Below are 144,179 nucleotides of genomic sequence, written 5' to 3'. Positions count from 1 at the left end.
GTCACACAGTTGCGTACATTTAAGTGAAATCCTTAGCCCCCCAATAATATACTCAGATGGGGGCAGGACTTGGAGAACCCTGTGTTTACTCTTTCAAGAAACACACACACAGGGTATGTTTTCAGTGAACACAGAGCTTCCAATATTCTCCGGTGAATAAATAGCATGTGTAAAACTAAGTGTGTTCGGTGGGCAGGGGAGTAAGGGGTGGGGGTTTGACTGAGTCACAGGCTCACAATGAACAGACACAGATCTTCAGAGGGACAATTGGTTCTTCATCAGTGACCCCTAATTTTCCATGCCCCAGTGATACGATTGCTAACAGAGCTGCAACTTACCTCACACAGCCAAAGGGATCAGGATCCTTCTCCACTTGATGCTAAGATGGTCAATAGGCCACTGGCAGTTTCTGAAAGAAGCATGACTTTAGCAGAGGCCACGTCCGGCTGTCCCGAACTTACAGCTACCTTGGGCAGTGGGATGCAGTGTGCAGGAGAAGGGTGTGAGGCTCCAGGACCCTGGATTCTGCTCCTGGCTCTGACGTGAGTAGTGTGTGACTTGGCACCAGCCCCGTATGTGTGCCAAGTGCCTGGAGTTATTTCTGTGTCCCCTGCTCTTAAACAGAGAATAAAGTCACTGAAATAGCTCCACCACTTTTTAAATGCCTGGAGCTTATCAAGAGGACCCTTTAAAAATCCTTCTTCTTCTCCTCCGGATAAAAGAAATGCATAACCATGGAAAAGGAAAGGAGAGTAGTGAAGAGTTAAAAAGCAGAGAAAAGAAGAGAAAACACAATGATCGTTCCTCCAGCTCCCCTTTCAGTGACAGCACCTCAATCCTCTTTTCCCATCACCACCTTTCTTTTGAAATGAGCTGCCTCTTGCTCTCAGTTGGCTCATTTTGTGGTCTCAAAGTAACCCTCCCATTCTCCCAGACCTTGCACTCCATGCCATTCAATCCGATGGACGTTCTGCAAGCCTTGCTCTTCAATTTCCAGCCGGATCTCCTCTTGGCTGCTGAGGCCCCACATGCCCCTGGTTTCCTCTTGCTTCTCTGGCCAGCCACCTCTTCATCCTTTTTGGAAGACTCGTCCTTGTCCACCTGGCCATAATCTGGTGGACCCTTTCCTTCCCACTGGACAATCTCTCCCCCAGCCTGAAGTTCCAATCCTGTCTGTTATTAGAATTGACTGGGAGCTTTAAAAACTACGTATTCCTGGTAAATCAGAATTTCTAAAGAAGGATTCTAGGGAACTCAATATTTTTTAAATCTCCCCAGGGGATTCTTAAGTTCGGCCAGGATGAATGCCCGGACCCTTCCCCACTTACACTAAGATTATCAGCGGTCACTGTCAGTTTCTGAAATTAGCACAACTTCAGCAGTGACCTTTCCCTGGGGTCCAAACCTGACAGCTCCTTTGGGCAGGAACACTGGTTCTTAAATTTGGTTGCCCAGGTGGAATCACCTGGGGAGTCATAAAAGTTTCTGATGGCTGGATCTGAAGTGTCAGGTTTGGGGGGGTCTCTTGGGATGCAGGACCTTCAGAGTGAATCTGGGAAAGTCTCAGATAAGTTGGTCACCTTACCTGGATCCTGGCCCCAGAGATTCTGATGTAATGGTACACGACTCGTGTTGGGAATTTAAAAAGCTCCCCAGGTAAGTTTAGTGTGAAACAAAGTTTGAGCTTTCCTGTGCATCTAAATCCCCTTGGAGGGCATGTTAAAAAAAAATGGCTGGCCTCTACTTAGCAGTTTCTGAATCAGTAGGTCTGGGAAGAGGCCAGAAATTCTGCATTTCTAACACGTTTCCAGATGCTGCTGCTGTCCAGAGATCATGCTGGGGAACTACCACCCCCGACTTCAGCTCAAATTACCATCCTCACAGTAACAAAGGCAATGTGCGTCTCTGGTCCAGCCCTCCTTCCAGCTCTTCGCTCGTGTGACAAGCTATGCATTTATTAACTTCTCTTCTGGGTGCTTTCCAGTCACCTCAAATTCAAAATGACCACAGTGGAATTCATGGTTGTCTTCCCCAAGCTTGTTTGTTTGTTTGCTTGTTTAAGATTTATTTATTTGTTTGTGTGGGGGGTGGTGAGGGGCAGAGGGAGAGAGAGAGAGAGAGAGAATACTCAAGCAGACTCCTCACTGAGTGTGGAACCCAATGCAGTGTTAGATTCCAGGACCCTGAGATTAGACCCGAGTTGAAATCTGATTGAGCCACCCAGGCACCCTTCCCAAGCCTGGTTTCTTCTGATGGTCCCCATCTGCCATAACTCAGAAAACTGGGTGGCAGTTTTCTGGAACCAAAATCTCCCTCTGTCCATCCCCAGACCCAAGTCACCACCAACTTTTTGTTGGTTTTACTACTTCTGGGCATCTTGGGTTCTATCTCTTTCTTTCCCTCCATCATACCAGCCTCTGGTCTTAGCCTCATCATGGCCTTCTTTCTTACAGAGCACTGCCTCTCCTAACTCACCACCCCCACAGTGGCCCCTCCACTCTGCTGGCCATTACATCTTTCTGGCACTTAAATATGATGGCAGCTACCCCTGCTCAGATCCTTCAGCTTTTGTGCGTGCCTGGCTTGGACCCTGCCTCCCTAGGCCGGCTCCTTCTATCCTCTCCCTTCCCAGGCACACTGTTACCTCTCAGACCCTTTCCTGTCCCCGTCCCCCCCCCCCCCAGCCCACGCCCATGCTCATTGTTTTTCATGCCCACATACACACTTCTCTACTTTACTGGGTCATTACTGGGTCCCGCCTTTGTCACCATCCTGTCTGTGCTCTCTTTCCCTCCACAGCTGCTCAGATGTGGCTGTGGTGCCCCCCAGGGGAGACCTGCTGGGACCATGACTCCCAAAGGCTCTCTCATGGACCACCATAGCCTCTCCATGACCTTCATGGCCTCCCCATAACCTCCCACGGCCTCCCCACAACTTTCCATGGCCTCCCCACAGCCTCCCTATGACCTCTCTCCATAGCCCTTCTCCACTCCCTCACCACAGCTTCCCCACGACCTCCACAGCCTCCCCATGACCTTCACACAGTCTCCTTACTGCCTCCTGATGACCTTTCACAACCTTCCCTTGACCTTCCCCACAAGCTCCCTGCATCAGCCCACCTCAGTCACTGGACATAATTGTTCCTGGACCCCTCTAGCACTGACTTGCCTGCCCGCCCCAGGGCTTCACATGAACTGTCAATACCTCCATTTGTCCTCTGCACTGCCTTCCTGACCTTACATCCTGGTTTCCCCTCTTTGTGAGGATCTAATCCCCTAATCAACCCCTTGTTTCTGTGCTGCTTGCAGGGCTCTGGTCCCCTGCATGAGCCAGACTGATGGCAGCACTCAGCCCAGTTCTCAGCACACATTAGTCTCCATGCATGGAGTTTCCATGCATGGTGTCCATCACTTACTATTGCTGTCACACAGTTTAGTTTTCATTATTGGATGGTCTGTGTCTCTCTAGACCCATAGTTTCTCAGCCTTGATGCTACTAACTTTTGGGCCAGAGAATTCTTCGCTGTGGGAGCTATCCTGTGCATGAGCCGCATCCCTGACTCCGCCCCTTAGATGCCAGTAGCTCCTCCCCTCCCAGTTGTCTCTGGACACTGTCAAATGTCCCCCTGGGAGCTGGGGGGGGGAGCAAAATCATCCCCTGTGGAAAACCACTGTTCTGGACTGTAAGAGGGCTGGAATCGAATATGAGTCCTGAATGCTCCTGGTGATAACCCAGAAGGGTGTGAGACCTTCACATCTTCATCTCTGATGCCAATGAGCATCAGCTCGTGGGGTCGGAGAGCACGGTGGAGCAAATAGTTCCGGGACTTTGGGTCCTTGGGTATCAGACAAAGTGGTTGACTCTGGGAACTTGTCTATTATCTTTCAAGCTTCAATTTTCTTTCCTGTAAAATGTAGATAATATTTTCCACCAAGACACTGGGAGTGGGTGGGGGCTGATAAAATATGGGGGGGTTTGAAAAAACATCTCACTCAGTGACTAAGTCAGACGTGACAAAGGAACTATTTCTTTAATCTAACATATTATTTTTATTTCATAAATACTCTACAATCTTACAAAGAGTTGATCTGTACCCCCTGCAAGGCACGAGTTGGGTCTGGCTGGCCCGAGACCCTTGGTGCTGCCTCATCTGTGGTGGATGGGATGGCCACCCAAGCTTTTATCTACCTAAGAGTCATCCTTCCAGAGAATGCAAATAATTTAATATTTACATAAAATTAGGTAGCCATTTAAAAAGTGCTTGGCTCATGGTAGACTCCAAGCAGTGTTAACTCCTATCTAGAATATGAGAGAGAAGAAATACTTAAGAGAGTTGATATAAAATTTCGTGTAATGCCTTGCAGTTTACAAAGTGCCTTTCTTCCAATTCCCATCTGAGTCTGAGAGTTGCTGCAAAAGGCAGGTAAGACTTTATCATTATTATTTCTCTATTGTTGATGAGCTAGCGGAGATTCCAACGGGGTGGAGAGCTTCATGGCGTCACATAGCTAAAGAGCCGCAAAGCTGGGATCATGAGGTGGTGTCCCTGCCAATGCCAGGTACTCCCCTTTCTACCCCACTGGCTCCCTGCATTTCTCACATCTCGGAATGTCAGACTGATAGACCAGTGTCAGACCAGAGAGTGTCAGAATCTTCACACATTTCCCCATGACTGTATCAACATGCATGTTAGCTTGGGTTCTCCAGAGGCAAAGATCCCAGTGCAAATGGTTTATTTGGAGGAGGTGGAGTATGCAGAGAACATGGCAGGAGGTAGGAGGGGAGTGAAATGGGAGTATGGCAAATAAAGGTACGATTAAGCGTTGGGCTCCTCAGTGAAGTCCTGTAGGGATAGTCAGGAAACAGCCTAGAACATTCTCCCCAGAAGATCCCACAGGTTGGGTGGTAAGGGGGAATGGTAATTCCCTGGCATTTCCAACCTGCTGGGCATGCACAGAGTCGTCTCTGAGGCTCAAAGGAAAGTCCCCCAGGGCTGGGTCAGTCAGACCCCCAGGATGTGGACTGCTGGCCTGGCACTGTCTATTACAATCTTTTCCTCCTTTCCCACCTTTGGCTCCCAACCCAGGTGAGCTTTCTTATAAATGCCTGTCACTCACCACAAGAGGGATTAGATGGAGGAGGACAGGTAGCTCCAGGTAAAACCATTTCCCCTTATAGACAAGCCAGCAATGAAATACCACCTCTACTTTCTCAGGGATCAATTAGGTAGATCTTGAGGTATACAACCTAAGGGTCCTGGAATTTTTCTCTGTAAGCAAAATTCTTGCAAATCCAATACTTTCCTCAGAGGTTTTGAAAAGGTCTCCCTTGTAACAATTTTTGAAAAGCTATGGCCCCTGCCAATTGCTCTGAGGTCATTGGGATCTTTCACAGAGACACAGACATGCTCATTAAGTAAATGTCCATTGATTTCAAGGAATGATGAGTACAAAACAGAACATGGGATCTCAGAGGTTCGGTGGAGCAGACCCTGGAGAAAAGCGAGCCAAGGTGTAATGCGCAAGTGTGTAGAAGGGACACCTAATCTGGAACCTGTATTCCCTGGCTGGGACAAATGCCATCCCGCTCCAGGCTGAGTTGCAACTCAGCAGTTCACTTTCAGGGTCCTCTGACTTCATTTTTCATACCCTCCTCCCACCTCTCAGTCACCATATATTGGCCAAGTGCTCATATATAGGGCATTTTCTGAGGCTCCCTCAGCTCCCTTCCACTGAACTACAGCTCTCCAGTGAACCTCTTGGTTTCAGGTTCTCTCTGTGGAGCCCTACCTACCGTAGAGCCATCTTATCTAACAACAGTAGTCAGCATCTGTTCCTAATGAGAGAACGCATAAAACTCTTTAACTAGTGGACCCTCAGCCTCAGGAAACACCTTGGAATAGGACCATGCTCCATTTTCCGTCCCTCTTCCCTCTGACCTCTGTCACATTCCCATGTCTTAATAAATCTTAGTTTTGGCGGGAAAACAATTCTGGTAACTAAGGAAGAGGAGGCAGGAGGCAGGGATGGGAAAAAAGAAAAGAGAAGGACCAGTATTCAGAATCGTCTGTGTGCCAAGAATGTCACATGCCTTACCTTGTTTCTCATCCCAAGCCTGTGAGTGAAGGTGTTACAGATGAAGAAATAGTGCCTCAGAGAGGTTCCAACACTTGCCCAAGGTCCCACAGCCAGGAAGCGGGGTCGAGTCAACATTGGTCTTTCCAAAGTGTAAATGAACAACTGAAGGGCTTAACTCTTCCAAGGAGGATTTGCGTCTTAAAAACAGAGCTTGTGGCCAGCATTTCAGATAACAAAAATAATTTTATTTGGCTTAATTAGTTCAAGGTGACAGTCAGACTGTCCTAGTAGATAGCATATGTTAATCCTCCGAAAAACTCAGGGAGAAAAGCAATTTGCATTTGAATTTTACATTTGAAATTATACATATAGTATTAACAAGAAATAGCGAGCCTGAGGGGGACAGGGTGCTGGATCAGATAGTACTGTTTGGTTGCTGTCTTATTAACTCAGGCAATGCGGCAGTTGGGACAATGTGCCTGTCAGGTGTCCTGCCACAGGGAGCATAATTGACCAAAGGCTCTAGGTGCTGCAACTGACTCCATGCCCTTTGTCAGCTAATGACTGAGTACAGCAGGGACATTGAGGCAGGTCTGTTCCTTGAAACCTGGGCAATTTTGATTTAAAGACAGACTCCACATTAGATTTGCTGAAGTACAAAGACCTTTCCTGTCCAACCTCCCTTCCCTCCTTCCTTCCCTCTCTTCTCCACAGGGGTCAGCCCTGCATCTTTTTCCAAGAGGTCTGCTAGTCTCCTCTGGCTCTCTCCCCATTTTTTCCAATAAATCTTCCAAGTTTAATTTCAGCTTGGCATCTGCTGCTTGGAGGGCCCAAAAATATAACCAATAAGGAAGATAATAGAAGACTATGCGGATGGTCCATAAACTCTAAGGAAAATCTTAACTACTTGCCCAAGTTTCAACTGCTTTCACCTGCTTTTCTTAGACTTAGAGCTTTGTCTGGTACCAGAGCTCCTTTGTCTGTCCCCCAGCAGGCCAGGAGCCTGGGAATGAGCACAGACCAATACTTGCTCAGTAGTTCTGGTTTTTTTTAACATTTTAAATTATTTTTATCATTTCACAAAAGATCAAAGAAATAAAGCCAATCTTTTATTTTTTTATAATAATATTTTTTTTATTATATTGTTAGTCACCATACAGTACATCCCTGGTTTTTGATGTAAAATTCCATGATTCATTAGTTGCATATAACACCCAGTGCACTATGCAGTACGTGTCCTCCTTACTACCCATCACCAGCCTATCCCATTCCCCAACCCCCCTCTCCTCTGAAGCCCTCAGTTTGATTCTCAGAGTCCATAGTTTCTCATGTTTCATTCCCCCTTCTGATTACCCTCCCCTTTCTTTATCCCTTTCTTCTCCTACCGATCTTCCTAGTTCTTATGTTTCATGGATGAGAGAAACCATATGATAATTGTCTTTCTCTGCTTGACTTATTTTGCTTAGCATTATCTCCTCCAGTCCCATCCATGTTGCAGCAAATGTTGAGAAATCGTTCTTTTTGATAGCTGAGTAATATTCCATTGTATATATGGACCACCTCTTCTTAATCCAGTCATCTGTTGAAGGGCATCTCAACTCCTTCCACGATTTAGCTATTGTGGACAATGCTGCTATGAACATTGGGGTGCATATGGCCCTTCTCTTCACTATGTCTGTACCTTTGGGGTAAATACCCAGTAGCGTAATTGCTGGATCATAGGGTAGCTCAATTTTTAACTTTTTAAGGGACCTTCACACTGTTTTCCAGAGTGGCTGTACCAACTTGCATTCCCACCAACAATGCAGGAGGGATCCGCTTTCTCCACATCCTTTCCAAAAATTATTGTTTCTTGCTTTGTCAATTTTTGCCATTCTTTTTTTTTTTTTAAAGATTTTATTTATTTATTTGACAGAGATAGAGACAGCCAGAGAGAGAGGGAACACAAGCAGGGGGAGTGGGAGAGGAAGAAGCAGGCTCCCAGCGGAGGAGCCTGATGCGGGGCTCGATCCCAGAATGCTGGGATCACGCCCTGAGCCGAAGGCAGACGCTCAACCGCTGTGCCACCCAGGCGCCCCAATTTTTGCCATTCTAACTGGTGTAAGGTGGTATCTCAATGTGGTTTTGATTTGAATTTCCCTGATGGCTAATGATTTTGAACATTTTTTCATGTGTCTGTTAGCCATTTGTTTGTCTTCATTGGAAAAGTGTCTGTTCATATCTTCTGCCCATTTTATGATTTGTTTATTTGTTTCTCGTGTATTGAGTTTGAGAAGTTCTTTGTAGATCTTGGATACCAGTCTTTTATCTGTAGTGTCATTTGCAGATATTCTCCAATTCCGTGGGCTGCCTCTTAGTTTTTTGACTGTTTCCTTGGCTGTGCAGAAGGTTTTTATCTTGATGAAGTCCCACCAGTTCATTTTTTCTTTTGTTTCTCTTGCCTTTGGAGATGTGTCATGAAAAAGGTTGCTGTGGCCAATGTCGTAGAGGTTGCTGCCTATGCTCTCCTCTAGGATTTTGATGGATTCCTGTCTCACATCGAGGTCTTTCATCCATTTGGAGTTTATCTTTGTGTATGGTGTGAGAAAGTGGTCAAGCTTCATTCTTTTGCATGTAGCTGTCCAATTTTCCCTGCCCATTTATTGAAGAGACTGTCTTTTTTCCACTGGATGTTTTTTCCTGCTTTATCAAAGATTAGTTGCCCAAAGAGCTGAGGGTCTATTTCTGGGTTCTCTCTTCTGTTCCATTGGTCTATGTGTCTGTTTTTGTGCCAGTACCATGCTGTCTTTGTGATCACAGCTTTGTAGTACAACTTGAACTCTGGCATTGTGATGCCCCCAGTTTTGTTTCTCCTTTTCAACACTTCCTTGGCGATTTGGGGCCTTTTCTGGTTCCACACAAATTTAAGGGCTGTTTGTTCCAGTTCTTTGAAAAATGTCATCGGTATTTTGATCGGGATAGCATTGAAAGTGTAGATTGCTCTGGGTGGCATGGACATTTTAACTATGTTAATTCTTCCGATCCATGAGCATGGAATATTTTTCCATGTTTTTGTGTCTTCTTCAATGTCTTTCAAGAGTGATTTGTACTTTCTAGAATATAGACCCTTTACGTCTCTGGTTAAGTTAATTCCAAGATAACGTATGATCTTTGGTGCTATTGTAAATGGGATGGATTCCCTAATTTCTCTTTCCTCAGTCTCATTGTTTGTGTATAGAAATGCAACTGATTTCTGAGCATTGATTTTGTATCCCGCCACATTACTGAATTGCTCTATAACTTCTAGCAGTTTGGGGGTGGACTCTTTTGGGTTTTCCATATACAGTATCATGTCATCTGCGAAGAGAGACAGTTTGACTTCTTCTTTGCCAATTTGGAAACCTTTTATCCCTTTTTGTTGTCTGATTGCTGTTGCAAGGACTTCTAGTACTATGTTGAATAATAATGGCGAGAGTGGGCAACCTTGTCATGTTCCTGATCTTAAGGGAAAGGCTTCCAATTTTTTCCCCACTAATAATGATATTTGCTGTTGGCTTTTCATAGATGGTTTTTAAGAGATAAGGAATGTACCCTCTATCCCTACACTCTGAGGTGTTTGAATCAGGTAAGGATGCTGTATTTTTGTCAAATGCTTTCTCTGCATCTATTGAGAGGATCATATGATTCTTGGCTTTTTTCTTGTTGATATAATCTATCACACTGATAGATTTGCGAATGTTGAACCACCCTTGCATCCCAGGGATGAATCCCACTTGGTCATGATGGATAAGCCTTTTAACGTAGTGTTGGATCTTATTAGCTAGGATCTTGTTGAGAATTTTGGCATCCATATTCATCAGGGATATCGGTCTGTAATTCTCCTTTTTGATGGGGTCTTTGCCTGGTTTGGGGATCAAGGTAATACTGGCCTCATAGAATGAGTTTGGTAGCTTTCCTTCTGTTTCTATTTTTTGAAATAGCTTTAGGTATTACTTCTTCTTTGAATGTTTGGTAGAATTCCCCAGGGAATCCATCAGGCCCTGGAGTTTTGTTTTGTTGAAGGTTTTTAATCACTGCTTCAATCTCTTCATAATGAATTGGACTGTTTAAAAAAATCAATTTCTTCCTGTTTCAGTCTTGGTAGTTTATAGGTTTCCAAGAAGTCCTCCATCTCTCCCAGGTTGCTTAATTTATTGGCATAAAGCTGTTGATAAAAGTTTCTAATTATCCTTCCTATTTCATTGGTGTTGGTTGTGACCTCTCCCTTTTCATTCATAATTTTATTAATTTGGGTCCTTTTTCTATTCTTTTGGATAAGTCTTGCCAGTGGCTTATCTATTTTATTTATTTTTTCAAAGAACCAGCTTCTAATTCTGTCGATCTGCTCTACTGTGCTCCTGGTTTCTAATTCATTGATCTCTGCTCTAATCTTGATCAACTCCTTTCTCATGCATGAATTAGGCCTATTCTTCTGTTGCTGTTCAAGCTTCTTCAGGTGAGAAGGGCACTATATTATTCTTAAAGGATGTATCCAACAAGTGGATATGACAATTATAAATATCTATGCCCCCAACAGGGGTGCAGCAACATACACAAGCCAACTCTTAACCACAATAAAGAGACATATAGATAAAAATATGTTAATAATAGGGAACCTCAACACTCCACTCTCAGCAATAGATAGATCACCTAAGCAGAAAATCAACAAAGAAACAAGAGCTTTGAATGCCATACTAGACGAGTTGGACCTCATAGATATATATAGAACACTATACCCCAGAACAAAAGAATACTCATTCTATTCTAATGCACATGGAACATTCTCAAGAATAGATCATGTTCTGGGTCACAAAATAGGCCTCAACCAATACCAAAAGACTGAAATTATTCCCTGCATATTCTCAGACCACAATGCTGTGAAATTGGAACTCAATCACAGGAAAAATTTGGAGGAAACTCAAACACTTGGAGACTAAGGACCATCCTGCTCAAGAATGATTTGATAAACCAGGAAATCAAAAATCAATTTAAACAGTTTATGGAGACCAATGAGAATGAAAACACAATGGTCCAAAACCTATGGGATACTGGAAAGGCAGTCCTAAGGGGGAAATACATAGCCATCCAAGCCTCACTCTAAAGAATAGAAAAATCTAAAATGCAGTTTTTATATTCTCACCTCAAAAAGCTGGAACAGCTGGGGTGAAATGAGAAAGCATTGGTCACTTCAACACATCTTGTTAGCTGAGCCACAACAGCCTTTCTCTCTCTGAATAGGCTTTATTAAGAACTGTGTGCCTTTGAGTCATCAGTCAACATCCCTACTGCAGACAGGAGAAAGCAGAAGCTTAGCATCTCCAACGCTGCTCGAGATCATAGGCGTTGGGCCTGAGAACTGTCCAGAGCATGGAATGCATGGCATTTCCCCTATGCTGCTGCAGCCTGGTCTGTTCCTAAGGTGGCGAGAAAGGTTCAGGGGAAATCCACCTTCCTTGGCAGGCCCCAGGGGAGCCGGTTGTTTCTGGTGTGGGTTCTGGCCTTGCCATGATCATCTGTGGGTCCTGAGATTGGACATCAATCTGGACCTGTTCTCACCCCAGACCAGCATTGGATGTTGTTGTGGGCTGAGGCACCTGCTGCTTGTCAAGGGAGATGGAGTAGCTGAGCCTTTGGAGCAAGCAGCTCCTCAAAGATGTCCTGGATTGAACTCTGAAAAGACAGAGTCCACTACCTGGGCCAGGAGGCATCAGAGGCCTTGCACCCAATCTGTGCTTGAAAGGCTGAATCACTGTGGCAGACAACCTCCCGCATGGAGGTCCAAAAAGACATCTGAGGACACAGCTTGGGACCTGGGGGACCTACAATGATTTGATGTGTTCTGAGAGGTGATACGTTACAGAGGAACATATAGAATGGCTTCATCCCACTGTTCCTTTTATGTTCAATCACCCTGTGTGGTGTGAGGATTCATAAGGCCTTGGACACGTTCTCCAAGGACAGTGGAGCTGGGTTCTACACAGGATGGCTGGGGTGAGTCAAGAAAATACTCAAAACAGTAGCAAAATGCAAAGACACTCATGGCTTTGGGAAAAGTCACACAAAACAAAATGAAACAGAATAACCCATGCCCCAAACTGCAAAAAACATGAACTCTATTCTCTACCATTCCCACATATGTGAAGAGTGTCTTCCTACCTTCTCCCATAGCTGGTGGTGGAGGTGTGGATACTGGGATAACTTCGTGGTTGGGCCTGTGGGGCACTCATGTGGAAACTGGTTTTTCCCCAGGTTTTTCCCCATATTTTTGTGGGGGCTCTGGGTGTGGAGAACCCTCTTCCCATTCTTACCTCAGAGCAGCACTGATCCTGGGTGGCCGGGTGCACCTGACACTTGTCTAGGGAGTTGGAGTAGTTGAAGTCCCAGACCAGCTCTTCGATAACCTCCTGGGTGCAGCTCTGAAAATGCAGTGCCCCATAGACATGGGGTCAAGAGACATTAGTGTCCTCCCGGGACATTGCCACAAGGGGCCACTCACATTAGAAATCCTGTTCTCCAGTTGAGGCAAAGAGGGGCAGCTGAAAAGACATTGAGCAAGGAGGTAGCCAGATGAAACTCTAGAGCTCGTGATTAACATTGAGGTAGTTGAGCTTGGTCCCCAGCACTCAGCTTCTCATCCTGCCTCCTATGACCTGGGGTGTGAACATGAAAGATGGGCCAGGCTTCCAACACCTGGCAGCTTCCTTCTGCCCAGGAAGGGTGTGTCCCACACCCTCTGTCCCCTTCTCTACACATATACAACCAGCCCTCCCCCAACACACACACAGGGACACAAATAATGAGGGGCAAGAGGTGTGGGCCTGCTGAGGTGGGATCACAGTTGTTGCCTGCTCTCCAGTGGGCTTCCCTGAGCTGCCTTGTGTTACCTGTTGGTGTCTCCTGCCACATGTCCACAAGGCTCGGAAAAGCGGGCTGAGCCAACGTCTACAATGACGTGAAAGTCTCTCTGGGCTTGCCTGGGCCCAGAGACCCTGAAAGTAGAAATACAGCAACAGAACATCTTGTTCTCTCGAACGTCTCCACTCAAGTGAGCTGGAGAACAGGTTGTCTTTTGAATCTGGGTGCCCGGTTACCAGAGTTCTAAGTTCAGTTGGGGCCTATCACAGAGGAAGTGAGGTCACTCTTTCAAGATTCTAGCCCCTGGGACCATGTGTTCAGTCAGACCTATCCAGAGCCCCTTCTTGGCAGTTGACTCCTTAGCTTTCTCCCCCATGTCATCCTCTTAACTGGAGACAATGAGCCAAAAAGGCCATAGCCACCACTCTCTGGAAATGGAACTAGGGTCCTAAGCTTCAGGAGGCAGAGCTGAATTCAGACCTTACGTTCTGTGTTTCTTTGCCCACTTGTGTCCTACGTCATTGTGTCTCTCACGTAGTTCCCACTTTCCCAACCTGCAGAGTGGGGATCAGGCTAGAATCTACTTCCTTGGGAAGTCATCAGATGTCTGTGGGTAAGAGTATTTATTACATGTGTGGGGTGGTCTCATGTGTATCTGAGGCACAATTTTCAGGATGGAAGAATTACAAGAAGGGGTGGGACTTGGCATGGAGGGCCGCTCAAAAGAGGCCTGGGTTCCAGCCCTGTAATACTGCAACTGTCACTTTCCCTCTTGGCCTCATTTTAAGGTGGGCACCATGATGGTCTGGAAAAGCAAGAAGATGCAGGCATTGTCATCCTCTGTAGTAAAACCGTGCAATCGTTTCCTGTTATATGAAGAACTAGACCCCGTTGCCTCATTTGGGTCTATGAGGGGAGCGGCTTTCACCATGGCTCCCAGGGATCCTGACCTGTGGTATAGGCATCAGACTGTAACCGCTAAGTGGTCAGTGACTGGCTTTTGACCCACAGGACATATTCAACGTGATGAAATACCATGCCTAGAGCTTCTCTACATGTCATGCAAAGAGTTTCTCACTCCCTAGATACTTTTCATCATGTTCCACTACTCACTCCTTCCCTTTCCCTTTTCTTCTCTCTCTCTGAACCAGAATCAAGGGCAGATGTTTTGAGCCGCCATCTACAGAGGCTCACAGGACAGAGAACGGAGGCAGTGCCAAGGCCAAAAGACACACAGGAACTCAGGTTCTGAGTCCAGATGGCATTCTGAATCACGTGAGCCAACTTGGGACAAAAATCCTCTTCCAGTCTGGCCCTAGTCACATCCACAGCCCCTGACACACCTTGAACCTGGGGAACCATGCTACTTTGGGCCTGCATTCTTTACCCACAAACACTGTGAGAAATTAAAGCGATACACCTGAACATGCAGGGTATCAGGGCAATGCAGTCATGGGGCAACTGTAGATAAGTAACAGTCTCCCAGGCCTCAGCATCTGTCCCTGCCTTCTTCCCTCCCCTCTACTCTCCTCCTAGTGTCCCTGCAGCCACCCTGGCTGCCTTTTTCACCTCCTCTGGCCAAACTGGCTCCTGTTAGTGAGCGTCTGCAGCAGAGGTCCCTTCTTCCTGACATGCTGCTCCCAGACTTGTGCAGGTCTAGCTCCCTTTGGTCAATCTGTTCTCAGCAACCTCAGCCTCAGTGGGGCCTTTCATACCTTCCCATGCAATGATTCCCCAGCCTTCCTTCGTAGCACACTTCATTCCTAGTATAGAGTGCTTGCTCTTTTCTTTCAGGTGTGTTTTCTTTGGAGCTTTGGTCATTCTCTAGACTGGGAGCTCCTAAAGCAAAGGAGCCCTAGGTATTTTCAGCTCCGTGCAGGGGCCCAGCAAGATACCTGGCATAGGGGAGTGCTTAGTGTATAGTTACTGAATGAATAATTGAGAAGATCTTGGAGCCCACCTCCCCCTCTTAAGCACCTAGACTGCAGGGACCAATGCTACTAAAACTTTCAAGCTGTTTCTGAGCAGAAGGGACAACCACAATGGCCTCTGCCTGACTCTTCCTGCTCCAGTTCCTCCAGCAGAACTCACCAGGTACCATGAACAAGGAAGCACCCTGCAATGGGTTCTCCAGCTCTGGTGGCACATCCCCATGCAGGCACACCAGCAAAAAAAGTGATGCCTTTTCTCGGGGGTCCTCAACGTAGTGCCTTTGCAGAGTCACAGGGCAAAGGAGCAGGATCTCCAGGCTCCCTGGGCAGAGTAAAGGACCTCAGAACCCTCCCTTTCCTTCTTTTCTTTCCACTCCCATGGTGTCCTCTTTACGATTCCAGTACCCTCACCTCAGCCAGAAGAGTGCTTCTGCACCCACCCCGGTGTGTCTAAATGAGGAACTAAAGGTCTAATGCAGACTAGACTTGTCCCTGGGCCCCAGACACATTGAACACTCCTCAACATGACTAACCTACAGAAAAATGCAACCAAGAGCATAATGAGGCATCACATCACATCGGTGGGAATAGAGACCCTCAAAAAGTCAAGAGATAACAAATGCTGGTGAGGATGTGGAGCAAAGGGAATCCTTGGGCACCATTGGTGGGAATGCACATTGGTACTGTCACTATGCAGAACACTGTGGAGGTCCCTCCAAAAATTAAAAAGAGAACTACCAGGTGATCCAGCAGTTCCACCTCTGGGAACATACCCATAGAAAATGAAGGAATATGCCCAAGCAACACCTGCACCTCCATGTTCAAGAAGCATTATTTTCAATAGCCAGGACACAGAAAACATCAGTGCCCTTTAGTGCTGAATAGGTAAAGAAGTGGTACCTAGAGAATAGCATATGAATCAGCCAGAAGAAAAGGGCATCCTGCTAAGTGTGGTAACAGTACTGGACTTTGAAAGCATGATGCCAAGTGAAATAAGTGAGACAGGGCAAATACTTTCTTTATATAAGCATGGAGATAGAGAGAGATCGATCCTGCCTAGAGAGACAGAAAGCTATTTTTCCCTCCTCTGTGGAATCTGAGACAAAGAAGAGAAAAGGAGGAAGACTAACTCAGAAAAAGAGATCAGATTGAAGTAACCAGAAGCAGAGGGCAGAGGGGGTACGGGAATTGAGTGAATGGTAAAAAGGTACAAATTCCAGTTTTAAGATCAATAAGGAATAGGGATTTACAGTACACCCCAGGACTACAGTTCATTACTGCTCTATGGTGTATTTGAGAGGTGTGAAAAGAGCAAGTTCTGAGAGTTCTCATCACAAAGAAAAACGTATCTTTCTTTTCTTTTTACTTCATTTTTGTATCTCTAGAGATGATGGCGGTGGACTAAATTTATTCTGGTGATCGTTTCACAGTATATGAAAGGAGCATCATTACGCTGGGTACCTTAAACATACACAGTTCTGTCTGCCAAGTGTATCAAAACAACTGGAGCAAAAAATATTTTAACATTCATTAAGAGCATCTGGAAATTTGACGTGGTAAAAAGAATGTCATGTAAACAAAACTGAAAACAGCAGAACCGAAAGCCAGTAGGTTATCATATGGGTTAAAAACTTCAAGCCATTGGCATAAAAAGTTGATTCTGAGATTAAAAACCAGTGAGTTAAAGTTAAAGCAGATGAAATAGAATTTTAAAATTCTGTTACATTTAAAAATTTGTCAAAGAATATAATGTCTTAATAAGTTACCTCAGATATTAACTTTTCATAAAAATGTTCATGTTTTGGAAAATTCTGCTTGTAAGCTTCCAAGTGGGCACAGAATGAGAACATTCTGTTTGATCAAAGTCGCCTCATGGAAAATGGCTGAGGCAAAATGTCTGAGATAGGACATAAACAAAAGGGTATAAATGGCTAGATGAAATTGTCCCGTGTTCGTTTCTCCGTATTTGCAGTTTAAATTTATTTTTATGTTGTTAAGTCCATTAAGTTCATGGAGTACATTCTAAGTGTATTCCATGCATTAATATGTTTGAAAAACCTCCCTGTAACCCAGCTTCACATCTCATTGTATCTTATAAAACTAAAACTCTATACCGTGAATCAGAAACTTTCAATGACTGCCTCCTTCCAGCCCTTGGCAAACACCATTCTACTGTCTTTGGCAATTTACTCTAGGTAGGTCCTAAGAGTGAAGTCAAAATGTGTATTTTTATGAATACTCATCTCACTTAGCATAATATCCTCAAAGTTCACCCATGTTGTGGCATATGTCAATGTCTTCTTCCACTTTTAAGAATGAATGCTATTCCAATATGTGTACATAAAACATCTGTTCCACCTTTGACAGATATTTGGATTGCTTTCATGGTTTAGCTATTATGAATAATGATGCCATGAAAATGTGTGTTCAGATATGTCTTCAAGACCATGCTGTCAATTAATTTGGGTATACACCCTAGAAGTGGAGTTACTGGAACACATAGTAAGTCTAAGTTTGATTTTTTTGAAACTACCATACTGATTTCACACCTATGCTGTTAAACATTCCTACCGCACACATTGAATAAGGCTTCCATCTTCTCCACATCTTAGCCAACACTTGCTCTTTTTTTCCCTTCTGATTGCTTTTTTTTTTTTTGGAAGAGTCATCTTAATGGATGTAAAATGGTATCTCATTGCTTTTTATAATTTGCATTTCTCTTAACATTAGTGATGTATCTTTTCAAATTTCTTTTCACGTGCACATCTTTGAGGATATGCCTATTCCCAATTTGCACATTCACACATTACATTCGTTTTGTTGTCTGTTGTTGAGTTCATGTGATCTCTATTCATTCTGGATATTGAGCTCCTGCCAGATAGACAGTTTGCAAATATGGTCTCCCATCTTGTGGATTGTGTTTTTACTTCATTGCTAATGTCTTTAAAGTCACAAGATTGTAAGTATTCTGAATGTCCTGTGCGTGAATTTATTTTTCTTTTATATCCTGTGCCTTACAGGTCATATCCATTAAAGCATGGCCAAATCCTATTTTGTGAAGCTATGAAAATGAATATTATTGGGCTGCACCTCTGAGATGAAAAAGGTTCATTGGTGGAGTAAGACAGCAGCATGAACTGGAGAAGCACTGGCATGATGATGGGGTCATGACGCTATGTGATCGCAAGAGGGTAGGAATATGTATCATGGGCCAGCATGAGCTGTGTACTGGAAATGGTACCTTGTCCATTTTGTGCAGCACCTACGTGGATGATAGGAGCAGTGAGACATATGACTGGATGGATCCCCAAGCTCAGCCCTTCTTCCAAGTTAGCCTTTCATTGCACTCTGATCCATTAACGTTTGAAGAGTTTCTTAATCAGATGAGGGACATAGTCTTACATTCTAGAAGGTGATGAACATGGTGTGTGGGTGACACCTGTCTGCAAGGAACTCCCTATCCCTCCCGTCTTGGTGAGCCACTGTCTGGAGTCAATGGCAAAGAACGTTAGAGTACTAAATTACACTGGGGTCAAACCCAAAGGGGAACAGTATGTCACTCCTACGCTGAGCTGAATTCAGGCAAGACCTTTATACATTTGCTCTGTGTTCCCAGTTCATGGTCACTAAGTTCTGCATGTTCCTCTCTGGGAGAGAGGAGATGGACATGTTTGAGGGAGAGCTGGAGAGCTGCATCACCACCAGGAATGAGACAGAGAGCCGACCCCCAGTCATCGTGCAAGTGAAAAAATGTGATCAATGTCATCAAAGATAAAACCATCAGCCGCAAGTATTCATGCCACCTGTGAGGAATCTTGTCGAGAGGCACTTGTAAGTGATGGAGGGTGCACACCTGTAGTAACTCTTGTGGCAAGTACAGATGTTACCTGCTTGAGGTGACCCACCTTGAAGAAACAAAGTTTTTGCCACCCTGTCAAGGGTGCTCAGAATGGACTCAAAGGGCAAGAGGCCTGGAGCTGAAAGCATGTTTGAAAGTCTCTTTAGGGCTGAAATGAAAAAGGCAGCATGCCCTGAAAACTGCCTCACCTTGAATAGGCTAGCTCCCTTCATTGCTTGTGGGAAGAAAATAAATCATCCGGTATTTTTCATATTGAAAACAAGAAAACACAGAACCTTGGATTTTCGTGTTTTTTTTTAAATTTAAATTCAATTAGCCGACATACAGTACATCCTTATTTCAGATGTAGTGTTTAATAACTCATCAGTTGCATATACCACCCAGTGCTCATCACATCACGTGCCCTCCTTTATGCTCCTCACCCAATTGCCCCATCCCCCCACCCAGCTCCCCTCCAGCCACCCTCAGTTTGTTTTCTGTGGTTAAGAGCCCCTCATGGTTTTGCTCCATCTCTGATGGCTTCCCATTCAGTTTTCCCTCCTTTCCCCTATGATTATCATCGGTTTTCACTCATATGTGGTATGTAAGAAACAGTGTAGAGGATCATAGTGGATTTTCTTTAAAAGGATGTTATTTTCTGTCTTTCCATGTTTGACCGCATTTCACTTTTCTTTAAAAACGACACATTCAAATGATATGTCCATTGACCCTGGAGGGTTGGGCATTCTTCACACTTCCTCAATGAGTTAGGACCCTGAACCAGGTGTCAGGAGAACCTCCTCTGTGTTATTGTTCCACGGGTGCCCTTGTTGGGGTTCAGCTTCCTTATCTGTAATACGATGAGAGATACGAATGCTAAATATTTTCCAAAAGTTGTTCCCGCTCCAAACGTTTGATGGCTACCAATAGTCGAATATTGCTTCATCCATGAGACAAAGGTTAGGAATCGTTATTTCAATTACTTCGTGAAGACACACAACCAAGTAGAATTAGAACACCAGAGGAGCATCGCTACAATAGGACTTGAGTGAAACTCTGCTACAACTGCCAGTAGCATAGGACGTTACCTTTTACGTGAACACAGAGGTGGGCCCTGGCCTTTCCATATAAACAGACTGTACTTTTGTCTTTGGACATTTTCATTTACCTTTCATGTGGATTGACATTCAGCCCAATGAGACCTCATGATGAAACTCAGACAGCATATTCTAAGCTTTGATCTCATAGTACTGATTTTTTTTAATTTTTGAAATTACACTATAATTGACATACAGTGTTATATTCGTTTCAGGTGAACAGCAGGGACTCAATAGTTCTGTACATTACTCAGTCCTCAACACCATAAGTGTACTCTTAATCCCCATGACCTATTTCACCCATCCCCCCACCTGGCCATCCCTAGTCTGTGCTCTACATTTGAGACTGGTTTTTTGTTTGTTTTCTTGTTGTTCTTTCTTTTTGTCTCTTAAATGCCACACAGAAGTCAAACCCATGTTAACATAACACACATCGACTTTAAAGCTTACCTCCGTTTCTTGGTCTGGATGAAATGTGGTGACTATACCACCATGTTGTCTCCACAGTGGCTCCCAGGGGTCCCCATCCATGCTATATACCTCCCTGTCTATCCACTGCCTGGTTGCTAATAGGTTTCTGACCAAGAGAATATAGTTGAAGAGATGGATGTCACCTTTAAGTATTAATGACAAAACATTGTCACTTTCCTGTTACTCTCTTCTGTCCCCTTCCTTTCTCTCCTGTATCCCTGGACTGGGGAAGCAAGCACTGGTGTTTAGAACTGCCCTACATAAAGGCCCACAGAGGAAGGAACCTAGGGAGTGCCCAGGCTAATAGGCAGAAAAGAACTCAAGCTCAGGATTTCGCTTAAACCCACTTTGTTGAGTCTGAGCTAAATCCTGACATTAGTCACATCAGTGACTTGGGAGCAAATCTTACCACAGTTGGGCTTCAGGTGAGGCACAGACTGCATCACACAGAGACCTGGGGGCAGAAACACCCAGTCTCAACTGTGCGGAGATTCCAGGCCCCCCCGAATTGGGAGCTAGGAAATATCACACTTCAGAAGTGCTAAGCTTTCTAGTAGTGTTCTCAGAGACAAACAGATAGCTAACACAGTCGACCAGGCTTTGGCACCTGGCCCTCCCATCCACTGCCATCTCTTGTTCTCACCTCCCAGCCTCCACCAGTCACTCTGGCCACTTTCCGAATCTTCTCTGGTCAAACTAGTTTCTGTCTGAGAGATTCGGCCCCAGAGGTGCCCTCTCCCTGACACACTGTTCCCAGAGGTGTGCAGCTCTTGCTCCCTCTTGTCAATCTGCTACCAGCAGATGTCACCACGTGGAGGCCTTCCAGACCCTCCTCTCCTATGACTCCCTAGCCCTCCCTACTACACTGTGCTGGTAACTGGAGTATAATATCTGCTCTGTTCTTTCACATATCTTGCTTTCAAGGTGTTCTCCATCAGAACAGCAGAAACAACTTGGCCATTTGCAGACTGCACTGGGGCCCACCAACTCACCTGGCACAGGCTGAGCGCTCAGAGCATAGTTGCTGAAAGAAGAAATGGGAAGATCTTGGGGCCCTGCCTTCCATCCCTGTCACCATGTCCATTCCTGAGCCTGTTATGCTAGCACTGGGATGGGCAATGTGAGAGGCTAGAATGGATATCAAGTGGCCAAGATGTACTCGGCTGCTTAGTGCCTTTTCCAGGTTGAATGCGCTTGGGCGGATGTCAATGTGTGATGCAAAGATCATCATACCTGGTGCCCACTTCCATGGGTCCACCTACATGTCTGTTACCCAGGCCTCCTTGTCATAAATCTTCTTCCTCCCAGTCCCTGACCAACGAGCCAAATCATCTACCACTGCCATGAGCCAATGTATATTCTTTCCTCAGGTTGCTTTTCTTTCCATACCACCTGAAAGAATTAAAAGAATTTTGAAATGCTTGAAAGAATTTCCCATCGCTGCATTCTATCAAGACTACCCTGAATGGGGCTGTAGTATATCTGCAGCCAATTTCCATGCTGCAGCCACATCCAAGCCCATTCAGCCATGAACCAACCTCAGTCTTTTCCCTCCTCTGTCGCCTGGAGCAATATTGGGTCTTCTGCCAGTCCTCTCTGAAGCTCCTCTGGCCCGTTCATGGGGACTTGCAAGTGAGTCCATGCACCATGCACAGAGTGGCCCCTAGCTCCTGCCTCTGCCCACAGGCCGGGGCTGACTCAGGAGCTCAGGCTCCCACCTTACCCCCTTTCAGCCTCGGCCATCCCTCTTGGGAGGACTTTGTGCTCTGCACACATCGCAGAGATACAGGAGGGCACAGGAAAGAAAACCCACTGACCTAAAGAAGCTCCTAAACTACTGACCTCCTTCCATCCTGCCTCCATATGCCCTGGAAGAGAAGAGGAGGAGAGGCCTGCAGGTGTGGACAAAGCCCTGCCCTGGCTGTTTATCTTCCTGACAATAAAAAGGCCTGCTCATTGCGGCCAAACTGTTGCTGAAAATTCTGTTTTCAGTGGTGAAACAGATAACTTTGGTCAAATGGCCCGCTAGCGCCCTCTTTCTCAGTGTGGTCCGTGGACAAGTGGCCTCACCATCCGCAGAGAGCGTGTTGGAAATGCAGAGTCTCAGGTCCCTCCCAGTGTTACTGAATCAGAATCTGTATTTTCACGAGATCCCCAGGGGATCCAGGCCTAAGACGATGTCTCAAAAAAACACTGTTGAATGTTCCCCAAAGAGAAAGCTAATCGGCACTTTGATATACCAAATGGGGAAGGCATGGTTATTTCCTGGGCCTTTTTGGCAGTTTCTAGCATTCTAGAATTCCATAAAGGGTTGATTCCCCAGTGGCCATGGTGGGAGTTGTTGTGCAGGAGAGGAAAGAACACCATACCTCATGGGAAATTGAGCAAGGATGGAGGCTATGCATGGGCCCAACAGCAAGAGCTCCAACTCGCCAAGGCTGATCCCCTGCTCTAGAGCTCTCTGTTGTTCTTATGCTAGATCCCTTTGTGTCAGGTTATGGGATGGGAGATTTTTCTTGCTTTTGGAGCTGGCCTGTATTGCTGTAACTGGTCCTCTAAGATTCACTTTTGTTGTATCCCAAAGTTTTGGGACGCTTGTCTTGTCATTGTTCTTTGATTCCATGTAATTTTTTTTTTCTATTTTGAATTCCTGGTTGACCCACTCATTTCTTGGTAGCGTGTTCTTTCCCTCCCTGTGTTCATGGTCTTTCCAGGTTTTTCTCTTGTGGTTGATTTCTAATCCATACCATTGTGGTCAGAAAAGATGTATGCTATGACTTCCATCTTTTTGAATTAGTGGAGACTTGTTCGGTAGCCTAATATGTGATCTGTTCTGGAGGACGTTCCATGTGCAATCGAAAGGAATGAGTATTGTGCTGTTGGAGGATGGAATGTTCTGCATGCTTCTGTTAAAACCAGGGCATCACCCAAAGCCACGGTTTCCTTGTTGATTTTCAGTTTGGATCATGTCTTCATTAATAGAAGTCGGGTGTTAGATCCCCTACGGTATTGTATTACATTCAGTTAGTTGCCTGATGTTTGCTATTAGCTGTTTTATGTATTTGGGTCCTCCTATGATGGGTGTCTAAATATTTAAAATTGTTCTATCTTCTTGTTGCATTGTCTCCATGATTGGGACACAGTGTCCTTCTTTGTGACTCACTACTCTTTCTTTTTTTTTTTTTTTTACATTCTGTTTTGTCTGATAGAAGTATTCCTACCCCTGCTTTGTTTTGGCAACCAGTTGCATGCTAGATGCTTCTCATCTGCTAACTTTCAATGTGCAGGGGACCCAGTAGGTCTGGGGGCTCAGGCTGAGTACCCAATTTTGGACAAGTCAGTGTAAGTGTGCAAACTGAGACTGAGTGTGTAAACTGCTGAATATTAGTGACAATGGAATATTACTCAGCCATCAAAAAGCATGATTTCTCAGCATTTGCTGCAACATGGACGGGACTGGAGGAGATAATGCTAAGCGAAATAAGTCAAACAGAGAAGGAAAATTATCATATGGTTTCACTCGTTTATGGAACATAAGAAGTAGGAAGATCGGTAGGAGAAGGAAGGGAAGACTGAAGTGGGGGTAAACAGAAGGGGGAATGAACCATGAGAGACTATGGACTCTGGGAAACAAACTGAGGGCTTTAGATAGGAGGAGGGTGGGGAATTGGGTTAGGCTGGTGTTTGGTATTAAGGAGGGCACATATTGCATGATGCACTGGGTGTTATGTGCAAGTAATGAATCATGGAACTTTACATCAAAAAGTAGGGATGTACTGTATGGTGACTAACATAATAAAAAATATTATTATAAAAAAATAGAGATGATGGACTTCAGAAAACACGGATCTAAAAGTCACCTCGGACAGCAAGGAGAGTGTGGGTTTCTCTGGTCAAGGATATGGCACAATATCCTGGCAAGAGAGAGCTCATCCCTGATCCATCAGATGCCAGCCAGGGAACAGTGGCTACCATGGATCTGACACAGAGCCTGGGGCCTGGAGGGAACTACTGCTTCAGAAAAACTGCATAAGGAGATGCACGAATGCCGGAAATCCTGGCTCCTAGGTCAGCATAGATGTTCATGGAACCAGGCTCAGGTGTGTTCTTTAAGGTACCCCTACCATCTTTTCCCCACACACAAAACAAGCAGGGAAAGGAATCCAGAGATCATTGACAAGGATCCCAGAAAGATTCCAAACTTGGTAAATGGCCAACAGGGAGACTGAGGCTAAAAAGTCCTGCCTGCCGTGAGTCCATCTGCAAATTATCTTCCTCTGGCTTGTCCCCTTCACATGCAGGTTTTGATCTCCTTACATGTTTTTCCCCACTACGTGCTGATGCAGTTCCAGAGACTGAACTAGAATACTACAAGTTCCAAATACTGTAGCAAAACCAAACCAAACACAAAAACAAAAAAGCACCTCAACGGAAGAAGCAGGACACAGTCTTCCTGGACTTAGAGCGGAGAAAGGCAACCCCAGTCCTGGGGCAGGAAGGAGTTCTAGGGCGTAGAAGTCTTAAAGACTCCCATTTCAGTGGTTGTTGCTATTCCTGGGAAAGTCCCTGCAACCTCTAAATCTCAGGAGTTCTGAGGGGCTGTCTCTGCTGTTTGCCCAAATTCACTGTACTGAAATGGACCTGTGCTCTGAGTAAGGGAGATTTGGGGGTGCCCTCCAGTGCCTAGGGAGGAGGGCTGGCTCTTCTCCTTCCTCCCACATACAGTAGCTGATGACTCTGGAAGATTTCCTAGGTCAGGAACGAATATGAGAGTCTGTGCTAGTTTTCCATTACTGTAGGAAGTAAAATACCGAAATTATACTCCTGGGCTCTAAAACAAAACAAGGGCTTTAATCTCCTAATATGCAAATCTATCACGTAACTATTTAAAACAACTAAATGGTGCCCCCTACATAAGGAAATAGATGGGGGGAAGGGGCGTGGAGTAAATGGGGCGCTCGGATCACCCATATGCAGCTGCTGAGGAATCCCTGCAGGGCCACCAGACACTTGCTCAGCCCTGAGGTTGACTGCGGCCAGTTCTTCTCCTTCTTGAGTGCTGCTGACCAGCTAGGACTAGGGCTCCAGATGGCAGGACAGGGTGTAGCTAAGGACAGAGGGACACTTATGAGTTGCGCAGGAGCTTCCATTCAAGAGTCCCTGCCAGTGTTTGCCCACAGCTGGAGTCTGGCGTCCCAGCAACAAGGCCTGAGGCTGCCCAGGGAAGAAGGATCCCAGGAGTGGCCAGCAGAGAGTCCACCCGACCCTCACCGACCAAGCTCCTGATGGGCCTCACCTCTCAGCCTTGCTGAGTGGCTCCATAGCCTGGAACCAGGCCTGAAAAGGATCCTTGGGCTCTAGGGTGTAATTCTCGGAAGCCACCTGGAGCAGCATGATATCCGTCAGGACTTGGTATTCCTGAGAGAGAGAGAAGCAAAGGATGTATAGGGAGCCTTGGAAGGAAGCTGCAGGGCCTGGTGAGGGTTGAGCAGCGGGACCAGGGGCCCGTCGGGTCCTGGCACACATGGCCACCCTCCTGCATGCAGATTCATCCAGCCTCCACCTGTTCTCAGAGGTGAGTATCAGTAGCCCCTCCTCCGGGAAGTTCTCCTGGATGCCATGCGTCTGTCCCCACCTCCTAATGGGATGGGTCTTGCACTGCTTTATTCTCAAGGGATCCCAGGAAATGTGATGTGGAGGGGATGGGGCCAAGCATTGTTCTTGCCAGGGACATCTCTGAGGCCCACTCCCTACCCTTCCCTCCGGGAAGGGTCACATATGCTTACCTTATTTCTTTTCTGGTGGTTGATCTCATTCCCCTGGAAAGCAGACAAACAAAGTCCATCAGAACGAGCCCGCTGGTTCTTAGGAGTACTTGATTCCCATCCCTTCGCATGCTGCACCACGGCCAGGACCCGTAAGGGGGCCGTGCGTACACAAATAGCGGGCCTGGGATCTAGGCAAGGCTCTGGAGTCCAGAGAAAGGAGGACATGGGGCAGATGGACTGGCTACAGGTCGGGACCCTGCAGCACCACCCTGTCAGAAGACAGTAGGGGAGGCTGAAGCCTCAGGCAGGAAGGGGCTGCTGCGGCGACTGAGGTTCTTGCTGACGTGGAGGGTCCTGACTTCATTCTCCCCCCATGGGCAACCTCACCAGGGGAGGCTGAGGTCCACTCAGACAGACCTCATGCAGCTTTACCTTCAGGAAGCTCTGCTGTTTCACCAGTCTTGGGCACCGGGAGCAGTATCCTAACTGCAGCCTCCCCTGGCTCATCCCTGAGATGGGCAACAGCCCCCAGGCTCACAGGGGCAGTTGTGAGGCTGTCATGAGGGGAGGTTTGTCGAGTCCTGAGAGCTCAGGCTCAGTACAGGGGTGCTCTGATCCCAAACCTCCGGATTCTGGTCCCTCCCCCACAATCCTCAGGCTCACCCACCTCCAGATAGTCCTCCATGGCGGTATCCAATATCACCAGCTCGGTGAAGAAAGTGCCAAGGAAGGGCATGACACCCTGTGTCATGAGGGGGAGGGTGGGATATGTCCCTGTTCTCTGTTGCCCACAGGACCCTCCCCTGAAAACGCTCCAGCTTCCTGGCCCACCCCAGGTGACTACGTGGAGCAGCTGTCGACACAGAGGGAGAGGGTGTCTAGGCTAGGGAGTCTGCTTGGACACCACCTGCTTGGACACCACCTGCTTGCCCCCTCACCGCCAATGACATCATCACCTAGGCTGTCGCCACATTCATGCCAAAGGCTTCCCCTCCCCAAGGAATGCTTCAGACCATCCCAACTTCATCCACTCAGGACCCTGTTCCCTCCCACCCCTCCTCTCTTTCCAGACCTGCACCTTCCAGGCTACCTTGATGAGCAGGTTCCTGCCCTGTGTGTTGTCTTTGCTGCACAGCTTTTGAAAGATCCTCAATGGCTTCCTGAACAGAGGCAAGGGAGGCAGGATCAATGGATGAATAATGTGGCAGGGTTGAGTGTGAGTGCCTTTTCTTTGAGAACCCCAAAGTGTCAACCTGCCTGGTTGAGGGTTTCTACTGGGTTCCTTTGAGCACTAAGGTCTTTGTAGGACATGGGAGGGAGCTCTCATGTGGCTCATCCTGGGCCTCGCTTCCCATATTCATTGAGAAACGCTGTTTGGGTCAATTTTGGGTTCAAATGGGCAGAGAGCTTAGTGGCTGTCAAGGAAACACATGAAAAGATTTAAAGCAGCTCAGCCCTGTGTGGGACATTTGGCAAAACTGATTTCTAAAGCGGGAGGCATGGTGGCCTCTTCACCAGGGAGGCTGAGAGACCCACCCACCAGCCCAGGTCCTGTGCTCGGGGTTTGCTGCCTCCCAGAAGGTCCAAGCTGCCTGAAGGGGAAGAGGACAGGCCTCTGGGACCTTCCTCGTCCATCCTGGTCCCTCCATGGAGTGAGACCCACTCACCTGGAAACTTTCTCCCATGTCTTCTCAAGGCAGTGAATTGAGACACTCTGCAGAGCCGAGAGGATGGCATGCAGGGAGGAGTAGTTCCTCAGGGTTTGACAGGCCTGGGGAGGGAACAGAATGGGCTGTCACATGGGGAGCCGGCGCCCGATTGGCTCTCAAGCTTCAGTCCCCCTTGGGGAAAGCACTCCTGCTGGAGGAAGCCTCTGTCCAGGGACCTGCCGAAGGGCACACGTGAGGCCCAGAGAGTCCCACTGCTGCAGAGGAGAAGGATTTTACCTCACTCCAAGGAAGGAAACCAAGCATCCCAGCATGGGGCCATGCAAGTCGAGGTCAGCATGCCCCTGGACGGAAGAGCCTAGGGACTGCACAGTCCCTAGGGCAAAGACCAGGGCCTTCAACCCTGAGACCTGATAAAGGGAAGAACAGTGCCCGAGGCTCAGGAGAGCACCTCAGCTGGGCTTCCCATTGCATACCTTGGCCACCTTGATCCAGTGCTTCACCACCATGGCCCTGTCCCGGGCTGTCATGCTTGGGTTGCCAAGGCAGGTGGTGATGACACACTTGGCCACACCGTTGAACTGGCGACAGTGGCCCGGACTGTGGGTGCCAGGTGCTCACTGCCAGGCTTATTGCGCTTGGACCAGATGGAGCCCAGGCACTGATGGGGCAGCAGCTTCTTGAACAGCTCCTAGAGAACAGGGGGACCTTTGTTCACCTAGCAATTTCCCATGCAAGACTCATGTCCTATGTAGGGGTTACAGGTCAGAGCTGGACCTCAGGGAGGTGAGAATCTGGACTGAGCCTGCTTGGAGACCGTGGATTTCATTCCATTGTTTTTCACTGAGGGAACAGGCTAGAAGGACAACAGCTCCAGGCATGGAAAGCTCCATTTCCCAAAAGAAGCAAGGCACTTCGATATTCCCCTCCAGTTCTGCAAACTATGTGCATTATTCTCTTTTTCTGTGTTGGAAGAGTGCCACACTAAGATTAACGCTGCTCAACAACAGTAATGCAGCTGTGCGATTACTGAGAATCTATTTGTTTCAGGCTTCTAACAAAATATCTATTTTCTCTCTTTTGCACATATATCTCACTCAGTAGTGACACCTCAAGTTCTTTTTCACAATGAACGATTCAGAAATAAGTATCAAAAACAGATTTGAAGAGAACAGAAGAGACAATTAAAAGATACGGAAACATCCCACGTAATAAAAGGCCATGTATTTATGTTCTGAGTCGAATTTTAAAGCTTTTAAAACATTTTATGCCTATAAATCCATCTTAGATAGCAACTAGACCTCAGAGAAACACTTAAATAAATGTTTACCAGTTGCTTCCTGGTGAACAATATTTCTTGCTTTCTCAGCTCCCAGTGCCCCAGATGCGGTGGCGCTCCTCGATCGCATTGGCTCGGCCACATCCGGGTGGCTCCACCAGCTGAGAGAAAATGATCTCCCCACAGTGGCTCCTTTCAGAGAATCTAGAACACAGCCTGATAAAGGATAAGACAAGAAAAATAATCTAAAGGCTGACTTCATTATCATTCATTGCACAGCCTGTGTTACTCAGCAAATTTCATAAATCCAACTGCTTCTCTTGTTGCAAAATTAGGTACCACTTCTCTGCTTTCCTCTCATAGAGCTCTGGTCAAGTATTTCAAACGAGTGGTCAAGGATCCAAGAGAAATACAGGAGAAAAGAGAATGAGACAGAGCTTTCTGCACAGGTAATGTGCTGGCGGCTGCCGCCTATGGGTCGTTTTCACACCCAGGTTCCTGAGAGTATATTTTGTTTCCACAAATCCAGTGCTTAGAAGGCAAGTATTTCTATAATGAACACTTAAATTCATTTTTATTTTTATTTATTTTTAAAAAAATTTTTATTATGTTAGTCACCATATAGCACATCCCTGGTTTTTGATGCAAAGTTAGATGATTCATTAGTTGCGCATAACACCCAGTGCACCATGCAATACGTGCCCTCCTTACTACCCATCACCAGCCCATCCCATTCCCCCACCCCCATCCCCTCTGTAGCCCACAGTTTGTTTCTCAGAGTCCATAGTCTCTCATGCTTCATTCCCCCTTCTGATTACCCCCCCTTTCTTTATCCCTTTCTTCTCCTACCGATCTTCCTAGTTCTTAAGTTCCATAGATGAGAGAAACCATATGATAATGGTCTTTCTCTGCTTGACTTATTTCACTTAGCATTATCTCCTCATAAGCAATATGATAGATAAATCGGAAATATTTGCCATAGGCATTAATTACATAATTGAATTTATTCTGTATCATTCCATAAACAGTGTTTTTTTCAGATTGTTTACCTTCCTATAAATAAATACAGCCACTCACAGACTGCAGCGAAGCTATTACAAGAATCAGTCCCATTAATGACATGTTTATATGGTTAAGTAATCACCATAACTGGTTCACACCTCCCCACATCCACATCCTCTGTGGTCCTCTCCCACAACGACCCTGGGCTTCATCACATGACTTACTTTGGTACCAAAATGAGCAAGCAGAGATTTGAAATGCATTTGAAAATCTGGGCTTGCCCTGTTGCTGCTCCTGGAAACCTAAAACCTCACAAAAAAAGCCTGAGCTGGCCTGCTGGGCAATAAAAGGTATATGGCCACGTCCCCCCATCACTGCCCCAGCTGACAGCTGGCCAACCCTAGAGCTGCCTGGCTGATTATTTGACAGCCTAGCTGACTGCAAACACAGGAGTGAATCCAGCAGAACTGCCCAACTGTGTCCAACCCAAACTGTTACTCATAAAAACATGATTTAAACAACTGGCTGTTCCTTTAAGTCACTATGTTTTGGGGTGATCTGTCACACAGGAAAAGCTGATACAGTCTATAATAAGGCTATTGTTGAGGCTATAGTCTACCCAAAGCAAGCAATGTATACTTTATGCATTTTGGAGAGGAAACTCCTCCCAAGTTTTAGGACCAGGAAAAGCTACGTATCACCTAAGCTGTCGATTTTCCCCTTTTGTAATCTGTGATCCTCTGCTGTAACCCTGTGAAGATCAGAGTCAAATCTAAGCTTGCTCCCCTTCTTCCTCCCTAGCAAGCATAGGGGGCTCTCTGGCATGCATTCTGGCATCTTAACCACTCCGGCAACTCCACTCCCTTTAAATTTGCCCCAGTGTCCTTACGCATTTTATCTATTGTATTATAGGTACTTCTATGAACTGCCTCAAAATCTTTACACAATAAATTGGAGTACAAGTGAATTAATCCCAATACTGTGTCACAGCATTAAAACAGTAATGAAGACAAATTGTTGTCCCCAGTAGAAACCACCACTGATGTTTTCCACCTTGATCTGACTCGAGGTCTCAAAACAACTTTTACCCAGAAACACAACAAAAGCCAAAATGACTCCCATCTGAAACACTCAGAATTTTTCTACCTTGCCCAAGCAGGCACTGAAATACGTCTTTCTAGTGTGGTGCCTGGAGCTGGACTTGCCCAGCTTTGATTTCTGGCTTTCCCACTTCTCAGCTAGGTACCTTGAGTGAGTCCATCACCATGGACTCTCTGTACTTCAGTTTCTGTCTGTGATACCCGGATAGTAACTCAGAAGTTACCAAGAGGGTGAAGAGAGAGAATACATAGAAGCACAAGCCATTATTATTATTATTCTTGCTACTACTGCTATTCCCCTTCATCTTCTTTCTTCCTCCACAGCCCCTTCATAAATTCATCATCCTTACTATGAGAACAGAGTGCTATGAAACACCATCCGACACCACCATTAAAAAGACACGGCCTGTATGGTTTATTCCAAAATTCCATACATTAATTGCCTATATGTATAGACACACTCCGCCTCCGTCTCAGACATCTGGTAAGAGTAGAAGTACCTTTGCCTCACTGCTTCTTTTCCTTTTGTTCACTTAATTTGTCCAGAGGTAGGTTTGTCATCTCAACTCCATAAGCAGTTCTCGCCAACACTGCTGTCAAGGAGTCCATGATGTTGGCCCATTCGTTTATGAGTTCTTCCCATTCCGTGAGGGAGGACAGCACACCAAGGAAGTCATCCCAGAGCTCTCGAGAAATGTACACACACAGGTTTGCTCGGATCCACGCCACCATGGGCGTCTAAAACCAACGAGCCAACAAGAGAACTGAATCACCCTCATTTGGAAGAAGAATGATTTTTAACAAAACATTTTAAATTACTAGGAATAAAATGAACTTTAAAATAAAAAGCACTTGATCTTGATTTTCCTTTAGTGTCTCAAAATTTATTTGATCAACTGTAACCAGGATCTGAGCTACGGAGAAATCAGCTATTATCATGAGCAAAGCTACTGATTCAAAATCCTCTGGTGTCTGCAGCTAGTCCTGGCTGTAACTGGGGAGAAGACAAAACTCTCGGTACAACAACTATTCTACTTCTTTTTTTTTTTTTAAGATTTTATTTATTTATTTGACAGAGAGAGAGAGACAGCCAGCGAGAGAGGGAACACAAGCAGGGCGAGTGGGAGAGGAAGAAGCAGGCTGCCATCAGAGGAGCCTGATGCGGGGCTTGATCCCTGAACACCGGGATCACGCCCTGAGCCGAAGGCAGATGTCCAAGGACTGATCCACCCAGGCACCCCTGGAATTTACATCCTAAAATAATCATTTTGATTCCTGTGGTTTCTGTACCAGTGAACTTGCTACCTGACGGGATTCCTTTGGACCCACCATCCCTTCGTGGGAGAAAGGAAAAGGCTGGACTCCACAGCCCCAGGGGCCCCTGCCAGGTCAGTCCCGCCTCATTTCTATGCTTTCCACCAGGTTCACACAGAGCTTTCCCTTTAGTGCTGACTCAAGGACATCCAGAAAAAGCATCCAGAACACAGGCGTGGTAACAGGGCCCCACTGAGGACTTCCATGAGGGAAGTGGCCACCAGAGCTTGTCTGCAGCGGCCCCGAGCACTGAGCGCAGAGGCCAAAGCCCACTGACAGCAGGGCTGACCCAGCCAGGCTGCCCCAGGGCAGCGATGGGTGGGAGGAACACGTAAAGGACAGGCTGGAGAGGCATTTTACAACCAGAACTGAGGGGCATGAAGAAAGAGGGTTACAGAGTGGCTCTGAAGTCTCTGTTGCTGAGAACGTCTGAAAGCACCTCCTAAGCTGGAGTGATGCGCTCCTCATGGGACGAGGGCATGGGAAAAACCCACAGCACTGTGTACTTTCAGGGGTATTATAAACACAGAGACACCAAACAAAAACAAAGGAAAAAAAGAAAACATTTCGCATAAGCACATTTTCATGACGCCACTATATGTTTGACGGTACTATTATTAAGTCATTCTGACAGTCTGTCATTTAAGATAATTGGTTTTCCAAAGTGAATTTAAAGCTTCAAATTTGAAGCAATAAAAATCAGTTAACAGCATTTCAGAGCAATTAACAACCTCTCCTGGGCTTATGAGGAATGATATAAAACACCAGTTACATTGCTTTTCCACAAAGCAGTCTGATGATAATTTAAAATGAAAAAAAATCTACTATTAAGTATTATGACTACTTTTCATTCAGTAACATTTTTAAAGCCAATAATAAAAATAAACTATCAAAGTGCTGGATACTTACCTTCTTCATAATTCACAGAAACTGTTACAGAAGATTGATTATCATCTCACTGTTCACTTTGTAAAGCCATTAGTAAGTGGAGGCTTTGATGTTTTAGTTATTATGTTGAAAAACAGAAACATCTGTTTTACAGTATTAATTTGAAATAAACTTACCATGTCTTTTTATTCATTGTAAGCTCCATTATCATGCACCTAAAAATAATCAAAACAGCTTTACAGGCATCAACTTGTTCTTTTAAGAGCACGGGAACTTCAGGACATGGTTCCAACAAAAAGACGTTTGCTGCATTTGTCAAAAATACCTTGAAATCAACAAATTTTACATTAAACATATAAATGGAACGAAACACATAAATCTGAACAAATTTTTCTTAAAGATAATGATATTAATTTCCCTCTACTAAACAATCACCTTTGAGTTATTTCAACTAAGGCAAGTGGTACCAACACACACTCAAGATTTTCTTAAAATGCTTCTCTTAGAATCACCTGACACACTTGAACAACTGTTCCTAGAAAAAAATTATTAATACATATTAATAGTGCAACTGTAGAAAATTTATGAATCAGAAAAGTTTCTGAAGACTTCTTTTTACATTACCCCAAAAGAAAAGGGAAAAACAGTAAGATAGGATCACTGCTTCTGGGTGAGAAATTTTGGGGTCGGGGATGGGGGGAGGAAGAGGAGCAGTGGTCAGACAGTGGCTGGGAAAAACTATCTGATTGCTGTGGAATATCCCAGCACATGAACTTTGCAGGTAGGAAGCATGGCCAGCACCACCCAACACGGGCGCAGATCTCTAGTAGATGTAGGGAGCCAGGAAACAGGCAAGGCCACATGGTCAACAGTACATAGCTTCCAGGTGCATATACTTTTAATAGGAGAACTATATTATGCAGTAGGATAGGAAACCTAAGTGAATTCTTGAGATAAAAACAGATTTAAAAAAACTTAGATGATCAGCCAACAGCTCTACAGTCTACCTCAGACCTTTAGGGTACGAGTTCACTGTCCTTTCCTGTCAGGGTTGTTTCAGTAGAAAATTGTGAGATGCACAGATGTGGCCTGTTATGTAGTCGTAAGTGACTGCTTAGGGGCACTACAGTAAAGTTAACACTGTGTTACTACTGACACAGATGACACCAGTGACCCTTCAGTTTAGGAGACTGAGTTGTCAGTCTGGTGATGAAGGCGGATGGGTACCATCTACCTAGATCCTATGCCTTCTTAAGTCTCCCTTGTGTTCAGCAGTACAAATTCAAAGGATCTGGGAACAAACAGAATTCTCTGGCTCACCTGGGAATGAAACCTATTAACACAACATCTTAAAATAGATGCACAAACTGACTGAAGAAATTAAAATAAACATGCTCAAAAGTCAAGTGGGTGAATTTAAATATTGACAGCCTCTAAGATTATCTTGTGCAAGATTAAAAAGGTGTCAGGGCCTACTTTTCTAGAAAGAATTACTAAATAAGCACTGTAATAATTGGTAACAGATGATAACAGCAATTGTGAAGACTTTACTAGCTTTCAAGTGGGAAAAAGGAAAACAAAGAACTTTTTGACTAACCAACTATAGCAGTTTTAGTATAATTTTAGTGGCCATTTTATTTTTTTACTACCCTGACTGAGATCAAGACCTGAGCTGAGAGATCAAGAGTCAGAGGCTTAACCGACTGAGCCACCCAGGTGCCCCTCGCGGCCATGGTTTTGGAAGATGTATGGCATAGACGATCTGCTGCAAGACAGATCTTTCACTCAAGGTATTTGGTTTCTTGATGTGAATTTGAAACTTTGCATAGTCCCAAGTAAAAGTGAGGAGTCTTCATATATTATATACTCCTTTCATTTTCTTTTTTAAAAAAGATCAAAATGCCAACTCCATGAATTGTGAATTTGAAACTTTGCATATTCCCAAGTAAAAGTGAGGAGTCTTCATACATTATATACTCCGTTCATTTTCTTTTTTAAAAAAGATCAAAATGCCAACTCCATGAATATTTCTTACTATCAAGTCAGTACTGGTTAAGGTAAAAATAAAAAAGAAATTAATACGTCCAAATTGCACCTCTCAACAGCAACTGGAGAAGAATACTAGCTTATTCAACCTGTACTTGGCCACTTTTTCCTAATGAACCAAGGAAAGGACCAAAGATACTGGATACAAAGAGAACAAAAACAGCTATTATAATCCAAACTAAACATTTTTGAACACTGTTGTGCTACAATCAAGTGGAAAATATTTTTTCTTGGCTTGGCCAAGTCGATGTAACTTATCCTTTCAGAAAACAAATTAACACTCTCCTGAACCTAGGGAGATACTGGCAGTGGGATGGCTGAGGATGGCATATGGCAATCCACTTGGAGGACAAGGAATACCAAGGCACACAGGCTAGGGACTCCGGCATGCACTTCTCTGGTGAGGGCACAGATTTTCCTAACAACTGGCACCAGAGTTCTTTGAAGCTACTCAAGTAAAATCATCTTCATTTTGTTTAAAGTTGATTTCAAATTATTTGCTGATTTTCACTGAAAAATGAGAAGATTCAATAGTTACAGAGTATTAAACTGCTAATGAACCTGAAAGCAAAAAGGATACCATGACAAGGAATCCTACTGAGAGATGGATGACAAAAGCATGTCATTGAAAACTGGGCAACAGGCAAGCTATGCCTATGCTACCTCAGGTGGATATGGGGTAGAGGGTGGGCGCCAGGGAGCAGGGGAAAAAGAGACATTCTGTGTTTTCACTTAGAGTCCTAACAACCTTCCACCTAGATGGGAGCCAAGAGGTAATCAATCTCCCAATCCCCATTTTTGAGGTAAAATCCTGAGGTCTGGGAAGATTAAGTGATCAGCCAAAGTTGTTCTTTCCAATGTTCCCAAATGGCACTGGTTCTATTTTATATATTCATACAGATAAAGATTTAAAAAGTAGAGCATTTATCATCAAACAGGCAATTTTTAAGAAGAATATTCTTTATGGGATTATATAATCACCATGCTTGTCTTGCAAATTAGAGTCCAGATGACGGACTAACTCCCCATATGTGTTCAGGAGATACTTTTTAAGATTCAGATCTCGGTCATTTCACATTCACTGCATAATAATCCCTCTCAAAAACCTGCAACCAGCTCATAGGTCTCCTTCGACTAGAAAAGAATCTTTACAAACTGAAGATGAGCAGTCAGGAAGAAATCTCAGAATGAGAACTTAAGAGCTGTTTACTGACAGGTAGATACAAATATCACCATACTTTAATGATGCTATCACAATAAACAAAATGTTCAAATGGACTCCAACCGGAGGTCTTTATGTTTCCCGCCAGCCACGTACCTGCAGCATAGCCTGAGTCCTGGCTCCACGTTCTTATTTTCTTCTTCCGTCACACTTCCTCTGCTCACTGCACTCGTGAAGGAGTATGTTCGTCCCCAACTGGAAGATTGCTTATGACGAGAACCGTCAGATGAGGTCTTTAGAAGATAAAAACCAGTTAACGGAGGGGGAAGAAGTACATGTTCACATATTTAATTCCTTACACTCACCAAAATTCATGAGAATATAGGTGTTAGAAGGGCGAGTCTTTTTTCCATTTTGTTCACCACCTCCAGCACCTCAAACAGTGCCCAGTGTTTAGTACGTGCTGAAGAAATAAACAAAGGTCCAGTGACTGAATGAGTCTCTAAAACAGACCTTTAAAATGTGTGATAAATTCCATTTGCTTATCTATTCATTTTGACCTCATGACCAGTTATTAAAATGATGTCACCAATATTAAAAAATCAAAAATTATGGAATTAATACAGATATTTAAAAGTGATATGCCTTTGATTACAAATAGTTTTAAATGTTTGTTGTTAATTGCTGCAACACCCACTTTTAGAAATAATTTCTCAGGGGCACCTGGGTAGCGCAGTCCTTAAGCGTCTGCCTTCGGCTCAGGGCGTGATCCCGGTGTTCCGGGATCGAGTCCCACATCGGGCTCCTTTGCTGGGAGCCTGCTTCTTCCTCTCCCACTCCCCTGCTATGTTCCCTCTCTCACTGGCTGTCTCTCTGTCACATAAATAAATAAAAATCTTTAAAAAAAATAATTTCTCAGACTAGATTTCAAAACAGCATGCCAGAAATATAAATATGACAGATATTTTGTTTCAGGAAGAGATCCCACTGTGTCGTTTTAGATTTATCCAGCCTCTAGCTTTACCTAACCAGGACGAAAAGTTCCATTCCAACAGCACTCACTCTGAGGACAGCACCCAGCCCTGAAGTGAGGCTTCTTAAGAGAAGAGATAGCACTCCTTATTGGGTTAGTCCTTTCAGCTGCTCTGGACAGGCCACTGCACAAGACAAGACTGCCAAAACATTCTAAATTTAGTTTCTCAAATGCTATTTGTTTAAACATGTCAATACCAACACGGCAGTGACATTTTTAGTCTCATATGCAGACATGTGAACATACGATGGTTCATAAAACAACTCTGCCACCACAGTAAACAACAAAGCTGCCATGCACAGCCGGACCTAGCCTGAGGGTAAGGAGGTGACCAATGATCCTGAAGACAGCCCAGAAGCAGCCTCACTGAAACAGGTCCTCACGGAACTCAGCAACTGGAGAGCAGCAACTATGATAAAAGAGCCCCGCCGGCCTGTACCCCACAGACTGGCACCCTTGCCCGACTGGGTAGACTTTGCTAAAATACGTGTACTCCCACCTGAAACAAGTGACAACGTATTACCTCTTTGCTGTCAGTCTCTGAGAATCCTAATTTTTCAGCATCTTCTAGGGCAGCTTCTTTTTTATCTGGTTCTTCCATGAACACAGGTTTGTCCTGGAGGATCCACTTTCTGTACACTGGAACTACCTTCCTTGTTACAGCGATGTCACAGGAAGGCAACAAAAACACCTAAAATAAAAAGAGAAGACTCCCTTTAACTCCACACCTGCTCAGATCACTGTAACAGACACATAACAGACATTTCTAATCACCACCACCAAGTTCAGACTTTCCTCTGAAACATACGGAGCCAGATATTTTTGTGCACACCAAACTTGCTGAAGAAAAAAGGCATTTTCAATTGGGCCAGAAAATGTCACGCAATTTAAAAAAAACTTCTGTATTCTGAATATTTTTTTCACAAAAATAGCCAACATGCACACCTACACAGATACTTTAATTGGCTATATAAACAATAACAGTTATACAACCCAATGAATTCGAAATTGAGTATAAGACAACAGACATACTACTGCAGCCAGCTGTAGCCAACTGTCACACCTCTGCCTAACTCCATGTGCAGGGATGTCCTGCTGGTGACGGAGGGATTATTTACACCACAGAAGTTGGCAAATGCTAATAATTGGAGCCTTTTTTTTTTTCTTCCCCTTTGTCTTTCTCTTCCTTCCTTCTTTTTTCGCCCCTCACTTCCACCTTACCATCCCTTTCTGGGAGCCAACATTCACCAGCATACCAATGAGTAAAGACTGTACTCAGGTGTTCTGTACTCACTGGTATGCTGGTGAATGTGGCTCTCAGAAAACACATTAGAGAGAGCCTCTGGCCAGCTGTAGCATTGTGCACATTTATGTGGACTTTCTTTTTTCTGATTTTTCACATTTATTTGAGAGAGAGAGAGAGCATGTGCCCAGCAGGGGAAGGGCAGAGGATGCAGGAGAGAGCAAGCAGACTCCAGCACTGAGCACAGAGCCTGACACAGGGCTCAATACCATGATGCTGAGATCACTGCCTGAGCCAAAACCAAGAGTCAGACTTTAGCTAACTGAGCCACACAGCACCCCATGAACTTCTGAACATTACAGACTCTCTTTACACATATGCATGTAAGACTTCTGATTTAATGTAAGATTCCAAACATATAAACAAAAAGGTAAAGGAGAAATGTATTTGCCTTTTGAGTATTAGCTCTAAGGAATATTTCTGAGGGGTAAACACAAAGGAGAGGAACTCAATACTACAGGAAGTGTTTTCATTCCATAGATGAAAAATTAAGCTGAGGCTCAGAACACAAGAGATAATTTCCCAAGGTTACAAAGTAAGTTAGCGATGATTCTAGGTCTTGAAATCTCAAGATTCAGAGATTTAATACTGTCCTTAATGTTCACACTACAGGATCCAATTACAGACAGACTTCAGCGTAACACGGATTCATGCAATATATATATTTCCATCGATGTCACATCAAATTCCAGAATAGAGGAGTCTGTGTCATAACAAGAAGGTAACATATCTATGTAACAAATATTCTGACTTGCATCTCAAGAAAGATCAACAAAGACAAAGAAGAGTATGATAAAGTACAATGGTGTCCCACTCTAATGTCGCTCCAAATTGTATTACAAATATTTTCACCCATACAATAAAGTAGAAATACTTTAAAGTGAATACCCACATACTGCCGCCTAGATTCTACCATTAGCATTTGCTAGATTTGCTTACCACATACCTATCAATCCACCCCTATTTATCCTTCTTTCAATCCATTTTATTTTTGATGCATTTCAAAGGAATCTGCAAACATCAGTACATTTCACCCCTAATCATTTCAACATGCATATCACTTCCTTAGAGTTCAAAATTTCTTTATGGTACTTTACATAAAATTTATATATCATGAAATGCACAAATATTAAGTGGACCATGTGATGAGTTTGGACAAATGTAGACAATGAGGTAATCCAAATCCAAAATCAAAGGTATATCATGTTATCCTCCTCCTAAGAAGCAAATAGAAATTTTCTCTGTAGGAAAATAAGATCACAGTAAAACCCAAATGATTTGTACAAACTGTCTGGTTAATATGATATGTAGCATATTCATTAAAAATCAGAAATATGAGAAAAGAAGTCAACATTAACAACACCACAATAAAAACCAGACAATACTTTAAAGACACAGGAGATCAGAATAAAGAAAGTTTCAAAAAGAAATGTAAATGGAATTGAAAAACAAAATAACCAAAATTAAAAACTCAGTGGGTATGGATTGACAACAGAATGGACATGGCTGAAAACAGGATGAAAAAAACCAAAGGAAACACCCAGAGTGAAGCACGGTGAGACGAAAGGACGGCTAACTCAGAAAGGAAGGCAAGAGAAAGAACACAATGAAAAGCTGCTCCTATACGTGGCTGCAGAGGCACAAGGAAAGAAGATTAGCAAAAAGGGCAGAAATGATATTTGAGGAGAGAATGCCTGAGAATTTTGCCAAAATTGGTAAAAGATGTCAATCCACAGACTCAAGAATCACAAACACAAGCAGGGAAATACAGAGTACCTTACAGTAAAACTGCTGAAAACCAAGAACAATCAGAAAATCTTACAAGCTTCCAGAGGAAAAAAAAGACATTTCCTCCAAAGGAGCAACCACATGACCTCACATGACTTCTCAAAGACAATGTGACAAATATTCAATGCGCAAAGAGAGAACGGCTGCCCACATAGAATTCAATATCCAGAAAAATTGCACTTCAAAAACAAAAGCAAAATACAGAAATTTTCAGATACAGAAATGAGAAAAAATTTTACCAGGAGATCTGACCTAAGGGAAATACTGAAAGTTATTCTTTAGGCAGAAGGAAAATAATCCTGGATCAGAGATTTAGGAAAAGATAAAAATGCAATAAACAGGTAATATTTGGATAACTCTAATTGGATAAATAAATACATATATATATGAGTATATATATGTGAATATATATATAAAAAAGAATAAAACTGGGTAAAATAATAGATATGAAAGATATAATATATGTGTATACATATAAATAATATATTCATAATATGGAATTCAAATACAGATGGTCCTCAACTTAGGACAGTTCAACTCAGAAGTTTTCAACGTTATGACAGTGCGAAAGTCATGCATATTCAGTAGAAACTGTACTTTGAATTTTGATCTTTTCCTGGGCTAGGGATATGTAGTATGACACTCTCTTGTGGCACTGGGCGGTGGCAGTGGCTACAGCTCTCAGTCAGCCCTGGGATCACAAGAATAAACAACTGATACACTTACTACCATTTTGTACCCATATAACCATTCTCTTTTTCACTTCCAGTATGGTATCCAATAAATTACATGAGATATTTAACACTTTATTATAAGCTAGGCTTTGTGTTAGATGAGATAGCCCAACTTGTAGGCTAAAGTAAATGTTCTGAGCATGTTCAGGGTAGGTGAGGCTTAGCTATGATGTTCGGTAGGGTAGGTGTATTAAATGCATTTCTGACTTACTCTATTTTCAACTTCTGATGGCTTTATCGGGACAGAACTGCATTGTGAGTTGAGGCAAATCTGTACATAGCAGGGGCATATGAACTGAGAAGGAATACATGGAACTGGAGTGCATACTTACAGGGTAAAAGTTGAAATTAATGCTAGATTTTAAGTTAGGGATGCAAACAATTAAAATATTACAAATGAGTGTAAAAATACTAAGCTATAAGAGAAAAACAGGATGCTAAAAACAACCAGCCTGAGAGAATTCAATACAATCAGCAATACAATTAGAAAGCAGAAAGTAAGATAGTGAACTTATACACAATTACAGTAGTTGTTATGTCAACTATAAAGGGAATAAGGCTCCAGTCAAAAGATAGAAAATTATATGGTTCGATTTTAATAACTATTAAAAGACTATATGCCATTTATAAGAGGACACCAAAAACATATGGATATGGAGAGGTTGAAAGTAAAAAGAGAGAGATACACCATGCAAACACTAACCAAAAGAAAACTGGTAGAGCTATATTAAGAATAGGCAAGACTGACTTTGAGGCCAAAAAAAAAAAAAAGCATTACTAAAGAGAAAAAATTACTAAAAGAGAAAAAATTCTTCCTGATGAAAGAATCAGTTCAAAGAACATATGACATTTGTGAATCCATACTGAAACTAATAATTTTGCCTCAAATATATATATATATATATATATATATATATGTGTGTGTGTGTGTGTGTGTGTGTGTGTGTGTGTGTGTATAGCAAATACTGATAGACTTTGAAAAAAAAATAGACCAATCCACTGCTATAGTAGGATATTCTCAGTAACTTGCAGAACAGCAGATCAAAAAAATAAGGCTAGAAAAGAATGGAATATGTGTTTCCTACCTTCTCACCGTATTCTCCATGTCTCAACCTCTCATATTTTTCATCTTTGTCTCTCTGGGGGACACTTGGGATAATTTCTTCAGGTCTGTCATTCTGTTTATTCAGTCCTCAGCTGTACCTAACCTGCTATTAAACTCACCCACTAAGGTTTTCCTTTACTATTTCAATTATTACTTTTTTTTTCATTTCTAGGAGTTCTGTTTCCTTATTATTCAAATCTGCTTAGTCATTTGTTATAATTTCTTGTTTCCTGGAAACATTTCCAGGTTGTCTTTTATTACTTTAAACATGTTGAAGGTATTCATACTGAAAATTCTAGAAAAGTTTTGACTTGAAAATTCCTAATTGGAAGAAAGGTTGATCTGAAATTATTATACCCAGTTAAACTGTTTTTCATGTGGAAAAGCAAAAGGGAAACATTCCTCATCACAAAAGAACTCAGGGACTAGAGCCTCAAGACACCTTCTTGAAAACACCCACTCAATGACAAAACAAGGCCATCCAAGAAGTGCATCAAAGCAAGCATGTTAGGACTCAGGACACCAGGAGGAGAGTGTAGCTAAATTCAGAACCAAGACTGAACAACTCTGCACATCAGAATTTCAAAACTGACTGCAAATAATGGTAAATTTAGGCTAACAATTTATAATATAATGAAATAAGTGGATGGGGAGAGGAGGCTGAAGAAAATACCAGGCTGGTAATTTCTTCAGATTTCTTAAGAAATCAATAAGTGCTATCTAAAATTACACCATGGGGATAAAAACTGATGCCACCACCTTAATGTGATTTTAATCTTCTCATTATAGATAAATATTTCAGTAATTAATAATTTCTTGTGTTAAAGGAAATGTTTATTTGAATTTCTACAATTCTGTTTCTCTTATTTTTTTTCTATCAAATTCAAATAAAATAAAATTCAGAGCTCTTCATTAAAAACGCACAAAAGCATCATTAAGAATTAAAGATTCCACTGTCATAAAGTTACCTGTCAATCCCTCACCCCCACCCCGGTGCCTCCACATACCCTCCCATTGTCTCTGCCTTTACCTCAGTCAACCTCTGTCTGGTTTTACCTTCACCCATCCATGGCTGGCTGCCTGCCTGTCCATCTTTAACTGCCTGCCAAATTCTCCGTCTGTCTACCTGTCTGTCTGCACCTATGCACCTGTCCATCTACACCTCCCTGCTCACTTCCACCTCTGCCAGCTGGCCTGTCTACACCCACCTGTCTAATCTTCTATGCCTGCCTGCCAGTTTGTTTACGTCTATCAGCTCATCTGTAAGCCTTCCTGTCTGTCTGCCAGGCTGCTCTCTGTTTATATCCTGCCTTACCCATCTCCTCTCTGCCAGGCTCTTACTTGCTTATCTAGCTAGCCAGGCCAGCAGTCAAATAGACACACATAGGAATACCTGGAATGATACTCTACAAACATCAACAGTGGTTGCTTAATGGCAGTATTTTGAGTGATTGGCTTGAGACTCTATTTGTCTAATAAAAATTCACATTTTTAAAAATAATTTTTTAAAACAAAACCAACACCAACAAAACAACATAATTGACAAATAACCTTTAGAGCAGTGCTTTGAACTTTTCAGACCCATAACCTAAGTAAGACATTTTACGGAAGCATATATGCATTTGTATAATAAATGTTGTTTTAGAAGGTTTACAAAGAAATACTAATCCTTAGACTATGCAGTGTACTCTGAAATGTTTCGGTCCATCCTATTTTATTCTATTCCATTATTTTAAAACAATACTGGCCTTTTTTTTTTTTTTAAAGATTGTATTTATTCATCTGGGAGAGAGAGACAGAGCACAAGCAGAGGGAGAGAGAGAGGGAGAAGTAGACTCCTTGCTGAGCTGGGAGCCCAGTGTGGGGCTTGATCCCAGGACCTGGAGATCATGACTTGAGCCGAAGGCAGACGCTTAACCATCTGAGCCACCCAAGCGCCCCAAAATACTGGCTTTTGATAAGTTGATTTCATGAAGTACAAATGGTCACAATGGGTAAGAAAAACACTGGTAAGAAGACAAGTTTCCAGCGGAGTGACCCCGAGACCAGAACTGCCCCACCTGAAGCTTCTACCACTCACTGCTAGCCTGCCTGCTGGGGGCAGCAGTAAACTGAGGCTGCCCTGAGCACCACTGAACCTCATCTCCCCTCACTTACCATCTATTTCCACTGCCTGCAACCTACCGAACCATCCAGGCCAAGGAGACTTGCACAGTTCGCCCCTGCCACGAGCCTTTCTGCACTCGGGGCCCCTTGTCAGCATTTATTTCGACACCACACCCATGGACATCTGACCTTCTTCCATCATGCACTGTTCTCTGGTGCATACACACACATCTTACCTCCCTCACTGAGAACATGAGCTTCCTGAATGCACATTTTAAACTTTAATGGCCTTTAGGCCAAAATATTAAATAGTCTCTGAAAACTTTAAAATTGAAAACAAAATCACTAGGAAACAAGTCACATTTTGCCATCCTGAAAAGAACAATACAGAGAAAGACAATTATCATATGGTTTCACTCATTTATGGAACATAAGAGGCAGGAAGATCTGTAGGAGAAGAAAGGGAAGAAGAAAGGGGGGTAAACAGAAGGGGGAATGAACCACGAGAGACTATGGACTCTGGGAAACAAACAGGGCTTCAGAGGGGAGGGGGGTGGGGGAGTGGGATAGGTTGGTAATGGGTATTAAGGAGGGCCCGTATTGCATGGTGCACTGGGTGTTATACGCAAGCAATGAATCATGGAACTTTACAACAAAAAGTAGGGATGTACTCTATGGTGACTAATAGAATAAAAAAATATTATTAATTAAAAAAAAAAAAAGAACAGACAAAAAAAATCCCGCCCCCTCAAAAAAGAACAATACATCATTGACCACAAGAGGGCAATAGAATGCAATGTTAAAACCCATGCCCCTTCAAGAATCTCTACTTAGTATTTTAACATGCACAACACTTACAGTTTAAATTTCACATACATGCTTTCAAATTAGATTTGATGAAGAATAATGAGAAGGTGTAAATAAAATGTTTTTTGGCTTCACGGCACAAAGATGTCTCAGAAGTTCGGTCATAAGTAGTCTGCAGTTACCTACTTGGCCCAAGCTACTTCAGAACTGAATTTAGATTGGAGTGAGGACTAAATGGAATGCAGAATTTAGAGCACCCTCTTGCCAGCGGTGCATTGTCAATAATGGATGCAGACAAAACTTTCCATATAATAAATTAACAATTTACACAATAAAGGCAAAACCACATCAGTTTAGCATTATCTCTTGTGCAAAATTTACAAGCTTTGTCAATCATATCTAGTTTTATAGTAAGCACTGGCATCCAAGAGCTTAAAACATTGCTACAGATCAGGGCCTGCAAAGTATGGCCTGCCATCCAAATCCAGCCTGCGAAGTGACTTTCATAAATAAAGTTCCCCAGGAACGCAGCCATGCTTCTTCGTTATGTGCTGTCCATGTCTCCTTTCTCACTACAAAGACAGAGCTAAATAGCTGTAACAGAGTCCCTGTGATCAACAAAGCCTGAAATCCTATTATCTGGTCCTTTACTCTATAAAGAATATGACCTCTATCCTCAATTATATGACCTTGATGATTTCAACTCAAATTAAATGGTTACCAAGTACCTTCCATGGGTACAACAGGAACGCAACAGGGCAACATTAATGGACAGACTAGGGTAGATTTTTAAGTCATGGACTATTATGATAAAAGAATGTTTTGGCAGCATGACATATACAGTATAGGCTAGAAAGGGATGACACAGCAGGTGTGGGGCTCCAGGGAGCATGCTGCTAACCACGGCCAAAGGAAAAGGAGGGAGCAGGAGTGAGAAAGCCCCCTGCATGGCTTGTCCAGGGATGGCTCACTGGAGGAGCTGGAGACGAGAAGCACAGGAGGGCTGAAATTAATATGCACACAAGAACACGAGTTCCGTTAAAGAAGTGGTCAAGTCATGAGGAGAAGCTGATGTTAGGGAAGAAAATAAGCTAAGCTCTGGCCTCATCATCATTAAGACACCACTAGAAAGTCAGACAAGATCAACAGGGGGCATTTTAAAAGGCAAGTGTGCCAACAAGAAGCAAGGTCCAGACAAAAAGCTTGAGTGAGAGTCTCACGCCACATGGCTGCTGGCTCTGAGCCCGAAGGAGGTGAGTGTGGAGTTATAGCAGAAGAGGCTCAAGCCCAGAACTTGGTCAATTCTTGGAATCTGGGGTCAAAGAAAACAGGGGCCAAGAAATGAGACAGAGAAGACACAGTCAGGGAGTGAGAATATTACACTAATATTTTCTTAAGTCCAACCTTTTTATTCACTAAAATACAAAATACGTGAAAACCTCCAGATTGCTGTGGATTACACTGGGACTTTCATTCTTGGTTGATTTTTCCTTAATGACAGTCTCAGAAGTGAAAGGGTTAATCGCTATCTACAAGTCTTGTCCCTCCTCAAAAAGCTCTTCATGCTGCACATGCACCAGTCACGTGTGTGCACAGGGCTCCTCCCCTTCTCCCCAGGGATCACAGGTCTCTGCCATTCAGGGGCCTCACCTTCTGTGCGTGTGCCCAGACTCAACAGCTAGTCCCCATCACATGCACATACCCACAAAAGAGCCAGGCTCTGTCTCCCAGGGCACCGGTACCGAGATGCAGGTGGCCAGTGGCTCCAGCCCACACCACAGGTCTGCTGTCTTCTCCGCTGCACCACGGGTTCTGCTTCCTCCATCAGAGTTTCTCCACAGCAGCACTACTAATATTTGGGGCCTGATGTTCCCTGTCGTGGGCTAGTGCAGGCCCTGTCCTATGCCTGTAGGATAATCACTGGCTACTACCCACTACATGCCAGTAGCATTGCCCTCTCTCCAGTTGTGATGACCAAAAATATCTCCGGACAATGCCCCTGGGGGGCAGAACCAGCCCCGGTTGTAGCTCAGGGCTGCTAATCGTTGCCCGGCCTCTGACCTATCTCTGCCGTCTTCTTCCTCACTTGCACCTGCTTTCTTTTTTTTTTTTTTTTTTTAAAGATTTTATTTATTTATTTGACAGAGATAGAGACAGCCAGCGAGAGAGGGAACACAAGCAGGGGGAGTGGGAGAGGAAGAAGCAGGCTCATAGCGGAGGAGCCTGATGTGGGGCTCGATCCCATAACGCCGGGATCACGCCCTGAGCCGAAGGCAGACGCTTAACTGCTGTGCCACCCAGGCGCCCGTGCACCTGCTTTCTTGTTTGTACTTCCCCTCCCTTTTCACTCACCACAGTGTCCACCACCAGGGTGCTGTATCAGCGTCATCACTTACTTTCCCCTTATTCCCCTCCCCACCCAACTTTTTCCCCTTACGTCATAAATACTTCAATCACACGTTCATGCCGTGCGTGTTTGCAGGGAAAGTACAACCATCTGCAGAGCCTCCACAGAGCTCCCTCTGGCCCTTGGGACAACACCAGCCTGGGGCTCCTCTTTGCCATGCTCATTGGTTGATGAGTATTCAGCAAGAGCTTTCTTCCCACCTACCTCTGGGTTTCAAGTTTCTTACCGACACGTGAGGGTATTTTTGGAATGATTTGCTCAGATATAGAATTTCCCCTCCACATGTAGGAATTTTACAAAAACAAAATCTTAAAGAATCATACACAAAATCACAACACTCCACATGACAAACTAAAAGCAGGATTAGAGGGATCATTATTCAGTCCAGGAATGTAGCCCAACTCATCAATAGTATTTCTTGCAGTACTATGCGCAAAAGAACAAGAACAAAAGTCTCTTCAATTTCATGAACTTATAACACACACACACACACACACAGACACACACACACACCGACACACACACTAACCTGATGAAAGACTTCGTTCACAAAGTTGACATAACCTCACGTTGACAAGAGAATCCTCTGCACCATTTCATACACGGTGCGGTGCTCTTCTTCAATCCTACAAAGGCTGGAGTTGCTGAGTCTTCGGTCGGACAAAGTGCTGCTGTTGGAATGGTTTTTGTCCTGCTCTGCAGGCCCACCGCCATCCAGCTCCACCACACTCTCTTGCCCCACACCACCACCAACAGTCTGGAAGAAAGTCTTTACCACTTCTTTTTCTTTTTTTTAATAATAATATTTTTTATTATATTATGTTAGTCACCATACAATACAAAAAAACTAGGGAATTTTTGATGTAAAGTTTTTGATGTAAAGTTCCATGACTCATTACTTGCGTATAACACCCAGTGTACCATGCAATACGGGCCCTCCTTAATACCCATCACCAGCCTATCCCATTCCCCCATCCCCTTCCCCTCTGAAGCCCTCAGTTTGTTTCCCGGAGTCCATAGTCTCTCATGGTTCATTCCTTCTGTTCCCCCCCGCCTTTTTCCCCCTTTCTTCTCCTACTGATCTTCCTACTTCTTATGTTCCATGAATGAGTGAAACCATATGAGAATTATCTTTCTCTGCTTGACTTATTTTACTTAGCATTATCTCCTTCAGTCCCGTCCATGTTGCTGCAAAATTTGTGTAATCATTCTTTTTGATGGCTGGGTAATATTCCATTGTATATATGGAGCACATGTTCTTAATCTGTTGAAGGGCATCTTGGCTCCTTCCATGATTTAGCTATTGTGGACAATGCTGCTATGAACATTGGGGTGCATATGGCCCTTCTCTTCACTATGTCTGTATCTTTGGGGTAAATACCCAGTAGGGCAATGGCTGGGTCATCGGGTAGCTCATTTTTTAACTTTTTAAGGGACCTCCACACTGTTTTCCAAAGTGCCTGTACCAACTTGCATTCCCATCAACAATGTAGGAAGGATCCCCTTTCTCCATATCTTCTCCAGCAATTGTTGTTTCCTGCCTTGTCAATTTTTGCCATTCTAACTGGCATAAGGTGGTATCTCAGTGTGGTTTTGATTTGAATTTCCCTGATGGCTAATGATGTTGAACATTTTTTCATGTGTCTGTTAGCCATTTGTATGTCTTCATTGGAAAAGTGTCTGTTCATATCTTCTGCCCATTTTTTGATTTATTTGTTTCTTGTGTATTGAGTTTGAGAAGGTCTTTGTACATCTTGGATACCAGTCTTTGATCTGTAGTGTCATTTGCAAATATCGTCTCCCATTCCGGGAGCTGCCTCTTAGTTTTTTTGACTGTTTCCTTGGCTGTGCAGATTCACTTTTTCTAACTGCTCATTCCATGAAATACAATTTCAGGAAACCCACAGCCCACAAATCACTATTGAATGGTGCACTGAGACTTAATAAAAGTATAACTAAGGGTTATCAGACAAATAAATACAAATGTCATACACAAAACTGAACCATCTCAAGCTTTCTTTTTCATTCCCAAATGGGCTTTTATGGGTTTTAATGTCAATTAATATGCTGATAGAACTGCTAAAAAATGGTCACTGCTGAAATTTTAAAATCACCACTCTTTCTCTAATGTATGTTGAAGTACTTTTATCTCATACAAAAATGAATTACTAAGGACTAAATAATACTTCACCGAACACATTTTCAGCTGAAGTGATGCACCAAGAATGTACAGTTTGTTCAGGTTTATGCTGTTGCTGTCAACATAGTATAGGGGATGTAAGAGCAACTGTCCTTCCGTTCTCCCATGAATATTTGTTATACCAGATTCTCCAAGTGGTAAGAAAACTTAGTCTAGAAGATGCACTAATTCATCTCCTCCCTGGTGAAAAATACTGTTAAAGGTATTAGTAGATCCCGAAGCAAATTCACTTTGGGAAAACACACACACACACACACACACACACACACACACACACACACACACAAACCCTCCAACAGACCTTTAATACAATAATAAGGGCAAAAGTATAAACTCCATTTGGAAACAGCACTTAAAATATTGTTTTGAAGGGCTTTTACAAGAGCAGTATATTCTTTGAAAACAGATTTCGGATCAACTGATTCAGTAATATTCACTTTACATAGGCAAAATTATATTAAATTTCAAATTCCAAACAAAAACTTTCAGGAGACAAATGAAATTATATCTGCTTTATTCCTGCAACTCTATCTCCAGAATCTAATATTCAGTTGTTTAAATTGCTGCTTTTTCTCATGTACAATGCAAATGAAGAGAGAAACACAGGAGACACATGTTAGATGAGGCAGGAAACACAGCTGCGAGGCACAAACAGGAGTACAGGAGGCAGCTGATTAGCTGAATAATGACCCCCCCCCAAAAAGATGTCCATGCCCTAATCCCCAGAACCTTTGAGTATCTCACCTTACCCGGCAAATGGGATTTAGAAGGTGTGATTAAATTCAGGGGTGAGAGGGAGCGATTATCCTGGATCATCTGGGTGGCCCCAATGTAATCATGAGTATCCATAAGGAGACAGGAGGATCAGACACAGAAGGCCATGGGAAGATGGAAACAGAGGGAGAAAAGGTGATATGATGAAGGGCCACAAGCCAGGGAATGCAGGAAGCCTCTAGAAGCTGGACAAGGCAAGAAAATGGATTCTCCTCGAGAGCCTCCAGAAGGCAGAGCCGCACACCTGCCAACACCTTGATTTTACCACACTGAGACTGATTTTGAACTTCTGACTTCCAGAGTAATTTAATTTAAGTAATTTATTACTTCCAGGTAATAAAATGTATTGTTTCAAGCCACTGAAAGTTTGTAATTTGCTGCAATGGCACTAGAAGACTACCATAACAACTCACTGTGAGACCCACTGAGAGTCTATACAATGGCAGTGACCATTTCTAGGTATGGCCATCTGCAGGGTGTGGCAGCGCTGGGCTGGACAGGTGTCTGCCAGAATCCATTCCCCCTCCCTAATGGAACTCCAGGGCTCTGTGTGCTTCCTCCCCTGCGGCCCAGGTGACTCACAGGAAGCTGGCCCCATCCACAGGACCAGGGAATGGTTCTGTTTTGTGGGTCATTCACATAGCCAGCTTCAAATGAGTCAGTGCCTTGTTACTATTCCCGGAGAGACAAGTAAACTAGGTTGTCCCACTCAGACAAAAGATAAGGGCTTTACAGAAATATCTGGGTTGTCTCTGAACACGAACAAGGAAGGCAGTGCCCCTGCTGCTGGCAGCCGTCTTATAATCAGTGGGAAGTGGAAGACAAACCTGCCAGAGGGAAAGGGCAGAGTAGGGACAACTGTACAGAATCATGGAGAGAGTGTGAATAAACCACATTCTCTGCCAGCCCTGCCATGAGCTGCTTCTATAGGAGATTAAAATATTTCTTTTTTACCTTTAAGATACTTTGAGTTATGGAGTCTTCTTCTGTTAGGATGATACAACCATCCAAACTCATTTGGAAGGTCAGACCTTTATGACACTAAGAAAGCCAGATAATAAAAGTAGATGACTCACAAGTGTGAATGACCAATGAAGGAAAAAAACTGGAACCTTGAATCAGCGGTTAATCTGCTATTCTTGCTACTTATCATCATCCAAATGTATTTTTCAAGAACGAGAAATTTATTTTCAGTGATGGTTTTCTGAAATTTTGAAACCAGGTAGGAAAAAGTCACAGCCTTTAAATAGACTATTTTGAATTGACTTAATAATCACACAAGATACAATGTAAAATTTATCAAAGAATGTGGCTGCATTTCTTATATATGGTTTCATACAAATTTTTGTCTACCTGATGATTTTTAGTTTTTGTCTACCTGATGGGTGAATAAAGGTCTCTCAGCACGGTCCAGAACTAATGGTGTTCCCTGGCTCCGTGAAATTCAGGGTCATTTTTATTTTCTCTTCCATGAACTTCTCTTTCATCTCCTTTTGTCTGTTTTTCAATTGGATGTTTGTCTTCTCATCAGTTTGTAGGCACTCTGTATATATCAGAGGCATGAACTCTCTTAACAGCTCTGATGTTACCGATGCTTTTCACAGTCTATTGACCGAGTGTGGCTTTACTGTATCTTTTGACATACAAACTTTTTCAAATTTGTAAAGTAAAGTGGGACCTCATTTTTTCTGTGGCTTGTGGGTCTTATCTCTACCTAAGGTGGTCTACCACTTCCCAAATGTATATATTCCCCTAGATTGTCTCCTAAATTCTTTATCATTTTGTTTAATACATAAACCTTAAATCAATTTAGGACTTAAATCAATCCAACATCTGCTTACATATGTGATATGAAGCAAGGTTCTGAGAAAGAGAGAAAGACAGACAGTTCTTTCAACTCTGAGGGTTCTAGATTAGATTCAAAATTCAATGCTACTCTGTCTCATTTTCTAGAAGGAACTTGTGGTTTCTCTCTGGAACTCTGGTAATTTTTCTCTTAATTCCTTAAAGTCCAATAGGTTTATGTCTGTTTAGGTTTGTGTCTGTTTAGCTAACTCTCCCTGGGACTCGAAGGCCTTGTTAGTCTAAGGCATGACTTTTTTTCAGCTCAAGTAAATTTTGCATTAGTTCAATTATCACTTCTGATTTTTTCTCCTTTTGTCCTCATGATACTTGCAAGGTAGGTCTGGACCTCTCCTCAGATCTTATTTATTCATTTCTGATTTCCATTTCTTTGAATTTTTCCTCAGTGTTGTTATATATTCCTTTGGAAAATCAATTTTGTTCTCGGCAGTGATCATTACTGTTTACAGTTTACCTATTAAATTTTTAAACTAATGAATTTAAAGTTTTTAATTTTATTTTAAAGATTTTATTGATTTGAGACAGAGAGAGAGAAAGCACGAGCAGGGGGAGAGGCAGAGGGAGAAACAGACTCCGCGCTGAGCAGAGGCCCAATGCCGGGCTTGACTCCAGGACCCCGGGATCATGACCTGAGCTTAAGGCAGACACTTAACCGATTGAGCTACCCCGGCACCCCAAATTTAAGGTATTTTAAAGCTTTATTTTTATTTTTTAAGGACTTGTAAAAATTATTTGACGGGGAGAGAGAGCAAGAGAGCAAGCACAAGCAAGGGGAGTGGCAGAGGGAGAGGAAGTGGGAGATACAGATCCACCGGTAAGCAGGGAGCCCAATGCGGGTCTTGATCTCAGGACCCCGGGATCATGACCTGAGCCAAAGGCAGATGCTTAACCTGACTGAGCCAACCAGGCACCCCAAAGCTTTCTCTTAAAATCTTCAGTAACTCTTTTGTTGCTCTTACTGCAATTATATTCCCCTCAGACTTCTTTGAAACTAAGTTTCTCCAGTTCTTCAGTCAGTTCTTATCAAAGCGGTGCTTCTCCATCAAGATGCTGTCACTCGGGTGCGTGCCCTCTTCCAGCTCAGGCCTAGTCACGCTTCTGGGAACTCCAGGGTATCAGCAAACTTGCTCTAAGTGGACCACGCTTTGTGCATAAAACCGTGTCTCTGCCATGAAGCAGCTGCTCTCCAATCTCCTCAAGTGGTTCTGCTCCACCCAGTGCAAAGTCCCTAAGCAACTCAGTCTGCTGGGAAAGCCCCATTTGTCTGTGACCGAGGATCGCAAGAGAGGGAAGATACACCACCGGCCCCACACAGAAAGAGGTCTTCACTGAAGGCCTTCGAGAGAGACAGCCTTTTCTTGCAGGGATTCCATCATGGCATCCTGAAATCCTGAGATGCTCTTTCACTCCTTCCCTGAGATCCCAAGAGGGCACTTGGCAGTCTCACGGGTCCTTCCCATGGCCCACCTCCATGATTCCTGAGGGCCTTCTTGGTGCTGGGGATTGGTGAAGGCAACCTGATCTTATGCTCTGAGGTCACTGGTACTTGATCAAAGGAGGGAAAATAAGAGGGGGCCAGGAGTCTGCACAAAACAGCCACCTTCTTAAAATGTCTCCCTGGCCCCTAAGATCGCCTTGTCATGGCAATTTCAACGGAGCACTGCAAGTGCTACCTCAGAGCTCCCTCTGACACCTCAGCAATACAGAGAGAGCCCACCAATAAAACCAATCCCCATAACCAACATTCTTTAAGAACCAAAAACCCTAATAATCAATTACTTTGGTATGTGTTAGCATATTTTTACCTACGTAAAAGATAAGATGAATGACATACCTGTATGATTTTGAGCAGTACATCAACTCCATTTTTAGTGTTTTGTGTTGTAGTCAGATACTTTTTTGGAAAAGAAAGTTACAATCTATTTAATAAAAACAACACGAGCTGACATGTATGGAATTTTTGTACTGTAAATGTTTTCATCGTCTCACGTTGTAGTAAGGACACTGGCTTTGGTCTCAAATGGGGGATGTCAGGAAGAAAAAAGAACACATGACTAGGTTCGTGAGTGTAACCCCCACGAATGGTTCAGTTTCTTACTGAGCACATATGTATCTGGTTGTATGAATAGCAACTAAAATTAAAGAACCAGAAATTATAAAAGATGACATCTTTTGGTAGACTTGTTTCTGACTCTGCCTTGCAACCTGACCAAGATGGGACAGTGGCTATTGTTACTGTTGGCTTGTTACAGCAATGGCATAGAGCTATGGAAGTACCAAGCTAATAACTCTTTTTAACAAATTTGAGACATGACATGAGATTATAATAGTAAAAATATTTTCACATACATTATAACTAATTTAACCTCATTTTATGACTGAAATAAATCTAAAAGCATGTATAGACATTTTTCATCATTTTAGGTATTTTATTATTTTTTAAATCATTTTAGGTATTTTAACATCCAATATTACACTAATCAAATCCACGGGACTTTAGTTTTATATCCTTTTCCCTTTAGATGAATCCAAAGAATAGAATCAGTATAAACTACTTTATGTCTGAAAGAATTCATCTTTGAGATATCGAACACCACCATTTCCAAAAAAATTAATAAGAAGTCACTTTATCATTCTTTATATTTCATAATCCATACAAAAAAAATTACACGGTATTGGATTTGTCCAACTCTCTTACTAAGTTTATTACGACCGGAGGTACTTGCATGAGGAAGACAAGTTCTCAACGAATCACTTTTAATTTCAGCATATTAAAGTATGCTATATGTTCCACAGTGAATACAGACTATTTTATAAAATCAGAAACAAGTTCTGAAAATAATACCCACATATATACAGCTAACAAATACATATCTCAGTACCTCTAAAGGTTAGTACTTCTACGTCTTTCAAAATGCATCAAGCTTCTGCTGTTTTCCCCTGATCCAAGCGTGCACATGTGTGTATATGTATATAAACACCCAAAGACAACTGAATTAGTAGTCCACATTCCCCAGATGGATTAATGTCTTTTGTGACCTTCTCCCCTCCAAAATTGTTCCTGATTATTCATTTTAACTAATTTTTGCCTGCTTTAAAAGAATTGGGAGAGGAAAATTTGCCTCCCCACCCCCGCATCAATCTAAGGGATACTTGTGTCCTGTGAGCCTTCATTTCTCATAGAAGAAAAACTTTAGCAGTGAAATCAAAAATTCCCTTATGTTTCCTTCCTTTCCGGGGCTTACTCTCCCTAGGTTGCCCAGCTGCCCAAACATCGGCCCCTCCATAAGAAGCTGTAAGTAGCACCTGCTGGATGAAAGATCCAAGATAAAAGAAAGGCCTACTATGGGCAGTTGGGTGGCCCAGGCTGGCCTGCCTCGCCACTGAGCAAGGTCTGGGGTCACATTACCCCACCACCTGGAAGAGAAGACTTAAAGAAACTTTATTTTAACATTAAAAGATTTGGAAATATAATTACGCCAAAAAAAATCATGACACGTGTTGAACTCTTTCTGAGTACAGGAGCCACAGTTCCCCTTTCCTACTATGAGCTCAGCTACAAATAGGTAGTTTGTACAAACAGGTAAAATCATTTATTAGGAAACTTTAAACCTCTTATAATAAAGTTACCATTAAATATAAGAATAAAATGACTATTTTACTTAAAAATAAACAAAGGTCACTTTGTTTTGTCCCTGTGGACATCCTCTAGACATGGCCCAATCAGTACTTACCAAGTACACGTTTGTAGATGTTTGTTAACTTAGTAAATGATGGAAATAAATGAGGAAGATAATACTTTTGAAACAATGTAAAAAGAAATTTAAAACCAGTATCTTGGTTCTCCTTATTCTTCTACTCCAAGCTTGCAGCCTTTGGATAATATGTGGGAAAGAACATACGTACATTTACATTTCAACTTAATGTCTACTAAACTGAAATGCTGTTATCTTATTAAAATTCCTATCCTAAATAAAAAAACAAACGTGACAAATTATGGTGACAAATAATCTTGACAATCATGTAATGAAATCATATCTTAAAACTCAAACGATGAAAAGAATGACTACCTTAAAACAAAGTGGTTAACTATGTTAGACATTTTTACTGAGAATTAAAAAAAAAAATCACCCAAAGATATCATGTTTTTAAACTCGCTCTACTCATCACACCTGTATTTTTTTCCACCTTCTCTATAATGATTTAACATTCTTTCTGCCCTTAAAATATTTAGTCAGATGTAATCTGTATTTTTCTTAAACTCAAAAAGGGCCATTTATAATAAACAGGAATTAAGGAAATAATCCCTCACAAGAATTTCACACAATGTTACATGGGTACATGAAAAATCATTATCATCAGAAGGCAAAGCTACAGAAACTTGAAAAGTGCATTGTCTTTATTAAAAGGAATCCACAGGCTAAGATAAGCCAGGCCTGCCAGTCCAGCTACACCTGTCCCAGGTTCTTTTTTTTTTTTTTAGATTATTTATTTATTTACTTGACAGAGAGACAGCCAGCAAGAGAGGGAACACAAGCAGGGCAGTGGGAGAGGAAGAGGCAGGCTCCCAGTGGAGGAGGCTGATATGGGACTTGATCCCAGGACTCTGGGATCACGCCCTGAGCTGAAGGCAGACGCTTAACGACTGAGCCACCCAGGTGCCCCTGTCACAGGCTCCTAATACTGGTTAGAACACAGAGGACTCTAAAGCAGAGCTTCCCGACCTCCTTCATGCCGTAGCCCACTTAGAAAGTGGAAACATCTGTGCAGCATCTAAGGTCAAAGGATGAGGGGCTTTGGCTGCCCCTGGGACAGAGGGGCTCCATGTCAGCAACCTGGCAGCAGTTCTCCGGGCTGAGCCAAGAGAGAAACTCTGCTCTGAGGACTCAGTAGAGAGAAGGGAGGGAAGAAGTGTGGGATGGACATGCACATACAAGTCTGCACACTATTCAGGGGGTTCACAGTCTACATAAAAATCCTCACCCTCTATCACCGGCATCCTTCCTCCAGTGGGATTCTGGGGATTATGTCATATCTGAGGTTGCACAGTTCATTAGTGACACATCTAGAATGAGACCCAAGTGCCCCAACACATTCAATTTCTCGATACTCCCTGCCAATTTCCAGGGACAGATGGAATACTCTACCACTTCTGAACAGGTGGAGTCTGAAATGCAGGTGCAATGGGCCAGTAGGGCCAAAATACACAGCTTCTAGAGGACAAGAGAATACTCCAATCTGCTCTCGGGATTTTGGAGTCCGTGTGTTTCTGATGCTGGATAAAGGAAATGGGAGAGGAGAGCAGACAAGATTACCCAATAGGACAGAGTAGTCAGAAAGGGAGCAAGGACTGTATCTTGAGGGACAGCAGAGAGAAACAGACCCCTAAAGAAAACTGGCAAGAAGAAAGGGAGGAGGAAAGAAGGAAGAAAACATTAGGGGAAGAGAGATATCATGAAGAAGGGGCAGTCATTGTCAGATCACCTGAAACACTAAAGTGTCCTTCCTCTGGACTTGACCACTAGACCTCCTTCATGGTCTTGGGCCTCTTTCTTTTTTTATTTTTTTTAAAGATTTTATTTATTTATTTGACAGAGATAGAGACAGCCAGTGAGAGAGGGAACACAAGCAGGGGGAGTGGGAGAGGAAGAAGCAGGCTCCCAGCGGGGGAGCTCGATGTGGGGCTCGATCCCAGAACGCTGGGATCACGCCCTGAGCCGAAGGCAGACGCTTAACGACTGAGCCACCCAGGCGCCCCTTGGGCCTCCTTCTTAGCAGTGACAGGGAAGGGGCAGGTAGAAGTGAGTGTCAGGAGAGGAAGTGGACTGAGCAAAGATTATAACATCAACAAACTTGGTTGTGGAGGACACAGAGACTGGACAGAGTTCCCAGGAAGAACTCAGAGACAGGAGAAGTGTTGGCTGAGAGAAAAGAATTCAGTAGTTTGTTTTTGAACCATATCAGAAATGTAGACTAGGGGAAGGGATCACCTACTGAAATCATGAACTAATGATCGTAATTCCACATTCAGTTGGTAAACGTCACAGAAAGGAACATGTGACATCAAGTTGGTCTGGGCTGTTGGCACAAAGAGATATGCTTTCGCCCCATCTTCCGGCCTGCCCTGCCTATTCCTGATCTGCCGATTCAGCCTCTAGGCCTGCCTCCTCCCCGATCCTGCCTTGCTAGCATAGGATTAGGGGTCAGGAAGAAGAAAAGAGTCAAGAACAGATTAATATACTATGAGGGAATACAAAATATATATGGGTCTCTGCCCCAGTTCCTGGCATAGGGCCCCTAAAACTCTTGTAATTTCCGAAGTGATAAGAGCACGAGGAGCATCTTTTCTTTTAATAACACAACTCGTAGAGGTCTCATGGGCTCCCAGATGGTTCCCGAGTGAGAGGGCTGGTCACCAGAAACACCACGCCATGATTAGAACTTAGAATTTTCAGCACCCCCATCCCGACCCCTCCATTCCTCCAGAGAGGGAAGAGGGGCTGGAAGTGGACCATGTCTATGTGAGGAAGCCTCCATAAAAATCCCAGTAGCAGGGATTTCAGGGAGCTTCCAGGTGAATGAACATATCCACATACCGGGAGGGTGACAGCTCCACAGAGACAGACATTCCTGTGCTTGGGACCCTCCCAGACTGTACCCCTTGTGTCTCTGCATCTGGCTATTCATCTGTATCCTTTATCATCTCCTTTAATAAGCTGGTCAATGAAAACAAATGTTTCCCAGAGTTCCCTGAGCCACTCTAGCAAATCAGTCAAAGCTGAGGAGGAGTTGTGGGAACCTCTGATTTGTAGTCAAGTTGTTCAGAAGCTGTGGGTAACCTGGGGCCCTCCTACTTGTGACTAGCACCTGAATGTGATGGAACAGTCTCATGGGACTGAGCCCTTAACCTGTGGGATCTGACGCCATCTCAAGACAGACAGCGTCAAAGCTGAGTTAAGCCACAGGACATTCAGCTGGTGTTGCAGAGTTGTCTGGTGAGGGGAAAACCCAAACATTTGCTCACCATAAGTGCTAGAAGCAAAGTGCTCTCTGTGAATGTAGTAATACTACGAAAGTGATGGAGAACTGAATTTTTTTCCTTTACATACACACTCACACAAAATAGTACGTATGCCAGGTCTTTGCTGATGTGAACTGACACATATTCTATTTCTAGCAAAGTATCACAAAGAATCACCTCAAGGAAAAAGCAAAGATACAAAATATGGATAAGCAGGAAGAAAAGAAGCAATGTCTTCTCTTTCCCATCAAGAGTAAGACCATTACTGAATTATCCATGATTCTGCTCTTACCTGAATAACCATATATTTCAACAGTATCTGAAGAAAAAAGCATGTTTGGTCCTCAGTGATCTTTTCCCCTCATATGGCTGGCAGGAGAGGAGTGATTTCTTCTGGATATATCTTTGCTGCAGAGTGGGGAAAAAAGGAGAGCTCTTTCACCAAAGTTAAAAGGACTTTTTTAAAATGGCCACTATTAAAATACATCTGCTGCTCCATTGGAACCTGCTCACACTGTACTCCAGGCCACTGTGCATGAAGGGCTTCGAAATATGGTACAAATGTCCATGATGCTTCCTCTCCCTCTCTTTCAAATTCTGCTTTGGTCAGCTTAAGATCAAGTACCTGTCATTGGGCAATCAAGTGTTATGCACTAATAAATCAGTGGCCCTAACTGCCAAGTTTCTTGAAAACTCACAGGACTCAAATGGCTGCCATTAATACTCCCAGGAGGCCACTACTGTCCTTCCATGAATGCTGCAGGAAAATATAGAGCTGGCCAGAAAGAGCCTGGGTGAGCAGACAAATGTCCACTCATGAAACAGTCATGATGAGGACAATAAACAGTAGTTCAGGATGGTGGATGTAAATCTCATTAACAGCCATGAAAACACTCCAGACACACCATGTGTCTCTACTTCTTGGTATTGCCAACATCTGTCCCCTCCCTTCCATTCCTGTTTCCACCACTTCAGTAAATTTCTCCTGTCATAATTTCATATAAAATAGGCTCTGGTTCTTCCAATTCTAATGTCCATAAGACTTTACTATGAATATGAGCAGGGAGTAATTCCTCCTTTGAACCCATCTATGAAATAAGACTTCTATTCAGGAAAATGGGAAACCAAGGAATTCCTCAATGTAACTTCAAGAGTCATTTCAACCTGTGAGGTCTGCTAATGCTCCTCACCATCAGCCACACTAGGGTTAGGACTGATGAGTGTCTCCAGTGTACAGGGCCCCCTGGATGACATGATCGCTAGGAAACCAGGCACGAGGAAGGCAAAAATCAGCACCTGCTCTTCTGCACAGTGTGTCTGAAGTGCTTGAAGCCACAGAAGAAACAGCCTGATTCCTTCACATCTTATCTAAAAACAAAATTAAAGGTGACAAAATTAAACACTTACTTGGTTATGCAGAGATGCACTGCAATGCAGAATCAGTTCTGAGAAAGAAAAACTAGAAGTTAAAGGTACTGTTAAATTCCTGCACCAAGTTCTTAGTGACAAGGAAGCAGGCGTGCTGCTAGAAGCACAAGGATTAAGAGCTTGGGGTCTGGACCCACAGTGCCTGGGCTTGAATTCAGGCTCTGCTGCTTGCTGGCTTAGCTGTGGCCAGTGGAGAACCACTGAACTTCTCTATGCATTAGACTCCCCCTCTGTAAAATAGGGATGATAACCGAATTTACCACAAAGCACTTGTACAGGGTTAAGTGAGTTACAACAGTGCCTGTATCATCAACAGTCGGTTATCCTCAAAAACAATGCAAAGATAATTTTCCTCCAAATTTACACTGTGCTTTGAATAGGGTTTATGTCATATCACTACAACATTCACATGTATAATGCAATGTTCTTGAAAAATCTTAGAGCTAAATAAAACCTTGAAGACCTGGTTCAATGGGACAGGGCAGCTCTCCATTTCCCTGCCTCACGTCCCTACTCTGCTCTCTCCAACAGCTTCCCTGGGCTCTGAACGACCAGTATGACTTGGTGGAATACATCAATACAGGCACATGTGCCCTTTGTCCTCCTCTACACTTACTTTCAGTTCCATCCCATTCTTAGAATTTATAAACACAGGTAAGAAATTCCGTTTCTGGATTTCTAAATGGCTGAAAGGATAACACCAATAAAAGAAATTAAATAAGGAGAAAAGATGAAAAATATGTCAGATGAAGCTGAAAGATGCAGTGAGCTCCAAATGTAGGCAGGTGAGGGACTGGCTGATCTCTCAACTACACCAAGGTAGTGCAGATTCCTCAAGAGGAAGTGTTTAAGCCAAACATGAGGCTCTGCAGGAAAGCCAAAAGAAAAGGGGGAGGAAAGGGGAGGGGAGGGGAGGAGAGGAAAGGAAAGGAAAAAGAAAAGGAAAAGGAAAAGGAAAAGGAAAAGGAAAAGGAAAAAAGCAGGCTTGGCTGGCTCCCCATAGAAGTCAAATACACTGAGACAGACATCCTGTGTGGAGACAGTTCTACCCCATCAACAGTGGATTCCAGGACACACTCAGACATGCCCATGGACACACCACTGCTGTGTACAAAACTTTAGGACCACTCACACCCATCCCCCTTCCCCAAGCAGGCAAAATAAGTGGTGACATTGCTGAATACGAGAGAGAAAAAAATGACATGGCTGTGTGTATATCTAACCAAATCATGTTAAATTTAACAGGAGGAAAGTTTCTACAAAATTCTATTATGTCACCAACTTCTTATGTTAACTGTATTTCAGTTAACAAAATGTAAATAAGGCTAATAATAAACATGAGGTCACAACCTGATAAGTTTTAACTATAAGACTATTAATTGAAGTAGGAGGGATAAGATATGGAATCTATTGTGAAGCTAAGAATAGTTCACCTCCCTTTTTCAACATGTAAGAAATAGTTAACATCAAATTTTAGTGGCTATGAGTGTTTAAATAAGTATAAAACAAAAGGTATTTGAACTTATCAAAGGTACACACAGAACTACAAGGGAATAACCTCCCATAAAATACGTTATCTCTGGCTGGCTTCTTTTGCCATTTATGTTTTAGGGTCATCTTATCTAGCATCGAATAGTATATATCATTATAAAAGGTATGTTCATTTTAAAATAAGCCAATGTTAACCTAAAGTACAAGATTGATATGCTGCAAAGAGGTAAATATTCAACAGGAAGCCTCCGCTGCTCTTTTCCCCAACAAGGGTTCTCAAAACCAGCAAAAATTCTTCAGAGACAACTATAACTTTAACAAGATTACTGGGGTGAACAGAATCCAGCACAGGAACGCTGAAGCTCGGAGAGGAACTCCAACCCCTTCCCTTTTCCTGATGATAAAAGTGGAGCAGTTAGCGCCTTGCCAATGGTTCCATGACTATACACAGCAAAATCAAAATTAGAACTCTGAATTCCAAACCCTGAATCCCAAGCCCTGTTCTCTGAATAATATTTAAAATGTCTATCACAGTAAGTTATGAGATAAGAACAAAAACTCTAACAATATTTGCCATATAATTTTCAATTTAAAATAAAAAGTAAGTTGAGTGGTTTTTAAAGATCTTTTTTTTCCCTCAAAATGGCCTACTTTTGTCACTTTGTGGCACTGATAAATTTAAGAGTGATGCAAAATGCCATTGCACATTCACCTAAAATAAATACTTTAATAGAATTTCCAGTGCGTAGAAGCTTCTTTAAAGTTGAGCCTGAAAGTTTAAAACCGAGCTAGAAACAAAGTACATAAACTTATACCATACACACAAAAAAACTCAAAATGGATTAAGATATATTTTAAAAGATCGGTTTTAGAAAGAAAATATGTACTTGTGACAAAAGATACAATTTTTAATAAATAAAAGAAAGATGACCTTCGGAAAAAAAGCAATGTCATAGGAGAGAGATATATTTAAGATGAAAGTACTTTAAGTATGAACCTCTTCAAAACTCTTAAAAGAGTCAAAATGATTCATATTAAAGTAACATACATGCCTGCCATGGAATATGTGTAAATATCTCATCATGCATAAAATAAATGATTTTTTTAAATCTCTAAAGTTAAAAATAAAACTAATGCTCACAGTACATTTTTACAAGAACATTTTGTAAATATTCAAAACAGCACACTTCTTTCCTTGTGGTGACAATCACATTTATGGGTTCAGTCCTCTAACGGAACTCTGGTCACTGTCAAGGAGAAGGAATCAAAGTTTACTCAGAACTACACCAGTCAACTGCAAAAACTTTGGTGCTGCATCCCACTTCAACTACAAAAGTCTCTCTTACGAGGACGGAAACATATTACCTATCATCCTGTAAAAGTGTTCACGTCTTAGTATGGAGATGGCTTGGCAACCCAACTAAATAGCAGATGTAGGCTCTAAATGGGATCTTAACCTTAAAGAAGGAAGTAATTTTTAAAAATGAAAATATATTGGAAGTTAGGCAAGAGAACATGTCCTCCTAAATTTTTCTGGGAAAAAAGAACTATTAAGATCTCCTGATGAGAAGTTTTATGCAATAATTAAAACTTGGACATCAAACCATATTTTCCCCACCAATGTATTTTAAAGAGATGTTCCACCAAGAAACAGAACCAGTCTCGACAAATTGCTACAGATCATCTTTATGTGGATAGATACATGCATGTTAGTTAAATGCATACAATCTTCTAAATGTTGTGCCATTTATAATACTGAGGCTTAGTGGAAACTCACCATTGTTATGACCATAGTACAGCACTAAATTACCAATGGTTTGTAAATGAGTAAGGGAAGTTAAAGTGCCCTCCTCCCTCTACTTCTCCGGTCACCAAACCATCTCCAGTAATTTTTGGTCTAGAGCCAGCACTTACTGGGCTAAGCTCTCTCACAGTGACAGTTCAAGTGCCTGTCCTCATGGGACTGTTTTACCCCATACCTCTCCTTAACCTGGGGCCATGTTCATCTATTCTTTGACAAAGTCCGGTGTGCCTTAGTTTAATACTGGCTCCAGTATGCCCATGAGGACCTCATGTGGTTGGCACTGTCAACAGACACTACACTCCTCAAGAGATTTGAGATAAATTCTGCACACACAGCTCTCTTTCCGGACATCTGGCAAATCCATCATCTTGCAACACATTCTTGGAAACACTTTCTCCTGGTCATTGTGCATGAGCACTGGGGTTTGTCAGCCCTTTCTCTTCTTTGACTAGGTCCACAGTTTCAACTTTTACGTTTGGCCTACACACAGTTGCCTATATCCACTCATTTCTACATGGAGAGAAAAAAAAAACTTATAGAAATGACAGCCTTTACAAAGAGACATACAGACTGTCTGACCCATATCTGCCAATAGTCCCTGACTTTTTTTGAAATTCACCTAATTTGTTAGAGCAGCAATAGAAAATAAATACATACGTATTTGATCTAGCCCATCTTGTTGTATTCAGAAACTCCTGAATGTGTGAAACAGTACAGGTTGGCAGTTACAAGCCGGAGTCAGAAGTCAGACTGCTATGGTTGAACTGATTCTATGAACTTCAAACTTCTATTGGCTAACTTTGATTGTATTTTATAAATATTCTTTGAATATTTATATTCAAATAAACATTTGAGTCTTATTGCTTTTCAGGAGGGCTGGGTCTAGGACAAGAAGAGTGAGGGGTCTGCACAAGATTTAAGGGGACACCAAAACTCAGTAATCAAAGTAAGTAATATTTTAATACGATACTTTCTAAAAATCAAAATTAATGCAAAAAAATCCATGATGAACATTATTAAAGTTTAAATAAGTACCAGTGTTCAGCTAAGCCATACTGAAGCTTAAGGTAAAAGGAAAAATGTGTACCACTATAGATATGTTTTTATGTTTTTTTAATGGTTTTTTCCAGAACATTTAAACATTGAAAAAACAAAATCTCAATATTAAACAATCAAAAAAGATTAAAACCATCATTAGCTTAAATATTTTGTTTATAAAACACAATGCATTATAATTTTACTTTCCTGGCTTTAATGGAACAAATTCAGCAACATTTTCAAAATCTTCGCTTAGCTTACTTTTAGTTCTAAGAACTGCAATGCTTGACAATTTCTCTTGACAAAGTAACAATCTTTTAGATATCTTTTTAAGGCCACTAGTTCACAAAGATAGTTCTAATCTAATTTTAGCATTATAAAATGGATTCTTATTTGGTTTTAATTTTTAAAAAACTCTCTCTGTATCATGCCTCAAACCAATTAATAAGCACAGGTAGTATACCACACCAGGAAAGGTACAAGAACATGGAGAAACCCCCTTTGGGGTGCTGGCGTGCAAGGTGTGCTGAAAGTTGCCAGTTGAGCAGGAACACAGAACTTTCTGGCACTACAGTATCTACAATAAGCACTCGGGAGCAGCAGTCCACTGGAGGAATCTGAAATTAATCTCAAAAGGAATCAAGGACCTAAATGTGACTCATACTAACTATAGAATTTCTACAAGAAAACATAGAAGATCTTTGTGATCTTGGCTTAGGCAAAGATTCCTTAGACGAGACACCAAAGGCACAATCCATAATAGAAAAACTGATAAACTGGACTTTATAAACATTTTTAAAACTTTACTCTTTGAAGGACACAACTAAGGGAATGAAAAGACAGGTCAGAGATGGGGAGAAAAGATTTCCAAGTCACATATTTGACAAAGAACTTAAATCTGGACTATATAAGGAACTTCCAAAATTCAATAGTAAGAACACAAACAACTCAATTAAAAAAAATGTTCAACTGATGAATGGATAAAGGAGATGTGGTTCATATCTACGATGGAATATTCCTCAGCCATCAGAAAGGATGAATACCCACCATTTGCATCGACATGGATGGAACTAGAGGATTATGCAAAGTGAAATAAGTCAAGCAGAGAAAGACAATTATCATATGGTTTTACTCATATGTGGGACATGAGGAATAGCTCAGAGGACCACAAGGGAAGGGAAAACTGAATGGGAAAAAATTAGAGAGGAGACAAACCACGAGAGACTCTGGACTCCGGGAACCAAACTGAGGGTTACAGAAGGGAGGGGGTGGGGAATGGGGTAACCGGGTGAAGGGTATTAAGGAGGGCGCCTGTGGTGATGAGCACTGGGTGGTATACGCAACTAATGAATCGCCAAACACTACATCAAAAACTAACGATGGCTAATTGAACCTAATAAAAATTAATAAATAAAAGTTTTCATAAAAAAAGTCCCATCAATTCAAACATACACACTGCCAAAGACATACAGTTGGCAAATAGCACATGAAAGATGCTCAAGATCATTAGTCATTAGAGAAATGCAAATTAAAACCACAATAACATACCACTACCACTAAAATAAAAAGACTGATCACACTAAGTGTCAATGAGAAAGTAAAGTAACTACAATAACTACAATAACTCTCATACTGCTGGTGAGAATATCAGCCACTATGGGAAGAGTCTGGCAGTTAAACATATAACTCGATATGATTCAGCCATTCCATTCGCAAGAGTCAGGAAAGCACATGTATACATAAAGACTTGTACACAAATGTTACAGTGGCTTTGTTTATATTCAAATACTAGAAGCAGCCCAAATGCCTATCAACAAGTGACTGGATACACAAACTATGGTGTATCTATACAACGGAACACTATACTAAACAGAAATGAACTATTAATATATGCACCAACACAGAAGAATCTCAAAATAATTATATTGAGTAAAAGAAGCCAAACAAAGAAGAGTACACATTGCACGATTCTATTTCTGTAAGATTCTAGAAAATCGAATTAATCTATAACAACAAAAAGTAGATCAGTGGTGACCTGGAGACTGGGCAGGGAGGTGGGAAAAGGGCATGAGAAAATCACTGAGAATGATGGCTATGTTCATTATCTTGATTGTCATAATGATTTCACATTCTCTTGATTGTCATAATGTTAGGTAAAAACCTATGTCAAAACTTCTCAAAATTAACATTACCTACACATAATAGTTTATTGTATGTCAATTATACTCCCCAAAAAGAACTGCTTTTTTAAAAAGGAAAACACAGAGGAGGTGGCCGGCAAGTAACTAAATGAAAGATCAGAAGGACAGAGGTTGTGCTCAGATACAGGTCTGCATGATGACAAGGGGGCAGAAGATAAAGTCAGGAAACCATGGAGGGTGAGCAGTCGAGGAGCTGATGGGTAACTTGGCATGAAGGCAAAGGACTTGGAGACAGCAAAGCCATTTAAAAAAAAAAAAAAAGGCAACTAAGCCGAAGATCAGAAAACATGGTGGCAACGAGGAAGGACAAGTTCTAGTCAAGGGAGAAGTTTCTACAGAGGGGGTAGTGGATGAGGTCTGGAATGGGCCTTGGAGAAAAGAAAGACCATGATCTCGCCCCCACAGGCCTGAAGGAGACAAAGAAGCCTGAGAGAAAAGCCAGGGTTCAAAGAGCCGAGGAGGTGAAATCAAGAGGCTGAGGCTCTAGGGCTGTGGCTTAACCCAGTAAGAGGATTTCCAGAGGACTGAGTACAAAGTGGGAAGGAGGGCAAGAAATGCAGGGTAATGATGATGAAAGCACCCCAGAGAGGACCCTGGGAAGACACCAAGTGGGTCAAAGGGGCACTAGGCTCAGCCATCACCTGGTAGACAACAAAGGCATGCAGGGTCCCCGTAGTTCAGCCTGGCTGAGATGCATCTCTGGGGAAGTCCTAGTGTAAAGTGCACAGAAGACCCTGTTCCCTCAGGAAGAGGGGGCTGTGGTGTGTCCTGACTATGAGGGACCCAGGGAGGGCTGTCGGGCTCAGGCTCCCCAGCAGTAGTTAGAGCTCAGTGAGCTGTAGAAACTTTGACAAAGAAGGCTGCTCAGAGGTTGTGTTCACATCCCAAGCACTGTCAGGCCACTGGGTAGCCCCAGACATAACGCGAGGGATACTCTTACAAAGTCATCAACAAATCTGCAGTGTATTATGCATTGGTTTTTATATTATGTATCAGAAGAACCTGGCTGAGCAAACTAGATGAATAACGACTCCTATAAAAAACACATATGAGGTACTCTGTGAACCTTCCATTTGAGCCCACTCCTTTAAACTCAAGGGCTATTTATTTTGAAGATTTTTGATAGAAAACATCTCTAGTACAAAACAAATCCTTCCACCCACAGCAAACATTTACCGCATACAGGTATAGCACTGAACACTGAACGGGACAGGAAATGTGCTTCCTAGAGACTCATGAGCAGTAAACCCTCTTAAAGCAAACCCATATAACTTGAATCCTGTACTGATGATGCATGGGCACATGAAAGGGGGCCACAGCCTGTCCCTGCACCAAATATTCTTGGTTTACTGATGTGCCATTCTTTATCATCTCCTCACATCCTATCAGCTCTCATTATTACAGAGATAAGGCTTCAAGTGCCCACCCTTGTCCACCATGATGTATTGGACTAAAATTGACTTTAGGAAAATGTTCCCATTCATAATGAGTCATGGGAACTTACAAACAGTTGAGTAGCAGGTTGGCAGACATCATGGTTGGTGAGTGTTCTGTCAGTCACCTCCCTGATCTTCCTACCCTCTAAACCTCACTTGAAGCAGTATCTCTAGATGCCTGGAATAATGAACAGTGTTCATTTCACATGACAACACTGAGAGTCCAAACAGGCTTCCTCATTCAATGGCTTATATATAGCAAGGAGCCAGCCTTTACATCCTTACGCATAGAGAAACTTATAGACTACTTTCTCCCTCTAAAAACAGTTTAGAGAGAAACAGAACCTCTCTCTTTGCTACTGACAAAACAAGATCGCAGGATAAGAAACTGACTTCAAATGGACTTCACACTGTGGCAGTTGATGCTTCAAATTCACTTCTTTCTCTGTATAAGCCTGGCTATCTGATAGGTCTGAGAACTTTTAAGACTTGCAGAATATAGGACTTGCTCTTATTTTAGGTTTCTATACTTAGGGACATTATTTGTAGTGTGTGGCAGGAAGTATACCAAAGCAGTGGTGTGTGAACCCAGCTTCAAGGTTCTAACTCAGTATTCCAGAGTAACTTGGCCACTACCAGCCATGGTAACATTTAATTAAGTAGTTTATACAGTAGTGGTCTTCATATTAGGTAAGAAATATTAGATAACTAGAATATAAAAGATCTAAAATAAGGGATACTAGGTATGTAGAATGTCTGGAATAGACTAGTGAAAAGCTTCCTGTCCTAGCCCCAAGAGGTTTCGAGGAAGTCAAGAAGATACCGATGCTATGGAAATATTTAATGCACATTCCTTCCTTTTGAAATCTGGTGTTTCCTTATAGTCTCAGTTTTTATAACTAACTTGGTCAAGACCTTGAGTAACAAAATGGTGGCCATTTTAACAAATCCAAATAAACTGAGAAGAATGCAAGAGAACGAGGTCAAGAAAATGTGTAGAACTGCTCATCCACAATCCCTTATCAGCAATTTCAAAATCCAAGAAGCTATGAAAACAAAAGCTTTTTGTGTGTAATTCACTAGTGGACAGGACCTGATCTGCATCTGAACTCATGTGGTGGCAACACCCAACTAACCTGAGGTTATTTTGGATTTAGTTATCCCACTGATGCTGAATATTCATCTCTTAGGCTACAGAAACAAGAATTCTCTTGGTTACAGGGTGCTGTCCAGTCCCCTGGGCTGTTACATATAGACATCAACATTGCGTTAATGTTTCTTGAACATCAATATACCACACTGCTATTCTAAAATCTGAAAAATTCTGATTCCAAAGTAGATTCAGCCTGAAGATCATAATAAAAGGTCTGGAGACCTAACCACCAACTTCTACCCAGTTTGATAAATCATGCAAAAATACATTTATCTGAAAAGAGCCTGTTTGATTCAAGTATTAAGCATATAAGCATCAAAATAAGGATGATTTTATATGCAAATGCTCATACTTTAACATTCTTTTTTTTTCTTTTAAGATTTTATTTATTTATTTGACAGAGAGACAGCCAGCCAGAGAGGGAACACAAGCAGGGGGAGTGGGAGAGGATGAAGGAGGCCCTCAACAGGGAGCCTGATGTGGGGCTGGATCCCAGGACCCTGGGATCACGCCCTGAGCCGAAGGCAGACATTTCACGACTGAGCCATCCAGGCGCCCCTTATACGTCAACATTCTAAAACATGACTCATTCTGACCGTGTTACACAGACGCTTATTCCATACACTAGATAAACTCGCTTATTCTACACACTAAACTAGATAAACACCACCTGTTCTTATGCTGGCTCAGGAGACTAGTACTCTGCAATCCCAATTCAAGAGTCACTGTTCTCAGTCAGACACTATTAAACTGGGTAAAAAGCTAACTGTACCTGCAATCTTAACCAGTCCATGTGGTAATAGTAGCCAGAATTAAGGTGATACCATATACCACCTACTAGATGCATAAAGTTTCACAACACAAAGAGCAAATGAGTTTCTACACCCATTCCTAGTAAGTTTATTCAGGCTGAGGGGGGCTATTAAGCTTCAGACATTTTAAAATACTCTCTGTAGAAAATGAGTAGGGTTTTCATACATACGATATAAACAGAATGAACGGATTATATCTAGCACAAATAAAAAGGTCTGCATGCAGTTATTTCTCATTTTCATCTATTTCTCCTACACCACGGAGTGTTACAAATCCCTACGATTCCCCTTCAGATTATACTTACCATTTCATTTTTTTTTTTAAGATTTTATTTATTTATGTGACAGAGAAACAGCCAGAGAGAGAGGGAACACAGCAGGGGAGTGGGAGAGGAAGAAGCAGGCTCCCAGGGGAGGAGCCCGATGTGGGACTCGATCCTTGAACTCCAGGATAACTCCCTGAGCTGAAGGCAGACGCTTAACCACTGCGTTACCCAGGCGCCCCTACGATTTCATTTTTAAGTTTTTACTTTAAATACACAATGTCGAAGTAGCAATTAACAGAAATGCTACTGATAATGCTAAAATTTAAAGGGAAACCTTCTTTGTGTATTTGAAAGATTTAAAGACCAAGGCATCTACGCTCAAGTAATGATATCATCATTCAGTTAAGTAGATGTATTTATTATATATATTTCACTAAACAGTTCAGTTTCTATAAGAGTCAGTTGTATTTTTCATATAAATAGTACTAAATTAAATTTGGGATTCTGAATTTTGAAATATCCACTGCATGTGCCATGTTCTTTCACGTCCCATGTCTTTCACAGATCGATCTCCCATCTAGGAAACCCTTTCCACACTCGTATTTCAAGGCTCAGGTAGAGATTACCTCTCTTGAAGCCTTCCTCAAGTCCTCTGAATAGAACTGCTCGACTTTCTTCGTTGCTACCATTACACTTTTCATAGTGACAATCATACTGTAATTATTTTTTTTTCTCACCTATCCCCCACCCCGGCAATCAGCTTATACAATACAAGCATGGTGAGATATTCTTTGCTTCTGCCCCAGGACTTTGTTTCTCTCTCAAGAGGTATTTGAATGAATGAATGAATGAATGAATGATCAGAGAGTTAAGATCCCATTATAAGGTTATGTTCTCCCAAATATGATCATCTGGCAAGGAGGAAAAAGGGAGGAACTGTCAGTCTTCAAAGGCAGAAAGACCAAACCAGACACTCTCTAAACAAAAAGTTGGAGTCACAGTCAGTAGCACAAATTACACTAGTTGTGCCATGAATATTAAATTGAGAGGAAACACTGTTCGATGTCAAGAGCTGCACAGAAAGGGCAGCTGTGGTAACTTGGCTATATTTCAAGTTCCCTCCTGCTGCCACACCCTAAAGCATTCAAACAGAGTAACTCTGCATCAATGATAAAATCTTGAAGAACAAGATATTTTTGTAAGGAAAAAATGAAAAATTACTTAAAAATACTCTGGATCAAATGTTTCTCAAACAATTTTGTGCACAAGAGTCCCCTGGAGCTCTTGTTAAAAACGCAGCCTATGATTTGGTAGGTCTGGCATGGGCCTGACATTCTGCATTTTCTAGCTCTCAGGTGAGGCTGATGCTGCTGGTCTATGAAGCGTCCTTTTTAAGGAGCACCTGTGGCAAGATAGATATTCTGTTTTCCTCCAACGTCCAGGTTGGACTTGTCTTACTTTTAACCAGCATACCCTTCTTACCATCCCTTGTTATAACCTAATCTTGATGGTGCTAATTATAGAAAACATTTTGAAAATTCGACTGGAAGAAATCTGTATCACCTTAAAAATCTTTAAATTGTTCTTACCTATACTCTGGTAATGCCATCGAAAGAAAATTCGTTCAGGTAGAAATTGCAGTATTTTCTATAAAACAAATTTAAAAATTGTTAAGATATAAAGAGAAAATAAACTACACATTTCATGACAGTGCTGTGTGTGTGTGTATTTCAGAAAAGAAAAAAAAAACTATTTCTAATAACATAAATAGTGCACTTGACCCTGTAGCCCATGGGAGAGTGTCTTTTACTTGCCCCAAGCAATCTTCCTTCCCTGAGTGCCTTAAAGGCATCACTGTCCCATGTTTAATTCCTCCTAAAAGAAAACAAGAAAAAGAAGGAAAAAACCCCTAAAAGGATCATTTTATCTTAATTGAATCATAGCCATTGCTTAAGTTCATATTAAAGTAATAATTTCTAAAATGCCAGATTCCCCGGTTTCTGCTTTTTCACCTTCCACTTCCCCATTCCATTATCATCATTATTAGTCTCTGGACAAGGACCAGCGTCGGAAGAAAGATGAACAACAAGGAGTATAAGATCATGAGCACATGGATGAACAACGAAATGAAATTGCTGCCAAGAATTTCTTGAAATTAATAGCTAAAAATAAGGTTAGGATTGCAGTTAGGAATTCTACCCCCTTCACCACACACATTGGAAGATACAATAAAGAATGAACGTACGATGCACAAGAGTATTTGGCTAATAAAAGCAGCTTTTCAAAAAAAAAAAAACCCAAATACCTTTTTTTTTTCCCCACTCTAAGTTTATTTTTAGTCAAGTCACTCTTGGGTCATAAGATTCTTTGTATTTTATCTGCACCTACCTTTTTAAGAAGTGTAGAAATCCAAAAACTGATCAAAATATATTTCTTGGTATTGATAACGCATCACTATTTTACCATGAAAAATCCTCATTCTAGGTTTATCTAGGCTAATACTCTAGCCTAGATTGAAAGATGAAGGTACAAAATGTATATCCAGCTCTCCTGAATAAGTATATTTCCAGGCAGCTAAGAACCTGCCTCCTCCATTTGAGCCAGCCCGAGGTTTTGCTTTGTTTTCATTTTCTTGTCTTAATGTTCCCCTGGGTCAGTGACATATACCTGTATTACTTCATTTGTTCTCATTTGACAACAATGAACGGGTAAGAACATCCACTGAGAAAAAGCATGATAGGTAAACTTCCATCAGAAGTGAGTGACTTTAAAAGGCAGACTCCTTGCTTGGCCTGGATGTTTCTCCACCCACAGCCTTGTGCTGATGGCCTCGCCTCACCATCCCTCTCACTGCAAGCACCACCTCCCCACAGAGGCCTCTCTGGGCCTTCTTTCTGGGCACCACCTCACCACTGCTCTGATGCTTTCTCTACCACCTGTTCTGTCATCTTCCTAGCCCTAAACCCTAGCTGAAGTGATCTTCACGTTCACTCATTTGAAGGCGGTATTCCCTCCCCCAGAGTAGAAGACCCACAAGAACAAGGACGCCTCTGTCTTTTCTCGGAAGTGTCCCCAGCACCAAGTGCATGGTTGGCACATAGCATGTGCTCAAATAAATACTCAGCAGAAGAATTATGCATGCTTTTTACTTGCAGAACTGTTTTGAGATTTACAAGTATCCTAATCTTTGCCTTGGTCCTCTGTTCACGTTAACATAAAATGTACCTGGGTCTTTCCTTACCACATGTCATTGACTTAACGGTATTTACATTAAAATACATTAAAATGGGTGGGCATTTTTTAAGCCCTAAACTTAGTAAGGAAAACCCAAACAAACAAACAAACAAATAAATAAATAAATAAAAGCTGTATAACTTAAAAGAACTAATTTTTCAATATTTTACAAACATAATAAAATATAAATGTATTTAGTTATGGCCTTTCTTATAAATTCTTCATAGCACACATCTACACAGATGAAAATGCTATCTAAACTACATTGAAGACTATTTCTGATTATATATATTAAAAGCAGTATGTGGCTGATCACGTGCTGACAATCACAGGAGTTCTCTCCTACATTTCCACTTCAGACTCCCTCTAGAACATGCTGGCTCAGCATCTCATAAGCCCATAACTCTAAAGGGTATCTTATATCTTCTTTTACTACGTGTTAACGCTGACATACACTCAAACACACTTATATACACACAATGGGCACATGTATATCATACCCCATTTAGTGAAAAATACCTACACACTTGATAACAAGCTTGGTATTTGAAATGTAGAAATAAAATAAATATAAATAAACTATTTAGTTCTTCCTTTTAAGGATTTCGTGATTAATGGGCAAGAGAGATGATAAAGAAAATATCATTCAGGAAAAAAAAATGCTGACAGAAATTTCTCTGAGCGGCTGCAGAGGTGAGGGGAAGAGCACCTCATCTCAGTAGAAGCTTCACAGAATGGTTCCAGGAAAAAAGGACACTTGAGCTGAGACTTACAGAATTAATTAAATTAGCCTCGTGGAGAACAGGAACAAAAGGAAGAGCATGTGTGAAGGCCAAGAGGCAAAGACAGCCTGGGACCTGAAAGGAACAGCAGCAGCAAGAGAGCCCACTTGGCTGGCAGGTAGGTAAGGAGGGGAGAAGGGCCTGGAGAGGCAGGTGATGCTATGATCTCATGGAGCACTGTGCAATCACTGAACGGATTCCAGCTGGACGGGAATTGAAGATGGCTGAGACAAAAGGCAGAGATATCAATGAAGAGGCAACGGCAGCATTTCAGAGGAGGAATGAAGTGGCCTGGACAGAGGTCAGCAAGATAAAGAGGAGAAGCATATAATAGTGATATGTAGTAGGCAAAACTGTCAAATCGGTAGTCAGAGTACTTGTGGTGAATGGAGGACTCAAGAATAACTCCCCAGCAGCTCAGCAAATGGTAATACTTCTATCTAAGATAGCAAATCTAGAAGGAATCCCAGAACTGAAGCATGTCAAGTTTGGTTCTGGACATCCTAGAATTGGAGGTGTCAATGGACTTCTTCAAGGAGATGTTCTAGACAATTAGATATATGGGCCTGGAGGGCAGAAGCAGGATTTGGATGGTAACAGGATATAGGTAGCAGCTGAACATGTGTGTGTATAAGATCCCTCTGAGAGAGCTTAAAAGGAGATAAAACGAAACTATAGAGATATCCGTGCACTGAAGTTCTCCAAAGACAATAAGGATGAAGAAGGAAGGGGCGCCTGGGTGGCTCAGTCGGTTAAGCATCTGCCTTCGGCTCAGCTCATAATCACAGGGTCCTGGGATCGAGCGCACCATCGGGCTCCCTGCTCAGTGGGGAGTCTGCTTCTCCCTCTCCCTCTGCTGCTATCCCTGCTTGTGCTCGCTCTCTCTCTCAAATAAATAAATAAAATCTTTTTTTTTTTAAAGAAGGAAGAAGGAAGAGCAGAAGCTGGAGACAAATATGCACAGGTCAAAGAAGAAAACTTGAATAATCCAGGTGTTTGCACGTTTATTTGTCTCAGAGATTAAAAATACTCATTACTATTTATATATATACTTAGTTAGAAAAAGTTAAAAGATGCTGGAAAATATAAGAAAACTGATGTAAATGAAAATATAAGAAAAGTGACTTCAGTATTAAATCAAGAGAACTCAGCATTATCTGCTGCCTGAAGAACCCATAACCTTTGTCAGTCAGACATCAACCACCAGGCAGGATCGATCAATCTATAAATTGTGCAGAGACAAATAAATGGCTTTTTTGGGGGGAAAAATCAAGTGGTCTTCACCTTGCAATATACACCAACATGTGTATTAGATGAGTAATACACAAAAGGAAGTAAGGGTAAAAACCAGGTTATGTTGTAAGTACCATTATGGTAAAAGGGAATCAGAAGAAGTAAAAATAAGTACGTTCTCTATGGAATATCTTAATAAGAACCCATGCAAACACTGTCCTAGCAACAGAATGTACAGCTCAACATGCCCATGAGCTGCAGACAAGGACACAGACAGGACTATAGGACCGAGAGAGCTGTCTACAGGTTGTGGGAAAACACCACAAGCAAAGAGAAAATCAATGACTCTGGACGTGAGAATAAGGACCAGAGTCTCAGCAGTCAGGCTGCTGCTGACCACATGAGCAACTCTAGCACCCAGAAAAAGCACGGCCTGCAGATGGCCTAGGAGGTTTCCAGACTGAAGAGAGGCCTCCATTCACATCTAAGTTTTATGGTTCTAACTCATACTTCCCTTCACTGAAAAATTTATTACACAGGCTAGTTCAGTATGTTTGATAACAGATGAATAATGATCATTGCAGGCTGAGTTCTCTGAGGATAGACACTGTGGTGGAGTTAGGAGTGCCCTGATTTACTGTAAAGGAACATCTGTGGAAGGGAAATGAGGAAGTAGGAGTGGCCAGGGAGCCTCAGACCACCATACAGAGCTAAAAGTCTCTGCCAGCTTAGCAGAAGCACCACAGCAAAGATGATGCATTAGAGGGGTCTGGTGTGCCTGAAAACGGCTAGGTCCTTGTACCACCACCTTGCTCAGTCAATGGCTGGGGATGAGAAGAGGTGATTGTGGCTGGAGAGCTGAAGGCACTGACAGCCTCGGGCTGCCAGCTAACCCTGCTCCTTGCAGCTCCGTAGCAAATTCTTTCTTGAAGGGTGATGTGAGCAGCACATCTCTCTGCCACAATAATCTTCCAATGATTAATTAGAATATTTCCAACATATTAAGAGCCTGAAGTACTAAGAGCAGGGCACCCTACTCCAGGGATACCGTCTCTGCTGACATTGTTTCTTGTCAATGAGCTGTTGCCTCATGTTGACTGAAGCCTAAGCCCCTTGAGTCCTTCCAGGCCTTCTTCTGCTTTCGACTTTGTAGTTCACTCTTCCTGAGTGAATGGCACGGCAGTGACTCAGTATCCTGCTTTCTCATGCCTTCTCCACCAAGGGCACTGTGCACCCCAGCTGCATTCTGGGATCTTCTTTTGATCCCATCCAGCCACTTGAAATTAAAACAGCGTATAGAAGATGCTGAGAGAATTACTCTACAGATTCAGGATAGATTTGATATTGGACTAGATGAATGCTTGGCAGCATGCCCACTGTTCTTCAGACCTTTACTTTAGTCAGGAAACCAATTTGGCACTGAATCATGCTTTTCAGCTTTCCAAAATACTTATCTGTCTCCTTGATTTGGGTTTATTTTCTTAATGTGCAATAGAGAAAAATGTCTTTTTAATATAAAGAAAACTAAAGAACATAGCAAGATGACGTGTATCTATACACCCACACACTGTCAGTCACCACTAGTAGTCTGCAACTTGTTCTGAGGTCAGGCCTATCATCATCACCACTTCTAGATAAAAGTTTTCTTATTTATAAAATGGATGGACTTTAAAGACACTCAAAAATAAACTCAATAAGGTTTGAATATGAAACACCACGTTTGTAGTCTGAGCTACTAAAAACATTCCCAAATGGACAGAACAAATTGATACAACAACTCAAAGGTTGAAATGTCACCCATGCTCATGCTTCTTTGTGTACCCAAATATTGCAAGGACCATTTTTATGCGTTAAAGTCTCTGAAGGCAATAAAAATAAAGCCCCATATGGCCATCTGTGTCTAACTGCTAAGCCTGTCCCTCAGAAAGTCCCAGAGGAAGCCTACCTTTGCTGAGGCAAATACATCGTGCCATTTCTACTGCAGCCGATATTCTAAGCTACACTACTGGGAATGCCACATAAAGCTACTGACATCTTGTTTGTAGTTTCACTGGAGAGTAAAATAAAAAAAATTTTTCAAGAAAGCCACACAGTGTGAATAAATATTACTTTTCCGAAAAACACATGGCTCTGTTGAATGCTCAGTGCTCAGCTGCATCTATATGGTAATCCATTATAGCACACTTGAAATCAAAATTAGGTATTACTACTGATCAGCACATCAGGGAATCTGTCATTCTTTTAACTGATTATCCATAGTTCTTTTTTCTTCAGAACCTACTGCATGACCAGAAATAATGTGAAATGTAAGCTGGAGTTTATACAAGATGCTATAGTGTACTTTAAAACTGCTGATCTTTGTTGAATTTGTGTGGGAAACATTTTTTTCCCAAATTATTACCAGATGATTGCAACATATCGCAGTCGATTCACACTTGATTTCAATTCCACTTAGAAAGGTAGGACGATGAAGAATGAGGACAAGATTACATCCTAACTCATGTGAGGTCATCTACCAAAACAATGGCCAGCTAAACTTGTTATGTCCAGAAGTAGGGAGCATGGGGTACAACTCTCCCTGAAACTAGCCAAATGACATAGGGTGCAAGGTAAAGGAAGTGCTGACAAGGGAAAAAACAGGGAGTTTGGTTTACAAGAACATTAAGTCTTAGTTACTTGACCTTTGGAGTAATAAAAGGTCAGAAAACTTCTGACAACTGGGCAGTTGGGTTTAAAGGAAACATGATGAGTACCCGAGCCACAAGGACAGTCTGGTTTCAGACAGACTCACAGGAGAAGGAGGCTGGAAGCACGGATGCTTCCAGGTAGACCTACAGAGAGGGCAACTTGTTCTTCAGCTCTCATGGGCCTAGCCACGCATCTCCTACTAGTAATGACTCGACCCTCCGGTGTGGACAAAATATCTGCATTGAACTCTGGGTGTCAACACTTGTTTGAGGACCTAAAATTGAAGAGAAAGGGGCTAAAATAAGGAACTGCATAATGTGAAATATAAGATGACTATGTTTTTAGCGAAAAAGGTAGTGCTTTTCCTCATATATGGCAATCCCTTCCAGAACAGTAGAGTACCCATCTCATGACTAGCCATTCTGTTACTGAGCGAGGAAAGCACAGCTCCACCTTGTTACATCCTCTTCAGTCTTTAAGACCAAACTGAACCATTACCTCTTCAGAAGGGTCCACTTCAACCAAACCTCTCACCACACCCCTCACCAGCATGCTTGCTAGCTAGATGGACACAGGGCCCACCCCACTGCTAGGTGCTACATTTCTTGAGAGAAGGGACCCTCTATTAGCCATCTTGTATCCCCAACTCCAAGAACAGTACCTGGCACCTCATGTTTCCTAATAAGAACTTCACGCACAATGAGATGAATGAGTGGGAAATGAAAAAGAGGAAGACAACAGGAATTCTAATTTTAGTTCACGTGTATAGGCAGACACAAGGAAATGCCCCAGTTTAGGGAAGGTGCTCACACTCTAACATGGTGGAAACACAGAACCTGACAAGTAGGTACTTGATAAAGAACTGAGCGTGGAATTGTGCTTCCAAACATTACAGTAAACCGTAATGCTTGATTTAGATCATCACTTCAGAGGCAATACTTTCCTCGTTTAAGGTAAAAATGAATGAATGAAAACACTTCAAAAGAGAGACTAAAATACAGGACAAAGACACCTAAAGGAAAAACGTAATATAATAAAAATGGAGGGACCTCTAATTTCTCCCTCCTATATTTTAGAAACCAACCAATATTAAAATGTTGAAAACCACATTAAGCAATTAAAATCCAGAAAGCGTAAAGGATCCCATCTAAGCCAAAACACTTTGAGAAATCACTGCTTAAAGCACAGACGAAATTGCAAGGAGTCAGGAGGGGGAGGGGTGGTTCCCCTCCCATGAAAGCAGAACATATCCAGAATATGTAGCAAAGGAGGAGACCGTCCTAGAGAGAAATGGAGATTCCTCCTTCTGAAAGAGATTTGCTGAAATAAGGTAATTTTTTTAAAAGAATTTCTGAGTCATGTTCTTAAAAGATCCAAGAGGACACTGAATCTTTTTTAAGATCTGGAAAAATAAAGAAAATTGTGATGCACAAATAAGTTACATGCTGAAATCAGAAAATATTACATGGAGATAAAAACAGAGAAGGGGGAATAAACCATGAGAGACTATGGACTCTGGGAAACAAATGAGGGATTCAGAGGGGAGGGGGGTGGGAGAATGAGGTAGGCTGGTGATGGGTATTAAGAAGGGCACGTATTGCATGGTGCACTGGGTGTTATACGCAAGTAATGAATCATGGAACTTTACTCAAAAACTAGGGATGTACTGTATGGTGACTAACACAATATAATTGAAAAAATTATTTAAAAAAAAAACACAGAAAGCATGAATCTCTAGTCTGCCACAAAGTCCCCCACTGTAACCCTGTGGATCACAAGGCCTCGTTGGAACTAAAGAGGTTGAACAGAGATAAATACCTAGATATAGCATCTTTAAAGTTGTAAATTCTATATATAACTAAAAATCCTACACAAATCTACAAAAGCAGAATATCTATGAAGGAACAAAAATCAGGTTAATAGTCCTTTTCTCTGCAACATTAAGCTCCAGAAGACAGTGTGGTCAATGGCTCACTGTAGGCTAAGCCAAGTAGAATGGGCACCAGAATACCACCCATATGGAGAACTGAAGTCCCAAAGTAGACCAGGTCCTTAGATAACAATCAGTACATGATAAAGAGAGCTAGACTAAACTATAGCTATTTTAAAAAGAAAACAAAATTCAAAATTTTGAGGAAAAAAAAAAGATTATGATTCAGAAAGCAGATAGCCAGATTTATATGTTTGAATCTAAAAGAAAGCTATTCTAGAGCTGGAAGTATAGCAGCCACATATCTTCCTTCCTTGACATATGAAGCAAATTCATATTCCAGCAAATACAGAGATTAATTAAACAATCCAAATACAAAGGTGTGAAGGTCTAAACCCTGTGACAGGGAGCTATATTTATATAATAGGAGTTAAGATGGTTATGAAAACTAGAGTAAATCCCCAAAATGATTAACCTAAGAGAAATAACATTCTAAAAATATTATAGGAAAACAATCCGGATACAAAATACTTAAAATAGCTGAGAAGTGAGAAGTACAAATAATATATGGGATTAAAGTAAAAGCATGGGACTATCATCAAGTACTGCTTTACTCTTGATATGAATAATTGGAAGAAAAAAGTTCCAAATGGTACTTTGCTAATTTAAAGATAATTATTAATAGCACAGAGGATCATGGGGAAGGAAGAGAAAGCTGAATGGGAAGAAATCAGAGACAAAGACAAACCATGAGAGATTCTTGACTCTAGGAAACAAACTGAGGGTTGTGGAAAGGGACTGGGGCGAGGGCATGGGGTAACTGGGTGATGGGCATTAAGGAGGGCACGTGATGTGATGAACACTGGGTGTTATACACAACTAATGAATCACTGAACATTACATCAAAAACTAGTGATGTGCTGTATATTGGCTAACTGAATTTAAATTATAAATAAGTAAATAAATTGGCATTCTAAAAAATATTACTAAAGATAATTATTTGAATGATAGAAAATAGAAAGTATATTTTCCAAATCACAAAGTACATTCCATAAAGTGAAAGTGACCTCTCCCTCAACAGACAAAAGTAGAAAAAAACCCCAAAATGTTGATTATCACACATAAAACATCATAAATACAAATAGGTTAAATTCCTCTACCAAAGACCAAGTCATTCAGAAGTGGCTTTCAAACACAGAAAAATTAACAATAAAGCACAGAAAATGATCTATCAGGTGTGCATGGGCACAAACACACAGCAAAGTAGTATCAATAGCAAGTGAAAAGGCTTTAAGGGGAACAAAGGGAATCATTTCAAATAGATTAAAAATGTGGGGAAAAAGACAGTCTCTTCAATAAATGGTGCTGGGAAAATTGGACAGCTACATGCAAAGAAATGAAACTTGACCACTCTCTCACACCATACACAAAGATAAACTCCAAATGGATGAAAGACCTCGATGTGAGACAGGAACCCATCAAAACCCTAGAGGAGAACATAGGCTGTAACCTCTTTAACAACAGCCACAGCAACTTTTTCATGACACATCTCCAAAGGCAAGAGAAACAAAAGAAAAAAATGAACTTGTGGGACTTCATCAAGATAAAAAGCTTCTGCACAGCCAAGGAAACAGTCAAAAAAACTAAGAGGAAGCCCACGGAATGGGAGAAGATATTTGTAAATGACACTACAGATAAAAGACTAGTATCCAAGATCTACAAAGAACTTCTCAAACTCAATACACATGAAACAAATAATCAAATAAAAAAATGGGCAGAAGAGATGAACAGACACTTTTCCAATGAAGACATACAAATGGATAACAGACACATGAAAAATGCTCAAAATCATTAGCCATCAGAGAAACTCAAATCAAAACCACATTGAGATACCACCTTACGCCAGTTAAAATTGGAAAAAACTGACAAGGCAGGAAGGAACAAACGTTGGAGAGGATGTGGAGAAAGGGGATCCCTCTTACACTGTTGGTGGCAATGCAAGCTGGTACAGCCACTCTGGAAAACAGTGTGGAGATCCCTTAAAAAGTTAAAAATTGAGCTACCCTATGATCCAGCAATTGCTGTACTGGGTATTTACCCCAAAGATACAGACGGAGTGAAGAGAAGGGCCATATGCACCCCAATGTTCATAGCAACATTGTCAACAATAGACAAATTGTGGAAGGAGCCAAGATGTCCTTCAACAGATGCCTGGATGAAGAAGATGTGCTCCATATATACAATGGAATATTACTCAGCCATCAAAAAGAACGATTTCACAACATTTGCAGCAACATGGACAGGACTGGAGGAGATAATGCTAAGTGAAATAAGTCAAGCAGGAAAGACAATTATCATATGGTTTCACTCATTTATGGAACATAAGAAGTAGGAAGATCAGCAGGAGAAGAAAGGGAAGAATGAAGGGGTGGGAAAAAAAAGGGAGAAGGAACCATGACAGACTATGGACTCTGGGAAACAAACTGAGGGCTTCAGAGGGGAGGGGGTGGGGGAATGGGATAGGCTGGTGATGGTTATTAAAGAGGGCACGTATTGCATGGTGCACTGGGTGTTATACGCAACTAATGAATCATGGAACTTTACATCAAAAACTTGGGATGTACTGTATGGTGACTAACATAACATAATAAAAAAAATTTCTAAAAATTAGATTAAAAATGTAATTCACAAGTTAGTGATAATACAAACCTTTAGGCAACCAATAACACAGCATGAAAGTAAAATTAAAAAGTACATGAAAATAGGGGCGCCTGGGTAGCGCAGTCGTTAAGCGTCTGCCTTCGGCTCAGGGCGTGATCCCGGCATTCCGGGATCAAGTCCCACATCGGGCTCCTCGGCTGGGAGCCTGCTTCGTCCTCTCCCTCTCCCCTGCTGTGTTCCCTCTCTCTCTGGCTGTCTCTCTGTCACATAAATAAATAAAATATTTAAAAAAAAAACTACATGAAAATAAATGAAATGCAGTACCTTAGGGGAAATATATTTATCATAGGAGATTTTCATGCACTCTATCTTTGACAGATAAAAGAGGTCGTACACTGAAATACAACATCTCTGAATACAGTTGAGTGGTTTAATGTACATACAGAGAGACAACATTTCTCTTCACAGATTCTAACATTTATGAAAATTTACCAAGTTATTTTTCTAAGCCATGTGAATACACCCTCAAAGTAGGAGTTGTACAAGTCACAAGTAAACCCAATGCACTGCATGTCCACCTTGGAGAGTTTAAACTAAAAAAATGTGCAAGTACTTGAGGGATTTTAAAACATTCTTGTGAGCACCAATCAAGTTTAAAAAATATATATATAATTACAGACTAAAGATTATCAACAATGTGAATGCGGTAGAACAAAAACTGGTAAAAGCTGAAAAAGAGGCAAACCTGTCGAGTTTAATTATCTATAATATCAGAATGAAATAAAAATAAGTTTAGAAATAAGCTTAGAAAAGGTGATTTTAAGGAAAAGAAAAGAAAAGCAAATTCCATAACAACAAAAGCATTTCCAAGTACTGCAAATCACTAAGCTATAGATGAGGATTTGAATTGGTAGTAGTGCAGGTAATTAAAACAAGTTTCCTCTAAATCTACCGTTTATTTGACTCATTAATAAGTATTCTTAAGTGCCCTTTTTGTGCCGGGTACCGTGTGAGGGATCAGAGATAAAGCGACACAGGACATTCCTCCTGCTCTAAAAATGATAGCTCTAAGGGGAAAAGGCAAGAGCATCAGGGATGTCAGTACATGCACAAGGAAGTGAGTACCACAAGGCACACTTCCAGAGGGAGATCACCTTTGAACTGAATCCTGAAGAATACATAGCAGTAAGCTAGGCAGCGGAGGACATTTTAGGCAGACTAAACAGTAGCAGGAGAAAAACAAAAACAACCTTGCTGCTTTTCTGCCAGCAGAAGCAAAAGTAAGGTGGGTGACAAGGGATGGAGAGGCAGGCAGAGGCCAGATCAGGAAGGGCCTTGAACATTTTGGCAGGGAGTTAAGTCTTCATCTGAAAGGCCAAAGGAATCAGAATGACATTATACAAAGAGCCTTCCAGGTGGGTGAGGGAGACAGAAGGGGCAGAAGATCACAGACCAAAGGACTAGTTAGTTATCAGGATACTCCAGTAGGAGGGAAGACTGAAGCTCTAAACAAAGGATGGGGTCGTGGGAAAAAGAGGGTATTCAAGAGCACCAGCATGAGATGTACAGAACCATGGAGTGGAGAAAAGTACCATCAAGACTGATCAAAATAGACAGATAGGAAATCATTTTCATCATACTAAAAATGCAATATTCAAAAACATGGGAAGTGTAGGCACTTGATAAACTGTAAGAGGTTAGTTTTTCACTTTGCCGGAGATCATGCAAAGCTCTAATATCTTTTTAACAAAAATCAAACTGCACTAGACTCTTTATTTCTAATCAGTGACTATCCAGAGACCTTCACAAATCCCCAAATTAGTAGCATAGAATTCTACCCACATTATATGGTTTTGCTCTGAATAAAGCAATTGCTAAAACAAATTCAAGAGGAGCCTCCTTTTCACAAGGATCTTATATGGGAAATCTCAGTCACAAGCAAACATGCCATACTTTTCTGCATTTCACACAAGTGCCTATTTTCTGGCTAAAAACTGTATTTTTCAGGCCTCTTCAATTTTGGTACCAGCACAACCGGTTAACAGTTTTTGCTGTGCTTTTTTTGTTGTTGTTGTTACAAAACAAAACAAAAAAATCACTTCCAAAGAGTTTCCAAGTAAGTAATTAGAGAATTAACAAAGCATGAGTGAGATGCCACTTTGTTGTTCTTGCCATCCTAGAAACTTACAGGATTTAAATGGTTGCCTCAACATAATTAGAAAGTGTCGCAGAGGAGCAGCTGGGTGGCTCAGTCAGTTAAGCATCTGCCTTCGTTTCAGGTCATGATTCTGGGGTCCTGGGATCAAGCCCCACATGGGGCTCCCTGCTCAGCTGAGAGCCTGCCTCTCCCCCTCCCTGTGCCTCTCCATCTGCCTCATGCACATGTGCGTGCGCGCTCTCTCAAATAAATAAATAAATAAATAAATAAATAAATAAATAAATAAATAAATAAAATATTTAAAAATTAGAAAAAGAAGAAGAAGCTGTCACGGACCTGCAATCAACTCAGGACTGGCCACTCCACCAAGTTCACTCAGTGAATGCCCAAGGTCTTCAAGAACAGCTGGTGCACTGCATGCAGACTTTAAGCCAGACTCTCCTTTCAACCTGGCCAGTGTTACAAACACATCAAACACCAGGTGTCACTCTGTAACAGACACCACACTACACATCCAAACAAAACAAGCCATAGAAAATGTAGACAGGCTGGTGATGGGTAGTTAAGGAGGGCACGTATTGCATGTGCACTGGGTGTTATAAGCAAGTAATGAATCATGTAACTTTAAAAAATTAATTAATAAAATTTTTTAAAAAAGAAAATGTAGAGCATATGTTTGTACAACTCTCTCCTGAATTTATAAAAAAGAAACCAACGCATCCAAATAGTGTTAACACACTAATCCAAATCAATTAAAAGGGAAAGAAAAAGCTCTTTACATATCTTCTGCTCTTCTAACAATAAATACAACATGCTACTGTGACTTTTCCATATATTTAGCCCTGAGGCCGTTTCTACCATCTGCCCTTAAAGGGTCTTTGGAAGCATTTGCTAGTGCTGCCTTCCAGGGGACCTGTTCTGAGGGTGTCAGTTACCAACGAGTCAAGCAGCACACTACATGAGAGGGGCCACATGCCAGGAAGCTCAGGGCATCTGGGTTCCAACAGATAATCACCAGAATGTAATTTCAGACTTCCCCAAACATGTCTCCAGTTTCCCTCCCCGCAAGGTGAATTGAGTAATTCAGTATATCTTGTTGGATCAACCCCAAGTTTCTCACCTATAAGTTTCAAGGCATAAAGAAAACTGTAGTCTTAAATATTAAATTTAGAAGTTAAAAATTACCATTGAAAATGGTTCCTTTCAACTCAGACACTTGTAGTTTAAGTCAAATTATTAACATGCTGTAATAAGATAATCAAATTTTAACCACAAGCAACACATTCAAAGAATCCCCAGAAAGGATTCGATGTTTTTATTTTGTTTCCATCTTCCCATTTGCAGAGATCATAAACATTTCATGATTCAAAGCAGACACCAGTATAACCACAGGCTATAGAAATGAAAGGTCCGGGCCCTACGTTTTATTATTCCCCCAGTATCTGTTACTGAGCACAGAATGGAGAAATGATTTCTGAGCTAACTCACCACCACTGGGAACATATGAGACAAATGAGAAAGGGCACCACTGGCCGTCCGGGCCTCTACTGTGATCCCTGCACAGGGACCTCAAGGAATATCATGCAGCAGGTCACACTATATCATAACAATACTGCTATCATCTGGAGTTGCTCCCATCCAAGCCTCAACATTAATAAAAACAAGTATGACTAATGCTATGAAGACAGAGCAATTACGTACATACCTCTCTTATCATTTAAAATACATATAACATATTAAAATATACCCCTGATGTCACGAAAAAGTGACCGAACATTTTGCTCAGGACAACCAGTGGCACTGATTTTGCTCATCAACTGGAATTCAGGATAGCTTTGGAGATTGGAGATGGGTGTCTCTACTGGCTGTTATTATTAGAATGTTCTCCAGGGAACGAGAACTAACACTAGGTTTGTTTTGTTGTTTGTTGGTTTTTTCCAATTGTAATCAGCCATTTAGAATTATTGCAATGACCCAGGAGCTGCATTCAAAGTTGGCATCATTCTTTTAAGGGAAAAAACAAAATCCATGGAAGTATCCAAATATTTGAAATCCTCAATAAGAACTTAAATTCCAAGGATTTAAGAAGAATCTGTTTTTCTTGTTCATTTTATTTGTTCTTGTCCCTCCTCCCCTCAATAAGAGTAAAGTGGACCTTGTGGAAAAAAGAATAAAAAGCAATAACAACATGAGAGGTTTGTGGAAGGAAGTCCTTCACTCAGCATGAGAAGGAGGGAGTAGTGTGCAAGTATGTTTGCACACTGGACCGTCTGAAATAAGTCATGACAAATAAAGCAAAAGAAAGCAGGGGCTGTGGAAGCCAGCTAATTGCAAAACTACAATTCTGCTGTCTTGCTATGCGGTATTTGCACATAAGAAAAGGCCTTAGCTATTATATAAAGAAAGCAGAAGGACTGTGACTTAATCCTGCTGGATACCTGCCCTAAATGTGCTGGTCTGTCTATGATTCAGCCCAAGCTTTTCCACCGAACCTCTGCAGGAGCTTTGGATTCATGTTCATCTGCAAAGAGTTATCAAAGATGTGCAGTTCCACCAAAGGAAGAAGAAAGAAGGTGGGGGAAGAAAGGAGGTGGGGGGAGAATGGGGCGGAAATGGAAACAAACATCTCAGAATTATTTGTAATCCTAATATATTCATAATTCTAGTTTTTCTTCAGGAAATTCTTCTCTGTTATTAACATCTGAGGTAGGATAATGCTATTAAGTGTGAAAAGTTAGAAATAATTTCCATATATATTGGCAAAAATATCAAAATTCAAATTACTGATTGCAAATACAAACCAACTGGACAGAGAGTGAAAACCCGTCATTCATTTCACCTTCTTGTGCACAACTCTGGGCACTGCACTGGGTCCAGTTGTGTTATTATCAGAAAAGCTAGTAAAAATCCTTTCCCCCTATTTTGAGGAAAAGAATCAGAGGCTAAACCCACTATCCATATAAGCTCACTTGGAGCAATAAAGAACAAGAGAAGCAGTGTTGAATTCCATCAAAGTAAGACAGCTTCCACCACAGTCCCGGATTCACGGCCGGTCAACTCTGACTCCCAAACTAACTAGACACACCGAGACTCCACATGCACGAGTCCTGCCTCCAATCCAGCATCACCTCTACACCACGGAGAAGGAAGGGAGATGGTAGGTAGGAGGCCTAGAGTAAATTTCAAACAACCAAACTTCATCTTTGATAGTAAAGGAAAACCAAACACTAGTGACCATAGACTACTCCCCAGCCTCCGTGTGCCCCTGAAGCTCCCCACAGATCATCGGCACTCTCTGCGTAGCTCACCTGCTGCAGTTTGCTCCTAGTACCCATGCCTCTCTGAACTCTATCTCCCCCACTGAAGCAACGGAGAAGAAGAAACAGCATACATCTTCTGAAATGACACAGTAAGTATTTTCTTTATCTGGCGGTGAGGTGAGCGAGTGCAGGGAAGATGGGAGCTGTGATGGGGAGATGAAGTACTCCTTAATTTGGCCATTATTTAAAGTATTATTTTCATCCTAAAACAAGCATGAGAAGAGTAGAGTGAATTTGTGTGTGGCTTTTCAATTTTGTTTGCATAAGGCCACTTTGGAAGCATGCTTCCCCCCAGCCAATGGCACTTTGGTAACAAAGCCTGAGAAGCCAAGGGAAACCATTTCAGTAAAACCCTAAACGTTAAGTCCCCTGCTCTACGAGGACACAAATGTGCTAAGGATTTAACCAAGTGTTTAACAAAGAGAAATAAAGTAACAAGGCTCTGTTGATAGACTATCGAGCTTCTCTGTCCAATCAGCAGCCACGAGGCACATGAAGCTATTTAATTTTAAAGTGTAAATCAAATGAGATTACTTAAAATTAAAACGTCAGTCAGTCAGTCACAATAGCCATATTTCAAGCACTGAGCAGCCCACATAGCTAGTGGTTACCTAATTGGATAGCACCGATACAGAACATTCCCATCATTGCAGAGAGTTCTACTGAACAGAGCTGCCCTACAGAAAAAGCAACTGCCATGTTTAGATCTGCAAAAGCTAGTCAGAGTCAAGTTGATTTAATATTTAAAACTAAATGGAAGCATGCAATTAAATTTCATGCTAAAAGACTTGCCTGTGAACTTCCTGATTTGTAGTGTCCTAGGTTGGTAGAGCTTCAAGAGACCTCAGGGCTATCCAGGCCCAGTCCTTCCCGTTATACACATGGAAGCCAATGTAAAGAAAGGGCCAGGACCCACCTCAAGGCCACACAGCTCAGCAGCATCAATGCCTGATCTAAAGCTACCTTCTTCCCATATCTTTTGTCCAGAGAGTTTTAGGTGAGGAAGAAATATGTTTTGAACATAAAAATAACAAATAACCCCATGGGAGATAAGATGAGAATTTAAGAGGCTTTAATCCAACAATAAATATAAACAGGTGCAAGTCACTGTGGGAGCGGGAGCCAGGGTGGGGGCTACAAGGGATTACACACAATGGTTGCTGCCTGAGTCTTTACAGTCTCATCAGGAAGCTAAGGCAGAGCCACCTTCAGGGGAAACTAAGAACATCCAGCTAGAATGAAATGGTAACACAGGAGTGTATTGTACAAGTTCACAGAAAAAAATGGGCACCTCTAGCTGGAGTTGCCAGAAGAAATCAGTAGGTCTGAACAGAGCCGGAAAGTAGGAGCCAGAAGACCAGGAGAGCAAAGGGCAGTCCCCAAAAAGAGAATTGCATAAGCCAGGAGGCAGAAGTAAAACTATGCAAAAAGAGGTAAAGGGGCAGTAAGCAAAGCAGAATGTGTGTGAGAGAGCACTTCCACAGAACAACACCCCCAACAACATGTACAAGAAAAACAGGCGGGGACCCTGCAGGAGTTCAGTGTTAGCCCGGTTCAGGCCACACTATAGCAAGTTATAAAGAACCTGTGCAGGTCTCTAGGAAGGAAAAAACGGCTTATTGAATCTGGTGGGGTAATTTGGATAAATCTAACACTAAGCAGTCTAGAAGTCAAATGTCCTGTATATCTGTGATGCCTAACTCTGTGATCTTTGAAAACAGATGAGTAGCATTCAGAGGTCAGAACATGTGTAAGCCTTGAACTTAAACCTCTCCTGTCAATGTATTTTTTAATTGGGGTGAGGGGGTGGAGGAAAGGAAACACCTTGCTATCAAATTCTAGAATTTTCTTAACCTTGAACGGAAAACTCCAAACGAATGCATTTCTGTACCAAAGGCATATGACACGGCAGACATCTTGAAACAATATCTCCGAATGAACTATATGCTCTCATTTTCTGTATTCTTGATGCTCTGACATCTGGGACCTTGCTGACCTCACAGGGACTGCCCCTCCCAGGGTTAGCCAAATTGTACACACATGCTTTTGACAGGCAAACCAACCAATCCAAAATCCATTCCCACAACAACCTCCTTTTATTGGCTCTCAGACTTGGGACACTCTCCTCCTGCTCAAATCACCTGAGGACTGGGAACTAGACCACTAGGGGACCCCTCTACAGCCCAGAGCCTGCTAAAATTATTCCAACTATCCAATTCTAAACCTGCTTTAGCTTGCTTACCTTGCCTTGCCCATTCCTTCCCTCAAAAACCACAATGAAGACTCCCACCCTCAGCTCCCCCCTCTTTGCCTGCTCTCTGTGTGCTCTCTGGTTCCCTCTTCATAGCCCTGCTGGCAGGCCATGCCTCCTGTTTCTATTGTACTCCTGTGCAGTACAGTAAACATTGCTTCCTTCATGGCAATCATTTTCATGTCTGTGTGCCTGTCTTACCACACCTGATTAAAACAAATCCCACATACCATTAAAACCAGCTCTCAACTACCAAATACAGAAAGTTCTCAGTCATTTGACCTTGAAACCCATTCACCAGGTGCCTTACATTTGTACACCAGCCCTCCTTTTTCTGTGCAGGTACCGACCTCAAGGGCTGCCACCAAAAGTATCACTTCTACAAAGGGCCATTCAGAATTTTCTGTGACTCAGAAGGTCATTACTGGAGCTCTGGCATAAGTTCATTGTTACCAGTGGACACTTCCGCTAGTATAAAATGTAATGTATGCCCAATGTGGGCAGGGGCTTCTGTCTGACTTGCCCACCGCCATATCTCCAGCACCTAGAAATGTGCCTGAAACACGTACCTGGCATCTAATAAATGTGTGTAATAAATTAATGAACTATACAAAAACAGATACATATTGGTAGATATGGCCTATGCAATACAGCTTCAAAAGCAGGAGAGTACTGAGACTCCTACATGGTAGGTGGTATGGCACTGAGTTAAGAAAATGGGATCTACAATCAGACCAGAGGTTAAATCTCTATCTACCATTTGATAGATGTGCAATCTTAGACACGTCACCTATAAAAACAAAGACCCCAGTCTTCCATTGATGAAAACTGGGAAGACAGAATCCACTTCAGAAGGAAAGGATGACACAGGATGGCCATGTACAACACTTATATTGTGGTAAGATGACAATGAAATACATTTTATGGGGTCCCGTCATCCCCCACTGCCATTTGAAACACATGGCAATGATAAATGAAATATATTTTTAAACGAAGAGTAAAATTAACAAGTGAACCTCCATAAAAAAAAAAAAGAAAGAAAAGAAAAGTGACAAACATCCCCATGAAGCAGCAACCACAGAAACTCCAAGTGATGCACAGATTTGAAGCTGCAGGCAAAGGTGTCTGGAGGTCAACTGCAAGGAGTACAAGTGCTTCGGCTGGCTACAGAGACCGACAGAAAGGCCTGCTCGCTGCCTGAAACCTCAACTTCAGCTGAGCTGGCAGCCTTGATTGCACACCACTTGCTTCATCAGAGCACTGTAAGGTCTCTGGTAGCTCATGACATCTAAACACTACTGCCTCCCTTTGCAAAGGTTCCCTTCCAGATCATCCCTGACTTACAGAGACAGGCAGCAGGTCTCCCTACACACTTTCCTTCCAAGCCTTCCAAACTCTCTTGTCTCTCTGCTTTCTTCCAATCCATGTTTTTTTTTTAAGATTTTATTTATTTATTCGACAGAGATAGAGACAGCCAGCGAGAGAGGGAACACAAGCAGGGGGAGTGGGAGAGGAAGAAGCAGGCTCATAGCAGATGAGCCTGATGAGGGACTTGATCCCATATCGCCGGGATCACGCCCTGAGCCGAAGGCAGACGCTTAACTGCTATGCCACCCAGGCGCCCCTCTTCCAATCCATGTTTTATTTATAAGCTACCTTCACATGAGATCCCTTCTGTTATTGAACATGTCTTAATAATTCTACCTCTTGTAAGGAAAGCCTTCCCCAATTATTTACACCTTGATAAGTATTTACCCCTGAATCCTCATAAACCATCTCTTTATATGGCACTCACTTGTAGAAAGTAGCAATGAAGTTACTTAATTTTCAGAATGAACCATACAAATTATAACCTACCTTCTAAAGCCAGACACAGAAAGAGAACATAAGCATAAACAAAAGTAATGCTGGTTAATTATTCATTCATATTTACTAGGCAAAATGAAAGTTTTATGAAGCTTTGAATAATATATATTTGTTCTATTATAAAGGCAACTAATCCTCTGTACATGGTAATGTATCTGTAATAACACCCTCCCTAATCTAGAATTTCTGGATGCGAGGAGGGGGTATTAAAACCTCCTCTGTGGGAAGTATATAGGACTACAGTCCCTGACGGGCTTTCCTGCTGCAGGACGACACTTGCAATTAGTGACAGCAAATGTCATTCTCAAAACATTGCTGGGCTTTAGAGGACATTAGGAAACTAACAAAGGACTTAAAAAATGGCAGGAAAGGAAGGAAGAAGAAGGAAGGTGGCAGAAACAAAGTAAGCCAAAACCTGATCTACTATAAGCAACAAGCTCAAGAGAAACAATTCAGGATGCCAGAGAACTAATGTCAATTTCACTGCAGGATCTGTAGATGTCTGCCCTTCAGACCCCAGTTCCCACCACATGGTAAATTTGATGAACTACACCTGAGATTCCCTCAATAAACCAGGACCCTCAAATGGAGCCAATGTGGTCCCAACCAAGAACACTCCCAGCCCCCTGGCAAAAGAAACACAAGCCCTCCAGAAAAACACAGGACTGAAACAGATTAAATCTAGGTTCAACTAAATCTGATCTCAAAATCCCATCACAAAGCATGCAAGAAAAGAAGCCACTGTGAGAGAGAACAGATTTAGGCAAACCAAAGACTTTAGATACTGGAATGATCAGATACAGAATATCAACTATTACATTTTAAATGTTTAAGAACACAAAAGACGTCTAAAAATGAAGAAGGACCAAGGGCCTATCAAAAGCAACAGAACAAATATGAACCCTGAACTTAAGGAAGTTAAAACATGAAACAAAAATCACTGAGATGTAAAACCCAACAGAATGGTTGAGCAGCAGATGAGCTCCAAATGAAGGAGTCCATGCACTGCATGGAAGAACCGAAGACATCCCCGGAATGCAACACAAGAAGGCAGGGAAAGAGCACGAAAGCCAGCTTGAGAGACATGGAGAACAGATCGAGGTTTCAATAAGAATCCTGGGAAGGACACCAGAAGGACAGAAAAGAGTCAACATTTGCAAAGACAGCAGCTGAGCATTATACAGAATTGATAAATGTTCTGAACCCAGAAATACAGGAAACGCATAGATACCAAGCAAGACAAGAAATCTTCAACTAGACATTTTGTGGTGAAACTACAGATCACCAAAGACTAAGAAAAAGATTTTAAGAGAAGCCAGAGAGAAAAGGCACTGAAAGGAACAATGAGATGGGGAACAGAGTTTAAAAGCTGCTGCAGTGGTATGAGAAGCTAGTAAAACCCTATCTGTAAAGGGGGACACAAGTAACTTTTACTGCCACTACTGCGAATATGGTGCCTAACATACATCACAACGGAAGACAATGAAATTAATCCAGAGCAGAAAAAACTGAAAGAATTATGACCGTCAAAAGAAGGGTCATGCCAAAAAATTTTAAAACACTGGGGATCAAAAATTCTTAGAATTCCTCAAATTCTTAGAAAAATACATAATTTACCAAACCTGAAACAAGAAAAAAGAAAACCTGAATAATCCTGAAATAATCCTAAAATGATTAAAGAAACTGAACAAGTGGTTAAAACCTTCCAATTAAAAACAAAACAAAAAAGCACCAGTTTCAGAAGGTTTTCACAGGAAATACTAAAAAACATTCTAGGAACAGATCATTCCAATCTTATCCAAACTATTTTATAAAATAGAAAAAGAAATGCTTGACACCAGGTTCTACAAACTTTATAACAGGATCGTTCAGAAACAATGTGAAGAAGGGAAATTTAGGCCAATGTCAGTTGTGAACACAGATCCAAAAATGCAATATATTAGCCTCTAAAATTCAGAACTACAACTCACCACATTTATATTGAGGAAGAATCATCACATGGTTATCTCAGTTGATGCAGAAAAATATATATGTATTTGGAAACTTCAAAACCTATCTAGGACTTTTTATAAATCTTACCAAACTAGAAAAAGAAGCAAACTTCATCTGATAAAGTGTATCTACTGAAAATTTACAGAAAACTTCATTAACAAAACATCAGAAGGCAGGGGAAGCCCTGAATGATGAAACATTAACAGAACTCTTTATGTATGGTGTGAGAGCGTGGTCAAGTTTCATTCTTTTGCATGTCGCTGTCCAATTTTCACCGCACCATTTATTGAAGAGACTGTCTTTTTTCCACCGGATGCTTTTTCCTGCTTTATCAAAGATTAGTTGCCCAAAAAGCCGAGGGTCCATTTCTGGGTTCTCTCTTCTGTTCCATTGGTCTATGTGTCTGTTTTTGTGCCAGTACCATGCTGTCTTTGTGATCACAGCTTTGTAGTACACCTTGAAATCCGCCATTGTGATGCCCCCAGCTTTGTTTTTCCTTTTCAACACTTCCTTGGCGATTTGGGGCCTTTTCTGGTTCCACACAAATTTAAGGGCTGTTTGTTCCAGTTCTTTGAAAAATGTCATTGGTATTTTGATCAGGATAGTATTGAAAGCGTAGATTGCTCTGGGTACCATGGACATGTTAACTGTGTTAATTCTTCCGATCCATGAGCATAGAATATTTTTCCATCTTTTTGTGTCTTCTTCAATGTCTTTCAAGAGTGATTTGTAGTTTCTAGAATATAGATCCCTTACGTCTCTGGTTAAGTTAATTCGAGATAACGTATGATTTTTGCTGCTATTGTAAATGGAATGGATTCCCTAATTTCTTTTTCTTCAGTCTCATTGTTCGTGTATAGAAATGCAACTGATTTCTGAGCATTGATTTTGTATCCCAACACATTACTGAATTGCTCTATAACTTCTAGACGTTTGGGGGTGGATTCTTATGGGTTTTCCATATAGAGTATCATGTAATCTGCAAAGAGAGACATTTTGACTTCTTCTTTGCCGATTTGGATACCTTTTATCCCTTTTTGTTGTCTGATTGCTGTTGCAAGGACTTCTAGTACTATGTTGAATAATAGTGGCGAGAGTGGGCATCCTTGTCATGCTCCTGATCTTAAGGGAAAGGCTTCCAGCTTTTCCCCATCGAGAATGATATTTGCTGTAGGCTTTTCATAGATGGTTTTTATGAGATTGAGGAATGTACCCTCTATCCCTACACTCTGAAGGGTTTTAATCAGGAAAGGATGCTGTATTTTGTCAAATGCTTTTTCTACATCTATTGAGAGGATCATATGATTTTTGGCTTTTTTCTTGTTGATATAATCTATCACACTGATAGATCTGCGAATGTTGAACCACCAGGTTTCAAGTTGTACTACAAAGCTGTGATCACAAAGACAGCATGGTACTGGCACAAAAACAGACACATAGACCAATGGAACAGAAGAGAGAACCCAGAAATGGACCCTCAGCTCTATGGGCAACTGATCTTTGATAAAGCAGGAAAAAACATCCGGTGGAAAAAAGACAGTCTCTTCAATAAATGGTGCTGGGAAAATTGGACAGCTACAAGCAAAAGAATGAAACTTGACCACTCTCTCACACCATACACAAAAATAAACTCCAAATGGATGAAAGACCTCGATGTGAGACAGGAATCCATCAAAATCCTAGAGGAGAGTACAGGCAGCAACCTCTACGACATCGGCCACAGCAACCTTTTTCATGACACATCTCCAAAGGCAAGAGAGACAAAAGAAGAAATGAACCTGTGGGACTTCATCAAGATAAAAGGGTTCTGCACAGCCAAGGAAACCGTCAAAAAAAAACTAAGAGGCAGCCCACAGAATGGGAGACGATATTTGCAAATGACACTACAGATAAAAGACTGGTATCCAAGATCTACAAAGAACTTCTCAAACTCAATACACAAGAAACAAATAAACAAATCATAAAATGGGCAGAAGAGATGAATAGACACTTTCCCAATGAAGACATACAAATAGCTAACGGACACATGACAAAATGTTCAACATCATTAGCAATCAGGGAAATTCAAATCAAAACCACACTGAGATACCACCTTACGCCAGTTAGAATGGCAAACACTGACAACGCAAGAAACAACAATTGTTGGAGAGGATGTGGAGAAAGGGGATCCCTCCTATATTGTTGGTGGGAATGCAGGTTGCTGCAGCCACTCTGGAGAACAGTGTGGAGGTCCCTTAAAAAGTTAAAAATTGAGCTACCCTATGACCCAGCCATTGCACTACTTGGTATCTACCCCAAAGGTACAGACGTAGTGAAGAGAAGGGCCATATGCACCCCAATGTTCATAGCAGCATTGTCCACAATAGCTAAATCGTGGAAGGAGCCGAGATGCCCTTCAACAGATGACTGGATTAAGAAGTTGTGGTCCATATATACAATGGGTTATTACTCAGCTATCAAAAAGAACGATTTCTCAACATTTGCTGCAACATGGACGGCACTGGAGGAGACAATGCTAAATGAAATAAGTCAAGCAGAGAAAGACAATTATCATATGGTTTCTCTCATCTATGGAACATAAGAACTAGGAAGATCGGTAGGAGAAGAAAGGGATAAAGAAAGGGGGGGTAATCAGAAGGGGGAATGAAACATGAGAGACTATGGACTATGAGAAACAAACTGAGGGCTACAGAGGGGAGGGGAGTGGGGGAATGGGATAGACCGGTGATGGGTAGTAAGGAGGGCACATATTGCATGGTGCACTGGGTGTTATACACAACTAATGAATCATCGAGCCTTACATCGAAAACCGGGGATGTACTGTATGGTGACTAACATAATATAATAAAAAATCATTATTAATAAAAAAAAAAAAAAAGAAAGGGGGGGTAATCAGAACGAGGAATGATGCATGAGAGACTATGGACTCTGAGAAACAAACTGAGGGCTTCAGAGGGGAGCGGTGTAGGGGAATGGGATAGGCTGGTGATGGGTAGTAAGGAGGGCACGTATTGCATGGTGCACTGGATGTTATATGCAACTGATGAATCATCAAAATTTACATAAAAAGCAGGGATGTACTGTATGGTGTCTAACATAATATAATAAGAAAATATTATTATAAAAAAAAAAGACTTAACGCTTTAAATCAGAAGCAGGATGACCGTCTTTGTTGTGTGTATTTACCCACGTACTGGAGGGCCAGGCCAGCAGTGAAAGACAAGAAAACAGACTCACTAGCAAGCTTGTCATTATTCACAGACAATCTGACTGTCCACCAAGAAAACACACAAACAAAAAATCTGCAGACAATATGCTGGAATTAAATAAATCATACATATTCACTTAATCCAGCAGTGGGAATGGAATGAACGAACTTGAGCTAAATTCACAAACAGGGATAAATCTCAGAAATACCGTTGAATGTAAATAGCAAGCCACAGATGATTATGCACCATGTGAGACCATTTTTATTATACTCAAAACCAAACAAAACTGCACAATGCATTGTTTAGGGATACGAATACTTGCAGTAAAAACCATTTTTAAAAAAGAAGGGTAACGGCATAATGCAGAGGAGTGGCTGCCTTCAGAGGAGAAAAAGAACAGGATCAAGGAGAAGCACCAAAGTAGCTTCTACTTCTTAAAATGAGGGGGGAGGCGGTGTCAAGAGAAGGGGCTTTAGTACTATGCCTCATAACTTGCATATATGTTACAGATTCTTTAGTAAATGTTCAACTGCTACATAAACCAGACAATTTAAATTAATGGGACAGTTCAAACAAATGATGGATACATATTTAAGTGACAGGCTTAATTAAAGCTCCTGGTAAAGACAGCTCCTCTGTACAAACTTCATTCACAGCAGGGTTACCACAGGAAACACAATAACCACCAGAACATAAACAGTGAATCAATGTCTCTTACTCTGGGGAAGGAGTACAGCCCTTTAAGGAGAGAAAGGGGAACCACAGTCACTGAGGGCCAGCCAGGAGCCAAGTACTGGGCAGGAGGTCTTCAGATCTGTTTTATTCCACAAACCCAAAAAGCCCCTGGAGAGCTTTCTCCCCTGGCCTCTCCCTCCAGCCAGCTCTGCAACAAATATACCTTAGGCTTTCCTTTTATCGTCATAAAGTTGATCGCACACCAGCCTACGCACATGTCTCTTCAAACCATGAATAATTTCTAGATAACCAACAATTAACTTTCAGAACCTACAATTTAGTTCTAGTGTAGCTCTCAAGGTATCAGTAATCTGGCCACTTGTCTAATACATGTGGACAAGAGAGACTGTAAGCTTAATAGACCAAGAACCACATCCAAACGTACTGTTCCAACTTGGAAAAGAATATGTGATCACACATGGACACACAGACACATACGAAGATTGCAATCTCACTAGCAGTCAGGAACAACATATTAAAAACAGTGGGTTTTCAACATGTCAGTTTGCGTATATACACACACCAAAATCATCTCCAGTGTTGCTTAGGGAATTTACACACAACTTCCATAAAAGTTTCCATATAAATTTATATGACCTTTTCAAAAACAATTTGGTCATAGCAGTATTTTAATGTGGATACATTTCCATCTAATAACTTCACATCTAGGTAACCATACAGGAAAAATTCTCCCACATGTCTGCAAAAAAATTAAAAATCACAAGAATATTCTGTGCAGCATTGTTTTTAAAAGTGGAAGGAAGGAAATACATGTCCATCATTTTTTATGTCTTCAAGTAAAATTAAAGAGCTAAACTACCACATTTTCAACAAGAATCTTAAAAGCTAAATGAATTTAACAAAAACTTACTTCAAAAAGAAAGAGGATGGAGTCCAGCTCCTCCCTTTGTGACTTCTTATTCCCTAGAATGTATAAAAAAAAAATTAGTTATCATGACAATGTGTACATTTTAAGATATTAAAAATTATGTTATCTTGAAAACACTGAAGCTTGAACACACACTCATTTATTCAAAAACTACCAGGAGGTAGCATGGAACCCTTGTCGAGAATGTAGATAAACACCCAAGCCACAGCACCTGAGTCCACACCTAGCGGAGCCACTCTCCGCTAGCTGTTTAACCACAGCCTCCACGTTTGCCAAATCACTGTCAACCCGTGGAATGCAATTTATTTGTTTCTCAATTACTTACGAGCTCAAATTATGAAGGAATGCACAGCAGATGCAAAGAAAGAGTTCTAGCTTTTTTGATGTGAAGAGGCACAGAGCAGTCATAACCATGAAAAGCCACGCATGTCTTCAGGTCACGTGCACTGTCCCTTTGATAGGGACAATAAGAGAAAATACAAAACCTACAGCAGTCAGTTACATTTATTGTCCAGTCTCTCTGCCCAGGGCCCTGCGCTAAGAGCTTGCCATTCAGCATCTAACTTGGGAAGTCGTAACCTTTTCTGCAAAGGGCCAGGGAGTGTATGCTTTAGGCCCCTCTTGTAATCATTTAATGCTGCCATGATGGTGCAAAAGCAGCCATGGGTAACACATAAATGCACTGGTATGGCTGTGTCCAACAACTTCTTTGTCAAAACAAGCAGCCAGCTCTAAGTTGTGGACCCCTAATCTAACAGAATCCCCACAGCTCTAGGAAGTAAGGTAAGATGGCTTTCGTTCATTGAACAAATACTAAAGAGTGTCTCTGTGTCAGAGATTCTTCCAGGCCCTGAGGATACAGGAGTGATACAAAACACAAAAAACCATGCCCTGAGGAAGCTTATATTCTGGCAGTAGGAGGCACGCAGTAAATGAGAAAACCAAGAGGAAAGGCTAATGGGGAATGCCCAAACAGGCAGTATTCAATTCTGACCAGGGAAGTACACCTTGCTGATAAGATGACATCCGAGCAAAGATCTGAAACAGGTAAGGAAGAGAAACACATGGACATTTGGGGGTAAAGAAATAAGCCATATGGACATTTGGGAGAAATTTGTTCCGGGCAGAGGGATTGGACAGTGCAAACTCCTTATGGCTGAGCAAGTCTGGCATGGTCAGGAAACAGCGAGAAGGCCCTTGAGTCTACAGCGAAGGGGGAGAATTGCTGCAGGTGAGGTTAGAAAGCGGGTAGGGTAAAGGCTGGCAGGTAGGTGGGGCCTGAGGCCATTGTAATGAGTTCCACAACTGGGAAGCTATTTGAGGGTGCAGAGTCATATTTTTAAAGCATCACTCCAGCTGCTCTTCTGAAGAGACTCTGGCAGGGATTGGTGGGGGGGGGAGTGGGTCACAAGTGTGGAAAGGGGAAGACCATTTCTGAGGCTAACTGCACTAATCTGCATGAGGATAATGGGAGCATCAGCAATACCAGCACAGGCAGTGAGAAGAGGCCAATGACTCTGGATATATTTTGAAGGTAGAGCCAATAAACTCGGGTTTTGCCTAAATAACGGAAGGCTGACGTTATCATAAGATGATTTCATGATTCACAGCAAACATTTTCCTTCTTTCTGTTGTTTTGGTATATTTTCTTCCTGGTATTCCAATCAAAACACAAATTGTATTAAAAGCAAGAAACTTTAAAATCTCAATCCTATTTTTATTGGTTCTTCATTATGATTCTTTGTAGTAGACTGCAAGAATTAAGAGTTTTTCCTCTCCTAGCAAGAGATGTCTATTTCTCTATTTGCATCAGAGAGGCATGTAACTTGTTCTGGTCAATGTGACATTAACAAATGTGAAGCAAGCATGAGTTTGAAAAACTTTATGCACCAGCTAAGCTTGGAACCCTATAGCCAACATGGAAAGGAGCTCAAGATAGCCTGCAAGCATGGAGTGCCCTGATCTACAGCGTCCCAACCACAAGACACGTAAACGAGGCCATCTACCACCAGCTAATGTGAGAGGCATGTGCAAGCCTAAACCAGAATAACTGCCCAATAAACCCAGAAAATTGTAAGCAAAATGACTGGTTGTTTTATTACGGCACTTAGCTTTGGGATGGTTTGTAATGCAATTTGTTATGCAGCACAAACTAACTGATACACTCTTGAACAACTACATTTTTTTCTAAAAGGACAGAAAGAGCAAAAGGGGAAAGAAGGAGGGCCAGAGGAGCTTTCAAATGGGGTTTTTGGTTTAAGGCTTTTTTTAAAAACAAGGGATTCTAATATCTTTCTTTGCTATTTTGATTAGCCATAATATCACACTTTTTTCCTCCACACACCTGTGAAAAACAGTTAAGTGGAGCAAAACTAGGAAACAGGATAGAAGTCAGATTGTTTCATATTTGAATTTTCTACCAATTTGGGAAAAAATTAAGCTCAAGATTTACATCAATTTATAACTCACAGGGGAAAAAACTGAGCAATTCATTGAAAAAAAAAAACAGTCCCCTAGTTGGCATCCTTGGGCACGTGCCCATATTTGACTTGATGACCGTCTAGAACCTGGAGCATTCTGTAAGACTCTGTGTCCAAGACCACCACAGCGCCTCACACCACGTTCTTTCCCCTCCATGCCTGATGTCTGCCTTAGGTTCTGCAGAAGCGGTCAGGACATCCATACATTCCTCTCTGCATCCTCTACTGTATACCTGACCCTATATCAGGCCACATCCCCCACCATCGTGCACCATCAGTTATCTCCCTTTAGTCAGCCTGCAAACAGGTAAATGCAGCCTGTAAAACCCTCCCCTGACCATGCTACGCCTTGAGTTACAGTCCCCTGTCTTCGCCATCAAACATTCTAAAAGGGTATTCTTGGGTGTAGCCTCCAGTCTCACCCACCTCCCCCACCCACCGCACTCACTCCATCTCTCTGTCTGGCTTAGGATCCCACTACTCACCTAGATTTTTCTTTCAGTGCTCAGTGACAACCTCCTTGATGCACTACCACTTCCTAATCCAGCTGCTCCACAACTTTTGCATTCTTAAACGTTGCCGACATTTCATTCCTTGAAATTCAATCTTCTCTGGGTTTCCGTGAAAAACTGCTTTCCTGGTATCGAAGTCCCTTCCCAGCTCCACACACTACTCCTTTATCTTTCCTCTTTATCTGCCCAATAAAAGAAGCAGTTACCCCAAATCCTTAACTCTCACTCTCTCTATGAAGAACACATCCCTTGGCAACAGCATGATTGCACCTCTCTTCTCCCACGCTCCCATCCCTACATTTTTACTGTCCAGCCAGAACCCACATCTGGGTGTCCCACGGGCACCACAACTCAGACTGCCCAAAGCTGCACTCATCCTCCTACCTCCTGAACCTGGCTCCCCTCCAGAGTTCCCACTACTGTTGTGGCAGTTTATGAACCAGACTCAACATTCTGAAAGCATATACGCATCCCTATGCTCATGGTAGCATTACTTAAAATAGCTGAGATATGGAAGCAGCCCAAGTGTCCATCAATAGAAGAAGTGGTACATACATACGAGGGTATATTACTCCATACCATAAAAAAGTACGAGATCTTGATATTTATAACAGCATGGAAGTACCTAGAGGGTATTATGCTAAGCGAAATAAGTCAGAGAAAGACAAATGCCGCATGATTTCACTCACATGTGTAATCTAAAAAAAACAAAACAAGTGAATAAGCAAGCAAACAAGCAGAATCAAACCTATAAATACAGAGAACAAACTGATGGTTGTAAGAAGGAAGGGGGTAGAGGGATGGGTGAAATGGGTGACGGGGAGTGGGAGGTACAGGCTTCCAGTTATGGACTGAACGAGTCACGGGGATGAAAGGCACAGCATATTGAATACAGTCAGTGCTACTGTAATCGTGCTGTACGGGGACAGATGGCAGCTACGCTTGTGATGAGCCAATCACTACGTTGTACATCGGAAACTTACGTGGTACTGTGTGTCAACTCTACTCAAGTAAAAGAAATATTTTTTTATAAATAAAACTGAGTTAGAAATAAGTGTGCTAACATGTAAGGATTTCCAAAATAGACTACATAAAACAAATAAGAAGGTGATGACGGCAGCTAATATTTACTGAGCACATATTATGTGCCATACTCTGTCCTGAAATCCCAGGATACATGTTAACCTGTTTGAGGCTGACAGGAGAAAGCTGAGTCAGAGAGAGGTGAAGTCACTTGACCAAGGAGCAACAGCTGGGAGAACAGTGCCAGGATCCAAACCCAGTCTGGCTCCCCAGGCTACACTATCCTGTCACCTAAATACAGAGCAGATTGTGCAATGTGACATTATTGGCTTGATTTTTCAAAGAATATTTTATACAGGTATATAAGGGTATAACTATAAGCAAATATAAACATAATACGTGAATAACACATATAGAAAGAAATGCAATGAACTTTTAATAGTGGTTGCATGCAGAGTAGGACTGGGGGTCTGGGCAAAAACATATGGTTCAATTTTCATTTCCAACCCTTTATTTCTTTTCTTAAAGATTTTAATTATGTATTTGACAGAGAGAGAGAGTGCACAAGCAGGTGGAGTGGCAGGCAGAGGGAGAGGGAGAAGCAGACTCCCCGCTGAGCAGAGAACCCAACATAGGGCTCAATCCCAGGACACCGGGATCGTGACCTGAGCCAAAGGCAGACGCTTAACTGACTGTGCCACCCAGGCGCCCCATTTCAAACCCTTTAGTGGAGTCTGATTTTTTTCATAATACGCACATATTACTTTTATGTCTTTCTTTTTAAGTAAATTATTCCCGTGGAACTCACGCCTTCTGTGGGTTTCTCCTTCCATTTTCCCTGCAGCCATTGGTTGTTCAAATAAGAGCTGTATAAGAGAAGGATCCAGGGAGACAAAGACGCTAACCATTGCAATCTCCTAGCTTTGCTAAGCGTCTGGCAAGAAAGGAAGCTTAAAAGCATGTAACTTGTGGCGCATGAAACATACAACCTCTAAAATTTTCTGAATGTTAAACAAACTCTGCCTATAAAAATTTTTTTTGTAGAAATGCATACCTTTTAATTTCAAACTGTTTTCCAGGGTTATAAAATTTTCATAGAAGATGAAATATATCTGAGAAAAGTTGGTCTCAAAAAACTGCTTATGATCACTTGCATCCACATTATCTGAAAAGAAAAAGTTACCAGAATGACAATAATCTTATACAACTATCAGAATTCACAAACAACCTTTTCAGAAATGAAGGAAAGTAAAAACTAGATTTATCGCCCTATGAGACAAAACACAACTAGGAAAATAATATCCCCAACCATTTGTTCTCCATGAAGAGATCTTAGTTGGCATAGGGCCCGTCCCCCACAGGCAGACCCCTACAGGAGGCTGATTGAAGGGCATAAGAGCTATGGGGGCACACTCAAAGACCAGAGAGAAGGCCAGAGGTTAGTACAGGACTGGGGAGAAACAAGATGCCTTCCTGTTGGGGATGGGGAATAGAAGTTCACAGAGGAGGTGGCTTTGACATAGGCCATAAAGAGGGATGGGTTTATACATCTGAAAAACAATGTTGCTACTGGAGTCCTATATAGGTGCGGTCTATCCTCCCTCCCAGCTGACCTGAAAGCAGTTCAGAGAATTAGCACAGACTCCCCAGCACACCCACCCACTCCCACCCGGGCCACTGGTCAAGCCTTCCCTCCAGCTTCCAGGTGAGCTGTTCCACTCTTGTGTGGACACAGGGAGGCCCACCATGTGTTCGTAGAGTTGCCCTGAGCAGTGTTTCTTCCTGTTGCACCAGGCGTGCTCAACCAGGGACTGCGGCTAGAAAGGCAAGTTGTGCAGGGAGCTTAGCCCAGCCATAACTGCTGGGGCCCAGCAGCAACAGAGCCACTTCATCCAGGGGCCCGATTACCCCTCACAACTCTGGTCAGAGTACTTAGCCACTGTCAACACACCTCTATACATTTTCCTTAGCAAATAGGTTGTTTGTGCCATTTACAACAGGGTCCTGACCAAGGTGTTAGCTCTTGGGAACAACACACTAATCATCTTGGGAAAATTAAGTACAGCTTCTTTAAATTCTGCAAGGATTACTCAAGAAACAAATGTGCTGCTATTTAATCTATGATAAAGTGGATTCAGTTGAATTTTGGGGTCCTAATACTGTGAGTATATGTGAACACATCCATTACTATATTTAACTTCTATAAACTAATCCTGGTGAAGATAAGAAGTTGTTTTCCTCTGAGAACCATATGGGGCGTTTCATTCAAAAAACAAAACAAAACAAAAATAAAACCCAAAAAACAAAAAACAAACAAAAAACCTGACCTGGATCTTTGAAATAATGTACATAAGGTATTTATAATGTCGTACCGGCTGCCAATTTCACATTCTAGTTTCTGCCCCAAAATAAAAGCACAGAGCAGCAGAAGTTCTTAGTAACTAACAAATTTACCTGCATGAAGGCAGGTAGCAAAGAAACTAGTATTATCATTCTTATGAGCTACGTAAGCTTACCGAGGAATCCTTGAGTGCCTTCCACAGAATGTGCGCTTCCAAGAAAGGATTCTGTTCGCTTTCACTCCAGTATGAACTGCTGGCCCACCCAGCACTCACTCTTTCTTCTGAAGTATACTTCACTGGCCAGCTCCTATTGACATTCACTGGTAGCGGAAACATCCCCAGCCTGCCCAGAGACCAAGTCAGTGCCTCTGCCATTGCCCCACCAGCTGGTTCTCCCTGGGTCAAAAGCATATCTCACTTTACTTAATTCCTGATGGAATCCCTCCAGATGGAATTGACTTAATTCTGAATGAATGATCTGTCTTCTATGGTAGAGATGCTAGCAACCCTACAGAAACCCCGGTCCATCCGATGTGTCATTATGGCCCCCACATCTAGCACAGTATTTATCTAGTTCAGTATTTTCTAGAATGAGTTGAAAAAGAGAAACAGCCTGTAACATATATGTATGTTAATAACAATGATAGGATAATGGCCACAATGTGTAAACCATTAATTAGATCATATGCCTATAGGAAAGAAATGGCCTAACCCACTTTCAAATCCTGGATATGATCAAGAAAGAGATTTCACCGCTCTGCTGGGGACTCTAGATTTCACCCTGCAAGCTTTACTCTCAAAGCCTGCTGCCAGCTGCATTTCTCTACGTGAGGGTCTACAAGGCTCCTCAAATCAAATGTGTCCAAAGTAAAGTATTGTTCTCCCTTCAAATTCTGTTCTTCCCTCAGGCCCCGCCACCCACCCAGCTGCTCATCATCCCAGGTTCTTCTCACTCCTTCACAGCCCATCTCCAGGGTGTCAGTTCCACCTCCAACATGCTCCAGCCCTGGGTACTTCATGCCCTCCACAGCCCATCTCCAGGGTGTCAGTTCCACCTCCAACATGCTCCAGCCCTGGGTACTTCATGCCCTCCACAGCTCTGCCCGGCATACGTCACCATGAATCCTCACCCAGGCTACAACATGTCCTCTGCCTGGGCTCCTGCTTCCACTCCTCCCCTCCACAGGCCATCCTCCACCATGCAGTCAGCAGAAAGACTGAACACTATAAATCAAACCAGGGCATTCGTTCATTCAAAACCTCCCAGTGGCCTCCAGTAGTACTTAAAATCCAAACTCCTGACCACAGCCTACAAGGCTATGCGTAGTTTCCACCATTCAATGCCAACTTCATTTCACAGCACTCTGTCCTTCACACCCTACCCTCCGGCCACTGCGGCTTCTTTCTATTCCCCAAACTTCTCAAATGCATTCTCCATCTGGGGCACCTCTTGTATGCCGTCCCCAGGCCCAGATCCCCACATGGCTCATTCCCTCTCATCCTTCAGAACTGCGATCACACATTAACCTCTTCAAAGAAATCCAAAAGTGCTCCTGTTTGTTACTTTTCACATGCTTTCCAATCGCCCTGCCTTCTTCCTTCACAGGCTCTGCAACGGCTGGATGCCTGACTGCTCACCATACAATGGACACACAATGCCATAAGCAAGCAGTTTCCCTGGCACTGAGGATGTGGGTGCACTGACACAGCAAGATGGCACAGCGAAGTTACTGGGTGATCGATGACTCCCTTGTCTTTCCTGGGTCCCCCTTGGTCCATCAGAGATACTCAAAAAGAGCTACCTGAACAAAGAGGGTTCTAGTCAAGGTTGAGGAGCACTCATACAGACTGAGGTGCTCTCATGAAACCAAAGGCCAGGTAACAGCCACCTTCCTCCTCAGCCATTCTGTATCTTTCTTGTGGATGAGGCATGGATAGGACAGAGCTTCAAGTACTCACCATCAAGACCATTAGATACCTTTCAGGTAACCTGATACAAAGGGAAACTAAGAGCATGACATCTGTAACATATTCAGTTTTATTTATAAATATGACGACTGCTCACTGGTCTAGAAGCCCTCTTCACATGATTCCCTCCCACAGCTCTTAAGATCCGTTGAAATTCTCTTATGTATTCATTTCCTTCTTCACTGACTGACACGCCACTAGACCGGAAGCTGCATAAGGCCAGGAATCTCATCCAATTTGTTCACTGCTCTATTCCTAGCCCCAGGAACAGAGCTTGGTACCCAAAAGGTACTCAAGGCGTATTTGTTAAATGAATACACAAACAATAAATATTAAATATTTTCTACCTCTAAGTCAATAGCTGGAAGAACTGATTTATCTGATTGTTTAAAATCAAGACTCATCAGATGAATAAAGTAAGCCTAGCCCTTGAAGAAGGAGGCCAAAGACACTGGAATTTAACATCCTGCAAAAGGGAACACAAGAAAGTAAGAAAGGGCTGATTTTTAACAAGGCTAACTTCAAGAAACATAGAGACAAGGAGTAAGTCTTCATTCAGAAAAAAACAATGAACAACGACAAAAACAACTATGACCAGAAACATCCCTTAGACAGACATTCTTTACTCATTCATTTGAACATTACTGAGCCAGTACCCATTCCAACTTGCCTTGAGCCAAGTGCGAGGAAATTCAAAGACAGTCACAGGGCCTTTGAGGGTAGAGAGGTAAACAAGTAAGGAAAAGGTACCATGACCAAAGCTTACGCAGGGCATCAAAGCAGGGAGTAGACAAAGCCACTTGGGGAGGCTGGGAATATTAATAATGCTATACATTTATACTTCAAAAGACAGTTTCAGGAATTTCTTTTTTTTGACCCTCACCTATAACCCTGTGAGGTAGACGGGGGAGGTGCGATCAAGATAAAGAAACCACAGGTTCTAGATCTCCCATGACCTGCCCAAAGTAACACAGTCAGAGATGTGGGCAGAACTCCTACCTGGCCTCCCAACTCAAATCTGAACCACACAAAGGCCTCAGAGACAAGGGCGAATAAATCAAAACCAGAAATCAGGTCAGGAATATATAAAAATAATCATCACCCTGGGAATGCAAAAGAGCAGGAAGATAAGTAGACAGGTGAGAAATGATGGGAGTGAGTGGCACTGAAAGTCAAACGGCCAATTTCCCCATGAAGAAGCTCATTGCAGTCCCCTCCCATAGCAGTCCTGGTGAGCAGTAAGGAAGAGAGAGGGGGGACAAGTGCTGAACAAAAGAGCTCAGGCCTCAAACTGCCTCTGGGGTGGTGACTTTCAGCATTGGGCACAGACACACCAGCACACTACCTTACTATCATCACAAAGCCCAGAGAAGTACATTCAAACTAACCACAGAGAAACAACCAGCAGATACCTTTAGAGAGCTATGGGTCATTCCTGACTTTTTTTTTCTTTTTTCTTTTTGATTTTTTAGATTTAATTTATTTATTTAAGAGAGAGAAAAAACACAAGCCAGGGGAGAGGCAGAGGGAGAGAGAGAAGCAGGCTCCCCGCTGAGCAGGGAGCCTGATGCAGGGCTGGATCCCAGGACCCTGAGATCATGACCTGAATCCAAGGCAGACGCTTAGTAGAGTTAGTCACCCAGGCTCCCCCATTCCTGAATTTTTAAAGAAATCTTTAATTTCTCATTCTCCTTTACCACCAACCAAGAGCCAATAAACCGTTCCTATTATTTTTGCATTTTATCCAGAAAATAATCTATAAACCACACCAAAAGCTACCCTCTCCCACTCCTTTGTCCAGCTAAAACCTCTTGTTGACAGTTATTTCTCCCTATTTAGCTGAAAGGCAATAGCAAAGGTTGAGGGCAAAAACCTCCAGAGCAGACTGTCTGGCTAAAGTCTAGAAGCTACAGGGCCTTGGACAAGTTTTTTTTAAGCACTCTCTGCCTCAATTTCAATCTCAGAAATAGGGCCATCAATGGTTCCTACAGCGTAGGACTCCCGTGGGGATAAAATCAGCTTGTCAGAGTGCTTTCGGCATTATATACATGTTAGTTGCTTTGTAATTACCTAGCTCCTGACAAAGGCTGTCTCACTAGGTGGGAGTAACCAGCTTCACCTACCTGTGAAGCCATAAACTCAATGACTCATGAAACTCATACAATTAATGAGACTGGACTTATTAAATGGCACTTGATCCCAACACAGCAATAAGCACTACCAACAAACAAACCTATGAAAGCAATGGGATTATCCCTCCATTTCCTTCCACATATAATCCTTTTCAAAACCATTTCTACTCCTTTTTAATTGAGAGGATCATAATAGAGCCTCATGAAAACCTGCCTCAGCAGACCCCAGGAAGCACCAAAGGAGGGGGAAAGATCCTTATCCCACTCGGGAGCCCCAGTGGAAACCCTCAAAAGGAATAAGAAGCTCAGTTCAGTTCTTCCCCAGTAGGGAATTACACCCCCCCCCCGTCCTTCCTACTGCTCCATCCCTCCAGCTGCCCCCTCCACCAGAGAACTAAGAACCTTCCCAGCCCTGCCTACACATCCACATGTAGATGAAGATGGTATCATTTACTATTTTACTCAAATTCCCCAGACAATGGCACTGAAAGTATGATGCTCCAGATTACAGACGTTTATACAGAAAAAGGGGAAATAAACACTCAAGGTGAACTTGACAACTTAAATAAAACATAATTTAGAAATAGTGAGAACAAGGCTATGGACTCTGGGAAACAAACTGAGGGCTTCAGAGGGGAGAGGGGTAGGGGAATGGGATAGGCTGGTGATGGGTAGTAAGGAGGGCACGTATTGCATGGTGCACTGGGTGTAATACGCAACTAATAAATCATCGAACTTTACATCAAAAAAATTAAAAATTAAAAAAATAGAAACAGTGAGAACAAGGAAAATAAACTAGTCAGACATAAGACAAAAAACACTGACAACGGAAATGTCATTAGCAATGCACTGTTACTTAAAAGCTAATATGACTGGTGATTTCACCTTTTAACAACTGCCTTGGTCCTTATCCTCTTTCCCTCTTGTGGTAGTTTGTAAAAATGCCACAAATTATTCTTTACCTGAAGCCACACCTTTGGATGATGCACACCCGCAAATGATTTGGGGCAATCAGTCATGAGAAATATGACCCAGTGGTGGCTGGAGAACCTCACGTAGTGTCTGGTCTAAGGGATAGGAGGAAACTCATGGAACACAGCTGGACCCAACCCATAGTGGAGCCAACCCCAAGCAACCGGCAGCCAGAGGCAGAACCACCCCAGCCAACACAGTCTGGTGAGGAAGAAAAATAGACACTTGTTGCCATAAGGCCTATATAAGCCATGAGGTTTGGGAGGGGCTGTTATTCAACACTATTGTGGAAATGTTGATGGGGAAGAAGAAACCCATCACCAAGCAGCTTCGCTGGCATGAAGGCCAGCAAGCCCATGAAGAGATGCCCCCCAAGTATAACATTATAAGGAAAAGCAGAAAAAATGGATCTGAATAACAGAGGCTCCCCATCGATACAAACTTTCTGTCAACAGTAATCCATGCCAACCAGGGTGCAGGCAAGATTCCTTTTCCTGACACTGGCCAGTAGATTTTAGAACTTCTGTGTGTGCAGTACAACTGTGCCAAGCACAGATGAATGACCTGGAGCTTCGTACCTGGTAAGGAGTAAAATCCACACAATGAAGCCCTTTCGAGACTTAGCAAGTAATCAGGTCAGAAGACAGCAGGTATGCTGATTGTGCTTCAGTGGTAAATCAACACTTTTATCATCATCATTATTATTAAAGAGAAATACACATCTGAAAAATGCATCTATTCACAGACCTGAAAGCGGCCCTTGTACTGAAGATACGCAACTGCAAAATCCCGGTGTGGATGAAATACTAACTTACCTAGCAGATGAAACGCTAGGTAAGCCCAGTACATCAGGGCTCTGAAAGGAGACGTGGTCAAGGACGTGGTGTGAGAAGTCTGGTGGAAAAGGTGAATCAGGAGTTGGGCCTAGTCATCCCCCAAAGTCAGCTTGCAGGTAAGGACACCTGGCGTGACACCACACACCCCCCAACACTCCATCATGCAGTTATTTTGGGAAGTTCTCAAAGCCTTAAGAACTCAGAGTTCAAAGTCCATTCTGCAAACACACTTTTTCTGATGCCATGAAGACTTCAAATTTCAGAAAAATTCTCTCAAGTGCCATGTCTTCAATCCACATCCACTTTTAGGTATAAACATCATTGGACATATTGGACAGGGAATTACTCCTGGAGACATCCAGAAGTTAAGCAATAATGTACTGAAGATAACCATGACTCCACCCCACCCCAAAATAAAGGGAGGCCCTTGCTCCTGCACAACACCCAGCCCCTATTCCTCACCTCCCCACCACAAGATGCCTGACACCAGACTCAATCAATAGACAACCGTTAGACCAGGCACACACCAGGGATGTCCCCTCTCGCCTTCCCCCCTGGTTTCCATCCATGTCCCCAGAAATCCAAGTTTCCCACATGACCCACATCTCTAACTGTCCCCTCCATACAGCGCTGGGCATCACCTAATGTCACCCCAGCTTCCTAACCACAACTCTTCCACCCCCTATATCCAATAAAGCTTACCAAATCCCCTCTCCTGCACCACCTCCCTTCTGGCTCCACCTAAAACCTGGAGTCCCCTGAGGGGACTGCTTCCCTATAGACTGTCAGGTAAGCCCTTCATTATCCTACACCACATACCACCGGGCCCAAGATGAGGTCGCCATCTTCCCTGCTCACCACTGCAACATCCAGACCATGGCAGTGCTTCCCCTCATGCACACCAATACTTCCTTGCTACTCATACAACCAGTCTGCATGCTAACGAGCCCACCCACCCGAGCTGCACACAGTCTTTCACTCACCCCAGCATGCTCTCTGAAGATTTCAGGGCCTGGATCATTCTTTCTCTTGTAACTAGCACTGATTTCAGCATTTACAAAGGTCATGCCTGACTTACCCCAAAGAGGCTGTCTTCCACCCCCTCTCCCACCATGCATGTCCGCAGCACAGCCTAGACCCAGCCGCTGCTTGTTACCACCCCACTTTGGGGTCCTAATTTCGTTCCTCTCTCCTGTCACCTGCCATTTCTCCTTGTCCCTGCTCACCCCTTCTAGAAAGATAATTCTAACAACTCTTCAACCCTATCAGGTCCTTGAACCCAAAGACCCCACCATCTGATCACTATCTATGCTCCTTAAGTCTTCACCATCGTTTTCCCCAATTTGGTTTCTGCAGCCCATCTTTTTAATCAGCCCTTGCACATTGACCTCCAATGCCCTCCCTTTCCCCTTTCCATATTCACTCAAGAGAACCCCAGTCTCAGTTTCGACCCTGAATCAATTGAATGGATTTATGTGTTCACAGGCCATGTGCTAGACATAAAAAAGGATTTTTTAAATTGTTTTAAATATTGAATACATAAGTGAAAGAATAGGTTTCATAAAATGTAACTTGTGATATATAATAAAAAATAAATAAACACTTTAAACCCACCCACCCAACCAAGCATCCAAGCCAATCAGGCTTTTGCCCCACCATTCAAGTGAGCCCTATCCACACTGTTAATCCAATTTTCAGTCCTCTCCAGGGCCAACAGCATATACACACGTGCCTCTATGCCCAAACACCATCAGCCTGGCCCAAGAGAAGGAAAAGGCCCCTAGAACCCTGGCATAATGATTCTGGAAGCATACCGGGGCCTAAACTATATATTCCTATTTGCAAAAAAGTGAACCAAACTCATCTTTTAGCTTGGCTGATACTTTTCTTTCTTGCATACATTATAGCCATGTTGTATATACCAGATACAGTGCAAAATTTTAAATTCTTCCCTAAAAATATACATGTATCCAAAATTTTACCATGATTGATGATTCACTTCATAGATATTCTCCATAGCATTTAAACTAAAAAGTAAGAGTGGCCTGGAGAGACACTGTTGGTTTCCCTCCAGCCCCCCACTTCACCCACTCCCACAGACAGACATTTCCTCTTCCTAACAGAGGCCCTATCTGTTCTGGGCTCATCCTCCCCCACAAAGTCATGTCCTTCGGGGAGGCTGGCCTACCCCTGGCCCTAGGAGGAAGGACCTGATGCTGCTGAGCCAATTACAGTGCCAACAACGCGCCCTGCCAGTGATATGTTTAGGCCCAAGCCTGTGACCCAACACTGTTCAATAAGAAATGGGAAGAATTCTGATGACCATGTCTGGAAAAGATCCATTGTTTTTAAAGAGACACAAAGAAGAAGCATTTCCTCTTTTCCTGCCTCTGGATGTTGTTCTACCTAGGTGCAATGCTTGTAAGGGCTGCAGGCATTTTGCTACCTTGAGGACAAGCCTGCCACACTGAGGACACTAAGGATGGCAAGGCAGGGTGGCAGAGAGAGTCTGGACCCTCAACATCACAGAACTGCTGAGTGAATTAGCTGGCTCTGGGCCCACCCTGAACTGCCTTGGGGCTGCTGTTATAAGACAAAAAATTCCTTATCATTTGCATTCCGGTTTTCTGTTACCTGCATCCAAAAACATTCTTGGAAATACCAAAATAAAACCTGACAGTTGAACAGGAAACAATTATCAGAATGAGTGAAGAGGTTGTAAAAAATATCCATCCTACCAAGATGGATTCTTTTCATTTCTTTATACCTATAAGGTAAACTAGATCTAGAAAGCAAAATTCTTACAAGTCAGATATTAACACTTCTTATCCAGGACTGACAGTCCACACCTAAAAGTAATTCTATATGAAGATGTATCCCAATTACCCAGCGCTAAAGTTTCAAAAGTAGAGCTATTTTATTTAAACATTTTGACTTACATTTCTCAAATACAGGATCCTAAGACTTTCTTTTTAACCAATATGAAGTTCCAATATAACAAAACATAAATATATACCAATGAAATACAATGCTTAACAAATGTGCTTCATATACATTTTAATATATCTATTCCTTCCGTAGAATCAAGTTGCATCACACTTTTTAAGTCAATGCAAAATTGCTTCTACTTTTCTTGATCTGAATTGGGGCTAGCCTATATTACAGTCAAAACCACTCACCAGGGAGGGAGTCATTGGTAGAAATAAGACAGATAAAGCGGGAGCTAGCTGGTAACCTCTACCTGCACCCATCTCCAACAACTAAGGAAGCAGAAAAGTGGTGATGACGGCAGAGAGAGCCATCTGACTTATGTCAAATAATTATTAATAATTATAATAATGGCTTACAAAAAGAGCTTTGAATATATTAACTTAATTAAACCTCTAGTAGCCCTAGGAAGCAGGTACTGTCCTTATGGCCAGTGGTTGGTCAGGGAGGTTAGGTCACTGCCAGACTCCAACCCAGGCAGTCAGGCTCCCACACTGCTCCTCTAAATCCAACGTTAACAGGAAGTGACAGAGGAAGCACAGGGAAGCATAACTGGAAACATGATTTTATTTTTTAAAGATTTTATTGACTCATTTAAGGTACAGAAAAAGAGAGAGAGAGAGAGGGACAGAACGAGTGGGGTAGGGACAGAAAGAGAGGGAGAGGGGAAGCAGACTCCCTGCTGAGTGGGTAGCATGACACAGGGCTGGATCCCAGGACCCCGAGATCATGACCTGCGCTGGTCAGATGCTTAGCCAACTGAGCCACCTTGGCGCCCCAGAAACATGACTTTTTTTTTAAGCACATAGATCTGGTTGAAGTCACAGAACTAAAGAGTTACTGAATCTAAAAGTGGACCCAGAAGTTGGTTCACTGAGGACACCAAAGTCAGCTTGCAAGTGGAATGACCTTCCTCCTGGACTGGCTAAAAAGGTGGTCTTTCTATGAAGTTACCTCAGCAAAAGCTGAAATACCCTTCCCCAAGGGCCTCTCTTTACCTCCAGAAATCCATCACAATGTCCCCCAACCTGTCAGCAGCTACAAACATGGTCCCCTGCATACCTTACACAAGAAACTAAAGGCCTCTGGTCACCAGGCTGCCACTTTTCTCACTCCTGGGCCTCAATCTGCTAGCAGCATGGGAAGGCCAGAAACGCACAACCTGAGGATGGGCAGCAGGTAATTTGTTATACAAGTCCAGTGGAACATAAGACGGCCATTTAAGTATTATGTAAGTCTTCACTTAGGGATGTGGAAAAATATCCAAGGAGTGTTAAGTCAAAAATCTAGGCCTAGACCATGCATAATGACTATTCATGTAAAACTGTGTTTATGTGTGTTGCACACCCAAGACAGACACAGAGAGAGACAGAGAAGAGGATGCACGTAAGCAAGAGCAGGCACAGAAAACAAGCATAGAAAACAATGGGCATTAGAGGATTGCAGAATTTGAAGAGGTTTCTCATACTTAAATTATTTTTTGTATCATTCAAATGTTTATAATGACTACATTAAATTTCATAACCAAAACAACTATGTGCAACAACATGGATGGACCGTGAAGGCTTTATGCTAAGAGAAATAAGTCAGACAAAGACAAATATGTACTCAATGAATTCACCCATACATGGAATGAGTGAATGAATGAATGAATGAACAAAAGCAAGCAAGTACGCAAGCAAGCAAGCCAGCCAAACTCATTGAAAAAGAAATCAGACTTGCTGCTACCAGAGGAGAAGTAGGATGGGAGGGAGAACTAAAGAAAGGGGGGAAAAATAAATACACACACACACACACACACACACACACACACACACACACACACCTATTTTTTAATGTTGGGGGAAAAAAAAGCTGCCAGAGTGTTTTGGAAAGAGATCTTTTTCAGATATTTTTCAAAGCCTATTTACCATAAAAAAGAAAAGAACAACTCAGCAAACATGACACCACACTATAATGTTCTCCAAACTTGTCTTACTCTCCAATTTTGAAGTACACTCAAGACCCACACAATATATTAAATAGTATCATCAACAAGAAAAATGCCCCCAAAACAGCAAATAACTTAAATTTCTTCTGTCCAACACTGTAATTAAACTTACTCTATAACACATATGTTGTAGATAATGCCCTGAAATGACCTATTTATAGAGAACTTTTGCTGTCATTAGGGAAAGCTATGTTTCTCTGTCATTTACCAAAAAGTGTAGAAAAATAATAGAGCCAGGCAGAAAGAAATTATCTCTGCCCAGCCACTCAATAAATTGCACTGAGTTAGGGACAACCACATGCGTGACACCCCGAATGGAAAAGGTGATGACATTTCCAATCATGATAAGGTTCATTTACAAGACACGGCGGCCTTAGCACATATTCAGTCACGTTTCTTCGTTCTGTGTAAACCTGGCACCAACAAGCAACTGCCAGAAGAGAATCTCCATCGGTGCACGCTCAGCTACCAACATCAGTTCATAAAAATCACATCTTCTCAAGTTACACTGAGCCAGAGATCAAGACTCCCTCAGGTCTTTCCATTAAGAAACACAATATAAAGTACAAATGGGGCCCTAATTAGGTCAGTTCCTGAAATTGAGCCAACCATTGGCTTCTCTTTGCACTCATGATATAGATAAATCAATATTACCCTGACCGATCAACATTTTCCTGTGCTCATTCTTTTCTGGCACCTGGCAGATCTATCTCCACATTTTGTCAAAATCAGGGGTACTTTTTTGTTTTTTTTAGAGGAAGAGAAGGAGTGTGCACGCCAGGGGGAGGCGGGGAGCATGAGCAGAGGGAGACTGAGAGAGAGAATCTTATGCAGGAGCCCAGCACAGAGCCCAATGCGGGGCTCAATCTCACAACCCTGAGATCATGACCTGAGTCGAAATCAAGAGTCAGACGCTTAACCGACTGAGCCACCCAGCCATCCCACGGGTACTCTCTAATATATCTGCTTCTTGCCTCTTACTGAAATTTGGAGCAACATAGCAAGTCCACCTCCATACTGTTACAAGCTTGGACTGCTGTGTGGGCCCCGCTACATGGCCTCACAGCAGTCTAGCTTTCCTGTCCCATGGGCTGAGGTGTTCCCAGCCTGTCTTCTCATCACTGCTTGCTGCCACAATAAGGACAGACATGGGCCACATGTGCCCACCTTCTGCAAAACCTGCTTCTGCCACGGCTTCCACAGCTACTCGTTTCTCTTCACCAGCACCATTTCTTTCTCTTACCTCTTCCCTTTTCTGTCTTCAGTCACTACTCAGTATTGGGGTGAAGGATCACACTTTTTATAAAGTAAGTCAAAAGAAAAGAAAGGCTTTACAAAGAAAGGTCCTGAAGTTCAACTCAGGTCACTCCCTTGCTCATCCTCCCCCTAGGGCTCCCCATCTCACCTTAGTTAGAGGAAAATCCCAAATCCTCAATGAGACCTACAAGCCCCACCTGGTCCTACCCTTTCCTCGCCCACCCACAACTCCTCCAACTCTACTGACTTCCATTAGATTCTCAAGCCTATTAATGACTCAGAGCCTTTGCACTTACTGTTCCCTCTGTTTGGAACACTACTCCCATAAATAACCACCAAGCTATTCCCTGCTTAACCCGATCTTGACTCTAACCCCTCTTCAGAGAGGCCTTCCCTGACCCTGCTGCCTAGACCAGCATACACACACCCCTATCAAGCTTCATTTTTCTATAATCATTACCTGAAATTATACATTTACTTGTTATTTATTGTCCATCTCTCCAAATAGAATGAAAATCTCATTAAATTGGAGGTTTATTTGGCACACAGCAAACCGTCAGTATCTACCTGTGGAATGACTTAAAAAAAAATGTATACTAACAGACAGAACTCAAAGAGTGGCAAATCCATTTATTAAAAGGAAAACCCTTACTTCCCTCAAATTAGATAAATCCTCAAATATAACTCCCACAGTCTTAAGTAGAACTTATTAAATGTCATGTAAAGTTTTCTCAATGCCCCAGGATTATCAACACAAAAGTCAATGCCCTTGTGATATATACACGGGCATGAGCAGAGATACGAGCAGTACTATTTTGTGTGGGAATGTATCAGAATGCCTTTCCAGAACTACTTTCTCAGGAATATATGAGCCAGAATGAGATTCAGTTTCTAGGAACAGGGCAAATGATATCCAGGCCAGCCAAGCAGAGTACACCATCTCCCACGGGAATGGGCCCATGACCCAAGTAAAGCCAATCGGCATGGTCTCAGGACCTGGGGCCCTAGAAGAGCCACACTCTTCTCAAGGGTCACTAGCTTTCCGGGACCATCTCTCCTGCACCTGGAAGAGTCAGCCTGAGAATGAAGGAAAACCACATAAAGGAAACAAATGGACATAGAACCAAGAGTGGAAGGAGTATTTTTCACCGAGCGGGAGGTCAAAAAAGAGAGTGGAGGTGAGAATGGGTGAGTGTCCTGGACTCCACTTACATCCCTATTAACAGTCATATATACTTAAAGCCAAATGTTCCCCTACAGTAGTTGTGTGTATCATTAAATCTCCCCCTTCTAAGTTAGTTTGAGTTTCTGCCACTTGCAACCAAGAGTCCTCACTCATACAAATATGCTCAACATATACAGCTGACCCTTGAACAATGCAAGGATTGGGACTGTCTACTCCCTGCAAGCAACTTTTGACTCCCTCAAAACTTAACTCATAACAGCCTACTGTTGGCCAGAAGCCTCACCAATAACATAAACAATTAACACATATTTTGTATGTATGTAATATGCACATGATATGCTGTATTCTTACAATAAAGTAAGCTAGAGAAAAGAAAATATTATTAAGAAAATCATAAGGAAGATAAAATACATTTACAGTCCTGTACTGTTATTATAAAAAAAAAAATCCACATAGAAGTAGATCCATGAAGTTCAAACCTGTTGTTCAAGGGTCTATTGTACTATCACTCTGGTGGAGCAGAATGATTTTTAGGAGGGAAAAAAAAAACCCTCAGCTGGTTAAACACACACACACAGATGGTTGCCAGGGGCTGGAGGGAGGAGGGAATGAGCGACTGCTTAATGGGTACAGGGTTTTCTGTTGGAGTGATAAAACTGCTCTGGAACTAAACAGAGGTGTGGTGATTACACAGCACTGCAAATGTTCTAAATGCCACTGAATTGTTCACTTGAAAATGATTAATTTTACAGTATGTGAAATTTACCTCAATAAACAAAATTTTAAACGTGAAAACAATGCTGCAATGCATTTCTTAATCACCTTTAAGTAAACCTATCATCATTTTCTACAAAAGGAAATTAAGTCAAATGATATGTACATTTTTTAAGACCATTGGCGCATACCAACAAATTACTTTCCAGAGAGATCATACCAAATCAGAATCCTATCAAAGGTGTATTGGAAAGCAAATACGGATAACCGGGAGGAATCATTAAGGGAAGAAACATACACAACAGCAACTTTGCTAAAATCATCGGTAGATTCTTTTTTATTTGTAAGTTTATATATCCTAGATAACTGAAGTGACATTTAAAACATTGGTTCTTGTCATTTCTTCATTTGTGACATATATATGTATACTTTAAACATCTGTTCTAATTTCTCCTATTAATGTGTAGGAGCTCTCGATGTACTGAGGTTATAACTACATCCTCTCCTATAAATTTCAAATATTTTTCCAGTTCATTATTTACTTACTTCAGTCAAAATGATGTCTGTTTCTGTACATATTTATTTAAGGAGCAGGAAGAGAGGAATGGAACCATTCTTTCCAAAATAAATAGGTGCAATCTGACACACACACACACACACACACACACACGAGGTGATATTTTACTTCTACCCCGAAGTTCAGCATAAGTTCTACAACATCAGCCGAACTAACCCAAACACATCCTTATCTTATCATATATAAAATCCATGGAAAATAGAGGTCTACACTGTTTACACCAGAAATATGACCAGACATAAATAAAACACGTTAATCCCTTTAGAGAGTTGTAACGAGACAACATATGTCATCTGTTCCCCTCTTTTCCATGCTGTCTTAAAAATACTAACAAAGGTCTCATTGAAAGAATTTTTACTAGTTACAACCTGTCCTTTTGGGGGGATAGTGACTCAGTTTTGGTTTCTGTATATTTGAAATTTTATAATAGTGTCTCTGCAATTTTGTTTCCATGAAAGAAGCCTCACCCAAGCCTATCCTTACCCACAGCCCTCTGGTCCGGCTGCCCCTCTCCCTGGACCTCTTTTCCCAACCTCTTCTCCCTTTTGTCCACACAAATAGTCCTTTCTTACAGCTGTTCCCCTTGGGATCAGAGGGTGGGTCTGATAATGAGTGCACGTACACAAGGGAGAAGGTTACGGGGCTCCTTTGAGAGGCCTTAATTCTTGCTCTCAAATCATTACTTTAATGATGGGAACATCTGGCTTGTGAAAACAATCTTTGGCGCAGGAAGGCTTTTAGAAAATTTTCAAAACATCAGGTGGCTGCTACTCCCCCACAGACTTACATCCGTCTATTTGGAAATCACATTTTGGGTTTGTTTGCTTTTTTAATAGTTATTTATTCTAGACTTGGATTGCAAGTTCTGGCATCCCCAGCACTGTGTATAGCCCCTGGCACCTATTCTGTCTGGATAAAAAATAACTGCTGAATGAACAAGGGAACTGCCTGGGTTCAATTCCTGACTCCGTCACTTACCAGCTGCATAACCTTGAACAAGATACTTATCCTGAGTCTCATCTGTAAAATGAGGATAATAATATTACCGATCCCATTTGGGAGGATTACATGAGTTAATTCATGTAAAAGTATTTCTGGCAGTGTTTGGCACATGGAGAGTGCTGATTAAATGCTAATTACTACAATTACAAATAAGGAAGTATGTTACCAAAAGCAATCAAGATGAACAAGAAGCCCTTCATGTTCTCAGTGTATTTATCAACCTGTAGGTGATATCCTGCAGACACAAAGCCAAAGGCCATAAATGCCAAATGCAAAGTTCCAAATGCTATGGGAATTCTGAGGAAATAGCACTTCAGGGTGGAGGGATAAATCGAGTTTATGTGGAAGATGGAGTGTGCTCGTGCTGTCTCCTGGAAGGGTTTTAGATGGTAGGATGGGCAACACCTTCTGGGAAAGGGACGGTGTGTCACTTTGGGCTCTCTGAGAAGTAGACACCAAGACAGGATTACACATGTAGGAGACTGATTGGGGGAACTGTCTGTGAAGGGAAAGGGGAGAGACCTGAGAAGGCAGGGAGAGGATTCAACCACAGTGCAGGTCTGACCCCCTGCGAAGGAGAGGGGGATGGAAGGAGGGTTGGGGAAGAAGAATCTCAGACTCCAACTCAGTCCTGAGAAGGTCTTGACCACACCCATGTGGAGTCCTCAAGCCAAAGTCACCCTTCAGAGGCATGTGGATCTTGCATGAGTGGACCACATTAGTACTCCTGCTTGCTCAGTAACTGCAAGTAACCCAAGAGAAGCTTAGCTTTGGCTAAGCTTTGCTGGTGAATCAGAGAGCAGCAGCCGGAGCTATTAGTCAGTCATGATCCCCACAGCAGAGACCTGAGCGGCACATTCTCATGGCTCCCACGGTTGGGCACAGGCAATGTCACTAGTACCTATGTGTCCTTCAAACCATGGTTGAAGTTCAGTGAATATGTGCCATCACATAAAATCAAACACAAGACAACATCAAAGGGCTCCTTATCGTTTAAGCTAAACCATGGTTGCAATAGCGAAATTACGTATTTACTGTTAAAAATTACAACTACTTTTAAAATATCTCTCAGATGTGGTTTCAGTTTCTAAAAAAATATAAAAGACATAAAAATGGATATGAAATATCTCTTTTGTAAAAATCACAGTTAAAAACTTGAAATGGGCATTCAGAACTAAGTCAGAAACAAAGCCTGACTAAGAATCTAAAAGGTAAGTCCTTTCTGAACTGGTAGCTTAAGGCAGCATATTGATCCAATGAGAATATTAGAAAACATTTTGCAAAAGCACATCTTATGTGACGTTAAAACGCATTCAAGGCAAAAATGGAGATCAAAATTACCCCTAACCACTAGAGCCACACCCAGTAGGACAGACGGTCACACAGTTGAGAGACACGAAAGAAAGAAGACTGCTGAGAACACAGCACTTCCCTGGGCCCATCTGCTGCAACTGGGATACATGGTCACTGTGCGGAAGGCCAGACAAATGTGCCCTACCTGAACTGTCCTCGTTTTATATATATACATTCCCCGGCTTCTGGCCCAGTACTGAATGCATAAGTTAAATGCATTTATGAGATTGCTCGCCAAAAGAACAACAATAAAAAGTCTTACAGATTACAGTATTTCCTTTATTTTAAGGGGATGCATGGCACAGAAGAGGGAACAAGACATCCTCAGTTCCTATCACCTCACCAGCAAGAAAACTGACTCAGCAGTTGGTTGACTCTACCTCTTACCTTTGCAGAGAACACACAAGCCATGCTGTGAGAGCTCCCTCCACATCTAGGACCCCATTCTTAATTCCTCCAATTGGCCTTAGAGGAAGCAGTGTCCCTCTTGTCAAGCCTGATCTCCTGTCCTACACTCTTGATCCCACTGAAGACCCCACCTTTCTCCATCTGTATTCCCTTTCTCTGCACTGTTTCTTCAATTTTGCTCTTTTATTAGTTCCTTTTTCTACGTATATATACACGGAAATTTGCTCAGCTCTTAAAAAATATGAGAAGCATATCCACACATCTGCACCCACCCATCCATCCTTGATCTGGGATTTCCCCCCTCTCTTTCAGGCATATTAATCTGTATTCTTTCCATCCCATGACCCAGAAATAGGACTCAAGCTAACTAAAGCAAAAACAGGGTGTTATTGGCACCTGCGACCGAGCAGCTCAGGGGTGGAGATGGCACAGACATGGCGAACCTCTCAGCTCACACAGGTCCAGTGCGCTTGTCTCACCCTCCATTTCTCTGCCCCACTTCCCCTGATTATGAATTCGATTTGAGGTAGGTTCCCTCTACTCTGGGGAAAGATGAATGCTGGCAGCCCATGCTACACCCTCAGGGTTTGCAATCCAAAAGGAAGGAAGCTCTCACTTTCCCGGGACCCATGTTTCAATATCAGGGAGTCTGACACTCTCAGGCCACTCACCAAGGGGACATGTCAGATTTGGCTCCTATTCTCTACCTACGTCTTCCTGGTTCCCAACATCTACACACACCACAGAATAAAAGCCATTGTACACGTGGGGCACCTGGGTGGCGCAGTCGTTAAGCGTCTGCCTTCGGCTCAGGGCGTGATCCTGGCATTATGGGATCGAGCCCCACATCAGGCTCCTCTGCCACGAGCCTGCTTCTTCCTCTCCCACTCCCCCTGCTTGTGTTCCCTCTCTCGCTGGCTGTCTCTGTCAACTAAATAAATAAAATCTTTAAAAAAAAAAAAAAGCCATTGTACACGTAACTCCATGGTGGCCACACCATTACCTTCACACAAGTTCCTCTCTCTGCAGTCCCTTCATCCCCGACTTGTCCTCTGGGAAAACCCCGTATTCGTCATTCCAAACCCACCTCGGACCTCATCTCCCTCAGGAAGAAGCACTGGCGACTCTCCAAGAGGCCTCTTTGCTGTGCCTCCTCTGCACTGCGTGTGTGGCCACCTCTACGGTTTCACCCGCTCCACCGAGGCACTAACACCTTCATGGGAAATGTAGTTGCTTCTGTGTCTACCTCTCCTATTAAACCAGAGGTCCTGGGCTTCTGCCTTATTCATCTCTGAATACACAGCCCTCCTGAGCTAACAGACAGACAGACACAGACACACACACGCACTCACTCACACACTCTTGAAAAAAATGTCTGTGGAACTGAAATTTTTTTAAAATCCAAAGACAGCATAGTTGTCTACCACATTTATAGATTATTAATTTTACAGTACAATAACATATTCCTCCTTTAAAGCATAATTTAAAAACTTAAATTGAATCAATTTGCTATTTTGATAGTCAATTTTTTTAAAAGATTTTATTTATTTATTTGACAGAGATAGAGACAGCCAGCGAGAGAGGGAACACAAGCAGTGGGAGTGGGAGAGGAAGAAGCAGGCTCACAGCAGAGGAGCCTGATGTGGGGCTCGATCCCATAACGCCGGGATCACGCCCTGAGCCGAAGGCAAATGCCTAACCGCTGTGCCACCCAGGTGCCCCGATAGTCAATTTTTTAAATAAACAATTCTCTACGGTTTTATCTATGGAAAGATCAGTACTCTAAACAGCTAGTAAAAGTATTTATGCCCAACGGGAAGTAAAGCACTTACAAACAAAATAAAAATACAAATTATAAAAGTTTACATCAAAATATTCTGGGCCAATCAATTAGCTCTTTTCCCAGAATAAAAGGAGGAAGTCAACCATTTTCAGTTGTCCCAAACAAAACATCTGAGCTCGATTGGACTTTTATCCTAGGTTCACCCTTCTCTCATCAGAACTCCAGACATCCCCGAGCCCTCGAGGCAGGCATTGGTGTATGTGTGATACACATATCTGTGTCCAAAGTTCATCTTACATTTAAAAGCTACAGATATAAAACGTCAGTAATTGATGAAAAATTAGCAAAGGGAGCCTTATGGCAAAATGACTTTGCTTCAAACAAGGCTGAATGAGAGAGACAAAATAAGACTGCCTGAGGAGACTGAAATGACACCTCGGGCTCTGCTCTGGTTGTAGAATGTCGTTTGGCACTAACGTCCATGCAAATATTTTACCACCTGCTAGGCCCGCCAAGGGCACAGAGAGGCCAATGAACAGGAAAACACAAAAGGAGTCTTTTTATCTTCTGCCATGCTGAAATCAAATATAGCCTCAAGTCTCCCGAGAAGAATCTAGTAAAACAGACCACGAAGAGAGCAACACAAGTCAAAGCAACATTTTTGGGAGACATGCAAAAACTCTAGGGCTTTTGTTTACATATTAACATTCACTGTGGTGGGTAAATATATTTTCTGATATATAAATATACTTTTGAGTCGGATAACTAGCAGAGGCATAACATGGGCTTTATAATCAGGAATCCCAGCTCTGCCACTTCCCAACTGGGTGCTCACAGACAAGTAGTTACGCTCGCTGGGCCTCAGTTTCTTCATCTACACTTTGAGGGTAGGAACACGACCTGCATCAGAGGTTGTGGGAAGATTTGATGGAACCATGAGGACAATAAATAACCATACCACAGCTTTCTATCCTTCTATTAAGTTCCAGACCCCATGTCCAACAACCTCCTAGACATGTCCACTTGGATCTTGCCCTTTTCTCAAACTCAACACCCCTAACATCAAATTCACCTTCCCCTATCATTAGCCAGGATCTCCTCCTAACTCCTCTGGCCCTCTCCCTGACACTCCCGTTCTCCAAAATGCCTACCGCCAATTATCAAATTACACGAATGTGTTTATTGCCACTCGGACTACAGTGGAAATGGTCGTCTCAATCCTTGCTGCTAGCAGGCTCATTGGGAGCAACACTTAGGAAAGAGCACAGTGAATCAAGCCAGAAACACGTTCAAACCCAGCAATTTGACTTCAATGGAATCTGTCCTAAGGAAATAACACAAAATATAGAAAAAGCTGCTTCCCAAGATGTTTTGAGTGGTATTATTCATATCAGAGAAAAAAGTACAAAAGAAAGAGAGAAAGGAAGGAAACAATTTAACAATCCAGGAAAGGGTAAGCTAACTTACGGTACAGTTTCAACAAATGTTTGTAGTTAATAAAAATGAGGGGGAAAAAATGAGAGGAACATGCTAATAATAAAATAAGTTTAAATGGCAACATTTAAAATTGTAAGTGAACTTGTCCCTACCTAATGCAACAGATGCTTTAAAGGAAATATACCAAAATGTTCCATTTTACTCTGTCAATATATAGAGAGTATTTGTGAAAAACTGTTCTCTCTTCTGTGGTTCGAAATATTTGGCCCAAGCCCGATGTCACTTGATTTGCCTGGACTATGGCCTCTTATCCCAGATCTCTTCTCCTTCAGACTGATCACTCCTCGCCTGGCTTCTACAAACCTGTTTCATTATTTTACTTAGGCAATCAATGCTCCTGCTGCATTGGTCCTTTGAAATCGCACCACCCCCCTCTATTCATGGAGCATCTTAGTTCAGACCTTTGTCATTTGTCTCTTCCCTTGCTGCCAGCAGTGTCACCTGTCCCATCACCCCCCAATCCATTTTCCTGGCCTTGCTAACAGGCAGGCAGCTCTCAAATCTTATCATTTGACCTACGAAGAGTTCTTCAAGCGGGCCCTCTCACTTGCGAGGTAAGATACAAGCTTCCAACTCAGACAAACAAGACCTTTTCTGATCTAGCCCCCAAACTGCCTCAGCTTCTGCCTGTCAGGCCACCACTCCTCTCCCCCCACCAAGATCCCCCAGTCCAACTCATTCTCCTGCCCCTACCCCTGGCCTACATAGCACTCTAGTCACACATCTGACACTGTGAACACCCTCAGGGCAAGAATTCTAGCACTCCATCTCATGACCAACATCACCTTGTGACTCCCTCACTGGACTGGAGGGGGAGCAGCCTGGTGTTCCTCACCTGTCTACATCATTGCCACGTGTATTTCACTATCAGCTCCCATCTCCCCTTGCCTGAACTGTCTTCCTGCTGCCCCTCCCAAATTCTAACTTTGCTCTGTCCAGTGTGCAGCCACTAGCCACATATAGATACTGAGCTCTTAAAAACCAGCTAGTTTGAAATGAGACGTGCTATAAGTGTACAAAACACACTGGATTTCAAAGACTTGGTATGAAAAACAGAACGTAAAATATATTAATATCCTATATTGATAACCTGTTGATACGATACAGATTAGATCTGCAGGATTAAATAAAATGTATTATTAAAATTAATTTCACCTGTTTCTTTTTACTTTTTTAAATGTCGCTACTAAAAAATTTTAAGTTACACATGTGGCTCAGTAGTCTAGCCATCCTTCTGGGACCAGCATGAGTAAAACTCCTTCAAGACGCCCTTCTGTTTGTGCCATTCTTAATGCTCTTTTTTGACCCCTTGAAATCCTATAATGGAGTCCAACATATAAGCTGCTATCTAATTACATACCATACTATATGCTTACTATTACATCAATTCTTCTTGCTACATCAATACTATCTCTATATGGGGATTTGTAGTGGGTACCCAACTTTTAATTAAACATGTAATCTTTGCTGGAGCAAGATAGCAATGCACAGAATTTTTTTTGGTTTCTGGTTGGTTTTATTTACTCATTTACTCTCCCCTTGATGATTTCAACCATGCAGGGAGAAATGGAAGTCTGAGGACCTAATAGCTCTTTGTTCTACCTGTAATTAACACAATACATATAGGCCATTTAGTCCGTAGCTTGGCCCCCTGTAAGGTCTGTCTGCACCTCAGTCTCCCTCCTTGTCAAATAAAGTTAATAACTTCAGGCCAATCTACAATATCTAGCCAGATTAAAGTAGCTAAGCAAGTTCTAACTGGAGCCATTACCATGAATGTGTGTCTCTCAGCCAATTGTCTTAAACACAGACTAATTTCTATAGAGAGAGAACAAATTCATAGCAATTATCAAAATATAAAGGGTGGTGTGGGAAAGTACCTATCAAAATACTTGTCCTATCCTATTAATGATGGGATGCAAGTAATGGCAGAGGAAACTTTACATGTCTGCTGAAACCTGAAGTAGTTCATACATTATACTTGGAATAACCTGTACAAGGTAGACATTACCAGACCCATTTGACAGAGTAAAGAAACTGAGGTTCAAAGACAGGCTAAGTAACCAGCCAAAGTGATGCAGCCACAGGCTGCAAATCCAGATCAATGGTATCATCTTTGTATGTAAAAAAGAACATCTTTATTATCGCTTGAAGACGAAACAGGTGAAAAGCAAGAGTATTACATAAATATGCAAATAAAAATACAACAATAATGTCCATTCATTTCCTTCAAATAGTTTTCTTGATCTTGGCTAATTCCTGTCTTTCAGATCAGGAGGCCATTTTTTCTAAGTAGACTTTTAAGTAGCAAATAAATAGAGTATATTATGTGTCAGGAACTAGTACCTTAAGGAACTGTTTTTCTTTAAAGTCTTTACACCACAGTTGTTAGCGTAAGTTTACGTTAGACATGACTAGATTTGTTCAGACACATTTACAAAAACGTAGTCCCTACAGATAAAGATTGCAAAAATAAAGTACACTGGGTCATTCCACAAACTAATACATCCACAAAAAGCAACCTAATATCAAAGAACCTCTCTATGTTAAAAAACTGAAGTCCTAATGAGCTCACATGAAATGAAAAAAGAAAGTTCCTCAAAATAAGATACTGCACCTTAAAGTGAAACAACAATTACAGAGCCTTGAAAATGAACTACTTTCTCAGAATGGTAACAATGTACTGTGCATCTCTAAGAAGCCAAACTGATCTAGGTTTAATTGATTCTGCCTTTACAAAATGGAGCGAACTTAATCCTGCAGACCGAGAACAAAAGTTCGAATTCTCTACCACAGAAAAAGTTCCAGAGTATCAAATGCTTTAAAATACTGTACAACTTTCCTTTATCAAAAATGTCCCTGCAGTAGGTGTTAATCAGTCACTACTAAGAACTCTGCACAATGCAACCTGTGTGTGCATGAGATTTTACTACAGGGAGGAGACACTTCAGTTTACCAAGGACACCACACTTCACTTTCAAAAGTCTTGAAAACTAAAACTAATCCCTCTTAACAGTAAGTAATTAATTTACATTTCATTCCAAACTGAACAAGATAGTACAGATCTCAAGGAATCCGAGAATGTGAATAACTTGGCAAAACCAGATGTGTGTGTGTGTGTGTGTGTGTGTGTGTGTGTGTTTCCTCAGAGGTATTTCACAGGGTATAAATAGAAATAATTAGCAACTTTTAATCCCATGAACAAGATCTTTATTTAAAATTCTCACATATAAAATGAATTCTTTTATGTCATATTTCTTCAAGTGACAGACACATTAAGACTATGTGTCCTAAATCGGGTGCTTTTTCCTCATTTTAAGAATAAAAAAGACATCTAGAAGAAACAAGGTGTCCTTTTCTCAGCCCCCCAAAACACTACAGACAGCACAGGTGTTTGGTCCTTCACAAAAGTTAAGACTAAGTAGGTAAGAAAATAGAAAACAAAACACAGCCCAGCAAAGCAGCTAGAGATCACATGCAGCAGGTGACAGGAAGCCTTGTGGACACTTCACAGCCACAAGGATGAGCTTCATCTCAGGTCAACCGCCGGCCCCCCTGGCCTCCACAGAACCTCCACCCAGCAGTCCATAAAAACGAAAGAAGGCAAATAACTATCACTGTCATCCTGGCAATAAAGAAGCAGCCGCCTCCTTGAACCCAGGAAAGCCACCCCTCCCTCCAACAGAAAGGAGGAGCCTACTTCACACCAAGGACACAAAGAAACCCAAGCAGCCAGACCCAAAATAAAAATAAAAATAAAAATAAAAATAAAAATAAAAATAAAAATAGGAGCATAGGAAGAGAGATGACATTTAAATTAAATTTATCCTGGGAGCGCTCCGAGGCTCAGCGTATTTGAAAACTCCGACTCAAAAGTAAAAATAAAATTTAAGGAAAGGGGTCCCACAAAAGAGATGACAGTTCAATTAAGTCTGTGCTGGGAACACTTGGAGACTCAGTCTACTTAGGGCCTCAGAGTCAAAAATTAAAGTTAAAAAACGAGAGGGGAGGGTGGGTGTGTGGGTGTGTGTGTGTGTGTGTGTGTGTGTGTGTGTGTGTGTAGAAGCTGGAGTGCAGGATTTGGTGGGGAGGAAAGAGTCAAGGCTCGGCTGGCCTCGAGGTGACCTGGCTCGAATCCTGGGTAAGTTTACACTCTGGGCGACAGAGCAAACCCCAGGGCCAGAGGGCCTGCTGTCAGAGAACAATGCTGGGCCAGGGAAAGGAGGGTCACAGGCCACCCCTTCCCCATGCCCTCTGCATCCCAGGCCTGACCCTCCTCGGACCCACGTCCGGGCGGTAACCCCGAGCCCGGCCCCCCAGAGCGCTCCTCACCCTGCAGTGCCCGCAGGTGCTTCAAGCGCGTCAGCACATCCTTCTTGGGGTCCAGCACCTTCTGCGTGGACTTCACATCTCCGTGGCTCCTGCGAGAGAACATCCCGCTGCGGGGAACCCGGGCCCGGCCGGGGGCGGGGGGGAGGAGGAGGCGCCTGCGCCGCGCTAATCACTATATAGGGTCTGGGTCGGCGCGTGTCGCGCGGGGCACTCGCCGCCCCCCGCTGGGCAGCCATCGCTGCAGCCCCCGCCGCTTCAATTGTGGCTCCAGGAAGGAGGGGCGGGCCAGGTACGGCGAAGGGCGGGGCGGGAAGGCGGTGTCGGCGCGGACCTCCAATCAAGTTGGTGTGTCTTAGGCACGATGGAAGTAAATGGGCTGGGTCTGAGCACGTCCCTCCTCCTCAACTTGCTGTGTGCCCCACGGCCTTTAGAGAAATGTAGTTCTCCAGGAAGCGATGCGCGGTGACTTACCTTTCCAGTGTCCCCTAGGCACTGGATGGCCTCTGACCACTCCCCCCACCCCCCACCCCCACCCCTAACCCTGAGAGGCCCAGTGCTCCCAAAGCTTCACCCCTTGGTCCATTCTACCAACCGAGTTTCTTCTAGTATCACGTGAACAAGAAGAACATCTCAGTAAGAAAATTTCAAGGCTTTTAAAATGCAAACTATTTTGCCTTTTGACTTCTAGATTCACACCAAGGAGGGAAGTCCCTTTGACCACACTAAAATCAGAGGTCCAATTTCACCCTAAAATAAATGGGTTTGGCGTCAGGAAGGGCATCCCTAGACGCTGGGTGAGGAGTCCAGCCAGTCCCCTTGGTTTGTGGGGTCCAACTTCACTTGGGGTATTAGGTTCCCTTGCTCAGAGGGCTCTTCAGGATCTTGTGTCTTGCTTTGCAGGAATAGCACGTTCTCTGTGTTGTGCAAGGCTGCATAGCAATCCAGTAGCAGAACCAGAACCTGAGGGACCTGACTCTCAGACTGGTATGTTTTTTAAGGCTCGGTGCCTGTAACCTGGAGCAAAAATATGAGATGGAAAATGGCCTGGAGATTCCTTACAAACGATCTGTAGGATTATTTACTGGCATCTGGATCCTTTGATGCTCCAAATTTTGACAGCATTGGAGCGAGTACTTAAGCTGGCTGTTTAAAATCATATGCTTTCCATCCAATTGGGACAACACAACTTTTTCTCATTCAGGGGAATCTGTAACTTGGGGGAGAAGCCAGAGATTTACATAGTTTTTTATTCTCATAACTAGCATAATATATGGCCTCTAGAAGCACTCACTTAAAGTTTGTTAAATAAAATGGAATGGAAGTTAAAATAGTCCTGTTTATCTCATCCAGGCAAGCAAAAACATATCTTCTAGTTGTTAGAGCCTCTCTGTTTTTAGAGTTGTCAAATAGCATTGATAGAACCAGGATGTATTCATACAAAGGAATATTATTCAGCTCTAAAAAGGAATGGACTACTAATAAACCCAATAACATGGATGAATCTCAGATCTAGATATGGAAGCCCCACACTCAAGATGATGCCAGCCTGGGTCCCCAGATGACAGCTCAAAAAGGGCCACAAACCCTCCAAGACTGTTGCAAGAGAGAACTAGCCTTTTCTTTTAAGGCATTTTGAGTGCCTTTGTCACAGTACTTAGCCTGTACCTGGTTGCACATAGTACGTCACAGTATTCACTGCCCCATCCCCTTAGAAGATACCTTTGATTGAAAAAAATAGGATGCACTTGCCTTAGGGAATTCAAATTGTCTATCATACAGCAACCTGTCATTGTCATCGAACATTTATTGAAGACCTGCTATGTGCAAGGCATGAATCTAAAACTTGGAGATAAAAAGATGTATAAGATGCAGTCTCCTGTCCCCCAAGGCTTTCAATCTAGTTGAGGGGCAGAACAACTAAATAAATGAAGAGATAAAGAACAACATACAGTAAACATGTGACACTGTCAAAACTTGGTAGTATTAGAAACAGGTATCTGTGTATTAAATTAATCTCATCCATTATACCTACCTTTTACTTAAAGATGAAAATGTAGAACTCCGGGGTGCCTGGGTGGCTCAGTCAGTTAAGTGTCTGACATTGGTTCGGGTCATGGTCCCGGGGTCCTTGCTCAGCAGAGAGCCTGCTTCCCCCTCTGCCTCTGCCTTCCCCCCACTTGTGCTCTCTCTCTCTCTCTCTCTGTCTCTCTCTGTGTGTATCTCTCTCTTCAGTTTGGAAGGATTTGGGGTTTTTTCAGATTGACTAAAATATCTTGTGCCTGCACATTAATCCCAGTCGTGATAAATATCATGTTAATTCTAGCATATGGAAAAATTCAACGTTCAGCTGCAGATTTTCCTATCAGATGAGCTCACGGAACCTGTGCTCAGGAGTCAGATCTCTTCACGCGTCAGACATACTGCGGATCATCATTTGGATGCTATTGCCCCCGAGAGCCAGCCCCTGGGAACCCCAGTGACACAGACTATTTTTATTGATCATTCGACTTTTGCATTCTTATTTTCTTTAAAAAAACAAAAAGCTACGACCTAATAAATTCAATTTTTCTCTAATATCAGCTTTTACCCTGAAATGTTGAATTCATTCGATGTGTATGTCGTGCCCCTGAGAATCTACGTATCTAAAATCCCTAAGGAAGAAGGGATGCCCCTCTGTGAGAATGAAATGCCAAACTCAACACTTAAGAAACAAGAAACCCAATGTCCTCGTTTTCCAGATGATATATTACTGTTGACACTGGAAATATATTTTCTTCTCCTCCAAAAATATTTCCTAATAATTTCTTTTCTTTCCAAATATCTCTCAAAGGAAGAGATTTAATACTTAACTTTGAACTTGACTATAAATCATTTTATATGAGAATTTCACTTCAGGATAGACTTGAAAAAGTTTTTGAAAATGTACTAGCCATTTTGATATGTCTGATGGATGCTTGATAACAAAGCAATGCCTTAAGGGAAAAGAACCTAACTGTTTCTCTAAATTTAGTCAAGCAGATGTTTTCACAGCTGTGCATTTCAAACCCAATGTCATTTGCTTTGGATATATTTTCATGTTTTTAATCATCAGAATAGTATTAATATTTCCATGGTGAATCGTGGAAACACGTCAACATTAGAAAAATATAAGCCCATAAGTAAGTATCAGATGAACTTTTATAAATTAAAAAAAAAACCCATTTCTTTGAATGCTAATGTTGGAAAAATCAGGAACCATGGAAACTATGTAAACAGTAAATACAACTTGAATAGACGGATGATGTACAAAGGCTAGAGAGAGATGAAGATTCATAGGTGAGAAACCTGTGAAAATGTGCTCATTACCTCACCTCTTCCCCCAATACACAAAAGGCCACCATTAATTTTAATATTAGATGAGATTTACTCCCTCATTTAGAACCAGGTGCTAGATTTTCTAAAAATGAATGTAGATTATAGAATGTCAACAAAAACTATTCATTAAAATGGAGAAACCCATCACACAGTTTTACTTATACATTCCTATAATTTTCAGAAAAATGAATCTCAAAATAATTCTTAGAGAACAATAATGCTTATTAACCACGAAACAAGAATACAATTTTTTTTTTTTGCTAATCTACATGTAAACGTATGTCCTAAATGGAGAATGCTTTTACCTGATGTCTCAAACAGCATTTTCAGTTTTAAGCAACAAAAATTGACTGGCTATTTAGGTAAAGATGATTCATCCAAAGAATACCAGGCTCCCAAAATCAATGGGAGATTGGAGATCCAGGCTTGAAAAATAACTAGAAAATTAGATACCAAGGCAGCTCTGGGAGGCCTGGACAAGTCGTAGAGCAGAGCACATGGGTCAGCATACCAAGGCTTCCGTGACAAGGAAGGACCTCCCACCATCCTGCACATCTTCAAACTCAAAGTCTCAAGAACATCCGGTTGGCTAAGCCTTAGCTGGGTGCCTAGCTCATGTGTCCACCCACCTGGCTGCCCTGGGTCAGAAAATCTGAGGTGCTATTTCTCTTTGCTAATCCTCTTGTATACCAAGACTATAAAGATAGGACATACCCCCAAAGCACAATGGAGCGTATTATTGGAGGAAGGGATTTTGGATGCTGAGTAGCTAAAATAACAACAACAGTAAAGAGTGAACCATAACAAAAACAAGAACAAAGTGAATCATAAGCGATGATTTGCTTGACATAAATTAACATATGCCCTGGAATATGAAAATGATTTATAATTAAGATCTGTACTTTAGTACAAGATGGAAGACATAGTTTACTGCTTTCAGTAAATCTTTAAGGAAGGATTGCATTTGATAGTTTTTTTTCCCAAATTTTAACTGCGGAACCACTGATGTCACTTAGATATAGGATATGTGGGAATTATGCAATTACTAAAATCACCATAGTGAATAATTGCAAAGAATTGACTCATACTGTTGTTTCTGTGTAGCCAAAACATTTGAAGAATTCAAATGCCACAGGGAACATTACTAAGTACCTCCCTTTATATTATCCTTTTTACTACGTTTTTATTATCCTTCTTTTCTCTGAATTGAAGAACCCCTCCATGAGCCACACTTTTATCATGTTTTAAAGTCCTTTTTGGTAATCTTTTTGATCCAATCAATAGACTTAACTGAGTCCCTACTCTGTGCTAGTTTATACACAGCAATGAAGTTATAAATAGAATGAGGATACAGTCTCAATCCCCAGAGTAGTCATAGTCTAGCTGAGAAGTCAGATATAGCCCTGACCTCAGAGAGCTCACAGTCTAATGCGGGAGATGGACACCTAACTAGATAATAATAATTAATAAGAGCAATGCATTCAGGACATTATGGGAGATACCAGGAGGACTGGGCAGTAGAGATGAGGGGAGTATCAGAGAAGGCTTCCTGGAGAAGGTGACACCTGAACTGGAGAAAGGAGATGAGCACACCACAGGCGGGGCAAGGGGGAAAATGCAATGGGCTGTGTGAAGATCACCAGAAGCATTCTGGTGTGGTTTTGTGTGATTGCCACCCAAGTTTGTGCTTGTGGTTGTACTCAGCATAACGTAGGGGTTGCAATAATGGGTGTATGTTCTTGTAGCCTTATAAAACAGAGGGCCAAATGAAAGTAAAAGGTGATGATGCCAAAGCTGGAAGAGACAAGTGAATTTCTTTTGACTCTGTAGAAGCAGGATGGGAAGACAGCAAAAGCAAAGGCTCTGAATCTCCGTCCTTCCCCCTTACTAGCTGTGTAATCTTAAATAGGTTGACTCAGTTCTCCAAGCCTCAGTTTTCTTCATCTATAAAATGGAGAGAAACTCGCGTTGGGCTATTTATTCTAAGGAGTAAACGAGTATAAAAAGAATTGAACACAACACTTGATACAAAAATGTTGATCACTGATTATTATTTTTTTTTCTCCTCTACTCCCAGAAAATACAAACAAGGCAATTTCTGCTTCCTAAAATTGTGCACACTTGATTTCTAAATGTGTTGAATAGGAGGGGTTTACTCAGCTGTGGTTTCTCATGGTTTTACATAATTGAATCTGAACACCATCAAAACAGGTCGAAGTAATATCCCAGAACCCTTTATTTCACACATTTGTTACAAGTACTCCTCGGGAAGGAGGGGCATATTCACTGATGCCGCCATCATACCAGGTGAAATATTGCTCTTTTCCCGGTGCTCAATGATACCGGATTAGGAATGCGGGCTAAGGGAAAGGACATAACGTGTGACTCAGCAGTTTGTTTCGGGGCATATTTTACTTCCTCTGATTCCTGTAAGACCAAACCCATGAATACTTTATGGGTTTTCTCAAAAGTTATAGTTATAATTCAGATAATTATAAATCAGATTATAATAAATCAAATTAATAATTTCGCTATAACGGTGACAAAACAACAAAGTAACTCCCCGCAGTGTGAAAGGTTTGGTTTAAATAATCTATCCAAAAGATGCCAATTGACATTTTTCTCCATCACTTAAATATTCATTTTAATGATCAAAACAATAAGCCCCCTTTTTTTTTTATCCTTTTCACAATCTGAGGCTTTTCTCATTCATTCATTTATTTACAAAGCATTTGCTGAGTTTCTTTCTGCTGGGCATTTATTCACTGAATAGAGATTTAAAAAAAAAAAAAAAGAAAGAAAGGACAAGATCCCTGTTCCTGAGGTGCTCACTATCTGGTTGGGTAAACTCTCCAAAGATGGCAGCTTACAAAATAAATATGAAGCTGTTTTTATTTTTAACTTTCAGAAAGTATTAAGAGAAGCCCCTCGTTTACTTTACTTTGTATAATTCTGCCCTGCTCCACCTCAGCCCTGGTCGTGATATTGCCTACTATAGCTGTAGGCTAAATAATTTCACCTAATTGTCAAGTGTTATCAGCAAGGAAATCCTGGAGTCATAGAACGTGTTGAGAGTAAAATGTGACTGACAGGTGTATTCCCTCATTATAAAAAGGAAAAATAAGAACCAAAGTTGGTTAGTGGTTGGTTGTCCCCAGACCTGGGGATGGAAACATTTACCTGAATCCAACATGTGCTGGTGGCATTAGGGTGGCTGGACAATGCCATCTCCTCCCAGTACCATATCGCAAAGCAATTTTGTGCACCTTCTCCCATTCAATCCTCACCACAGCCTGTGAAGCTGGGGTTCTCATCCCCATTTCATCTAGACTAAGAGAAGTTGTGTGGCTGGCCCAAGGTCATCCAGCTCACAAGAAGCAGGTCAAAAGGACCAATCAGAAGGACTTAGATCAGCAGAGCATAAGAAGTAAATAAATGACTTGGTTGGTCTCCTGGCAGCTGGAGATCAAGATAGACCAGTTCAAAAAGAGTGGGAAGGACTCATGAAGGAGAATTGAAAGGCTTGCCCGGGAACTAAAACTTACCAAGACTTTAGACTCTGTTTTTAGAACCAAAGGCTACTTTAAAGTTTATCCAGACAAACTTCAGAGTCAGGTCACTTTTCCAAATCTCTAAAGTTAATTAATAGTCAAGCCAGGTAAGAAGTTCGGGTGTCTTGACTCCTGGGCCAATGTTCACCTTAATCACATTATTTGCTGGCTAGAAAGGTCAGTGGAAGCTCAATTTTTAGTAAAAGCTGGAAGGAGAGTGGGCTAATCTTTCACAATGGTTGTTCTCAATGAACCACAGTCCCAGTGTTTATACCCCTGTATTTTTCTTTTCCCCTTGAATCTGAGCTGATTCTGGAATCTTCTTTAACCAATCGAACATAGAGGAAGTGACAGGGTACCAGTTTCCATTCTAAGCCTTAAAAACGCCTGCTGGTTTTCATTTTTGCACACTGGAAGAAGCCAGTCACCATGTAAGAAGTTTGACTATTTGGAAATTGCCACCCTGTGAGATGTCTAATCTAGCCACATGGAGCAACCACATAGAAAGGAAATGAAGCTCCTGGATAACAGCCTCAGCTGAGCTTTGAGCCAATACTTAACACCAACTTCCCAGCCCTGAGAGCGGGGCCACCTTGCAAGGACACCCTTGAGCCCTAGTCAAACCTATCAGCCATGTAGAGCAGAGAGGAACTGTCTTAGCCAAGCCTAGGTTCGAATGGTACTTTTCATCTAGCAAAATCACCAGTCTCTTAACATGATGAAGTGTGATTCATAGCAGTGAAGGCATCCTGGGTGAAATCCCAGCATGGGGCAACAGATAGGAGATGGGCCAGTGGGGAGGTGTCAAGGCCACACGGTTTAGGGTGGACTCACCCTCTTTCGGGGCCTTGCAGGTACCAACCTGCACAGGACCGAAATTGCATCATTTTTCCAAGTCAGACTCGAGTGCAGGTAAAGGGCAGTTTCCCTGAAGCACTCAGCCTGAGGTCACCAGGAGTAGACAGAGCAGAGGCAGAGAGAGAGCCGAGCCAGGTCTGGAGAGTGCTCTGGGGGGGTGTTAACACAAGGGCACTGCCAGCATCTTGGGTTCATCCCAAATGGGCCTGTGAAGAAGAGGCCAGGGGAGCGGGGCAGAGAGGGCGCTGAAGACAGGAAAGGGTCCACGGCCCACCAGGTAGGCTGCATCCCCAGGGATGCTTCCTTCTGCTCATGAGGAGCTTCTGGGTAGTAAATGCCATATATGCCTGTAGAGTCCTGCATGTTTGTCATACCCTAACCCCTCAGAGGTTTTTCCCTGCACTCTCTCCCTCATCTGCCCCACTTAGTCCATAGTGGTTTTCTCTCCCTAGAATGTTCCCACTTCATGGTTTTACCCTTGCTGTCATCTTGGGAGAAAGGCAGTCCCTGCTCTGCACACAGCTGCCTACTGCTGCCCCACCTCCTCTTTAGCATCACCACCTTGGGGGGCCTTCCCAGGTCCCCCAGACTAAAGGAGTGCCTGGCCCTCCTGCACACCAGAATGGTCTTGTTCAAGTGCAAGTTTGTGCAGACAGCTCTCCATAACAAAAGCACCTCTGGTAGCGTGAGTTCCGCGGTGGCCAGGGTGTCGTTTTATTTACTGCTGTCAAGAGTGGCTGGAGTATAACGGACACTAGTAGATGTGTGTTGGATGAACTCCATCTGCCTGTTTCAGGCAGACAAGACTGTCCTTTTTATGGTCTGTCGTGCTCCTCTGTGGTATATTTATCGTGTCCACCCTCTCTGATGAGCATCTATTTGAGAAACCAGATCTTGACATGTGGGTCTTCCTGTCTGTGATATTATGGGAGTCACGCTGGGCCCCTGAGTTTTTTGTGCTGTGAATATGAAAAAACATCTGATCTCTGAAAGAACGCAAATTGCGACAGTAAAAAGGATGGATAAATTGCCCATTGATACCACGGAGCACTACTCAGCAATAAAGAGGAAAGAACTTCTGGTTCATGCAAGGACATGGGTGAACCTCAGAAACCTTCTGTTGAGTGAAAGCAGCCAGACACAAAAGAATACATATTCTATGATTCCAGAAAACTGATTTCTAGTTACAGAAATCACAACTTGGTTCTGCATGCAGGGCGTGAAGATTGTCTTGAAAAGTGTGAGACCTCTCCCAGGTGAAATGGAAAGATTCTGTATTGTGTTGAGCAGTTGTTACACAGGTGCATACATGTGTTACACATCCGTGAACTGGATATAAGAATTGTGCATTTTGTTGTATGGAAAACAAAAAGTTATTTTATCTTATTTTTTTTAAAACAATTAACCAACTTAGAGTACATCATTAGTTTCAGATGTATTGTTCAATAAGTTATTTTTAAAAATCCCACTTTCAACAATGCCAAGGTAAAACAATGAGATAAACTGGTATTGAATTGTAAGGAAGATTGAAACTCGCCAGAAGTATACTTGGAGTACAACAGCATAGCAGCATCAGAGAAGACTTTTTCCAATGTAACTCTGAAGAAGCCAAATCAAGCTAGTGGAAGAAAGAAAAGGGAATTTTTTATGTCATGCAACCAAGATGTCCAGGTGTGGAGTTGGCTTCAGGGATCAAGGCTGACATGCATCCAGGCCTCCCTGGCACTCAGTTGCACTCTGCTTTCTCTCTCTGCTGTTTTTGTTTTATGTTTTGTGTTTTTTGCTTTGTTTTGCAGGCTGAGCCATCATGACAACTACAGGGAATGTCCACAGAGGAAACAAAAACATCCCACAAAAGCCACTACAGTATTAGAACAAAATGATGGAGGAAGCCCCAGCTCCTCAAGAACTACTTAAATGCCACCATTCCATTCTACTATATACCATAAAAATTAATTTACTGATATCAATGAACTACTTTCAATTTGGTGAGCTGGAGAATCTTTTTGTGTAAGGAATATTTTAAATTTTATGTTCATGCCGAACACCTAAAACCCGCCACAGCTAAGTAGCAAACATGAGACCATCGTGCCTGATGCTTCCTCTTCTGCACAAATAGGTCATCACTTCATTCAGGAGGGCAAACATTCTTGTATTAGACAATCGCCTGATAAAAAGGGGCTTCCTCTAGTCCCCAGCCTTCCAGAATTATCACTAAGCCAGGACCCGTGGAAAGCTTCTGTGCTTGAGTTTTCCCACACCCACAGAAAACTCCCAGACTAGAGCATTAGGTGGTCTCTACTTACCCCAAGGGACAAACAAGCCTTTCCACGATCCCACGATAGTTTTTAAGGAACACTTAAGCTTTCTGAAGGCTTTTTGGTCAGTTGTTTTCCAAAAGATGAATCTACAGTTCTGAGGAAACAAAGAGCATGTGTGGGTCCTTCTGTTTCCAGGTTTGGACAAAGTACAACATTAGTTATCAGTTTAAAAAAGAAAAATTCTAGTGTTCTTTACCTAACGTACTTAGTGAAATAGTTGTTAACGTAATTTACTTGTAAAAGTAGGCCATTTCTATCAGAATAAGTTCTGGAGCTGGTAAGGAATCAAATGCAAACATTGGAGTCATTTTTACAAACCAGAAATACAAGTGGGCAAGTTTCATAAAAGCCCAGGAAATAAGTTTAAAGTCTAATGACAGGCAAGAGAAATATCTGTGATTAATCCAATAGACCAAATGTTTCTATTTCTAGTGTCTATGGATCTCATACTATTGATTAGAAAATCACCCAAATTCCAATATAAACGCGGACTAAAGATATAAATAAAATAATTCACAGAAGAAATACAAAAGGAACTATCAATCTCACTACCAAGCAAAGAACTACAAATTGAACAAAATTGGGAGGGCGTTTTTCTCCTCGTAAGTCAGAAAAGTGGTTTTTAAATGAACAGTTTAACGAGCACATTGAAACATCACTGGTCAGAGCATAAACTCAGACAGCCTTCAATAAGCAACTTGGACTTAAATAAGTCTATATTCTTTAGCCTTATAATTTCCCATATAGGAACCAACCTAGAGAAATAGGAGGAAAATTTAAATATGCATATAGGTACCCATCACAGCACCTTTTACGTACAGATATCACAGCACTGTTTTAATAATATTAAAAACTATAATTAGAGGAGGAGTTAAGATGGCGGAGGAGTAGGGGACCCCTTTTTCAGCCGGTTCCCTGAGTCGAGTTGGATAGGTACCATACCAGCCTGAACATCCACGGAATCAGCCTGAGATGCAGGAAGATACATCTGGATCTCTACAAATGAACATCTCCAGCGCTGAGTATTGAGGTACGAAGCAGGGAGCCTTGAAACCATGCAAGATATCAGAAGATAAATGGAAGGGGGAGGGAGCCGCCACGTTCGGGCACCAGGAAGCGGTAGCCACCTGCACGGGGGAGCGGGCGGACTCGTGGACGTGCACCCGCAAGAGAGCAGAATGAGACCGTGAGTGGGGGAATGCGCGCCACCAGACTGAAACAGAACTCCAGTGTGCTCACTGGAAGCAGACTGAGACCGGGAGCTCCGGGAGCATGCAGGGGCGGCTGGCAGCTGGCGGTGTTAGAAACACAAAGTACAGAGATGCACCAGCCCTGGAAGTGAGGGCTGGGACGCCGGCTGTGGGGCGCACATCCCGGGATACTGCAGGGTTGAGCAGCACCAACAGAAACAGAGTTAAAGTGGCCAGAACGTCAGTGGAGAATGGTCCACGATCCCTCTGTTCTGAGACAGAGGCTGAGATTCGGCCACTGCTGCTCTGACTCTCAGAAGAGCCACAGCAAACCACCAGGGAAAGCCGCCAGAGAACAAAAGCCTGGAAAGACTGGCTCACAGGTGTGCCCATCCCATCCTCACAGGGGACACGAGACTCTACCCAAACATGGTTGCCTGAGTATTGGCGCGGCAGGCCCCTCCCCCAGAAGGCAGGCTGAAAAATCAAGAAGCCCACATCCCTAAGATCCCTATAAATAAAGGGCGCACTGCCTGGGTCCCGGTCAATAATTTGGGCTCTGGACAACCCCGCAACCTCTCCTCATCAGAATGACGAGAAGGAGAATTACCCCCCAGCAAAGAAAGGACAATAAGTCTGTGGCCTCTGCCACAGAACTAATGGATATGGATATAACCAAATTGTCAGAAATGGAATTCAGAGTAACAATGGTCAAGATGATGTGTAGACTTGAAAAAAGTATTAACGAAAATGTTAATGAGAATATAGAATCTCTAAGGGCGGAAATGAGAGCGAATCTGGCAGAAATTAAAAATTCTATGAGCCAAATGTAGTCAAAACTAGAGGCTCTGATGGCCAGGGTGAATGAGGCAGAAGAACGTATTAGCGAATTGGAGGATGGGTTAGTAGAAGAAAAAGCGAGAATAGAATCTGGACTCAAAAAAATCCATGCTCAGGAATGTAGGTTATGGGAGATTACTGACTCAATAGAACATTCCAATGTCAGTATCATCGGCATCCCCAAGGGGGTGGAGAAAAACAGAGGTCTAGAAGAGATATTTGAACAAATTGTAGCTGAAAACTTCCCTAATCTAGCAAGGGAAACAAACATTCGTGTCCAAGAGGCAGAGAGGACCCCTCCCAAGCTCAATCATGACAAACATACACCACGTCACGTCATAGTGCAAGTTGCAAATATTAGATCCAAGGATACAGTATTGAAAGCGGCCAGGGCAAAGAAATTTCTCATGTACCATGGCAAAGGTATCAGAATTGCATCAGACCTGTCTACACAGACCTGGAATGAGAGAAAGGGTTGGCGG

At 42.3% G+C, this 144,179-nt stretch overlaps 1 pseudogene across 1 annotated transcript; it reads right to left on the bottom strand.

Annotated features, from left to right (window-relative positions):
- Positions 1-27,723: 27,723 nt before the first annotated feature.
- LOC123778722 (ral GTPase-activating protein subunit alpha-2-like) lies at positions 27,724-131,925 on the bottom strand (annotated as a pseudogene). The gene is made up of 17 exons (XR_015720970.1): positions 131,584-131,925; positions 105,301-105,411; positions 100,214-100,266; positions 72,873-72,930; positions 63,299-63,342; positions 60,845-61,022; positions 59,947-60,062; positions 56,364-56,506; positions 54,468-54,687; positions 48,326-48,553; positions 38,070-38,237; positions 36,670-36,806; positions 33,482-33,630; positions 31,604-31,841; positions 29,053-29,217; positions 28,199-28,413; positions 27,724-27,826 (listed from the first exon to the last, which is right to left on the bottom strand). The product of XR_015720970.1 is annotated as a ral GTPase-activating protein subunit alpha-2-like (transcript).
- Between the last annotated feature and the right edge of the window lie 12,254 nt (positions 131,926-144,179).

This window comes from Ursus americanus, chromosome 22 (genome assembly GCF_024610735.1).
Source record: "Ursus americanus isolate L20-20 chromosome 22, mUrsAme1.1.p, whole genome shotgun sequence".
Lineage (NCBI taxonomy): Eukaryota > Metazoa > Chordata > Mammalia > Carnivora > Ursidae > Ursus > Ursus americanus.
The sequence above is the reverse complement of the archived record's forward strand: the minus strand, read 5'-3'. Positions and strand labels throughout refer to the sequence as shown.